General features: G+C 41.0%; 2 protein-coding genes across 4 annotated transcripts; both read right to left on the bottom strand.

Annotated features, from left to right (window-relative positions):
* Positions 1 to 17179: 17179 nt before the first annotated feature.
* Positions 17180 to 77421, bottom strand: arap1 (ArfGAP with RhoGAP domain, ankyrin repeat and PH domain 1). 3 transcript variants are annotated; one of them, XM_085379461.1, is made up of 34 exons: positions 77265 to 77421; positions 62967 to 64055; positions 57365 to 57534; positions 52633 to 52721; positions 52458 to 52540; positions 51714 to 51854; positions 51512 to 51581; positions 50203 to 50323; positions 49858 to 50042; positions 49564 to 49670; positions 48152 to 48351; positions 47074 to 47159; positions 46494 to 46676; positions 36498 to 36672; positions 35328 to 35462; positions 35085 to 35220; positions 34801 to 34903; positions 33900 to 34092; positions 33762 to 33807; positions 33422 to 33585; positions 32175 to 32387; positions 29653 to 29758; positions 29403 to 29550; positions 29095 to 29166; positions 28138 to 28215; positions 27888 to 28005; positions 27106 to 27219; positions 26869 to 27008; positions 26693 to 26775; positions 26034 to 26093; positions 21977 to 22040; positions 21506 to 21664; positions 20028 to 20065; positions 17180 to 18913 (listed from the first exon to the last, which is right to left on the bottom strand). In XM_085379461.1, the coding sequence occupies exons 2-33, from the start codon at positions 63971 to 63973 to the stop codon at positions 20045 to 20047; spliced, it is 4770 nt and encodes a 1589-aa protein (XP_085235587.1). In that variant the 5' UTR covers positions 63974 to 64055; positions 77265 to 77421; the 3' UTR covers positions 17180 to 18913; positions 20028 to 20044. The 3 variants fall into 3 exon arrangements, with proteins under 3 accessions (XP_085235587.1, XP_085235586.1, XP_085235585.1); XM_085379460.1 differs by lacking the exon at positions 20028 to 20065 and adding an exon at positions 66244 to 66363 and having other exon boundaries at positions 77265 to 77417; XM_085379459.1 differs by lacking the exon at positions 20028 to 20065.
* Positions 77422 to 80353: 2932 nt separating this feature from the next.
* On the bottom strand, positions 80354 to 98665 carry stard10 (StAR related lipid transfer domain containing 10). Its single transcript, XM_085379482.1, has 6 exons — positions 98225 to 98665; positions 89390 to 89537; positions 89188 to 89291; positions 83911 to 84028; positions 83284 to 83336; positions 80354 to 81338 (listed from the first exon to the last, which is right to left on the bottom strand). Exons 1-6 carry the CDS (start codon positions 98381 to 98383, stop codon positions 81132 to 81134), a joined length of 789 nt encoding a protein of 262 aa, XP_085235608.1. The 5' UTR covers positions 98384 to 98665; the 3' UTR covers positions 80354 to 81131.
* Between the last annotated feature and the right edge of the window lie 6246 nt (positions 98666 to 104911).

The raw sequence follows: 104911 nt of genomic DNA, 5'->3' as shown, positions 1-104911 counted from the left end.
GCAAAACGGAAACGGAAATGAAAAAGCGTGTCCAATTGACAAATTCTTAATTGAGGTCAACAAAGCAAGATCTCGTTGGATTTTATAAATATTGAGAAAAGGTGCCTCTGTTCATCTTTTATTGCTTCCTTTAGCAGAAAGCTTTCTGTATATAAAGGTAAGGAGAGCTATGGACCACCCGATTGTTCGTGAAAAAGCCTGCCAAAAGGTGCCAATCATTGAATTGTTAATTTCATTTACAATGTAGACTTACAATTCAGTCCATAATTTGTTGGGCAAAGACATTTTTTGTAGCTTTGCCTCTGTACCACACCACAATAGATTTTAAATCCAGCAATAAAGATATGACTGAAAAACAGACCTTCAGGGATTTAACAGCAATTTCACATGAACTGTTTTTATACACAGCTCCTCATTTTGATTAGACACTGACAAGCAGTTTGGCCATGGCGAGTTCTGGTCCCTCGTTATTTTGTGACAAATGGAGCAGACTGCAGAAGTGTATTTTTTCACTATAATGTGAAAGATGAGGCCCAAAGAGATGTCAGCGCAAGAGAGGGAGGCCATCATTAAGCTGAAAACACAAAACAAAGCTATCAGAGAGACAGCAAAACCTTCTGGCACATTCAATCTGTTGCACACCGAAACACCAGAAAGACCACAGAGGACAACTGAAGTGCATCGTGGCAGAATTATTTCCACGGTTAAGCAAAATAGCTTCACAAAATCAAACCAAGTCAAGAACAAACTCAAAGAAATCACTGCAGAAGTCTACAATAAAGAGACTGGAGAATGGAAATACAGTGAGTTTCCAATAACATCTAAAGCACTTGTTACACTTTAGAAAAGGAAAAACATGGAGAAAGAGAAACAGCTCATGACTCGAAGCATACCACATTTTTTGTTATGACCACATTATTCATTCACTCGTATTTTTCTTCCCTAATTCTGATGTTCTAACAAAATCAAGTGAAGTGATGATTATTAGGCAGTTACAGCTGGTCCTCCCTGTAAGACACAATCATGGATGATGTTCAACTCAGACAGTCATCCTTCAGCTTCTTTGGCTGTGAAGAAAGTAGAACATGTCGATGTAAAAATGTCCCAAACCACAGCAGTAAACAACACGGTTTGGCACTCACACGGTAACATCACTGGATGTGTCACAAAGTGCTGTTCCATTCCTGCTCCTACCAGTTTGAGCCCTCGTGTACTCACACACTCAAACACTCCAGCAGCACACACAGGTAATGTAGTTTAAGTCTGTGAGAGCTCAGTAACAAGGGTGGACTGGGACTGGGCCTATGTGTGAGTTTCGTTTTTCTCTCTCATTTCTCATTCATGCTAACAATAGATTCATACATTTAGATTTTAAGGTGAAAAGTTAGGGGTGTGGCTTTTTGATTGACTGGTGGATGCTGGGGGAGGTGAGCCCCTCACCTTCACACTAAAGGTGAACCTCTCTGTGTTTTTGTGATGGTGTGTTCGGGTGCAGACCTGTGCTTTCACATGTCTGTGAGCATGTGTTTGTGGCGCCTGTTGTAACAAACCTTTTGGGTTATAGCACCACTAGGGGGGGTTGCCCAACTATTGTAGTAGCTGTGGGGGTCTCCTAGTGGGTGTGTGAGTTGTTAGCGGCAGCCATTTCATGCTGCTCATGTTCCATGCTCCAAGAAAGCACCTTACTTACTGTTGTGACAAGCTGGCGCTGGTGGTACCAATCCCCGCGCATGTAGGTTCGGACGAGTACAGCCGAGGAGACCTGGCTTATAAAGTGTAATGTTGCTGACGGTGAATAAAGGTCTGTTATTGGATTTAACCGACTGGTTCCGTGTTATCCGGCTAACCTCCACACCACATGCCCGCTGGACCGGCTAGCCGCTCCTTCCTCGCCAGACTGCTGTTACAAAGTGGCGCCCGAACATTGTTCTCTGGATCTTCATCGTCATCCGGACCGACAGACGGTGGGCTCGGATGTTTTTCCCGTGTTTTTCAACGATCGACACTTCGGCTGAGGTGGCGTTTTTTTTTTTTTCTCTTCGTCTGGCTGTATTGGCCGGGCCGATAGGACCCCGTGAAGGAGCCGACCCCCCGGGATTTCAACGACATTTGCAGGCATGGAAGAGCGCCGACCCATCGCTTGACACGCTCGCCTGCGAGGGGGAGTACTCCGTGAGTAACTGTACGGTCCGTCGGACCGCTAACTCAGTGCTATTGGACCGTTACGACATCGGCGGTGCTAAAGCTAAGGCTAACGCTACAGTGACTTTGACTCAGTGTTCATCCAGAGGGACGTTTTGTTTTGTGTGAAGCATCAGAGTGTGCACGGACGCTCTCTGTCTGATGGATATTAACGCTTAGGTACTCTGTGGGAACGCTCTTTCACTTTGCCATAACTTTTGTGAGAGAGAGAGTGGTTTCGGCCATACTTTTGAAATGGCGTCCCACCCAGACACAGGCAGCGAGGGAGACGGCTGCGACTCAGATGCTGAAGCTCCCAGCCTGACTAAGTACATCATCCCTCGCTCTACCCCTCATGACCTCAATCTTAAGGTGGAAAGCTTGCAAGAAGAGGTGGAGAAACTGCGAGTCTGCTTGCACGATTCGCTGGAGCTACAAAAGAGCCTTCTGAAGCACTTGGATGGTGGCGCGAGAGGGGAACCGGGGGAGCAAACACCTCCTCAGAGAACCCCCAACCCAGTGGCTTTTTCCACGCCATTCACGCAGAAAGGGATTAACACAGAGCCCCCTCCGCTTCTCCAGCGTCAGTCGGCGGAACTCTGCAATACATCGAGGATGATCGCCGCAGCGCTGCACCAGGCCAAGCTGGAGCCCCCAGTGTTCGCTGGTGACGGCGGAGTGTCACCGGAGGAGTGGCTCCAATCAGTGGATAGCTACAGATCGTCGCTGCGCCTAACCGACTCGCAGGTTCTGAGTGAGCTCCCTCACTTCCTCAAGGGAGAGCCCAGTAAATGGTTTAGGGCCCTCAGCTCTCACATTACTACATGGGCACATTTTTACCAACTTTTTGAATCAGTGTTTGTGTCAGCTGATAACCAAGAGCACGTTTGGCGGGGCATCCTCGATCGCGTCCAATCACTAGAGGAGCCCCTCCCAACGTTTGTAGCTCACATGCTCGGTGAGTTTAATAAGCTAAGGTGCCCGCCGCCGGAGCATGAACAGATCGAGCTCATATGTAAACATTCATTGGAGAAATATCGGGTTGCGTTGTACGGTACGCCGGTCCCGTCGGTTATGGACCTACTGCTTCGCGCGCACGAGCTCCACACAGCCTTAGGTCCAGTTGGCCGCTCAACCCCTACTTCATCTCCTAGTGTTGCAAGCGCGAGAGAACCACATTGTTTTAAATGCTCCCGCCCAGGGTTTACCACACGCACGTGCCCAAGTTGCACCTGGGTTGCCCCAAAAGAACGAGGTGCTGCCAGACCCAGGGCAACCTCCCACCGACCTCTTCCAGGACCACCACCGGGCCTGGAACTAGCCGATGCTGAGGGGCTGGATTCACTGCCGGCAGCTCGTGCGGCCAGTCAGCAGTCGGGAAACCCCCGGGGGGGGGGGAGGACATTTTAATGAGGCAGCCCTCCCCCCATTCACAAAGTATGCCTCGCCCGCATGATGCCCACCAGATTGTGCAAGGCATTGTGGGGCACATGGAAGATGTAGAGTCTGGAGCACACTGGAACACCCCACTGAAAGCCAAAATTAACTTCAACTCGGTGGCAGTGAACGCTACGCTAGATACAGGGGCATCCCTGTCTGCTGTGCGGGCTGAACTCATTTTGGAGAACAACTTGTCTCCCAGCAGGACCCACCAGTGGATGGGTCCACCGGTGAGCCTAGTAGACGGTGCTCGCTGTCTCCCGGAGGGTGTTACATGGCTGCCCATAGGGTTCTTGAACAAAAGGTTTTATCACCGGTTTGCTGTCATCCGCAACTTGTCGTCCCCCTTTGTCTTAGGGATGGACTTTATGAGCAGGGCCTCTTTGACAATCCACATCCCCTCGAGAACCGTAGTTATGGACGACAGTCCATGCCCAGGCGCGGATGAAGAGGAGGGTTGCTCAGTTGATCTGTTGAGCGATGATAATGTCATTATGACGCTTGACATGGTAGAGCCCTCGCTGGAGACCAAAGCTCTGGAGGCAAACCTAACAGATAGTCAGAGAGAACTATTAGTTGTCCTCCTTGAACAATTTAGCTGCATGTTTGATGGTCATTTGGGCCGCACGTCTTTAACTGAACATGTGATCGACACGGGAGATGCGAGGCCTATTAACCTCCCCCCATACCGCACCTCCCCTGCAAAGAAACAACTCATTGAAGAGCAGGTCCAGAAAATGCTGGAAGATGGCATAATTGAACCGTCCATGAGCCCCTGGGCCGCACCTGTCGTGATCGTTAACAGGTTGGGCGCTGACCCACGGTTCTGTGTGGACTTTAGGGGGCTGAACCAGGTGACTTGGAAGGACTCATACCCCTTACCGCGGGTCGATGAGTCTCTCGACTTCCTAGCGAGAGGTCGATTCATTTCAACATTGGACCTGGCGAGGGGTTACTGGCAGGTGCCGGTCTCAGGGGACTCACGTCCTAAAACAGCCTTTGTTTCCCATTGTGGGCTGTTTCAGTTTCGCGTGCTCCCTTTCGGCCTCTGCAACGCACCAGCCACCTTTCAGAGGCTGATGCACAACGTCCTCAGCGGCCTTGTTTACAAGACATGTGCTGTATATCTGGACGACATTGTGGTTGTGTCCCCTACCTTTGAACAGCATTTGTTGGACCTGCGGGAGGTCCTTGAGAGACTTAGGTCTGCGGGTCTCTCGTTGAAGCTTAAGAAATGCCAGTTCTGCCTGAAGGAGCTCACCTTCCTGGGCTACCGGGTTACCCCGGATGGCATTAAACCGGACGATGACAAAATCAAGGCTGTGATGCAGTTCAGAACTCCGTCCTCAATGAAACAGGTGCGGCAGTTTCTCGGTCTGACGGGATACTACCGCAGATTCGTAAAGGAATATGCTCGCCATGCAGAACCTCTGCACGCCCTGACAAGGAAGGATGTTACCTTTCAGTGGGATGACAGGTGTCAGGAGTCCATGGACTTCCTGAAACAGAGCATTGCGACAGCGCCTGTCCTGTCACTCCCTGACTTTTCCCGGCCTTTCTTCATCCATACGGATGCATGTGACCTTGGCTTGGGGGCGGCCTTAATGCAGAAGGATGCAGAGGGTAGGGAAGTAGCGGTCGCTTACGCGAGTCGAGCTCTTCACAAGGCAGAGAAACCATACTCTACGCCAGAAAAAGAGTGTCTGGCTGTGATTTGGGCTTTAGAACAATTTCGTCCATATGTGGAAGGGCTTCATGTGACGGTCTTGACTGACCACAACAGCCTTAAGTGGCTGATGTCACGCCCAAACCCTACTGGCCGGTTGGCGCGGTGGTCCCTGCGCTTGCAGGACTTTGACTTTACCATCGTACACAAGGCGGGGGTACACAACAGGGTGCCAGACGCTCTGTCTCGCAACCCACTGCCTGCACCAGAGGGTCCTCCTATTGAAATCTTGCCGGAGCATGCTGTCATGTGGGGCATGGATCTTCGTGCCCAGCCTCCCCTTTTGTTAGAGGACCGAACACAACTAAGGCAGCTGCAGTTAGATGACCCAGGTGCAGGTCCAAAGCTCCGAGACCTGGAGTGTTCCCCCAATCTGGGTTCGGACGCCAGTCCTTCACCGTCCTTGGTGGTCAATGACGGCCTACTCTATTACCGAGGCCCGAAACATAAGCGCAGTCTTCGGCCCCAGGAGGAGCTGAAGCTGTATGCTCCTACGGCTCTCCGGGGTACCCTGTGTGGTTATTATCATGACCACCCTACAGCAGGTCACCTGGGGATTGCTAAGACACTAGCGAGAATGCAGTCTAGGTTTTACTGGCCCAAGATGGCATCGGAAGTTAAACGCTACGTCTTGTCGTGCCCAGTATGTCAACTCACAAAACCCAGTCAAAGAAAGCCAGCGGGCTTCATGGTCCCCATTTCGCCCCAGCGACCCTGGGAATACGCAGGGGTCGATTTTGTCGGACCACTACCTCGCACCGCTTCGGGGAACTCGTACATACTGGTCTTCGTAGACTATTTCTCGAAGTGGATCGAAGTGTGTGCGGTTCGGGATGCGACGGCTCGAGTGGCAGCCAGTAAGTTCATTAACGAGGTATTTGCTAGGCATGGGGCCCCTAGGTACCTTATTTCGGACAGGGGCTCACCTTTTGTCAGTGAGCTGTTTGATTCTGTTCTCTCCACTCTTGGGTCCACCCACCGCCTCACGACGGCGTATCATCCGCAAACTAATGCGACCGAAAGAGTGAACAGAACTCTCAAAACGGCCATCCGTGCATACGTGGGCGATAAGCACGCGTCGTGGGATAAGTTCATGTCCCAAATCTGTTTCGCGCTGCGCTCAGCCCCCCATGAGAGTACAGGACTCAGCCCTGCTATGATGTTGTATGGTAGGGAGCTGGAGACACCCCTTGACTTGCTTACTAATAGGGCTGCCACAAACGATTATTTTGATAGTCGACTAGTCACCGATTATTTTTGCGATTAGTCGACTAATCAGATCATCATCCATTGGACGTACAGCGTACAGCTTATTGCACCAGCAGCATCTGGTCTTATATAACTATCATTAGCTTACAGCTTGAAGTGTTTGTGCTAACTAAAAATAAAGACAAGATGGTAGTTTATTAATTTTTAATGAAATTTGCAGATTGTTTCGGTGAAGTTTAATAAACTCCTTGCTTTCTAAAATATAACAGGACACCGGAGTATATTATCCAGCGTCTCAAACTTCTGATGATCAGCTGTCTGCTTGAAGTTTATTTAGCTGTGCAAAAACTATAACTTTAATCTTAGCCAAACCGATTTACTCAGGAACAAATAAAATACTAAAGAAAGCCAAACAATAACATTTTAAGTTATCTAAGTGACTTATATATCATGTTTAACCTGAGTAGCGAAAGACAGTGGTGGGTTTGAAAACGATTTGCCGGGAGTCCGGTGTTCTCACGGCTCTAGTTAGCCTTGCCCCCGCCTAGCTAACGAGCTAGTGGGTAACAGACGTCTCCGAAAACGTCTGAGAGCTTTTGAAAATATGTGGTGTCTTGATAAACTGAGCAGATATTTGAGGTTTACACAGCTACATTCTCGCCTGAAAATATGTTAAACGTTTATTTTGTGACCCAGAAAGAATAATAAGAGTAAAGTTAAAACTAACTAGCTGCCGCCATTGTTGACAACTGCGCTGGGCTGCGCTATGAATTCTGGGACACAGCTTCTTCTTCTTCGGGGTTTAACGGCAGCTGGCATCCTTGTACATGCAGTGCTGCCATCTTCTGTTTCAGTCCGTTATTACACCCTTAAATCCTACTACTCATTCCTGCGTCCTTTGTGATCTTACAAAGCTTCAAACGATGCGTCGACTATTAAATTAGTCGTCGACGATTTTAATAGTCGACATAATCGTGACTAGTCGACTAATCGTGGCAGCCCTACTTACTAAGCTGTCTGGAGAGAGCGAGGAGTCATCCATGCCCTATCCGGAGACCCTTAAAGCGTCGCTTCAGGAGGCCCACGATCGAGCCAGGGAGACACTGGCTCGCAGCCATGCTAGGCAGAAACGCTACTACGACCTGAGACGCCGGCCGATGACCTATGCAGTCGGAGACTTGGTGAAAGTCAAAGCTCATCATCGATCGGACGCTCAATCTTGCTTCACGGCCAAGCTGGCACCCTTGTTTACAGGGCCCCTCCGGGTTACTCAGAAGCTTGGGGAGGTCAACTACAGATTAGCCAAGATTGACACTGGTGAAGACGCAGGAGTCTTCCACGTCGTGAACGTTCAGCCATTTTACTCCTGGGACTCCACATCTCCTTCAGGGCACCGGACTTCGTCCCAGGAGAGCCTGGATGAGACTGAAACGGGGGAACAGCCCTCATTCCCGAGTTCAGGGGATATCGGAGCAGGCGGGCACCCCGCTGAGGGCGCCTCTGAGTCGCCACCGGCCGAGGGGGAACAATATCATTTGAGACCCCGCCGGTGCCCCAGAATCACTGAGGGTTGGACTGCTACCAGGTGGACTAACCGTCATCATACGGACAGACTCAATGTTGACTGAGGGTTGGTTTCATACATGTACATGCTGTAATTGTTCTGTTCATAAGGGGTGATTACTTGTTCTGTTCCACTGAGCCCTGGTAATCGTGGCCCGTGAGAGCCTTTGTTTGGTTTTCTGTTATACTGATTTGAGTGACCGGTTGTGTTGTATGTCTGACTGTTTCCCTTGTCTATGACCATCTCTGGAAGATGGATTGGCAGTAATACTGCATGTTCTATATTGTTTGCTTCAAGCACTAATTTTGTTTATTGACTGTACCAATGCTATAAGGTAAGGGTGTCTAACAATTCCTCCACAACCTGCTTAGTACCTAATGTAACTATGTATAGTGAAGAAGGGTAGCGGGAGGAGGGTCACCTGGGTCCGGCTGAGGACAGCCTGCGAATTGCCGGGGGGGTGATGTAACAAATCTTTTGGGTTATAGCACCACTAGGGGGGGTTGCCCAACTATTGTAGTAGCTGTGGGGGTCTCCTAGTGGGTGTGTGAGTTGTTAGCGGCAGCCATTTCATGCTGCTCATGTTCCATGCTCCAAGAAAGCACCTTACTTACTGTTGTGACAAGCTGGCGCTGGTGGTACCAATCCCCGCGCATGTAGGTTCGGACGAGTACAGCCGAGGAGACCTGGCTTATAAAGTGTAATGTTGCTGACGGCGAATAAAGGTCTGTTATTGGATTTAACCGACTGGTTCCGTGTTATCCGGCTAACCTCCACACCACATGCCCGCTGGACCGGCTAGCCGCTCCTTCCTCGCCAGACTGCTGTTACACTGTACAGTTCAAGGATGCAGCTCACAAACCAAGCCTCAGCCTGATAACTTAGTACTTCTCACTCTTGTTGAAATACCCCTCACAAAAAAAGGAGTATAAAACAAAAACTAGTAATAAATAAAAATAAAGAGCGCTGCTAAACACTAACTTTGAAGATTCATTTTTGTCAGTGGGTGGTTGTGTTTGCCATTTCCATTTTTTTGGATGAACGGCGCCAGACCAGTTTATGAAGTTGGCCAAAATTAAGCAGGAGCTTTGGTAGTTCATTTCTGTACTGCTGTGCTTCGACATGGTCAAAAATCAGGTTGCTATGGTGAATTGCTTGTCTCCCTCATCCTTTTTTTTTAAATGTCATAGTTTAAATTTATTTATTTTACAGGCTACAGGTGCCTAAGGAACAAGCAGAAAGTCAGCAGTCACAGGAAAAGCTGGCTGACAGGTCGACACTGAAGGTGAAAATAACTCAAAGTAGCCTCTGTTCCAAATCTCTCTAAGTAATATTTGGTTGCCCGACATAACCTCTTTAGCCAGGCTGGGGCAGGACAGCTAGACAGTTGCTGTCTGATTGATTGCGAAGAAAAAGAGAGAAGAAGAAGAGAGTGGTTGCCATGGGGATAAGGAGAAGGGGTCCTTTTTTTTGTCTTCTCGGACTACCAGTAATTGGTGATAAACTTGAAGGGAGGGGCAGAAATCAGACGCAGCGAGGCACAACAGCTTTTGCCAGTATGAAGAAGTGCAGCAGGACTCAGGAAGCGTGTGTTTGTGTGATAAAAGTCAACACGAGCTCACAAAAAAAAAACAACATAGAAAAATAAAATTGAGCGAGCGTGTGTGTTTGTATTCATGGGAGTTTGTGTGTTTTTCAGTCTGGTGGAGGCGACTGGAGACAAGGTGTTAATGAAATGTATGAAAGGAAACTGTTGCATCCAGCTGAGAGATACTCCATGAGGCACTGCAGACCATCGAGCACACAAGTTCACTCCAACTCCATTTTCATTTGCAGCCGGCAGGAGGAAAACAGCACACACACACACACACACACACACACACACACACACACACACACACACACACACACACCTGGGAGCTAAAAACATCAAGTGAAGGTTTAAAGTGAGATGGGAGAACTGCACATATTACTTTGTCTTTATGTCAGAAGTAGGAAATAACAGCGCGTACCACCTCGTGCTTTATGGCTATACTTTATGTTTTCCTTTAGAGTACATACATTTTTATACCAATGTAAATGGTAATTTGAAAGCAACGTGAATGGGTCTCAAACAGAGAAGTGTAACTGGGGACTGCACTGGAGCTATTATAAGACTTTCAGGTAAAAAACTCTAGGGTTTTTATTTTTCACACATAGGCCCCTTTTGATTAAGCCAAAGTCAGTCCTATTAATGTGTTTTCACACTTGGTTGATCTCAGCCTTCTTCTCTGCTGGGTTTCCTTCTGACAGTCAAAAAGTGCTGACAAATTGTTCAAAGTTTGTTTTGAGGGCTCGCTGAAAATTCACTTTACTGTATTCGACCTGGTCAGTGCAAAAAACAAGAGGGAAAACCACAGAAAGGAACAAAAAACAATGAATGACAGCAGTGTAGATACTGACCTTACACACCATGACGCCATAGTTTGTCAGTGTTCATCAGATATAGACAATAAAAGATCAGAAAACATTTCCTGGTCTGATAAGAAGGTAAAAAACATGAAAGTGTGGGTCCATCCATTCATGTGTCAACAGATCAGGCTAGTGCGTTCAGGCCAAAGGTGTCTGGGATATTTTCTTGGCACACTTTGGGCCCCTTGTACCAACTAAGCATCATTTTACCCAACAGCCCATTAACTGTTGGTGACCACATCCATAACTTTATGACCACAGTGCACCCACGTAACAAAGCTCAAATCATCATCAAACTGGTTTCGTGAACATTGTAATGGGTTTACTGTTCTCAGATGGTCTCCATAGTCTCAATCCAATAGATTCACATCATGGATGAGCAGCTGACAAATCTGCAGCAGCAATCTGATGCTGTCATGTCAACATGGACCAGAATCTCTGAGGAATGTTTCTGGAACCTTGTTGAAGAGTTAAGGAGGTTCTGAAGGCAAAAGCACAAGCAAGGCGTACCTAATAAAGTGTCAGCTGAGTGATGGATTGTTCACATATCCGTTTTATCATGTAGTCCACGTGTAACCTTACTGATGCTTTTGTGTTTACGTCTGTTTATTCTATGACATGATGCAGGCTGTAAATCAGCCTGACCTTAGCCTGCGATGCATGTGGTTCTTATTGTTGTCGCACTGACTCAGACCCACACTGGGACTTTTTGTTGCATGTTTATCAGTGTGGTTGTTTTTTGGTTTTGGTTTTTTTCACCCTGTCGATTTCTGTTTACTTGTCATCGCAGCTATTGAAGGTTCCCTTAACTAGAAATCCTGTTGCAATATTATTAAAACTGGAGTAACTTCTAATAGAGTCTCATAGTTCAATCCAAATCAGAATTATGCATCTGGCCTCTGACCTAAAGAATATGATCAGCGATTTCCTGCGTTACTTATTTGATCCATTCGGCTCTTATCTAAATATAATTTGCCCCATTCTTTTTCATCTCCGTGGCTGCCATTATCTCTTCACCGTGGCAAGTTAAGCCACAATTTAGATCATTAAAACCACGGCAGAGGGGAGTTGTAACAGTTGTTGTTAAATGACTGTCCTTAGAGGTGATATTACACGTGACTCAGTCAAATTTTCCTCATAAATCCAAATCCAGTTCTGAGTTGATGGCAGATTTTCTTATCTCAGGAGGTTGTCGTTCTTCCCCTCTCACCTGTGCACATTTCTTCACACCTCTTCAGTCTCCCTGACAGCTGCTTATATTACTGTGTGCTACTGAACTTCAGCACTAACAAGGGGAGACACATGCTGCTTCAGAAAGACACGAGCACGGCCTGCTGATACAAGTATAGCAAAAAAAAAAAATCATTTTTATGGTTGCAGTGCAGCGGAGATCGACGGCTTTAACGCCATCAGGTCTTGCTGGACTGTTCTCTTGACAACAAAGCAGAAGAATCAGTATTTTTGAGGCTGAAATGATTTCTGTGTGGAAGCACAAAGATCAAACAATATGAGCTGATTTATGATGTCCACAAAACTCATCTTAAGCGGTAAAGTTTCACAGGGGTAAGCAGCCGGCTCTGGCACAGCGAGTGAATGAGTGAGAGCAGGGGGCCGTGTAATTACCAGAATCCGCGCTGATGCAGCGTGCAGCCAAACACTGCAGGTGACTGCACAGAAAGTGAAATGAAGGACACAAGGAATGACAAATAAATTGTAGGTTAACCACAGATAGCTTGATTATATAATTAATGGCTGACTATCGTGCTGGTTGCTTCTGAAGGGGACAGAAAAAAGAAAATCAAGTGAAACATTTACTCTTCTGTGCAAGACCTGATATCAGCCCTGCAGAGCATGCTTTTCAGTTACTAAAGACAAAACTAGAGAAAAAGACCCACAAACACCAACTGATGGAGGCTGCAGAACATCTATTCAATTCAATTCAATTCAATTTTATTTATATAGCGCCAAATCACAACATAAGTCGCCTCAAGGCGCTTCATAGATACAGAGAAAAAAACCCAACAATCATATGACCCCCTATGAGCAAGCACTTTGGCAACAGTGGGAAGGAAAAACTCCCTTTTAACGGGAAGAAACCTCCGGCAGAACCAGGCTCAGGGAGGGGCGGCCATCTGCTGCGACCGGTTGGGGTGAGAGAAGGAAGACAGGATAAAAGACATGCTGTGGAAGAGAGACAGAGGTTAATAACAGATATGATTCAATGCAGAGAGGTCTGTTAATACATAGTGAGTGAGAAAGGTGACTGGAAAGGAGAAACTCAATGCATCATGGGAATCCCCCGGCAGCCTATGTCTATTGCAGCATAACTAAGGGAGGATTCAGGGTCACCTGGTCCAGCCCTAACTATATGCTTTAGCAAAAAGGAAAGTTTTAAGCCTAATCTTGAAAGAAGAGATAGTGTCTGTCTCCCGAATCCAAACTGGAAGCTGGTTCCACAGAAGAGGGGCCTGAAAACTGAAGGCTCTGCCTCCCATTCTGCTTTTAAATACTCTAGGAGCAACAAGTAGGCCTGCAGAGCGAGAGCGAAGTGCTCTAATAGGGTGATATGGTACTACAAGGTCATTGAGATAAGATGGGGCCTGATTATTTAAGACCTTGTATGTGAGGAGCAGGATTTTGAATTAAATTCTGGATTTAACAGGAAGCCAATGAAGGGAAGCCAAAACAGGAGAAATATGCTCTCTCTTTCTAGTCCCTGTCAGTACTCTTGCTGCAGCATTTTGGATTAGCTGAAGGCTTTTCAGTGAGTTTTTTGGACATCTGATAATAATGAATTACAGTAGTCCAGCCTGGAAGTAATAAATGCATGAACTAGTTTTTCAGCGTCACTCTGAGACAGGATATTTCAAATTTTAGAGATGTTGCGCAAATGGAAGAACGCAGTCTTACATATTTGTTTAATATGTGCATTGAAGGACATGTCCTGGTCAAAAATGACTCCAAGGTTCCTCACAGCGTTACTGGAGGCCAAGGTAATGCCATCCAGAGTAAGAATCTGGTTAGATACCATATTTCTAGGCTTTTCAGGGCCGAGTACAATAACCTGTTTTATCTGAATTAAGAAGCAGAAAGTTAGCGGCCATTCAGGTCTTTATGTCTTTAAGACATTCCTGCAGTTTAACTAATTGGTGTGTGTTATCTGGCTTCATGGACAGATAGAGCTGGGTGTCATCTGCATAGCAGTGAAAATGTATGCTATGTCTTCTAATGATACTGCCTAAGGGAAGCATGTATAATGTAAACAGAATTGGTCCTAGCACTGAACCCTGTGGAACTCCATAATTAACCTCAGTGTGTGAAGAGGACTCTCCATTTACATGCACAAATTGGAGTCTATTAGATAGATATGATACAAACCACTGCAGTGCAGTACCTGTAATACCTACAGCATGTTCTAATCGCTCTAATAGGATATTATGGTCGACAGTATCGAACGCTGCACTAAGGTCTAGCAGGACAAGCACAGAGATGAGTCCACTGTCAGAGGCCATAAGAAGATCATTTGTAACCTTCACTAAAGCTGTTTCTGTGCTGTGATGAGCTCTGAAACCTTACTGAAACTCTTCAAATAAGCCATTCCTCTGCAGATGATCTGTTAGCTGTTTGACAACTACTCTTTCAAGGATTTTTGATATGAAAGGAAGGTTGGAGATTGGCCTATAATTAGCTAAGACTGCTGGGTCTAGAGATGGCTTTTTGAGTAAAGGTTTAACTACAGCTAGCTTGAAGGCCTGTGGTACATAGCCGATTATTAGAGATAGGTTGATCATATTTAAGATCGAAGAATTAATTAATGGCAGGACTTCTTTGAGCAGTTTTGTAGGAATGGGGTTTAAAAGACACGTTGATGGTTTGGAGGAAGTAATTATTGAAGTTAAGTCAGAAAGATCAATTAGAGAAAAAGAGTCTAACTTAACATCAATGGTACTAAGAGTAGCTGTAGATAATATTACATCTGTGGGATGATTACTGGTCATTTTTTCTCTAATGATAAAAATTTTATTTGTGAAGAAGTTCACGAAGTCATTACTAGTTAACGTTAAAGGGATTGTTGGCTCACAAGAGCTCTGACTTTTTGTCATCCTGGCTACAGTGCTGAAGAGAAACCTGGGGTTGTTCTTATTTACTTCAATCAGTGATGAATAGTAAGATGTTCTGGCTTTGCGGAGGGCTTTCTTATAAAGCAGCAAACTATTTCTCCAGGCTAAATGATGATCCTCTAAATTTGTGACACGCCATTTCCTCTCCAGATTACGAGTCATCCGCTTTAGGGTACGTGTTTGAGAATTATACCACGGAGTCAGGTACTTCTGATTAGAGACCTTAGTTTTCACAGGAGCTACAGTATCCAGAGTCGTACGTAGTGAGGAGGTGAAATTATTAACAAGATAATCGACTTCTGTTGGAGTAGCGTTCAGATAGCTGCTCTGCTCTATGTTGGTACAGGGCATTGAAGATGATAACAGTGGGTGGATTATATTCTTAAACTTAGTTACAGCTCTTTCAGAAAGACATCTACTTTGATAAAGTCTACTCTCCACCGCTGTGTAATCAATTATTGTAAATGTAAATGTTATCAGGAAATGATCAGACAGGAGAGGGGTTTCAGGAAACACTGTTAAATGTTCAGTTTCTATGCCATATGTTAAAACAAGATCTAGAGTGTGATTAAAGTGGTGGGCAAGAAATATATTATTACTGTAGATGTTCATGAATGTTTAAGCCTCGGAAAATGTGAGACCGTGTGTTAAAATGGCTGTAATTCCTAAATAGCTCATGTAAACCTTTTGTTAAAATCCTGAAGTTAGAGATCAAAATCTGCGCTTCAATCACGTTTTGATTGTATGAGTGAAAATCCACTGTGGTTGACTGCAGAGAACCTGACTGTATGGCAGAGAATTCACGTGAAACTGGGTTTTGCATTTTCGTTTCTAGTCAAACTCAAACCCAGATTGCAGTTTATGGCCAAACCGATTCCACGGGTCACTTTTTGAAACACTGGGAACACGTGGACAATCGCAAATAATTGTGGTTAATATGGGGGGAGCGTGAAAAATCTATCAGTAATCAATGGCAAGCCAAATGTGTCAGTCGTGATTCTGCTGATCACAATTACTGAAAATGGTGCAATCCAAACGTTACCATTCCTGATTTATGTCTGCATGGTTGTCTGAATCAGTTTTGCGCTTGGAGATATATTCTGATAAACAATCAGATAATGAGAAATCTTTAATTCTGCCATTGTGTACTCGAACCCACCACTGATTGTCTTCCGATGCAGTGGAGCACGCAGTGAAAACCAATTCAGGCTCCACTCACTCACGCTGTTCTTGTTGTTGTGTGCCCTGAGTGGAAATAAAGGAAACACAGGTGGATGTCCAGATTTCTGCGGGAGGCCGTTGTCCCTTCTATTGTTTGTCAAGTGAGAATTTCAAATTTTTTTTCAGAGGAGGCGTAAGGCTTAGAGGCGTCTTTTTCACTGCTGAATTCAAGTCGAACTTTCACCATGACGTGTGTTTTCGCCCCAGTCCGCCAATGTAGGTAGAACTGTTCTTAATGACTCATGTGGTTAAATACAGGTCACACTGACTCACTGCACCATCTTGTGATGCAAACTGGGATTATACAAAAGTACAGGCAGGCTCTAGTTCAATTTCAGCTGATATCTATTCCACATGAAATGATGTTTTTCACATAAAGGCACAACAGCCGTTTGTTCAAACTGTAAAGCACTCATTTGTACACAAAGTACCATTATCCTTACCCTCGTTTCCCATTCATGGTCTTTTTCCCCCCCTAAACATCTGTCTCCATCCTTCTGCTTTATGCAACTGCTGTCATGACCTATATAATAAAGGCCACTGTGTTTGTGTGTGTTCTTGCCCGCTAGGCCTCCTGTGCGTGTTTGAGAATGTTTTGCTGAAGATCTCCTGTGTGCACATCCCTCGCAGGGCTCTCTGGTGTGTCTCGAGGTACAGGGTGACCCTGATGTGTCAGATCTGTTTAAAAAGAGCGCACTGGAGTGCTGGTGGACCACTGTGACTCAGTCCCTCTCACACACGCAGGAAACTTCCTCAGGGGCCTCCCTATGATCACTGTACCCCACACACCCACACAGCTGACATTTTTCCTCAGAGCTCATCAATAGTCTTCCTTTTTATAAGTGTAGCATGACACCGTTATAAAACCTGCAGGGCTCACCAAAGTTTCTCTCCAAAGTGTATGTGCATCTGTATCCGAGCCCATGTTTTCACAGCTACCCCGTGAAGTGCTGTACTGTGTATAAAGGCACAGAAGAAGCAAGTAGATTACCATGAGGGCAAAGCAGAGCTGGAGGACATCAACCTTCTGGAAGAGAGATTTCTTCCAAGAGTAAAAGGAGTATGCATGTTCCACAGGAAACAAGCAACTAGCAGAATGTGTTTATTAGAGTTTTAGAGATGCAATAATTTGTAAAATGCACAGTAACAGAATACAAAAGGCAGGGACAAAGAAACACACCATCTATAAACAGTATCTAACAGCCTCTGTTGGACTTTTGTTTTACAACTTTGAATTGTAATGATGTAAAAAGGATGAGAGTGATCGAGATTAAAAAAAAAAAAAATCCACATTATGTGAAACATTTAAAATAATCACCTGCATATTTTAACCCATCGATACTTCAGCTAAGTGTTCCAGAAATCACATAAAAGGGATTCTTTTTGTGCAACACAGGTGTGAGCGACTATTTATGTTAGATCACACCGGAACCTGAAAGCTACAACTTATACACAGGCTACCTTTAAACCTGAAAACTAAAATCTGACGATCAGCGCCAAGAACCTTTGGAAAGTAAGTACACCCACTCTAAATGAATGTTGTAAAACAATAAACCACTAAGAAGTACAGAGTGAATACTTTGTATACAACGTGCTATTACACAGTTGAGTCTTCAGGACTCCTGCTGAGGTCAGAGGGCAGTTAATGGCACACTACTGTAAATACATATTCTTCACAGGAACTCAACTTCAAGGTGTTTACACATGTTGATGAAGATCATCACCAACTCAGGTTGAGAAAACACAGCATCACAGCGTCCTCTGCTGTCAAAATAAATAAATCTTTACATTACGGGAATCCCACAGGTGAGAACATTAAAAGGAAGCGACGACGAGGAATTGCTCAGCGATGCTGGTAAGGCAACTGTTGACAGATTAATTTCTTTACATTAAATATATACAAGGTTGGATTCATGTAGAAGGAATGACGGAGCATCGTAAAGCACTTCGTTTCTTGTACCTACAGATTATTCAGCACCACTTTTGTGCTCCTTACTATAAAAAACACGATCCCGCGAAGATTCTAAGCTGTGCATAAAGAAGATATTGAAAAAGCGACTAACACATAATCTAAAACGTTATAAATACTGCTGGTTAATGTGCTGTATTCTGTAGCTCAGGATTTATTTAAAAAAAAATCATCTACAAAGAGGATGCAGTGCCTGTGAGGATGGGAAGAAAAGATAAAGGAAAAAGAGAAAAAAATAATGCCTTTTTTCAGCACAAGATTCTCCTTGCTTTACTCCCTGAAGGTCTTCATATCCCCATGTAAACGCACTCTATGCACAGTGCTGCACATGTGCACAAAAGTGGCAAAAAGCACAAAAAAACCCTCGGACTAAGGTTTTCCACAGCACCGGCCAATGTCCCGTGGACTAACATCATCCATCACCTGTCATTTTTCAGTCCAGTTTGGTCCCCTTGGAACAAACTCCAGTGAGAAAATCAGGTCACAGTGTCCTCTGATATCAACGTCACAAAAGCTACAATTACTTAATTTAAACTGCACACTGATCCGATGATTTGTTGAGCAAAGAGTACAGAACGTTTAAAAATATGACTCGGCTGCAAAATCAATGTCAAGCTTTTGATGTCTAAAACAAAAACCTGCAGACCATGCTGTGCTGGTGCCCAGGATTACTGGTCTTTTGTGTGCCCCCCAAAAAAAAAAAAAATATATATATATATATATAAAGAAATAAAAGTTTGTCTCTTATGAGTCCAGTGGAAACATTAGGTGCAAGTCAGGTTGGAATCGATTCTGGCCTCTTCAGGGAAACTGTGGTCTGACAAACTGTTTCTCTTCATTCACTTCATCTGTGCACGGAAAGCGGTGTGATCCTGTTGTCTGCTGAATTCTTTTCATTCCAGCACGTGTTCAAAGGAGGTGCAAGGCCATTATCCGCATACATTATAAGTGTTTTTCTCAGTGTCTGCCCCTCGGGAATGAAGTCGTCACTGGAATGTCTAGGGGACATCCGATGAGGCCGATGATCCAACCTTGAAAGAAAACATTCAGACAGTCAGCCTTTCACCAAAATAAAAGAAAACAAATATCACAAGCAGATCTTCTCATTCATAAACATCTGGTAAGACTTGCAGCTTCACTTAGTGAAACTAGCTTTCAGTGTTCTCCCTAAACCTAAAATTAGTTTCACAACATTTTTAAAAGTCCCCCAGGAGGTCAAGCTTAAAATTCTCATTCAGACCACAGATGTCTCGGAGCCATGGCAACCAGATATGAGGCTGCTCATGAGATGCGGACTCAATAAGCTCCGGTCAAGAGTACATATAAACACGGACATGCAGCCTGACCAATGAACCGAGGGATCGGCTTAAACTGAGAGACTTTAACTTTCACTCACACTTTATGATGTCTCGATTTTCAGTCAGAAAAGTCCAAATATAAGAAACAGAAGCATGCTGTATCTCAGAAACTTGGCACAGAAAATACTCATAAGTAACTTAAACAATGATGTGTTATCAAAATTACAAATTCCACAGCTCAAAGCCGAGCCTGATTTAAATTTGGCCGCTCTTCCCTTCAAGATAGTCTCCTTATACGATCATCAGGAGTTCAACCACCAGACTGACCAGACTTTACACAAGCTATAATATATATATATATATATATGCTATAACATTATGCTGATTATGCTATAATATCTGACATTCTAGCATAATCAAACCACCTAGCAATGGACTACATCTTTAGGCCCATCTTTAGGAGTTTGCACCTATCACACCATATTAAAGCACTTTAGCTTTAATATGGTGTGATAGGTGTCATCTACTTTATCTCCACAAAAACTGAATTATGCATGACAAACTATGACAAACACCATCACATTGCCTAGCAACCTAAATTGCTAATTGACGGTAATGTAGCATCCCATGCACTAATAAAAATATTCAGAATACTTTGAGTACTGAGAGACTCGAGCACAACAACAAGTGAGGTTGATCAAATGCACAGAGACTATTGAATGCACAGGAGACACACAGTTCAGGGTGACCAAAATTAATATGCTACTAAAACAGAATTTGTGTGTGATAAAAAAAAAAAACAACAACCAAAAAACCCAAAAAACTCATGTGTATAAAATGGTCCTACCTTCCTTACTGAGACCATTATCGAAAATCTTTAAGGAACTGAAAGATAAGCATATTTTTGATGAACAACAAAACAGACAAAAATGTATTAACCTGAATTCAAATAGTGCCAAATCACAACAACAGTTGCCCCAAGGCGCTTTACATTGTCAGGCATAGACCCTACAATAATACAAATGGAAAAACTGTGTAGAAAGGGTTAAATGACTGCCAGAAAAGTCCATTTTATAGACAAACAGACACACACACAAACAAACACACACAATCTGTGTACCAGATTTACTCTTTCACTTCACATCGAAAATTGGACATATCGACATGCAGTGAATCTCTTCTCAACTACTAACACACTCGCACTCTCTCTCTCATCCTCTGTGGTCCTATCACCACAGCAATCACGCCTCTTCTCACACTCCAACATCATGTCGATACACTGAACAGGCAGGAATCAATAGAAAATATGCGGCAGGCAACAACACAGCAACCCTGAAATCAGGCTATTGCCGGTGGAAGTTACAGCAGGCTGAGATGAATTTTTATGTGCTGCTGCAATCTGCAGCAAAATATTGAGCGGTTTGTGATAACAAGAAAAGAGCAGGAGGAGACAACTGCATCATCAGATTGTCGACGTTCTGTTCTGCACCGACGACTGAGCACAGGGCTGAGGGGTTTAGGATGGCTGCATGAACACAATATTGATGCTGCTAAGCAGGTCTGGTTCAGTGTCAGAGAACTTAAAAATATAGTCCGGCGAACTAAGGTGATGTTTGTTCATGCCAAGAATACAATTCTGTGAGCTGATGAGACACCAGTGCTGTGAAAGTATAGTTTGCCTGCAAGCATGAGCTCTCTCTGAATGTGTTATTGTTTGTGTCTTTAGTGCTCTGAAGCAGGCTTTGGCAGAGCTTCACCAGGATAAGTCTGGCTCAATCAAAAAATAAAATAAAATAAAAAAATCGTCTAAGGCTCTGCACACAGTCTGGATTCTTAAAACATTTTTTTGTTTTGGTTGAACACAAATCATTTATCATCTTCGCAGCTCGTGAAACCACATGAGATTGCATTTCATAATATATTTAATTGATTAGTTTAATATTTTAAGAACCCAGATCCTGCAATGATCGTTAAATCACAGACAAATCATGAAACAGAGATTATTGATCCTGCACAGGTGAATCCCTCAAACTTTACTGAAAAGTTAACAAAGAGAAAAATTGAGCATGAAAAGTTCTGCCTCAGGAGACTGAACGCTTGATTTCATGCACAATCCGATGTATTCTATTCTGAATAGAAATCAGACTCGCAAAGTGCAAAATTGGTATAGGATGTGCGCAAATTTGCACTGCTCTTTGATTCGGCTCATGGTTGAGGGGTCTGGACCACCTGCGCAGCATGAAAGTCTCTGATTAACTGGGCAGCTTTGCAGTGAGCTGCCTGGTTTGTCGTAGATTACTCCCAGTGATTGGTAGATTGACTCACAGCAAGCTGGTCTTGGCTGAAAGCTGCAACGCTGTTCCGCATCTCATTCTCACTGCCACGCAGTGGTATCAGTGACACGTTACCATGACGTGTGTCTGGCAACTCACGACTCACGCGCTTGTGCTGGAGTCCATCCTGAGGCCACACGTTACCATCGTACTTTACCAAGGAGGAGAAACCGAGAGGAGAGAAGACAGACATGTTACGATACTACAATATAATACTACTACACTGTGAGGAAACTATTTAAATCATTTAACATGGTCCTGGTGAGGATTACTGATTTCAGTAGTGCTGTTTTATTTACTTTCTTTATTAGAGTTTCTAAAACTTCTGCATCGCTGCTTGGTTTTTACAAGAAATTCACAGTTTTCACAAATAACAACAAAAGAAATAAAACAAATCATAACACATTTAAATGATTTATTACAAATTTTCCACCTCTCAGCAGGTGTTCAGGGAGGGACATACCTGAATACTGAGAAATGTAGCATACCACTCTCTCATTTCTGACTGGGTCTCACAGCAGAGATACCTGCAAATAAATAGAGGCAGATAAGTGAAGCAGACAGTGCGATAAAAATCAAACTGTGGGCTGAGTGTGTGTGTGTGTGTGTGTGGGGGGGGGGGGGGGGGGGGGGGGTCTTGGGAGACAAGCAAACAGTGAGGCAGAGATGAATTCGAGGACCAGGGGAAATTTGGAAGAAAAAAAAAAAGAACAAGAACAAAGGGAGGTAGTGAAAACTGTTAACTGAAATTGACATGTTCTCTCCTATGACACCTGACAGTGACGCCACAAGCGTAAACAGTGAGCACGACTACTAATTTAAACTTCCGCCCAAAACAAACAGGGAAAATATATATACATATCATCATAAAATGAAAATGACTGTGTCTGCACCTTCAGCATCCAGCGTGTGTGCCTGTGTGTGCGTGCCTGTGTCCCTGAAAAGTGCGAATTCGTGCCTCTGTAGTGTCTGCATGCATGTACGTGCAAATTTCATGCCACTCAGGTTGCCGTCATAGCCCTCTGAGTCATCAGTCATGCTGCTGTGCTGAATAAACAGGCTGTATTTATACGATTATTACTGTTATGAGCACAAATTTAGACTCCAACAATTATTCGAGTGAAGTCCTCTGAGACAGCAAAACACTGATACAAAGAGACTTTAAAAACAAAACAGCAATGCAGCATGCAACTGACACAAAATTAGGTGCAGTCATAGAATTTGACAGAATACCCACCACACACACACACACACACACACACACACACACACACACACACACACACACACACACACCCCTAGCTCCTCCCTCTCCCTAGTTCACTTCATAATGCCTAACAGAGCTCATTAGTGTTTGCTGGCATTCAAAATGAGACAGCCTCTCTATTCCAGTGCACATACATGCAGCACAGTATCTCCTACATGTGACTTTTTCGTTTTTGCTTGCAATTAACTGCCCGCCATTATCAGCGTCAAAAGACTGAGAGCTGCTCATCTATGATTATGGATTACCAAAAAGCCACAGAATAAAATTTACATAATATTCCTAAAATTTATTAGCACCCTTATAAGCTTAAGCACGAGGTGTGCTGAGAAAATAGTGCTGCAAGGAGGAAAAAAAAAAGAAAAAAAAAAGGGGGGAAAATTAATGTGCTAAGAGTTTTGAGAACATTAAGGGACATTTAGTGCAGATATATTAAAAAAAAAAAAGATTGGGATGATACAGTCACACGGGCGCCTCCTCATCTAGCTCTTTTGATTATTATTTTTTCCACTTTCTTATCCCTCTCCACTCAAAGTTGTATTTTAACTGCATTAAAGTCAACATTTCTTACTCAGTATACAGTATCTCCCCTTCAGCATGACTCTTTGCCCCTCTACCTTCCACCTCTTTCTGCATCTTCCTTGCTCCCTCTCATGTCTGCTTGTTGCTGCAAGGGACACGGCAATGGAGGCTGACCAAGAAATTATACTACCTACAGCATGACGGGAGCAGCTGTCCCATTACAACTACAAAGATGACTACAGATGCTAACAATGCATACCCAGTGTAACATGTACACACAGTCGCGCGCACACACACACACGCACACACACACGGAGGGTGAATACCTGAACAGGCCTAGCTTAGAACAGAGCCCTGTTTATAGGTGTATTCATGTGTGTTCACCCCCTAGGTGGAGTCAACCTTTTATATGCCTCCTTCTCGAGACTCTCATGCAGGGATCTGACCCGTTTTCTCAGCCTACAGAAAATCTAGCAGCTTTCTCCAAAGTTGGTTGTGTTTATATCCGTATCACCATGCTGCCATAAAGTTAAAAATAAATTAATAAATAAAATGACACACAGGAAGAGCAAAGGCTGAGCTCCTGCAAACACTATATTAGTGCTGCAATCTAATATAATGACAGACTTTAGTTATATTTCATGTATTGAAACAAATGTTTACAAATACAACTGTTTAAACTATAAATAAAAGCACAAGTAGAGCAGGGTGATATGACCAAAAATATTTATCACGATATACATTTGAAAATTTGCGTTAACGATATAACTGACAAAAAAACTAGACAAAAAACTTTACAACTCCACAACTTTATTAGTGCAAAAAAACCCAAAACAAAACATCAATGTATTTTCACTTGAACAAGCAGCTGTTTTAAGTGCATTAAAGTTATATAAAAAATTAACAGTGCAAATGCAAATTCTTTGCTGACAGTTTAACCAAAAGGCATTTCCAGTGGAAATTGGCCGACATATCCTCAGCATAACCATGTATAATATCCACAACACTTAAAAAGAGGTTATGCACACACAATACGGTAATATTATGTTGAAGCACAGTACGTATCACTCCGCGAGGCTCCTGCCTACGATAGTCGTAATGCTCCGACAATCCATCAAATCAATCAATCAGCTTAGCAAAGTCGTACTAAAACATTTGACAGATTTTCGAGCGCCGTGTACGACATAAAATCGTTTCGAGGTCAGTAAACACAACCAGAATTCATACATAAGGCACACGGGATTATAAGGGGCACTGTCGATTTTCAGAAAAATCAAAGGATTGATTTTAAGTGTGCCGTATTTTCCAAACAACACGGTAATAACGACGGCCCGCTAGCACGTTCTACCAAAAATAGTGCTTTGTTGTGTATCTGACGGATGAAAGCCAAACCAGTTCCACACCACTGAAGTTGCAGCATTTTTACAAACCAATTCTGGTTCATCTATTTCATTTAACGATCTGCTTTCGCTCTTCTCATTCTGCATCGCCGCCATGTGTGTATGTAAACAAAGGCATTGCGCATGCGCGTTTTACCCATATTCTATTGCAATATTTCATTTTCCTATCGTTGCCCAACATTACACCGGTATTACCGTAAACGGTATGATATAGCCCAGCCCTAAGCACAATGCAAATCTCATGAACTTGGATTTATTCACAATAGAACAATGAAACCTGAAATTGAAATTGACGCCAGCAACACGTCTCTAAAAATTTGAGCTGCCAACTTCTGTGAGAGAAATCTATTCCCATTCTCGTCTGATATCAGATATATATAGCTGCTGAACCTCACGGCTTACTTACTCCACCTTACTAATGTTTTCTACAGGCAGACCAGTTCAGCACCTGGACTCTTCGACAGCAAAGCCATGCTGTTGTAATAGATGCAGCATGCAGTTTAGTATCATCTTGCTGAAATATGCACGGCATCCCCTGAAAGGCTTTCTGGATGGGAGCATGTGATAAACTAAAACCTCTGGACATCTTTCATCATTAATTGTGTCTTTCCAGATGTGCCAGCTGCCAGTTCTATGTATGTATGTAAGTATGTATTGTATGTATTTATGTATTAATGCATGCAGGTACCATCAGACATGAGCACGGAGGTCCCTCTCTGCTTTAATCTAGAGACTGCAGTGTCCATGTTTTGCACAATGCTAATCATTCTGACAACAGAACAGTTTTCCACTTTGTCTCAGTCCATTCACATCTTCATGTGTTTCTGGTTCTTTGCACGATAGCGCTTTAACCTGCATTCATGAACCGCACGATGAGCTGTGCTCACAGATAATGATTTCTGGAAGTCTTCCTGAGCCCAAGCAAGCAGCTTACAGGCATTTACAGGCATGATTTTTGACCTTGTCCCTTACATACGGAGATTTCTGCAGATTTCCTAAATCTTCTGAAGTTATTATGGGCCATAGATTATGTAGATGATGGGATATTCACAGGCTTTTCATTTTTAGATTGAGGAACATTTTTCTGAAATTATTGCACAATTTGTAGAGTGTTTTTTGCATAATGGAGAATCTCTGCCTAAGATGCTCTTTTTATAGCCGATCAAGTTACTGACCTGTTGCAAATCAAGCCAATTAGCGGAAAAAAATGCTCCTGCGGCTGTTTGTTTTCGGTATTACTCATTTTTCCAGCCAATAAACCAACATTGCTGGTGACGTAATCAGAGCCTGAAAGTTGTGTATTATAAAAAAGAGAGCACTGAATAAGTACTCACCACTGCTGTCTCTCGGGCTTCTCTTGTTTCATGCTCTCATACAGAACTGTCAGTCCCCAACTAAAAATAAACATACAAATCACTTTAACAGCAATTCAGCTTCTTAGGATTCACAGTGTCAGCCTGCCCCCTAGTGGTCACTCTGCTTACAAGGCCCAAACAGCTACTTCAGATAAAGAAACTGTAGAGTTCGTAAATTAATAATTCAAGTTTAGTCGTTAATTATCCCTTTAAGCATGAGCCGAGCTGCAGAAGTTGCTCTGTGTAAACTTTTAAAGTTATGAAACAAGGAAGCTCAAGGGCATCAACCAATTTGGTTCAAGCTAACAAAACTGAGGTAATTTGAGATCAAAAAGATGCATTTTGATCAGTAGGGGTAGCACTAGCTGCTCCTGCCAACAGCAATGTAGTGCAGAGGTGTTACACTTGTATAAAGCTGGAGAATGAGTGGCCAGATATCCAATTATTCATGATCAGATAATCCCAGAAAATTGTTATTCCCAGTAAATACATTTTTTGTGCCCACTGAAGCGATAATTTGCATGGCCAGTCTTCCTCCTGGTGTGACAGCAGTTTCCATTTACAGCAGCCACCTGCTGCTTTGCCACTAAGCACTCATGAGAATAGTGTGACACTGGTAATTCAGCACAGGTGCTCACCATGTGGGAGGACGGAGTTTCTTCTTTATACCAAGGTAAACCTTCAAGTTTTTCACTGGCCATTCACGTTCTGGACGGTTACTCTGACAGACAGTGGGGAAAAAAGGAAAAATTAGTTAACGAGTCTACGAAGGAGATAACAAATAAAATGATAAAAGTATGTCTGTAGATCTTACTCTGACGTCCTTGTACATTCTGAGCGAGTTGTAATTGAGGATGAAATAACGCTCATGAAAACTGGTGAGGCCCAAACCCAAGATGCTTCGCTCCTCTCTGAATTTTATCATCCCGTGCTTGGATGCGTCCGGTTTACTGGCTGCAGGACAGAAGGCCAGATAACTGAAATTGATGCAAGCATGCCACAATGTGGCAGACCAAACAGTGCAGCAATGATTCTGTTGTTTTGTATTTACACAGGTAAAGAGTGATGGCCTCCATTGCAGCATGTTTCTTGATAAGCAGATGAGACTCTGTGCCGATGGAGTGAACAATGGGCAAGACTCGCTCCTGATAGTGCAGCGGTCGTTCTGAAAAACAGAGCAGGCAGAAAGAGAGCATGTGTGAAAACATGATGCAAACTTGGGGCATTTCTGGATGACAAAGAACTTTGCACATCTGCATTCCTCAATAGGGTCAAAGTGTCAGACAAACATGCTGAGCGCTTGATGACATAACTGGTACAGCTTCATATTTTTGGATGCTATAAATACATATTTCCGTAAATCTCACCTTACATCCTGGAAGAATTTTGTTTTGTAAATCTACATACCAATCTGTAGTAAATGACACCGTCTGTAGCGGTAAATTCCTTCCTTCTCTTCCCATCAACAACAACAATTTCCTTCAATTTCTCATCATTACTGCTCCATTTCCTCTTTAATCTGCAGATTACTGCTACTGTCATTTTCATACTGTCGCTTCCTTGTAGGGAACCAGACAGGTCACATACCAGATGCAAAACAAACTGCAGTTTGCAGCCACACTGTTGCAGGCAATTTTTTTTTTTTTTTGCATTAGTCCTAGTAAACTGTCATTTTCCAAAGCAAAATAGCCCTGTACCATATTAATGAAAAAAACAGAATAATTAAGACAGAGTTTACAAAATACCCTATAAATTCTAAATCTGCATCAGCATAAAAAACAAATGCTGTTTGGCATTTGTCCTGCCTCCCTTCATCTTTTTAATCAGTCTTACCCATTTCTTCCTTGCAGCAGATCTCCCAGCAGCTCCAGTAATCTTTGTCTTTAATTGGGATGTTACGCTGGTCCAGAATCTCCAGTGTGAGCTCTAATGCTGTCATAGAACCAGGAATCTGTGGGAAGAGTGGAAATATTTGTTTTCTATAAACACCAGCCTGTTCGTTACTGTGGAACTTGATGTGTGCCAGATGAAAGAACTGGGTTGTTAAATAAATAAATGTGTTATTTGGTGAATTCCAACCCACCTTCACATGTCTCTCTCCACTGGCCTTTTCCTCCAGGTACACAGTACAAATGAAGTCACCTCCTCGTTCAGAAGGAGGCTGAAGTTTAGGGCACACAAACAAACAAATGATCAGACAGAAAAACTGCGATGATAAAAAAAAGCGTATACACAGATAACCAAATGCAGTGTTCAAACAAGTCAAAACACTTCACACAACACATTTCACTGAGATCAACTGAACAATAATAAAGGTTAATTACACAGGCAGGTGATAAACTAGAAATTAACATAATAAATTAAGTGTAAAGTTTGGTGGAGGGGGGATTATGGTGAGTGGTTGCTTTTCTAAGACTTGGGTTTGGCGCCTTAGTTTCAGTAATGAACCCTTAACACATTCAGGATGAATTACAAACTGCAAGCCGCTTCACATCCAACATTAGCATCTGACCTCACAAATGTGATTCTGGTCAAAAATTCCCATAAACACTCTCCTGAATGTTGTGGAAAGCCTTCCTAGAAGTGTTGAAGCATCATATTAAACCCTTTAGATTAAGATTGGGATGTCAATCAAGTTCGTGTGTGTGTGATGGCTTTTGGAAATATGATGTATCCCAGCGGGATAGAAAACCGATCCAGAAGAATTTCCTTCATTTGCTGATATGTTCTGATGATGGCTGTGGAAATGACTGTTTAATCTCACCGAAGAAATCCACCAAGTTTATTATAATTAACTAAAACTAAGCTAAAAACTGAAACTGCATGGGAAAAAATTCACACTTTTACCAAAGCTGGACTTCTGAAAGAAATTCTAAGTGACACAATTTGAAAAACTAAACTAAAAATATAGAAGAAATATTCTTAGTTTTAGTTCTGCGTTTATATTGTAATATTTTCAATGATTTTCCTAAATCTTGCCTCTGAAATATGTCAGGTCACTGAACCATTCTTTGTTTAAAGTTTATTGTATGTTGCTCACATTTTTCAAATTCCGCATTTTGTGGATAACTTCAATCACTTCTATCTGCTTGTTCAGCTGCTGCTCATCCACCTGCAAGAGAGCATAAGCAGAGTAATTCAACCACAAATAAAAATGTATCAACATTTAAAATCTGCACTGATTCTTCAAAGTGCAGAATCACTGCACTGTGTTGTAATCACAGTGAAGCTTGATCTTTAAGATAAAAAGATAAGACGAACACTTAGACCTCTACACCACTGAAAAGTGTTTTTAAATCCCTGATGTGTTAGCATAGAAGCATTACCACCTTTGTTATCAGCACTGACCTCAAAGATGAGTTTGTAGTGCTCAATGAGGTCTTCAATGGCGCGGCCAGCGGCATAGTCCTTCCCGTCAGTCTGGAACAGTGTGGGACCGAACACGATGGCCAGATTATGGTTGTTCATCTGGTTGTCATCCGAAAAGTGCTGCACGCTGAAACACAAGCGGTAAAAAAAAAACACACAAGTCTGTGCACAAATACATACTCAGGGAGAGGTGATAAGATGGTATCAGTCACTGTGTATCAGTTCTCACCAGTAGAGATGCTCGATAAGGGCTTGTAGTGTTGCCTTGTTGACATGAGGCAGTTTGTTCAAGAACTGCTTGTACTGGGAGATTTTAGTACTTTCATCCTGAATGGCTGGGGAAGAGAGAAGAAGATGAGGAGAAAAGTAAAATTATTAAATAAAATTATGAACACAGAGGATATTTATAGTAAAACGGCCAGGATCAAAGAAAGAGCTGGGAGGGTAAGATGGAACGAAAAAAAAAAGAAAAAAAAAAAGCACAGGACGAGAGCACAAAAGATCAAAACAGGGAGAAAGGCTGAAGAGAGGCCTGATGAAAAAGGACTCTAGACTTCTAAAACAAAGAGCATTTTTGTTTAAACTGGCATGTATATATTAAAAATGGCCAGCAGTGTGTAGGTCTTTGGTTGAAAACAATAACAAGATGATGGTACCAGACACACAGCTGCAGCATATCTTTAAACTCATTCTCTTTGCACTGTATGTTCAATTTAGCTTCAGTGTTAAAAAAAACAAAACACTAGAATTACAATGACAAACATATCATTAAATCCCTGCAATACTAGCATTATATGCTCATTTTCAATTTGAAACCAGTACATTGTCAAATGCTTATGTTACTGGGGCAAAAAAGACTGGAAAAGTTGTGCTAAAAGCTGTTTTCGGTGTAAGACTACAAATAGTAAGAGGCAGTTATGTACTGCAATAATTTCGATTGTTGAAAAATCCCTAAACAATGACGCCCAACATCAACACTAAACACCCAAACCCAAGATAAAATACAAAAGGGTTGTGGTCCTTCCTTGTAAACTAGATTAAAGTGCAGAGGGACTAAAAGCTACAGATGAGGACAGATGAGGACAGATGAGGACCCTCCTCATGAAAGTTTAAAACTTACACAAAAAAAATTAAAAAAGGTTTCTGTTAAACATAGCAAGCGATTTTTAAAACACAGCTTTCCCCAAACATCCTAGTTTTGTTTTGGATGTTTAGTTTTTTGTTTTTATTTTTTACATTGCACACAGAAACTAAATTGTTTCACAAAAAACAAAAACTACCAGGGTCAAGGTTATTAATAGTTATTTGCAAATCCTTTTTACTGGAAAACAGCCTGCTGTCATTTGCTGTAGTTGTCAACAAGACCCACACTCGTCTCCCGAGCGAGACTCTCTAAAGCTTTACACAGGCTGGTAGTTGTTCATCAGGTGCGATGTATGTTTTGAGTCACTGTTGTGTTGGAAGACAAAGTGATGACTGAGATCCAGGTTTGCTGCCAACTGTTTGAGGTTTTCTTTCAAAATCTTCACATATCCTTCACTCTTCCTTCCATTTTGACAAGATGCCCACTTCCAGACGTTATGAAGCATCTCCACAGCATAATAGTCCCACCACCATGCTTCACTGCGGGGACGGTGTTCTATGGGTTGACGCCTCTCCATTTTTTCTCCAAACATAAGTCACTGTGGCTACAGAGCCTTTGTTTCGTCTCATCTCATCTGACAAAAGGACACACTCCCATATGCATAATGTTTCTTCAGGTTGTCCTTAGCATGCTTTAGTCTGTCTTGAAGGTACGTCTTCTGCAGAAGTGGACTTTTCCTTCGTCTGCAACCTCATGGTTCCTGCGCAGGTTTCTAGTGACAGTCTTCTTTGAGAGTAGGAAATCCAAGTCGACTAAGTTATTCATGAGTGTCTTGACAGTTGTTCTGTGGTCTTTGGACACATCTCTCACAGGTTTTCTTTAATGAATCTTTCACTTCCTGCCTCTGTCAGGCTTGTTGTGTGCTGTGTGTCACTTTCCTAATGATAGTTCTCACTCCAGTTCTTGACACTTGGAAACACTGTGATAACGATGTATATCCATCTCTGCTTTATGAGCAGCCATAACTCTTTATCACAAGTCTAAACTGCTTTCTTGTGTTTTTGACATGATGCTTTCTCAAGTGACTGCTCAAACAGTCTATAAGGGTACAAAGTTTAAGTTAAAGCACATTAATTCACAGCAATGGTTTGTACTAAGGCTCATAAAGCTCAGGGTCATAACATGAGCCTGTTAGTTATTGTTTTTCTCCAAAATAATTCTGTTATTGTGTGCAAACAGAAATTTGAAAATAGAATTGCTATGTTGAAATTTGCTGCCCTGTTAAAAAAAAAAAAAAAGCACAGTGACATTGATTTTCGGCTAATAATTTTGTAATGTGCTAAATGCCACAAAATGCATGTCTGTAAAGGGACCATGACAGGTCATCCGCCATACAGATGACTTCTTAATCCAGGAAGGCCTTGCTTGTTTTGGCATGGCAATACTAAACCAGCTCAGGTTTTAGAACAGTATGGCTCCAAACTGGCCTGTCAGTGTGTCTCTCAGCAGATGCAGTATCATGATATCAAAACATCAGAAAAACTAATTTGCCCCTTTTAAGGAGAGCCACAGGTGTCTGATCTATACATGTTTTACAGGATACTCAAAGCTCGTAAAATAATAAGAAACATAGGAATCATGAAGAAACAAAATCGTATGACTCTTACTTGCAGTGCTGAGCCAGGAGGGGGAGTCCTGTGTTGTGAACACTCCCTCTTTCAACTCCCTGAAAAACCGTTTGAGTGTGTTAGAGACGTCGTCCACCTGATGCTCTCCTTCCCTTAGGCAAAGGCTGCGAGCATCGTGACGAAACCTCTCGCACAGAGCTGCCACACGAGAGTTCACGCCGCTCTTGCGATAAATTCCCTCTGACACCATACCTAGAGATGGGACATTAACAAGCACACACAAAAACACACAGAGTAGAATGTTACACAAACACAGACTTAAACCGGAAGAAACAGCTCTTTCACCACTGACAAAAGAAAACAAAAGTTCCTCAAACTTAATCGTTATATTGCATCTTCCAACATTCAGAACATTTAATGCATCAAGTGTTTCGCCTCAACACTGCAACGATTGGCCTCTGAGGGCTTGGAAACATTGAGCTGACTGACATCTGAAGGCAAAGCAAAAACAACAACGAGGGGAAAAAAGAAAGAAGAAAAAAAAAAAATCACATGAGCAGAGCTGCTAGCGGTGAGGCCAGAAGGCCAATATGTCAAACGGTGTCAACCCACAAAGAGAGAAGTGTGATGCAGCTGCACTTCTCTACAATGAGTGCAGATAATTAAAACAATGGACCTCACACACCACACTGAGAGCAAGTTAGGCCCATGTCCACTCGAGGAAATAAGAGTCATGTTATTTCCTCTATTTTATCTTTGTCTACTTTGAACTGTTGTACATGTCAAGCTTTTCAAGCTGTGAACTCATGCAAGAGATATAGCACAAGCAACTCTGCCACTCTGGTGAAACCAATGTTCAAGCTGTACAGCTATATAAAAGATGAGGAGGAAGATGGTTCTTCCGTGGATAGATCCAGTGGAATTTAACACAGTAAACTTAAGGTCCAACTATTATAGCCACATGAGTTCAGAGAAAGATAGAAAAGGTTACAGTTCATGCTGAACCAAGAGCCTGGATTTTTGTTTGTGTGCTGAACTATGATGGTTAACTAAATTTTATGTTATGCAAATGTTATATTATCAATGCTTACCATGATATGAGGTATGACTTGTGTTGTAAGGAGTCGTCTTTGTTTGGTTTGTTATGTAAGTAATGTTGCATATATGTGTGAATGTTTTATAGTGCACTGTCAAAATGTAACACAATAAACAAAACTAAAGATGCATGAAGTACATATTTACTTCACAAAAATGGTTTCTTATGTGTGTGAGTGTGTGTTTCTTACCACACTGTGTGATGTAGTTAATGCAGCTATCTACGATCACCGGTATGTCCGTCTCCGTGAGCTGCTGCTCGTGCAGCCTGTCTCCTCCACTCCCTGCAGCTGCCTGGATAGCTGCACACCAGCAAGAAAAATCCAGCTTTCTCTTTCCTTCTATGTACAGAGTTCTAAAAAAAGAGAAGAAGAAACAAATAAAGAAGAAAGAAGAATTAATAGATGAGTATGTGAGGGAAAACCGTTTCATCATTAGGAATATCTATAAAAATTAAACAGGTTAATCTTTAAAGGGGTTTCAAACTGTAAGAATAATTTGTCAATCAGCACGCAAATGATCCGTTCTCACCTGCCTTTCCCCACCAGAACCATGACTTCATTGTCTTGCTGAATTGCTGTAAAACACAAATACAGGGTAAGAACTGTTGTGCTCTAATCGCTGAGCACTCGCACAGTGATTAAATCCATGTTTGCGTGTCTTACTCACATAGTTCGTTCAGTTTGCGGAGGTGGATCTCCTCCACCTGACTGCCTTCCAGGTAAACGTGAAGTACAGACCCCTCCAGAGCAAACCACCCAACTTTGGACCTTTGTAGGTTCAAGCCATCTTTGCACATCAGCTTCCCAATCCTCTCAGAATTCAATCTCAGCAAAGGTTCTGCAGAGACTGGAATAAAGGCCTACAAGCAAAGGACATACAGCGTTTGTACTGAAGCTTCTTTAGGCTGCTCCCTTTTCAAAAACGGGAAAGAGCTCCACATATTTTGATCTGGCAGATTTTTACGCCTAAGGATCTTCCTGACGCAATCCCCAAGGGATCTGTGCCTCCTCCTGGTCTCAAACCAGGGTTTGTACAAAATCATCCTTGCCCTTCTTTTTTATTATGAGCTACATTTTATTTTATTTCATTTAAATTCAAGCTTTTAAAAACGAATACTATTTGTCACTGCTTGAAGAACACAGTGTGGGTGGCAACAAATTCAGCCTCGATTCTGGTTACATTCTGTCCAGTTACTATCTCGGCCTTCTCCCCAAGAGCTGTGGAAAGAGACAATCCTCCAGGAAACTGGTTGTGTCACAGGTTGTTCATGACCTTGTGCATAACTCTGACACATCTGACTGGTCTCACAATAACTAATGAAATTTGAGTGCACACACTTTGCCCTTTCAGCCGTTGAGATAAAATGACTGTTGTTTCATTTCACACGATCACGTCAGTCGTAAAGAAAGTTGTGCTTTGATAAAATAAACAACAGCGAGCACTGTCCTGATCACTGACACCAAGCTTAATCTGCTAACACCACTTATAAGAGCTTTCTTATTTGACTAGAAATAAAGAAAAATCACAAATCTCTCCGTTAAGCTGAATATATGTATTTGATTGTTACCTTGGCGATAGACTTGACCCACTGGGATTTGACTTCTGAGTCATCGGTGCCAAACAGGTAGAGACGCTCAGACTCTGTATAAATTTCAAATGTATTGTTGTACCTGGGGGTTGGGAAAAAAAAAAAAAAAAAAAAAAAAAAGGAGGTTAGAGGAGCAGACACTGGGAAATTTAAGAAAGAGAAGGAGGAGACATACGATTCATCTCGCTTAACATTACAAGGTGTCGTTGCATTTTTGCTGTAAATGTGCATTTACGACGGACAGTGTGTGGGTGTTTGCGTACCCATGTCTGTCGTCGTTGTCGGAAGCCAAACACACGATCTCTGAAGCCTTGAGAGCTCCATTTGGGTTTGAGTTCTTGTCACTTTCGTAGTAGCTGAAAACGCCATCATTTAGCGTGCACCAGCGACGACTGAACTCTATATTGATAGACAAATAAATATTTGCCAAGCATAATAGTGATAATCACTTTAACTATTCTTTCTTCTTGTGGTAAGTGTTGCTGTTGTAGAGTGTTTGTGCTTACCCTCTTTGGCCTTGCGCTCTGTGACTGGCCGAGCCATGGATGCAGTTTTGAATAGGAAGCCATTGTGAGACACGGAAGGAGGTAGTGGGTAAGGTTCTGGGTCCATAGCATCCACCTCCTCTAACCGTGGTAGCTCTACAGAAAAGCATTGTAAAGAATTTGATTGTATGAAAGTAAAGAAGTGTTTACGACACACTCTTACGGTCTCTTAAACTTTTAAACCCTGTTGAAATGGCCCCTCCCTCGTTTCTCAACACTCTGCTTTGAGTTCTTACCTCATAGTTGAACTATGTTTTGCTATGACTGTAGTCACCCACTCTTAAAATGTCAGTGCCTTGATCCATCTGACGTCACCAAATATCAACCAATTTCTAAATTACCTCATTGCTAATACCAAGATTATTATAGTTAACTAAAAACTAACCTAAACCAAATGTCAACTAACAAATGATATAAAGTATTACAACTTGCCTGATGAGGCTTTGATGGGAGTGTTTATTGAGACTTTTGATGTCTACAAGACTGTAAGTCAATGACTTTTTAAAAGTGCTGTTAACTAGAATCAGGGGGCTCTTAAACGAAAGCTAAACATGCTTTACACCAACAACATGCCTCTAAACTAGCCTGCCTGCAATCCAGACCTGTGACCCACTAAAAACATGTCACACATTTAGAAAATGAAAGACACAACACAAGCAACAAGGAGCACCTCCTATGTGAAGCAAGACTGGGGAAACACTGTTCAGCTGATTACAGGTTCAGTAAATCGCTGCATTCTGCTCTCACTTAGAGCTTAATAAGCATTCAAACTTCTTGGATTGCAGAATTGATATTAAGGGTCCACTCATTATTTCAAGATCCTGTTGATTACTGAAGCAAAAACAATTTTAATGTCAGGGAAACACAATTTTTGAATGACCTAACTGAGAGGATCCAAATTACAAAGCCAACTGCTTTGTATAAGATCCTTTTTTAACGTATCCCTCCAGTCCGTTCTCGTTTCCAGAATCTGCCTGCCTATAAAGCACGCTGTGTTTCGACAAGTGCTTTGTGAAAAAACATGTTATTTTTTTTAAATCAATACTTTAACAAACTCTTTCATGAAAGCTCTACTCAGTCCATTAAAAACAAATGTGTGCTTGGGACCCTGAGCTTGCACGCATACTGTACCTGTGTTCAGATTATGGTTCAATAACTCGGCCTGTAGGGGTTGCGAGTGTGCGGTGGCCAAGGAGAGGGGGGAGGGTTGACTTTCCAGCCCAGTTGAACAATTCACATCTGCACCGCAGAAAATCAGGCTCAGCGTCTCCAGTACATCGCTGCACTGCACATTTATACAAAGAGCCTGGAGAAAAGGGGAGAGCAACAGACAAGGAGACACACGAGTAAACGCTCGTGTACAAAAATAACAGGCGGAAACAACTGTGTACCGTTTCTTGGCAACAACTTCTGGCTTTATAGTGCAAGTATTGAACTGAAATTCATTTTACCTCCAAATGCAGACATATCATTTATTTGTTATAGACATATAAAAAGAACTGCATTGCTCAGAAAGTAGGAGACCAAAGAGGTTGGATCAACATTAACTATGACTTAACACAGTTAAACATGGACAACAATTAAAGCAAAGCAGGGAAGGAAATGAGGGTGTGAGATGAAATTAAGACAAGGAAGGAAGGAAATATGGAGGACAGGATGAGAGCGTCGACTTGAGAAGCATTTAGGTAATAAAGAAAAAGGAGTTGCTTTTGTTCTTTTTAAGAAAGAAATCTACAATACAAGACTAATGAAAAAAGTAACAAAAGGGTTTTAATACTGTGATCCTGCTGCAGCTGAAAAGGTTTGAATCATGTTGTTTGAAGTTCTTTCAGTTTTCAGAATGAAGTGAACTTCTGCACACCAAACAAACTGCGTGTTTGTCTGTCAGGGTATGTGGCAGAGGTGGGACCAAGTCATTGTTTTGCAAGTCTCAAGTAAGTCTCAAGTCTTTATCCTCAAGTCTAAAGTCAAGTCTCAAGTAATGTCAGGCAAGTCAGAGTCGAGTCTCAAGTCACTGGTGTAAAAGTCCGAGTCAAGTCACAAGTCTGAAACTTTGAATTTCAAGTCCTTTCGAGTCTTTAAAAAAAAACAAACGAAAAAATAATGTTGCAGTTATGCTAAATGTAAATATTAGACCATGTAATTTTAAAATCTGTGTTTTTCTCAACACATGACAAAATAGTGAACTTAGAAAATATACACAAATTGTGAAATTGCACCTCTTTAAAATGCAGCTCAATTAAACCTAGCTCCAAGAATAATTTTCACCGACAGTTCTGAGATAAGCTGCATGTTATTCTTGGATGCGGTTATAGGACCGGCTTTAAAATCGCATGACAAAAATATCATACACATTAAAAAAAAAAAACTGCATCACCAACGTAGCCTGGACAACATTTGCTAGTTAGATGAAGTCAACTATCTCATCTTAGCATATTTATATGCATATTTATAATTATACACTTCTTGGAGTGAGTGCATACACTCATGAAGTTTAGTAACTTCAGGTCACTGCAACAAGCCCAGGTACAGTTTACCGACGGATGGGTGCAGGACCTTGAAATGCACCGTGTAGAACGAAAGACCATCGTACGTATCATAAGTTTACCAGTCTCACAAATTGTCGTCATAAATACACATTCCTTAACCGTTTATTAATAGGACCTTTGAGCTCAATGGTAATTAATTAGCAGTGGAAATAATTTCTGGTACCCATCACAGAAAAGTAGCAGTGACAATAATATTGTATGCTGTAATCGTACTGGGCAATTAGTGATACAAAAAACCTGTTTTATCCTGTGAATAAAAGTATGTGTTTTTGTCAATGTACCATAATAACAGAAGCGAAACGCAATATTGTGTCAGGACAATTCACTATTTATGCACAATAAACAAAGGAGCATAGCGCGACCATTTCTGTTCAGCGCCAGACTTACTTGTAACCTATATCACCAATTATGTTAAGAAAAATGACGTATTAACTACTACAAAACTCTGACCTTCGTGTAAATGCTTGGAGCAGACTAACCTGTGAGCTGGAGTGTTCTGGGACGTTATATTTGATCTTTGAATGGCTGCAATCCAGGCCATCCGTCGCGTCTTTGTTACTTCGGAAACATGGCTGAACAATTTCTCTTCAACGACGTAATCCGATAACAACCGATCTCTTTACCCGTCGGCTTCCCGTGGCTGTCATGCGACCGGCTATTGCAGTTAATAATACAACAGCTTCTTGACATTTTTGTGTTTCTTTTTATCGCTGTATAACTGATTTTAATTGAAAGCCTGCATGCGCTAGTACCGCTTGCCACGAGTTCCCAGAATCCTTTGCGGTTCTACCCGTGGATGACGTCACATTTTCAATCTCTATATAATATGCATGTTAAATTTTATATTTGGGGTAAAATATCAAGTCTTTTCAAGTAAACCGGTTCAAGTCCAATTCAAGTCCCAAGTCATTGGTGTAAAAGTCCAAGTCAAGTCACAAGTCTGAGAACATTTTTTCAAGTCAAGTCTAAAGTCATAAAATTAATGACTCGAGTCTGACTCGAGTCCAAGTCATGTGACTCGAGTCCACACCTCTGGTATGTGGGCTTTAAAACCTGCACGGCCTTTTGCCCAAGAACCCTCATGCTTTACTGTCAACACTGCTCCACTCCTCCTTCCAAATAGATTTAAAAACCATTAAAGTATACTCTGTGTTTTTATTGAATAACAAACATTGCAGTGTCAACAGCAATCTCCACTCATTTTATTTTGGGATTTACCGCAACTGTAGATTACTCTGGTTAAACTATATACAAAGTATTCTCAGGTGTCCTCGAGCCATTTTGGAATGATTAGATTATAAGTCCTAGCTTATGTATTTATCACTTTGTACTCTTTGTGCATGACTGCACAATTGTTTGCAGTCGTTTCCTCGTCACTGATATAACTTGAAGGAATCTTCAGTAATTTTATTACATCCTTGGATGTAATGGAAGCTGTGCAGCAAAAGGTTAAGCTGGAGACACAAAGGACTAGTGTCAAAAACCTGATCTGAATGGAAATCTAAAAACAAAACAGAATTTTTTTTACAATATATTTTTGTAAGCTGAGCATTCTTGAATCTCATAGGAAGGCTCAGACTTTCGGGAGCCTGTTTAGCTCAGTGGGTAACTATATGACACATGGCTAAAGTGCAGCGGTCTGGGTTTGAGTCTGACCTGCGGCCCTGTGCTGCGTGTCCTCGCTTTCTCTCTCTCTCATCTGGTTTTTCTGTCTGTCTTCGCTGCTCTACTGTCAAATAAAGACTAAATATGCCCAAAAACTAATCTTTAGAAGAAAAAAAATGTCTGCTTTGCAATGTAGGCATACGTACTGCTGCGGCAACCCTAAAATCTACACGCACCCTGATATTACACGTCTCATTTAACCCCCGACAACACCACCAAGGACAGAACTATCGTGACAGGTCCAGATGTCTTTACCTGCAGTAGGGAACTTTCCTGGCAGTGATCACACAAACATTTTTAACGTGCTAACAAAGAAGCTTTTGTGTCATATTTCTGTTGCCATTATCTCTCCTTATTAATAGCTCATGAGCGATGACTGATGTGCCATTACTGGCAAACCAGCGAAGGAATTTAAAACTCAGGCAGGTGGAATGCAGCACAAGTTGAGAAAGACGTAATCAGCATTGTGCTAACTCGCTGGAACGATGATGAATATAACTGGTGTTCACTCATATAAATAAGTTCCACAGCACTTCTTTAGACTATAAACAACAAACAAACTAACCCTGAGCACAAGGAAAGAAGAAGAGAGAATACACACCCAGGCATGTCTGTCTTCAGTTAAACGCAATAAGCTCTTTTGGGTCTGACTGAGAAATTCCCCAGTGCACACACACACAGACAGAGCCCCTCCTCTATTTAAGCACTATTGAGCTTACGCACACAAACAAACAAGGCAATTAGCAAAGATTAGAATTGCAAAAGATACACCCACACAAACCCAAAAAACACAAAGACAAACTGCCAAAGCACCGATGAGTTGAGAGAATTTAAAACATCAAGAATTATAAATGGGGTTGTTTGCCAGAGTGACAGCACTTCCCATTCCCAAAGCCACAGATCCTGAGACATTACGCAGTCTGGCTTTGTTTCAGTCCAATGAGTCGGAGTGCAGCTGCAGACCGGGTCAAGCACTGAAAGATTTGGCAAACAAAATTCAGGGCGCTCTAATGAGCTGCTTAAAATATCACTAGTAATTTTTTTGTCCAGGGTGAGGCCCAAAATCAGTAAAACAGGCTGTATTTTTCCTTAAAAATCCATCCATGATCTGGTTTTCATGCCCAAGTAGATGAAGTTTTTGGTCTTTAAATCTTTAAAAAGATTTAAGGCAACTTGAAAATGTTATAAAACTATACACAACAAATAAAAAGATGGGTGTAACCTGCTCTTTATCACTGATGGCAACCAAATTTTTCCACTTTTGGTCAACAACATCAAAATGACCACGCTGTTTAGCTGTACCGGCCTGCAATGAAGATGCCACTGCAGCCCAACAAACACAGTCATCCGAACTCTTGTTTGACCACAAGCACAAAGCAGTTCACAGACAATACTCTGCCATCAACAAATAAGTGTGTTATGCTCTGTGCCGATATATTTGCATGTGTATGTGTGCGGTCCGTACACAACAATGCAGAGAACAGAGGAAAAAATCAGTGCTCTGCTTCATCCCATGTGGACATACATGTGGACACCTACGCTGTGCAAAGAGCCAGTGTACAGTAATATGACAACAGCCTTTTCTTCTGTCCAGGAAAATTGAACCTATCAGAATGAAGTACAATGAGGAAATGGGCTGTTTGAGTGTTAAGAAACCTCACCCTTCAACATCTGCTGCCGATGAAACAGGCAGTAATGTAATAACGCACACAGAGAGAAGGGAATTCAAGAATCTTGCAGAATTTCCCAAGAGAGACAGAGGCAGAGAGATTTTTATCTGGGCGTGTCAAAAAAAAAAAAAAAAAAAAAAAAGCCAACAAAAAAAAAAAACATAGGCCTCCATCTGGCCTCTGCATTTGTATGGGGCTGAACTGGAGGAAAAGAAAGATGAGGGAGGGAAAGGAAGAAAGAGAAATATTGTGAAAAGAAGATGAAAGCATTTCAGTCAGCCACATTAATCAGAGACAGATTGTTTTTGGCTAGAAACTCAACCTATGTACAGACAGTGATACTAACACTGCAGGCTTTGCTGTGTAGACTTTAGCACAAAATACCCCAAACTACACCCACACTTACAGATGTGAATGTACGTGCATATATTAAATCCAGATGAGAAAGAGCTATTCCCATATGTTCCATCATTACCTCACCGTGTGTAGCTTAAAGAGAGAGGGAGATGGTCAGGGAGGTGAAAATCCAGACAGAAAAAGGAGGGCAGAGAAAAAAAAATGATTTGAAGGAAAAATCATTTTCCTTCAGAGTTCCAGACAAAAAAAAAAAAAAAAAAAAAAGGAGGGAGGGGAAAAAAAAGCACTGCAAAATAAACAAGAAAGGAGATCACATGTTGAGCCAATCTCCCTGTAGAAATCGAAAGGATTTATAACCTGAAATCCTAAAGTGTGAATGAGGACATGATGGGAATGGTCGGAAAACAGAAGAATTAAATAGGAAGAATGAGCAAAAGCAGAAAATAAAAGGAGAAGGTATGCGATGAAGAGCTCTTCTTATAAGGAATCCAATTACAAAACTTTAAAAGCATAAAAAACAAGGCCGTAAAGAGATTTTTAATCCTGTACCTTAGTTGTTAGTTTGCTATGATAAAATACCAACAACATGCTGATAGCCAACAGCACACAGTCAAGGAGACCTGGGAAAGGAGAGTGGCCGTCAACTTTTCAATAACCGATTGCTTTATTTTCTCAAATGTCACTAAAATAGCCACAAAGTTATGAAAAAAAGTTAAACTATGACAACTATCCCCAACTCAAACACAGAGGGACTATCAAACTGTCTGCATTAAACAACTCTATGTCACACTGTGCACTTCATTATGAAACGTCATCTATGCTGTGTCACTTCTTCCCTTTCAAGGAAACCACGAGCCAACAAAGCCTTTAATGTCAACCTAAAGGCCATAAAAAGCTTCAAACTGTTTAACAGGAAGATGGCAACGCCACAGAGGAAGAACAACTCATGGATGACTGTTACTTTATTCTTAACATGCAGGTGACTAACATTCAATAGAGGTCTTCTAAAAACAGATGCAGTTGTGCCTACAACTGCATCTGTTTTGTTTCTGTAAGAAGGAAATGCAGAGTATGGTTTTTCCAGGGAATAAGAAACCCAGTGTAAAACTGTGGTCACAGCTAGAGTTCACTACTTGATGCAACTGAGAAAAATTAGGAAGCCACAGTAACAACAGAGGAAGAACCAAAAGAGACAAAACAGGAGACGACGATCATGATTTACAGATGGAAACATACAAGCACACAAAAAGAAAGCAGTACAGACCAAATACAGAAAAGGCACACAACCATGCCCACGCAGGCAAATTCATGTGCATTTCAATGTGTTGCAGCTCACTCCAGAGGAAAAAAAAACAAAACATACACACACAGACACACAATAGCTCTAATGTCTCACTAACACAGAGCTGCAGTGCTGCAGTCCCCATAGTGTCAACACAAAAATGTTTCCCACAGACACATTCAAGCACATGACTGCACACACATACTGTCAGAGATCTAAAATCCACTTCCACACATCGCTTTAAACGAACCACCACTGAAATGCAAGGTTGTGCTCTTTTTCTTAACAGAGCTAGCCTAAAAGGACTCAGAGAGCTGCAAAAACAAGGCATATTTTCACTACCCTGTCCTACAGCTCCCCTCTTATACATAGCCCAACCTGGAAGTTTTCAGTTCCCGTCAGTCAGTCCGCTATTTGAATGTCAGTTGACAAAGACAGCCCGGAAAAGTTGCAAATGTAAAAGTCTGAAGCTCATATCAAAAAGAAAATTATAAAAGATATAAACGACTTGCAAATAAGAAAAAAAGAGCAAGGAGTGAAGTGATCAAATTTCTTCAGCGGTCAGAGCCAAACAATGTGTAGGACAGGAGGAGAAGGAGGAGGAGGAAAACAGAGGGAGGGGTGGAATTACAGCACATTCCAGTTAAATCAGTAAGTAATGATGTCACATTAAGGAAAAAAGTAAAAACAAAGAAGAAAGCGAGCAAGAGAAGTGGGGTTAAAAAGCCAGGAGTAGATAAATGACCCTGAATTAGCTAAGGGTGCTGCTGCACTCACAGAGTGTGCAAGCATGTTTTTGTCTTCATTTCGCACTCTTGCACACTTACATCACCTTTTTTGTCACCCACTTTTTTGTCACCAGCTGACACATGTGCAGAGTGTACAATTTCTGAAAGGCACACCCAAGCAGAAGCAATGCTCATCTGTATTTTTCTCATGAACAGGAAAAAACAAACAAACAAGTAGAGCAGCCATTTAAGTAATCACCTCTGAAATGGGGGTGGAGTGGTGTGTGTGGGTTTGTGGGAGAGGGGGGATGAAAGCTGTAGGAAAGTCCAACAGATCACGTCCTCTATAGGTCCCAAAGACCCAAGAGAGAGATAAGAAAAGAGCAGAAAATGGAGCCATCGGGGAGGAGGACAAGCAGCTGCTTTTAAAACAAAAACTAAACAACTTCCTTTATCTCATTCTGCACATCCCAAACACAGTGACTCACACTCACTCACACACACAAATGTAAAAGCTTAACAGCTTGAGGGGGAAAAACACATAGCTCACAGTCAGGTGCTAAATGTGACTCATTTACACACCAAGTTTATCTGTGCCCTGTACACATTGTTAGCAGTAACTGGGTTAAGCTCCTAAGAAGTGACCGAGCTGGGTCTGAAACACTCAGTCATTAATCACACATGATGGAGCCCAGTATAAAAGCTATGGCCATTCCATGGCCACTCACATTTCCTGATTCTAAACAATACTAACCATATTAATGTGTCATCTTCAAGCAAAGCGTCGCCCACCACAAGTACACAAAGACACCGCGGTTGTCACATTTAAAAGAGTCGTTGCTAAGAGTCGGTTCTGGGACCTTGCAGAGTTGCAAGTTTGAAAAAAATGACTCAGAAGCAGGGATTTCACAGGGTTTAGTCCTGAACCTGCATTAATCAGTCTTTAATTCTTCAACTCTAAAATTGAGGTTTGCAAAATTACTTCAAGTGATAGAGCGTGTTTCACAAGTTTAATCAGTTTTTTTAGTCTATAAACCCAACTTGCACTCCATTGCAGCTGCAGTGCGATCAAACAAAGTCCCACAAATGCCTTAAAAACAAGAAAAGTGTCAAATGTTGTAAGACTGGATCAACCAGCTGCAGAAGCATACTGGCTGCTTTACTGTAAGTATCTAAGTGTTAAATAACACTTTCGCCACAGTCACAGGATCTTACCATGTATTTACACAAAGGAACGTGCTTATTTTTATGCTCTTTCTATTGGCTTCAAAGGAAATTCTGCATCTTATTTTAAGTTACTGCTCAAAACAAGAACTCTGAACAGAATCATCAACTTCAAGGTGCAAACCAAGGATGTCAAACTCATTATACACAAAGGCAGCCCACTTTAATCTTAAGGGGTAAAGATCAAAGTAAAACTATATGATAAATCTGTATTGCCCAGACTATCCAGTACTTATAAAATATGAAGTTTGCATTAATGAAAATGTCCTTATAGTGAAAATACAGAAACTTCCCTGTCGTTTAATTATGTTAGTTAATTACTTTGATTCCGTATGAAGGAATCAATCAGCAGGATAAGTTGAAAAACTTGTTTTACAACTACAGTTAAAAAAAATCAAAATCGATGCATACCTTCATACTTTTAGTGGGCGGATTTGAGTATTTACTTGGCCAACTCTGTCCCCCAGGCCTTATATTTGACAAACCTAGGAGGCATTTTTGCATGCTTTTGCATATGCCAAAACTGTTAATATATTTTTTCCACTCACCAATTAACCCCAGTATAATATAACAAGAAATGCAATTTTTCTTCACAGTACCAGTCCAAATAAACTGCATGTAGAGAATGCTGAGGCACCAATCTGACGAAGACAACAAAAACATTCCTGCTGCACTGAAGATTCCCACTAGCCCCCATATTTCTTAAACAGACATTAGGAACAAATGGGATCATTTTGTAATGCTGGCTGCCTGCCAAGCTAAGCAATTAGAGAACCAAGGGCTTGGAAGGAGGGGTGACCAAAAAGAAGATCCTGTGTGGAGATAGGAGAAACTTCCAGAAAGGCAGCTGTCAGTGCAGTAGTTTTTCCTCAATGAAAGGCATACAAAAACCTGCATGGGATTCAGGAAAAAAAAAAAAAAAAAAAAAAAAAAAAAAAAAAAAAACCAACCTCAAGGATCCTGATACTGTGAGAAACGAGATTCTCTAGCATGATAACAGCAGTCAGGTCTGAAGGAAACAAGACACTATTCAATACTATCCCAGCCAGGAAGTGTGGTGGTGGCAGCATCATGCTGTGGGGGGATTTTTTTTAAGCAGGGACAGGATGACTCATCTGGGCTTATGAACACCGAATGATGCTAAGTACACAGATGACCTAATGAAGGCAATAATGCACCAGGGGAGCATCTCAGACTAGTATGAAGGTTCATCTACCAACAGGATAATGGGAAAACTGATCCTGAAGTCGTGAGCCGGCTGTTTGTGACATTCAAGGCTCCGGTTGCCTAGGTAACCCTCTAGTGACTTTATTATCAGGTCATATGTTAATCAACAGTATTCTTCAGTCTGGTACTTTCAATCACACAGAAACAGGAAAAGTTTATTTAGGGCCCCGCCCACTACTCATAGCAAGCGGTTATTTCCCTCATGGAAAGATTACGGAAAGTCATTCACTCTCTCTGGTTTCCGGTTGGCACCTCGCTTCCAATGTGGACACATTTTAAGGCCCCATCCGCACACTCAGCTATTCGCTTGTCACTCATCACTTTACACTTTGCAGCTGCTCACTAGCAGAAATTTCTGGCAATGCAGTGCGCAGATTCAGAATTAAACACAACGGTATCACAAGCAAACTGTGACTTTGACTTACGTGATTGAGCTCCCTCTGGTTTCCATACAGAGCGTGGTACCTCCTGTATTTGCCCTGGCGATATTTGTTGCTGATGAAGCGTCTTCTCTCTTCGCTGCAGCTCGAAGGCGACAGAGCTTCACTTGGTGGGACATTAGCTGCCCAAAAACTGTTAGCCCGCTCGTTGCCTATCACCAGGAATAACTGCGACAAGGGCAGGGTGAACAGGAAAATAAATAAATAAATAAAAAATGAAGAGAAGTACTTCCACACTTATTCTATTTTTCTTCTGTAGCACTTACTAGATCAGATTACTGACACTTCTGACCTGCAGGTTTATAAAACAATATAATGAAACCCACACAAAACCACCGGTAACTACTGCCTCGGAAACTTCCACAGAGATGAAACTAAAACTAAGCTGTCTCAGCTCCAAAATGATTAATTGCAGAAACATTATATTTGAACATACTAGTTAATTAATCTTAAGACTTTAAATATTTAAAGAAACTGGACATAAATCCTTGTCTTTGGAGTCTGTTCTAATTTTTATATCAAAAACGTCTCAACAATTAATTAGAGAGAGAATTTCTATTTGTACCTGAATAAGCTCTTCTGTCCAAACTTTCTTATCCATCTTCAGACTTCGAACTTTTGAAATGCTAGGGCCTAGTCCTCTGTGCTCCCCTGGAATAACACACATACACATATTAAAGCCAAGTTCAATCTTGACCATATTATAAGCTCTGTACGGACAACCAAATAACTCTTTACAAACAGACAAAAAACAAACAACAAGTGCAGTGAAATGATTGATTTTTTTATATTTCAAGGCAAAAATCACTGCTGACCAAAGAGAACACGCAGGCTACAACTAGTCATTAGGTTTAGGAGGTAATTACTTTCACACAGGGCCAGGTAGCGTCACCTAAAAACAGCATTGTGTTTTAGCAAAGGGTCAAATACATTTTCACAGCACTGTACAATTACTGCCCTGTGGTTTTATGCCTCTGCCAAACAGCACAACCAACCAACCACACACTGATATCAATGTGTGTCCAGGCTTATTTCACCTTAGTAGAAAAAGACTTTATTTACTAGAAAAATCTATCAAGTGTCTGCATACTAAAAAAATAGAGGTGCAACAAAATCGGAGGTGACCGCAGAGAAGCTACAAGTCCTAAAGTACGGCTGCCTCACACTGATTATCAGAAGCACACATAATTCGGCCAAGAGTTTAAAGGTGGGTAGTAGAAGTGGGTGACATAGCCTGACATTTATATCATGATTCTTTAAATTATAATATTAATATTTCCTGTGATAAAAAAAAAAAAAAAAAAAAAAAAAACATGCCCTTTAATAATGGCCCAAAAAAGTATTTTTTTAGGAAATGATATGAGTGAAAAACAGAAGTGAGCTCTGACCACTAACATCTAAATAGTCCCTGAGAACAACTGAACATTTGTCCTAAACTGGAGTGTTTTCCTAAAGAACTTCCTGAAATATCACATCTATGACAACTGATGGCCACGACAAAACAAAGTCACAATGCCTCTTGTGCTGGAAGCCACATGTTAATTCTGATACTCAGCAACTAAAAGTCAAAATGCTGCTAAACACAAAGTATTCACACTGACAGCCCAAAGCACCGCACAAAAACAAAATCAGAACACACAAACCTGCGCATTGTTTGCACACCACCACACACAAATTGATGGCGGCCCACTCCGGCTTCGGTGCTTCACAGTCGGCGCACAGACTGTTGCTAGACTCCGCCCAGATCCGCTCAGCCACCTCGCTGTTAGACAATGCCTCACCTATCGCGTCTCGCATAGCATTCACCCACTGCTCTCTCATCTGCTCTGACTCTGCGATGAAGCTGCGGAGAGAGGCAAGCATATGGACGAGTGTTAACGCTGACATGAAGGTGAGAAATGACGCTTAGATCGCTGTTGTTACGCTAAATATACTCAAGACCTGGAAACCACATAAACTCACAGAGGCAGACAAGCTTCCTCTTTTCACCCTGTCTGCTGCATGCTCAGTTTATCTTCCCTTAAATTAGTAATACATATAAATATACTTTACAGAAATAAATTGAGTAATTATTTCCTGCCCTGAAATATTTCTGGATGTTACATGGGAACAAAAGCACAAAACCACAGATACAGTACTTTAAATACAGTAAAAACACTAAATACGGTACTTTAAAATACAAATCATAACATTAGCTTAACAATTTAAATAAAAAGTTGAATCATGAATTTCAGAATAATTCAGTATCAGCTGTATTAGTATACAACTAAATAAATTGAGTTAAATCAACAAAAATACAGATAACTGCCATTTATTTGGGTTTTGGAAATGTAATGGAAAATCTGAGCACTGGCAAAGAATTACATTTTTGTCCAGATCTGAATCATTGTCTTTTCTTATTACTAATTTCTTTCATTTACATTGCTGATGTAGACATAATGAGAGAGAAAAAAACTCCTCCTTTTATTTTTAAACATTTCTAAATCTTCAACCTTTCTTATTATTACCAGGTCTGAATGAAAATGACTCTTTCACATATGTTTACAGTCAAGAGACTCAGAGCCAGTACACTAGTCCACAGAAACACACATTTCCCCATCCTGTCATGCTGAGACCCTGCACTACAGGCGCAGGCTGTGAACTGTCAGCCAAAAGACCACACACCACATGCACTCATGCACAAACATATCCCCTGCACTTCTTCGCACAAAAACACGCACACACACAGTCACACAAAAGACTTTTCACATTCTTGAAAGACGACCAGCTGAGGATTGAGGGACTGTGGGAGAGTTCTCACTAAAACAATATGACCTTGTAACCCAGCAACTCAACTGAAGAGCAACTCAGATGCTGATAATGAGGAATGATCATCGTCTCTAAACTGTCTAATTAGCATATCCCACAGTTGATCTCACATAAACAGTTTTATATAAATATTATATTATATATTTATATAAACCCAACTACTTAATTACTGCAATAAGAGGTGTGATAGTCACACAAACATGGGAAAGGTGTGAGAGCAGATTTCATTTCTGTGTGCATGCAATACCTAAATATGCGATAAGGTGTGGTGAGATCAAAGCTTCGACGATCTGAGACCTTAATGTTTCCTACATTCATCTCAATAGACGTGATACCCAATCCAATACGATAGTCCTGTAAGAAATGGAAGATAAAATGTAAATTACACTGTTCCAACAAATCAAAAAAAAACAAAAACAAACAAAAAAAAACAAACAAAAAAAACATTTCTTATAATTCTAACAATCATTAAAGTAAAGAAAACAAAATGCAATTATCTTAAGTACAAATCTGTACACACAGCTGCACCCAGAGTTCTTACATCAATATTTTTGTAGAGGAAAACTTTATCTGAGGCAACAACTGTGTAAAGTTTGGAGCGTAACCCTTTTAGCTCCAAGTAGCCCTGATAGTCTGGGGCTAAAGGTGAGCCGGGGTTCATGACAGTGTGCCTTTGGCGCCCACTGGTGCAATCCTGCAGTACAGTCACCCATTCATTTCGTTCAGCTGCAATGAGAGCGCATAGGCATGTCAGATCAGACATGAACGTAGTAAAATCGGCACCCACAAATATATATATGAACTGAGTTAACTGCATATTTTGAGACATGGGAAATAACTGTCTGTACAAGTGTAAGCACATATATAGCTGGGTGAACAGACATACCTTCACTTTCAGCCCTAAAGATGAAGGTTCGATTGTTTGTAACAACTTCAAACTTCAGCTCCCCCACAGTGGTCACATTAGTGATGAAAGCTGTTGAGATGATCCCCTTAGAATACACGTCCTACAACACAAGATAGCACAACACACACTCAGCATCTCAGATTAGTGCTGCAGCTATCGATTACTTTAATGATCAGTTATTTCATCAATTAATCAAGCGATCAGTGAATTAAAAGCAATTTAAAATTAACCACTCATTGGTTTCAATATTAATTGCATTGTTTTAGGTCATTTAAATGCATATAACTTCATTGTATTTACGTACCATTAAAAGTCATATTTATTAAACAAAACATTTTCATAAATGAAAAAAACCCCCCACAAACAACTAAAAACAAGTACATTGGTGTCAAATAACATAAGATATACATGCACACTAAACTAAGGTATAAAAAAAGATGCCTTTGCTAAGCATTTGTGGAGGTTTCTCTGACATTAAGAGGAGTGTATATATTTAATGTGTGCGCATGTGTGACCCTTTAAAAGAGTTTGTGGTGGCTGTCACACAAAAGCGAGGACATCAACATTCTCAGAACTGAGGCTTGCCCTTTGCTTTGATGTAACGTTTCCTGCTGCAGAAGACAGATGCTCTGATGGTGCACAATAAATAATTAACGTTAATAATAATGTCAAACTTAACAGCATTGACACAATTTTAATTACAGAATAAAATTAAAATCAAATTAAGATTTTATATTAATCCAAATCTGCAAAATAATGTAACTCACTTACACCCCATGCTCCTCTCGCCCCTGCCCATCAGCCTTAATAATGGCTCATCTGCATTTTTTACTTTAACTCCAGTAACTTTATTATCGCTTTTCACTGTAAAACAAACAGCAGTGCATGGGAGCATTTCCAAAGTTTGTTTTTCTTCAGGTTTGATGAAGGACTCTCATTACTGCTGTTCTGTTACGAGTCTTTTTCTTTTTTTAAACTGGAAGCTGCTTGGCCTTAATATTGTCATACTTTTTATTTTCACGAGTGCTCCAAGACACGTTTCTACTGCAGGCCTATTTTTAGTGGTAAATGTGGGTGAAAAGGTCACATTTACATAGTAACAGCTGAAGAGTTTTATAATAAAGCTATTCGCATTACTCGAAGAATCATTGCAGCCCTAAAAATGATCAATACCTATTTAGTATGTCAACAGTATCTCCTGGACAGAGTCATACACAAAAACAGCGCTTCCGTTCTGTGCTTGTGTCTGAACACATCACTGAGTTTCTGGATGCATTTGTTTTGTTACCTTGTCAGTGTCAAAGTATCTCAGGTAGTCAGCATCTAGCTTTACCCATCGTCTCTGGTAGTAAATAGCCCTGTGGATGAGGACAGACAGAACACCGAATAAAAAAGCAAATATCGCTGCCCTGTGTTTGTTTTTTAATTCAATCAAATATTTGTGTAATATATATTCTCTGATTTTTTTTTAAGCATCATCATTATTATACCCCTGAGGTGGATTCTTGTCCAGCCAACCCATCTTGATGACAGCAGAAAGCTGAGAGGTGTCTTCTTTCATGGTGGAAGCCAAAACACCAGTGTTTGGTAAGTAGAAACTGCCTTGCTGGCTGTGGAGACTCCCTTCATACCTATACGTGTGTGCGCACACACAGACACACGCAAACAGAAAAGGAAAAAGAAAGAAACATCACACAAACTTCATAAGCAATTACATTTTTCATCAAAGTTTAAATCAGACAAGTTGTGCAAAAGTTTTGACAAAGCTAACTGTGTAACAATATAATTTTATAATATAATTACACAAAAGAGGTGAAGATCAAAGATTAGATTTCTGCAGCACTGACAGTTTGACAATATGTTGTGCAATAAAATGAAAGTAAATTGAAACAAAGTAAATACAGCAGCATGTCTCAAATTAACTTACACAAACACTGCAATAAATGGACTGGTACTTATATAGTGCATTTCTATTCTAACTCAACACCCAAAGCGCCTTGTGTAACATTCACACAAACACTCTCAGGGTTCAGTAATAAGGATATTTCAACATGCAGACTGGAGTAGCTGTGGAATCGATCACTGACCAATTAGTAAAATTGGTGGATCAATACTCTACCTCCCAAGTTACAGCCATTCAGAATAATCAGCAACCAAAGGGAAACAAAACCCTGCAAACAGTGTGCTTGTATTTCAGTTTCTGAGGTTTGCATTTGTGTTGTTTTATGACTCACTCATAATCGTCGAGCACTCCATCGTCACTGCAAAGGGAACTCGGCCGCTTCTTTGTGTAATTTGGCACTTGCAGGGACATATCCTATTGGAGGAAATGGGAATGATTCACAGGATATGGCAAGAAGAAAGAAAGAGCCGAAAAGCCTGGGAGTGGTCCGATTAACAATTTCTTACCCTCTCTGGTGGGTTCATTCGATGACCAGCGGGACCAAACAAGTCTGGCTCCTCGTAGTCATTTGAATTTTCGTTGACCGTAGCCAACACTGAACAAGAAGAGAAAAGGAAAACAAATCAAGATTAAGCTAAAGTCTGGAGCAGGTTTTGCAGAACCTGAGAAACTCTGGAAACATGATATAAGGCAAGGCAAAAAGTGAGTCACACTAGTAAAACTGGATTATGTGGATATGAATTTGTAGTAATTTTGGCTGTGTCAATGTTTGTAAGCGCAAACAGACTGAATTAATAGTGAGTGAGTTTTAATGGATATGCACCAGTTTGTGTCGTCTTTCTCTCCCCTTAAAACTGGATTTTCAGGTTGAGCATCTACTATTAAGCAGAGCCGTATTACCACTGAAACATTATACAATATTGAGGTGAAACTGTTGCAGAAGATGAAATTCTGTGGTACATTAAAACTGAAGGCAGTGGTTTGCAACACACCACATGTAAAATAAAAATCAATCAACTGTTAAAACTAAGATTTTTTTAATGATATGCTTGCTTTGAATTTGAGACCAGTGACATGTTTAGAAAAAGTGAGGACAGGCCCATGCTAAACACTGTGTTGCAGTACATGTTTTTTTTTTTTTTTAAACCACAAACAGTAAAGTGTGAAGTGAACAACTGCTGTAGTTTTAAAAAAATATCGCTGAGCATAAATGGTTCACATGCATGCCACCCATGCTGTGTACTCCTACTTTACTGATAAAAATCTCTCTTCTCATTTTGATTGGTCATACCAGACTCAATGGGCATTTTTTGCAACTGAAAAACAAATCCAATGGCAATCATAAACAGGACACAGTTTAGCCTTAAAGTAAGTTTGGAGAACAGACAGCTATAGCTGAACACTCTTTGCGGTTCACCTCTGCAAATTCAAATCAGTGAACTGGAACTCTCAACCACGCTCATGCTGCTGTCACCTTCAGTACTTCGAGGCCTCTTTTCTTGTATTGTTTGTTTATACTTGATCAAATATTTTCAGAGGGCTGCAACCAGTCCAGTTTAACACATAAGCTCCTCCCCTACATAACCATGTAATTATAATACTTGGAAAATGTGGCACTCTCTTGCCAAAACCAACAAGACCTTTTGTGAAAATGGCATTACCTGTTTGACAGGCGATGTTGCTGCAAAGGGTTTAGATATTATGCAACACAAATGGTTCACAGACATGTAAGCTACCCATACTGTGTGCTCTTGTGCTATAACAATACAGTTGATGGGCCATCTTCTGCCTTAAGCACTCTTTTTCTCTGTGTGGTAGAATTTTAAATTGCTTATGTGAATGCAGTGACAAACTGCATTCACTTTGTTAATGAACTGACACCTGGTCCCTAAGATGAGGCTGTTATTCTGAAATATTTCTCCAGATACTCTCTGTGATGAAAACCACTCTACCTTTGCTCATACAAGACTCACCCTCTATAATGTAATCTCTCTAGATCAATAGAAATACCAATTATATGTGAGATTTTACACAAAGTATTTTTTTTAATTAATCAATTAATTTGTTGCATTTTGTCAAACTTTTTTTATAATCAGTTGCTGACATTAAGTTCAAAATTAAATACAATGACATGTTGTCTTTGTATGATTTTCAATCAAATCTAATCCTATTGTGATTTCCATAGAACTGCATATTTCTTGTTTTGTGGACACTGGGTTTAAATGATTAAATATACAGCCAACATGACTGGATACAGCCTTTTTATACATGGTAATCATCTTTTCATAAAAAAAAGAAAAGATGAATACCAGAGTGTTAGTGAGAAGAGGTTTTTTCTTAAAATGGAAAACCAGGTTGGTTAAATTGGCTGGTGCCACCAAGGCAAAGACAAGTGAGCTCCCTGAAAGCCTGCCTCAGGCATGCTTTTATCAACACCTGACTAGGTGTGGCCAATTAGCACCAGCTGAACACACTGAGGAGATTAGAGGCTGCAGAGGGACGTAACAACCAACTTGTTGCCAATCAACAAATCTAATTTTAAAGCACTCTAGGCAAACAGGAGGAGCAGGTAGGATATCTTCAACTTTTACCTACAAATGTATATTATGATAGTGTCATATTGAAATAGCTGTAGGATGATTTATAGAAAATATTTTAATAAACTCACCTGCTTTGGAGGTCCCTCACACAGTTAAAATAAGCTATTTGAAGTTATCTGACACGTTTGCTATCACAAAAAATGCTTTGATGAGGAAGCCCTATAATTTTAATCTACCGGCTAACATGTGACAATATACATGCTTGTGAATGATATTCAATAACTCTGTATGCATGAAATTAAAGCCCAAAACACTGAAGCCTGACGGTCACACTAGGATGAAGCTGCTGCTTTGTCTAACTCACTACACAGTTCACCGCACAGAAGCAGGAGAAAGAGCTGTGGCGAGCAGACTGTATAATTAGTTGACCTCACAGCAGAGCTAAGGTTTAAAAAAGAGGAAGCAGTCTCGCATGGAAGAACACAGAATGACTTCAAATTCATCTTCATAAAACGAAAGTAAAAAAATCTTTATTAGTGGTTTTCTGACTTTCTCTCTTTTAAAAAATGTACTGTCTGGATAAAATCTTGAGCCACCTCTTATTTATTTACACTTTGCTTCTAAGCAGGGCTGGACTGGGACAAAAAAAAAAAATCAGCCCAGGCATTTTGACTAGAGACCGGCCCACCAGGTATTATAGGAAAAGCCATAAAGCCCTTTAATGAAAACAAATGCTGCTGTGACAGTGATGTACACCATCTCGCTGGTATTAATATATCAATCGAATAAACTTAAACCTACGCCATCCTATTCCTCCCTATTCTAGTATTCTAAACAGCATTTAGCAGAAATATTGAACAACCTAACTAATAGGTTGTAGAGAAAAAAAAAAAAGGAAACCACCCCCCACCCTCTGCCTCATGATGCTTAATTGACATAATCAACTTTAATTTAATGTATGTGTAAAACAAATGCACAGAAACCAATTATTTTTCTACAATAATTAAATAGATTCAACATCTTTCTTCAACAGAATTGCAGACTGCACAGATGGTACCTTCCCAAAGAAAAAAGTACTATAACTTACTAGGTTGTATATTAGACTTAATATTTACTACGTACAATAATGGGTTTCTATACATTTTAGTTAAACTTTAGTTGTAAGATTCAGGTAATTTTTTTTATTAAAAACTAGATATTTGAAATGAGAATAAGAAAGAAAAGCATTTCTTTGTGCCCCCCTCTCCCTGTTAATGCCCTACCTGGCCCCCTGGCAACACTTTGCTAGATCGACCCCTGCACAGTTACCAGCTATCAGCTACAAAGGATCCTGGTGTTATTTATCTCAGTTCATAACTTCCCTTCAACTCATTCATGTCACCTAAAAGGTAAACCTGTTTCTCCATCACCTGTTCAGCTCTGATGATTCAGTAAGGACATCACCTGGTTTCATCTTCATGTTTCCCTCTCACCAGATATACAAACCGACATCATGACCAGCAGCTTTTACAGCTGTGGGTGAACAACAGAGATGGGACTTGTGACAGAAAAGCTGATCATTGATCAGTTTCATGATTGAAGTAGCAACAGGAGAGGGAGGGGGAGAGAATGAGAGAAGAAGAGGCAGTTGACAGCATAAAGACACAGAATTATTCCAACTTTGTGTCTTTTTTCATTCTAGCTGAAGTGCGGGACAAACTGTGTTCCTTGTCAGCTCAATACGGAACTTAAAGTTCGACCTCGTCGGCTGTAATCTATCCAGCCCAGAGTCGATCATAACCAATTAGCCAATCCAACACCTTTCATTGTTTATATCGTTACAAAAAAAAACCCAAACAAAACAAACAACAAAACATCGGCCCATACAAACGGAAAATCACCATCAGCCCAGTATGTCCGATGGCCAGTCCAGCTATGCCTCTAAGAAATAGAGCGATGAATCTAATTTTGAAATTTTTGCTGGAATGATCATAAATGGGTATATAGAGGAGGTTGGGTTGTAGAGAGGTACAACAGTGAATGTCTACAGCCATTGGTAAAAGACAGAGGAGGATCTGTCATGTGCTGTTGAGCATCATAAACACAAGATATTAATGGAATCTGGAAAATGTCTAATTAGCAGCAACTTAATTTTTCAGCATCACAATGATCCCAAACACACTGCTGATGCAGTAAAAGCACACATGCACAAGAAAAAACACACAGTGGAACACTATTAGTCACGGATTGGTCTCCTCAGAGCCTGGCCCTGAACATTATTGAAGCACTGTCATCTTGACAGAGAATGGAACAAAAGGCAGCCAACAAAGAAGAAGAGCTTTCAATGTCTTTCAACAAGCCTAAAGAACTATTCCTGAAGACTACTTAAAGAAATGACAAGAAATTTCACCCAAGAGAGTTCAGGCTGTGCTGAAGAATAAAGGTGATCATACCAAACACTGACTTTCAAGCTAGTTAGAACTCTATAAACTCTGTTTTGGCTTATTTTCAAGGTATGTTGGCACACTTTTTATTAAATCACTGCACCTATTTCCCATTTTTGTGAAAAAAATATAAGGAAGTGAGGACAATGCAAGACTAGAGACAGTACTGTAGGTTCTGTATTTTTAAATCTACCACAGCGATTGTTGTAATTAAGGGATGAAACACACAAAAAAATAAAATAAAAAATGGAACATAAGCTGATTATATTACTTACTATACTCGCTGGGAGGCTGGGGAATTCTCCTAGCAGGCAGAGCTGGCTGTATATCAAGTTGAGTCAACTGTTGTGGGCTTTCTTGAGTTTTAGGTGGCCTGATGCGAGGTGGTATCTCTGGAGTTTGTTCTCTGAGCGTGTCATCCGTGCCTGTCTTGGTGGGAGATGGGCTGGAGGACAGAGAAAAATAGGGCAGGTCAAAAGAGGTTTGGAGGGGTGGGGATGAGTCCTTGGAAGCCATGGTGTTCTCAGATCGGGTAAAAATTCCAAGCAGGCAGCTGATTTTATTCATCTTCTTTCTTTCTATATAAACTATATATATAGTTTATAGAAACATATATAAAAACTATTATAGTTTATATAGTTAGACACCCCTTCCTCTCTAACTCTTTTCTCACTCAATAGTAAAAACTGAAGTGTCCTTGTGAGATCTGACTCCAGGCACAAAAATTTGCTGGTGACAAAGCTGTGCAGAGCTTTTTTCCCTAAAGTTATAATTCTCGAAGAACTCCATAAAGTAACTTTTAAAAAATAAAAAATGAAAAATAAGGATCCATCTGGTAACCTCATTTAGTACAAATTAGGGACTGCTGCTCTGAAACCCAAGTATTCCACAGTTGTAGTAAAACTAATCCCAGACACTGAAACATGTGTTCCTTTGCTCTCCTCTTGACAAGTCTAGTTTTTTACTCGCACTTCTGGTTTAAAGAGTAAGCCTAAGCCTGCCTCACATAAGTGATGCCACCTTATTGTAAACCCACGCTGCCTGTGTATACTCAAGAAACTCAAACACACAGAAATATATCTTACGTGTGCCACACATATGCTGAGGTCATACATTCTGGTGTTTAACACTGCTCATCATATCAGTTTTTGTCATTTTCAGAATGCACTGTGCACCTGGCACAGCACATCTGCCCTTATTAACAGTTTTGTTTTGATAAAACACAAGGTAGGGCCTTTTTGCCAGTAAGTGGCACACCAGGAAGAGAAAAAACAGGCTCATCTTCTTTCCCTCCCCATCAACTTTAACCATCAATTGTTTGGTAATCCCATTGAAGTGTGGTTAAATTATGTGAGCTGAGTCAAAACATTCAATGGGGGCAAGCATGATTTTTTAAGCGAATGACAAAAAGGAAATTCCCTATGTCAAGACCACAGATGTCTTCTTAATGGGTGGGCTGTTTCACCCACAAATATGGAATTTGTTAGTGAAAATGCAGGTACACGTGCATGTTCTGAATGTTCAAATGCAAAGTCAACATTTTCCTAAGGACTGCAACCCACTGCTTGTTATAGATATTATAATTTGATCAACTAATAGAATTAATAAAATTGATAAATAGAAACTAAACTAGATATTTTCAAATACAAAACTATAATAACTCTGATGATCACATACATACATAGAATGCATTGCCATATGTGCATATAGTGATGCTCATAATACAGTTATGGGGTGGGGTGTATCAAAGTTATGAGGTCAGGCTGAGTGTCCGACATACATTTTGGATTTCTCACGCTTAATCCCAACAGGATGTATAATCCATCTATAAAAGAGGTCAACCTCCAGAGCTGACAAATGAAGCCGACATGGAAGTGTTAAATCTCCCTCTAGGTGCTACTTGAGGCTAGCTCCAAACCATATAAAACTTGGAAATACGTTTCAGGTTGGAAGAATGAAGCCAATGCATAAGTGCCTAAAAACCTGGAGTCTATCTAAAGGACACGTTTGCTTTTCCCCTGACAGACAGTGATAGAAGTCTATGGGAAAACAGCTTTCTGGCTTTATCTCTTTCAACACTGTCCTACTGCGTTTATCTGCTCAGGCCGTCATTTTGGGTCATACTGACTAAAATATCAAGTCAGTTTTAAAACACTTGGTGGCACCGTGCTTCAAAATGGGGGAATATCAGTAGCACGAAAATGCATGCTGACACCAAACTGTCACTGTCAGAGCCGCCCTTCCTCTCTCTCATCCACTTAAACCAGGGGTGGATGGAACTTGACTGCATGCTGAGGTGGCAAACCCCAACCCTACTCAAGTAAATTTACAGTGTAAGTGTTTGGGGAAAAATGTACTTCTAAAAGTACTTTTATTGCACCATGGTCATTCTCTCTGCTGTAACATGAATCAAAGGGTTGAACTGCCACCACAGCATGCAGTCAACTGTTGCTAATGACCTAATAATTTTATTTAGGTGTGTTACAACAGGGACACATGTAAAAGTTTCAAGACACTGCCCCTCGAGGACTGGAGTTTGACACCCACGACTTAAGCCAGAGTCTGATTTTAAAAAGCTTCAAAATGTAGAGTCCAAAACCAGTGGCTAATGTCATGGTGGCTAGGTCCATCTTTTACACCATATATGGTTCTACCACAGACTCACTAATTGCACAAAGGCAAAATATTTCCACAAAGAAACCTGAGAAATATCTCTCAAAGACAGCGAAAGATTGCAAACGCCATCGATAAGCGTGAACACCGACACCATTATAGTTTTGCCCTCTTGTATAGACAACCTCACTTGAACGACAGCCCTATTAACACTATCACGTACGATATCTAGATCTAACACAAACTCACCCTCATTGTGAACACTACCAAGCAGTACTTTACTTCCCTCACTGAGCCCTTTCAACTGCATGATAACTGATATTAGCTGAAATATCATCTTGTTCTGCACCAAAGATGCACAAGATACACGCATGCTCAGACCTGATATTAAGGGAAATTACACACACTGATTCATTAAACACTGTCGCAGATCATGTTCGATTTACTCATGCAATTGTTTTTTTAAATGCCAAACATACACATTCCTAAATAGTATGTCAGTTATGCGGCCTTAAGAGTTAGTCATGAATGCACACCAAGCCAAAGATTGCAAAATGAACGCATTAACCGAACAGCGCATGTACGTCACTTTGTGCTGATGGTAAGTCAGGAGTGAACATGCACATCTGGTTTCTGTCTATCCAGTATTGTGAAAGTTCCTCTTTATTCCTCATATTTTTTTTATGTGTTTGGATTTCGTTCTCATAAAAACGATCAGTGAGATGAAACATGAAGACTGCAAAACAAATCTTCAGATTATTAGCTCACAAATATTAGCTCTGTATGAGAGGGGAAATCACCTTTACTTCATAAAAAATAAATAAATACACTCTGAAAGTGTCACAAACACCCCCTAATATTACTGTTTACTGGCTCCCATTAAAAGTCAGACAGTTGAGCATTCAACACTGACATGTTGTGAAAAACCACCAAGTCAAATTGCCCTTGGGCTGAATGAACACAGGAATTGAGTGCTTATTAGGTATGATCACTCTTCTAACATCTGCATTAGCTGAGCTGTTGACTTAAAAAAAATACCATTCATGTATCATTTATGTAGGAAGCAGTGCCTGTGGACAAATTAGTACACACTTCATGCACTTGGCAGCAGGTTCAAAGTAGAATTTTATCAAGTAACTAGACTCATACTAAACATTCAACTTTAAAGACTGTATACAAGAACTATCTTTGAAATTATTAAAATACCTCAGTTCAAAAAAACCCCAGAAAAAAACATGCAAAAGCCTCACAATGACGGGAAACTGCCTTATTGACACAGTTCCTCCTTTTTCTCAGAGGAAGAGTGCTGAGAGGGGTTTTGCTAGCTTGGATTCTATATTTAACGACTCGGCTAGCTCACATATGACAGTTGGCTGAAGAAACAACGACTGCTCCTTTGTCCTCCCACACTGCATAGCTCTTAACTTATTTAGGCATTGCAGAATTATTCTTGTGACAAAAATGACTACAGTGCAGTTTAAGTCGTGGTGCTGACACTAAGCTAACATATGTGTTAACAGCACAGTTACTGTGGTCTTTAATGCAAGCTAGACTTAGCATTTCAGATACTTCATAGCTTATGTCTGAAGAAAACAGTTACTATGTCACTTTTGAAAGTGAAAAACAGCAAAGCTAAGAACATAGTTTTTGTCTTAGAAATACACCTGACCAGCTAAACATGCCATGAATGCCTCTCCAGAATACCATCTTAAACTTGCCTTACTTGATTTCTTGAAAGACATACAGATAACATAACAGTAGTTTGAGTTTCCAAAGCACATCTATCGCCCCAGGACAAGAGAAGGGTCTCATCCAGTATCACTGCAATTGTAACCAGCCTTATTCTTGTGAAGGTAAAACAAATTCATGGAGTAGGTGCAACAGAAGTGTCACTAACATCACCAACACAGCAGAAAAGATGAAGCAAACTATAGAAAAGAAAAAGGAAGGCTTGCTTGTTTTGAAACCCACAGCAAGAAGAGTGTCGACGGGGGAAAGAGAGAGTGAATGCTAAAAATAAGCATAGACAGGATACAGATATGATTTATATAAATGTTACCTGTCCTGACATGCTCAAAAGGATTCCTCTTCCATGATGATACAAACACAAACTCTTCACAAACTCTTCACAAAGCAGGAGGAAACTAGTTAACCAAAAGGGGGAGGAGGCAATGCAGCAACAACAGTGTGTGAATATTCAAGGCTACAAAAACTCAGACAGTAGTTCCTGGTAATGCATCACAGTGTAGCTGTGCTCTCTGCCTTTAATCCTCACCGTCTTTCCCCTCCATGTCTGTCACAGTTTTTTTTACTGCTTATGTGCCCTCAACCGTGGCTTCCTCCCTGTAAAAGCCAGTTTCCTTTTTAAACATACTTGTATTGCTCATAATAAATGTGCTATTAAATGTACTGGAGTCAAAGCTTTGGTTTCCTTTCATTAAAGCAATACAGAAAAAAGGGAGAAAAAAAAGCTGTTCAGCCGGTGTGATTTCAGAAGGATTTACACAAACTGAGATATAACATATTACTGCCAAAGTATCATCAGTGAAAGCAGCTGAAAATTCTGCTGCTTAAGAGGAAATGTGTGGCCTTCAGTGTGCTAATTGGAAATTCACACTTTTGCAAACACATCAATGTAAAAATGACTATGAAGAAACTGCCAAACAACACTCCCTGCGCAAAACTTTAACTCATAAGGGCAGAAACGCTTACCACAGAACCTTTGAAAAAAAACAAACACTAACCAGAAAGGGCTCAGTAGTAAGTTAAGAGCAACTTTAAAATAGACTACAGTTTCACACAGGGGTTGCAGTTTGTTCAGATGAAGCCTTGTCGACGTATTTCCGTATTCAGAAGGCCACAGAACTTTGTCCAGTCAAGTGTGCTGCGACCCTTCAGTTTCAGGAAGTGTCTAATTTTACTTTCAGGAAGTGTTCAAAAGTCCCCAGTAACATTTTGTGTGTCATCATGGTAAAGTACACAAGAGATGCACTTTTCAAGCTTGGCCTGTAGATGGCGCCACAATCCACTGGTAACATTTGAGAGGGTTTTTGATCACTTATCAAAACACATAGTTAACAGTGGTAATACAGATAATGGTGGTGAGAGCATGTGTGTTTATGTTTGTGAGGGAGACAGCTAGCAAGCGCTAGCCTGTGGGATTTATCATATTTTTAGGCTCATCTTTTTTTACCTGTAATAAACTCAGTGGTTAATGTGCATCTTTTTGCAAAATGAGGCATCTGCATTCAAATGGAGCCTTACCTGTGAGTTCTGGGAGACTGAACAGGAAACCGTTGAGGGATTGGTGGAGGGCCTTTAGATGCTATTCCTGCCTTTGGAGGAAGAGGTGGAATACTTCTACTGCAAGGGGAGTGGATGGGAGAAACAGGTGAAGATTTTCTTCCTCCATCGACAGTTAGGTATTGGGCATTCGGCTGAATGGCTAATGTCTGAGGCCTATTTGCAGTAGAAGGGAGGTCTGGAGGGTGGGATGGTGGTTGGGGGGGTGTAAATGTGGAACTGGGGGACACAGATCGGCATTGTAAAGCTGGAGCCCTGACCTCTCGTCTTTCCAGTTTAGGGGAGCCAGAGGTTTGAACAGGGGGTAAGGTGAAGGGCTGTGGAGGGCAGTTTGGTGTGCTTCGGGGGGGAACAGGGGGCAAAGAAGTGTCCAAAGCTGGAGGGGGGCTAGGGTCCAAGTTGTCTGGAGTAGTAGAGCGAAACTTAGTCCTTTCTTTTGGCACAGGTTTCTTCCTCTCTCTATCTATCCCTCCATCCCTCTCTTTCTCCCCGTCATTTCTAGGTACCATCTGTCTTTTCCCAGGAACTGGCTTCTCTCCTTCACCGCTGCTCTCCTGCATTCTGGATACTTGTCTTTCTCTGGGGACTGGCGTTTCTCGTTTCCTAGGTGTAGGTCTCAAAGTCTCTCCATCTTGCTTCACATTGTCCTGAAGGAGAGATTTTTCACATGGTGGGACAGGCAATGGTCTATCTCCCCCCAGAAATTCAGCTTGTCCCATTTCCTCTGATCTCTCAAACGGTCCGATGGTGTGAGCGTCATGATTCCCATGTGTTTTGTTCAGACTTGCCAAGATGCGCCTCTGGTGACCTGGCAGGGTGATACCAATGCATTCCAGTTGCTCTGGTGTGAGGCTGCGACATTGTTGTAATGTTGCATATCCGGCACTCTGAAATGCATCGGAATACTGCTCCAGGCGAAGTACGCCCAGCCACTCCCCCACATTGGCACAGGATTCAGACAGAGACATTGCTGATGTGTTTGTATGTGCTGCTCGTGAGAGTCCACGGAGAAAATGCAGACCTTAATGCATCAGATCATGGTTACACAACCTGCAGAAGAGACAGAACAAGGAGACGTGTCAATGCATCCCATCAAGGAACAAGCAAAAATTAAAACAAAAACTCTCCAAAGCAATGACATTTTTTTAAATGATTTCCTGAAAACCTTGTTTTAGTTTGTGGTTTGTGTTATTTTAGTTTGTCTGTGTGTGTCATGCAAGTATGAATGCGGCAAATCCTGTCTCGGGAAATATGTCAGCCTGAATTAATATGTGTGGTTCTAAAGATAAATCGTGATCAGTAATGAATAGTGCAATCATAGCCATAATTCAAGAAGTTGCTATTTTTATTAAGTGTCTAAACAACTGCAGAAAAGTTATATGCAACATGTGGTGGATGTTTCTTTCCCAGGTAGAAGAGGAAGTTGAGTCGCCACAACAGTAAAATTCAACAGTAGTTCAGTCATTCTTATAAGTGGTGTCACATTAGTCCAATGACATGTGTGTGTATAAAAAGGTTGAACACAAAGTAGAAGAAACTGCCCCTTAAGTCTGCATTTCTCTGCCTAAACATGTTTTCTTTAAGTTTCTAAACTAGTCAGTTTTGTTGCACTATCGCAACAGACTACTAAGGGAGGAAGTGTAAGTGGCACAATGAGTATTAGCACAGAAAGCATGTCTCTAAATTCTCCGTAAGCCTTTCAGTCATGTTCAGCTTCCTGCAAACCACTAAAATTCCTCATAGCACTGTCATCAAGGTATTACCGTAAGTTTTATTTTTTCATCACCGGTGATGACCCAAGGCCTAAACACTAACCCTAATGTTTTGGAGTAAAGTAAAACTGACTTATTTGGAATAAATTAACTAGTTTTGAGGATGATTTTTATGATAATATAGATATGGCACTTTGTGTCTGTATTCAAAATGTTCAAGAACAGCTTCTACGCAAATCTGGGAAAATGTTGGGCTTTGATTAACAGTAGATGTCATCTACCAGCACTCACACGGCACAAAAACGTAACAACCACAATCAATGGCTCAATAAAGACTATACCGATGCACAACTTCAGTGAGCGTAAAAATATTTCCAATAGTTCTTCTTGACTGTTCTATAACGTGGGAAGGTACAAGCTTTTCTAAATCGATAGTCAAAAACCTTCTGCAGTCACTCTGCCTTTTATCTTCCTGCCTCTTACTTGTGACCACAGGGGAAGCTGTCGGTTTCCCATTAAGAGCCGCAAACACAGTCTTTCCTCCGCACACCCTCGCACACAAAACTATATTTCACTTGATACAATCACAAGAAAAAATAAAATATGCGTGGATGAGTTTAACCTCTTTTCTGTTCAGCTCACTAAAAAACAAAAACATGCCTGACTGAAAATATACTATTCAAAAAGAAAAAAGTTTATACTTTATTCTCCAAATCTCACATAACAAGAAAATATGTTTAATAAGACTAAAAACATTTGACTTGCACAAATTATATGATATTTACGGTAAGAACTTTTCCTCGTCACAAGTTTGCATGCAAGTATCACACGGCGGATATCAGAAAATAAATAGAGTAGGACTACACCAAACTAGAATTTCTATTACTTCCATGACCACAAGGGCTGTTGTGGGTATATTGGTGGGCAGTCAAACTATGGACAGGTTGTGAAACGTCCGGTCGCAAAACTTAACAGGTGTGTCTTTGAGTTTAAACTAAAGGGAGGGTTCGCTCATTAACTTGGTCTGATCCATCAATAATTAGTGAAGGCCATCAGAAGATGTAACATCATGTCAAGATGGTTATGAGTTTTCCTTTGATAGAAACTGTTTAGTTTTTTGTTTTTTTACTGACAAGTTTAAAATTTAAAGATACACACCTAAGCATGATTAACAAACACTTCAGCTCACTGACTAGCAACAGAACATGCAAAAGAGAAAATATTTAAAGCATTATATAAACCTGATTCGGTTTGGTGATTAGACATGAGAGTTGTTAAGGTTGAGTGAAGTCATAGTCACCAGCCCAGTATGATAAAAGACAGTGTACCGGCTGCCAATGTGATGCATTTCATTTCCTGTCCAAAGTTTCCTCTAACAACTCAGAGCACAGCGTACAGACGGTGTGAATCTTGCTCTCTTCTCTCCAATCAAAATGCTTCCCATTTTTGAATTGAGGAACTCAAAAAACAGCCCAATGAAAAACAGTCTGATTGGTCTTCAGCCCCTTCACAGAGGCGTTACTCACCAAACTGAGCGAAGTGTCTAACAAGTGAGCAGCAAGTGTTAGCATCTTTCACCATCTTAAATCAGCACTTTGTTGCAGAGAAGCCCATGATTGGCTGCATCTGGGCATCTGTGTGAGTGTCTGCAGGGAAAACCACAATAAGTGGTAAACATGAACACTGCAGTTAAGCTTAACGCTATCATTCACAGTTGTGCCTGTTTAACTCAATAAACATCTGTAGCCCCTCAATAGTGGCTCCGTTGCACTAATCAAGACATGAAAAAGGTAAAAGCAGATGTAAAGTAGAGAAGTGAAACAATACTGCTGAAATATGTAATCTTGAGTATTGTGCCCATGCATCACATCATGAAACGCTTAGCTTCTGTCAGCTGATATCAGTTTGTGCATCTCAACCTAAAAAGCATTACTTTGTCAGCTGTTCTAAGTCTGTCTGCATCTTGAAGGCAATTTTAATTAGGTTGCTATTCAACCGACACTCACCTGCCACTTTATTGGGTACAACTGTTCAAACGCTCATTAATGCAACTAAGCCAATCACATGGCAGCAACTCAGTGCATTTAGGCATGGAGGTAGCTTGCTCCTTAGTACTGACTGAGCATTATTTTAACACCACAGCCTATCTGAGTATTGTTGCTGGCCATGTCCATCCCTTTATGACTGCAGTGTACCCATCTTCCGGTGGCTGCTTACAGCAAGATAACACAACATTTGCATCATCTCAAACTGGTTTCTTAAACATGACGATGAGCTCACTGTACTCAAAAATGGCATCCACAGTCACTGGCTCTCACTCCAATAGAGCACGTTTGGGATGTGGTGGAACAGAAGAATCTCAAAATGAATTTGCAGCCAGCAAATCAGCAACAACTGTTTGATCCTATCATGTAAATATGGACCAAAACCTCAAAATTTAAGCCATTAAGACTTAAAGCTGTTCTAAGCAAAATACTTATGAACTTTGATAAATGCTTCCTGTGTTTGCAGTTCACTAGTCTAAACATACCTGAACCTATTGCTGTACTATAATCAGAAAGATGAACCTGACTGTGATCTTTAATTTGACACCAAAACAGAATATTCACAAAACTGCTAATGTGTTATTTTAACTGCTGAAAAGACTGACAAAGAGTGTGCGTGAACACAGAAAATATCAGGTTCCTCCTTAATTCTGCAAATTCAGGTTGATTATCACCCCCGACTTCCTTTTTCCTATTCTCTATGCCTCTCCTTTTTATTTATCTCTTTTTTTTTTCCTTCAGTTTCCAGTCAGCAATTTGAATTCAATTCATCTGCCTCTCCGTTCATCTCCCCCTCCCTCCCACTCAGAGAGCTGCCAATAACAGGGTCTCTGTGCTCTCCACAATGGGGCATTTTGTTGCCTAGGCGAGTACACGCACATACTGACAAGCAGGAAGGAAAAACATGGTCAAGGCCCACTGTTGGAGCCTGTTCACACACTCTAAAACAAGTGCTCACCTAATGATATTGTGCGTAGGTGCGTCTCTGTGTGAGGGGCGCCTCAATTTCACCATTAATCCAACACACAGAGACACCCAGGGTGCTCCACTGTCCGCACTCATCACAGTGCTGGTTGGCATCAAATTTAACCTCATCTACTGTCTGAATCTGCAGTTTTTAAGTATATAATACTGATTTATGAGACAAAGCGATGTCTACTGAACTTTATCGCTTATTAAAAGACTTTAAAGGCCTCTTAGCAACAATGTTGGTGACACATAAAACACATTACCACCCCTCTGTTGTACTTGTAAACACACCACATAAATAGTGTGGCAGGGCTGCGTACAGTATGCCACACAGTTTAAAAAAGAAAATGCAAAGACTACCATTGTATGGCCAGTTGTCACACTATGAGTCATGTGGTTTTTAAAAACTAAGAAACAAGCTTTTTATATTGCACGTCTTGTGCTAGTTTTTAAAAAGTGAGGAGAGTCTTTGTTCTAATTCGAAGACTAAATATTTCACTTACATGCTCATACTGCTGAATGTGTAACAACACAGTCTAGAAAAGCATAAACCTTGCTGTATCCACCACTACATTCCCCAGCATGGACTAGAATCACATTCACTGAGCCTAGCGTATAATCTGCAAGTCATTTAAATAAGAGAAAATAAAGTTAGACTAGACTCCTAGTCTAAAAGACAGAAATCCCCAAAATACTACATGTGATCCTAGGAGCTTAATTAATCCTCATTACTCAGATCGTGTTTTAAATGTTGCTGACGTCTGTTGGACTGCAGCCGCAGACAGTGACTGGGGGTGTCGTAATATCTCTGAACCATTAACCGTTTAGTGCATTACTAAAATAAGAATAAGATGTTTAACCCACCAGTATTTTGTGAGCTGACTAGCATGGGGCAGCAACTGTTTGACGTTTAGTTGACTAGTCGTCCACATTTCTAGCCTCGGCCGTTCCGGTTTTATGTGAGCGTTTTTGAAGGTGCATACTAAAACACCCGAAGCACATTCATGTATCCCTCTGTATTTTTCATTTCATTGCAAATGTATTCAAAATAAATATAGTGTAAACTTGTCTTCTCAATGCTTGCTTCATCACAGCTCAGCTTTTGGAACAATGACTTTACAGATTGCTTCAACATTTTACATGCGTGATCTTTGCTGGCGTGATCATGAAACCAAGAGCAACTAATAAATCACAAAGCAAGCTAATCAAGCTTCGATTAGCCATTAGTACCGGCCAGGCTTGCTGAATGTATTTAACTTTATTCATAAACAATAGGGCAGATTACTTACAATCGTCTTCTCCTTCATTTTGATGTAGAACAACAGAAGGAGCTCTCTTGGAGTATTTTCATAATCAATTTTGATCAGCGAGTGGCAGTACTAAAGCATTTCAAAGAGCAACATTTGACTGGCTGATAACTGCACTTGCAAAGTTGTACAGTTCCACAGTGCAACACGTGACCTCACCCCGTTAGAAAAGAACGAGAAGTGAGTTTTACACTGAAATGTGTACGTGTTAAATCTGCATTTAAGTGATGGTGAATTCAATCACCTGTTTACAATTGCAATTCAAATGAACTGCCACACATATTTTTGTCATTTGCTGCTGCGAGTGTAATCTATAGGCTTGGGTAAACCACAGAAACACATAGCTTTTTCACAGCTTTACTCCAGCCCTACTGCCTACACAGAAGACATCATTTGAGAAGTATAATCCAGCATGCCTTTGCAGGGCTAGCAAAATCGCTAGCCCGACGTCCCGGGGCTAGCGATTTTGCCGGTCGGGCTACAAAAATTCATCTCAGCCCTGCCCGTCGGGCTATCATAGAAAGAAAAAGTATGTCAATGCTTTTGCATTCTTTGGCAAACATAGCTAGGCAATTATGTCATTGGCATCGATGAGCCACTGTCAACATGTGACATATTGAAATCGCGTTTGAATTTGTGCTTGTTTTTTGCTTCACTTTCACTTTGCGATCACGCAAACTGTGAATAGAGAGCGGCAGCTACTGATTGGTGAGCGACAGATTAATTGCGCACCAATTCCTCTGACATCGTCTTATCACTCAGTAGCTTATCTTACTATTCAAACGTGTCAAGTGAAGCAAGCTTAAACATGTGATAGAGGTTGATTGCACAGAGAATCACTGATCACCAAGCAGGACAGACGAGATCTGCAAAGGGTGGTGCGCTCGGCAGAACGCATCATTCAATCAGAGCTCCCTGACCTGCTGTCCATCTACACCAAGCGGTGCAAGTCCAAAGCTAGGAAGATTATGATGGACCTCTCCCATCCCAACAATGGACTCTTCTCACTGTTGAGGTCTGGGAAGCGCTTCCGCTCCCCCTTAAGGCCAAAACAGAGAGAATGAGGAGGAGCTTCTTCCCCCAGGCTATTCGGGCCCTGAACCAGGTGTAGGACTGGACTCTCCCAAACACGTCACTATAAGACTGGACTCTCACACACGTCACCACACGCACCACCACACATTTCCTATAATCCTATAATTCCTATAATTTATAATCCTTATCTTTATAATCTCTTCTGCTATTTGCACATTCTTTACTGTAAATTCCTAAGTTAATTTGTAAATTTTTGTAGTAAATTGTAAATATTGTAAAACTTTTCTTCTGTCATTTAATGGTCGGGCATTGTACAGCTACAAGCATTTCACCCCCATGTCATACTGTGTATGGTTGTGTGTGTGTGACAAATAAAATTTGAATTTGAATTTGAATTTGATCATTATGCAAGTGTGTGTGTAAAAGCAGATGGATTTACGCAGGTATTTTAGTTCTGCTCAGCTAAATAAGACAGGTCAGGGTGAAGAAGGGACAGCCAAAGAAAAGCTGATCACAAAACGTTAAAGTTATGACAAATCAGACTATGAGGCAAAAACAAAAGCGCAGCTTTTTTGGTTTCATGGAATATGAATATGACGAGCTAAATAACATGATGTTCTGCCGGGTGTGTCTTGAGTTTCCCTCGATTTCTGAGTCGACAAGCACCTTTGTTACTGGGACCAGTAATTTTAAGAAAGACCCCATTAGAACCCATGAGAAATGCATTATTGCTCAGTCTGCAGTATCTTTCCCAGAACAAACGCCAATTGCAAAAAACATACCAAAAATAAACCAAGCACAACAAGAAGTCCAGAAGAAACGCAGAAGAAAAGCTGTTTAGAACAGCGTGCTATGTTGCAAAGAGTGAACTACCTTTGGCAAAATATAGCAGTCTTTGCAAACAAAGCAAATGGCCTAGATCTTGGTTCCACTTTCCTCTTACCCTTGACTTCAGTGGAAATTTCAGATTCAGGATCTGACACAGACTGATTCATGTTCTACACAGTTCTTACAAATTCATAGAAACTTCTGTTCAATTAGAACAAAGTATTTGAGTTAATGATTGTAATTTTTATACAGTTGTTGTAATTTGTGTTTTAACTCTTTTTTTTAAGTCAATCAAAAAAATTGTCCTTTTTTTCAGGCTACTTAAATTTATTTTGGGCTACCAAAAACTGAAGAGTGTCTGGGCTACCAGGGACTTTTGCGAGCCCTGCTTTGAGTCCTACTTGCAAGTTTCGGAGCAGCAGCTTGAGATTTGACCGGAAAGAAACGTTGTGATGACGTTACACCTCTACTGGCCTTCTTGCAATGGCTTTCAGTCAATTTCAGGGTCCAGTTTAAAATTGTATTGCTTGTTTTTTAGCATCTCAGTGGTTTGGCACCCACTTACTTTACAGAACTTTTGAAACCCTACAATTCTACCAGCCACTGGCGTCTATGAACCAGCTCTTCTTGGACAAGATCCAGGCTTAAAAGCAGAGGAGATGGGAACAATCCCTGAAAAGGATCTAATTTTTGGAACAACTTACCTCTTTACATAAGAGCTGCCCACTCTCTTGCTTTCAGGTCTAGTTGAGCAGAGTATCCTAGCTTTTATTATGCAAACGCAGTCTTACTTGCTTCTTTTGAGTTTTAGTGTACATTTATTGCTGATTCAGTGTTGTTACATTTATGTGTATATTTTGTATAACTTGTATGGCACTTTGAGGCTGTTTAAAATGTACTATAGAAATAAACTTGGACTTGACACAAACTTTTTGAACAAACTAAATATTTTAAATAGTGATACTGATAAATATCAGTATATTTCACAGATATTCAAAATGACTGTTGGTCAAAATCTGGACCATGAACTAAGCAAACAATGATGTAATCAGCAATACCATCACATCAACACACGGACCCCTGCAATATGGTCATGTTGTAAATTTTAAACTATTTAAGTGGACATATGCAATCACAACAGATTAAATCCCCATAACGTGGAAGCAAACATATACGTAAATGTATATCTGACATACAGGCAATGGTTGTGTTATGAATAATGTTAAGCAGTTTTTTAAGGTGCAAAGGATACCAGATTATGATGACCTGATATGTGGCATACTATGAAGTAATGTTATTTCAACCCACTGGTGGTGTTTACAAATTAGGGATGTATTACAATCTAGATGATCACTCTTAAACCACTACACTTTGGTGTTACACAAGTCACAATTTCTTTTATGCCATTTTTCTCAGGGGTCAAAAGGAAATGTTTTCTAATAATGCTGAAGACTATTAACAGAGTTGGTATTTGTATAATTCCTGAACTTACCAAAATTTTAATTTAAAAAAAATCCAGAATTTACCAAAAGTCAGTCTCCTGTGTAACTGTTCGTGTTATCCTGAAGGGGTGGGCAGAGTAGCATAGGAGGAACAGAGAGAAGAGTCGACGGGGTCAAGCTGACACTTCCTAAGCCTGCCAACAACAAAAGCCTTCCAACAAGTGGGAATTCTTCTAAACCCAAAGATACAGGCCAACCCCAAACATCTGGTAGCAGGACAGCTGGTCCTGGCATGAGCATTAACAACTCTGCTGAATTACAGCCAAACAGCCCAACCAAAGCATACCTTAACAGCATTTAACTGTCACTTTATTTCAAAGGCACTTATGGGGATTACATGGTGGTGAGGAGCTATCCCTCCAAATGGATAACATCAGTTGATACAATTAGTAGCAATGCATCAATCCATTTTTTCCTACTTTTGTTAAGTTAGCAGTGCCCTGTCTTAGGGTACCTGCAGATGTTGAGCACAGATCTGATGCCAGCATTTAATGAATGAGCTACATTCGTCACCGAAGCATACAGGTCAACATCAAATATTTTCTGTTTATCATATTTTTTTGCTCTAGTCTCATTTCAGCTTAAAATCACTACTAAAGTTGTCCCAGTTTCTCCTTTTTCTGCTTTCAGTCTTACTGATAATACAACTACACACACACATACACATTTGCATCGCATGTGGACTGAAACTGACAAGAAAGAGGTGAAGTGAAATTCTATCAATCGAGTTGATCAACAGACACTATGCTACAGTGAGTGCAATGAAAACTCCCAATAAGTGATACACCTTTAGAACCTACGAGACAGAGCCACAGAGCGAAAGGAGCTGTCAAAAAAGAAAACAAAGTCATCTGAACGCTTCAGTTGAGCCAGTTGACCACAGTAAAGCCACAAACTACAGTAGGGCAAAGATTAAAATAAAGCTGCTGGTACTGTTACTCTGAAATACCACCTGTTAGTTTTCTCAATGCAAGATCAGATTACCTATTAATAACTACTGATGACTTTTGGCTTAGCCAGCAGAGGACTGAATTAAATAGATGGTTCAATAGATAAGCTGTTGTCACCATCACACTAGTCAAGATCAGATCGATATACAATCCAAATATCATATTCCTTTGTCTACAAAACCAGTACAATCAGTACAACTTCAAAACTTCTATTCCTTTCTACTCATACTGTGTATGGAAAAAGGCCATAACGCAAAGTATCATTACTGTTAGCCACAGTATCCATGTACATCAGTACAGAAATGTCCATGATGTGTTTGAGAAATATAGAACGTGTCCAATTTGGTGTACTAAAAACAAAAACTAATGAGAAACATATTATACAAGAGTAACTACAACATCATCCATTAGATGCTGGTCAATGTCCTTTGGGACTCATAGTTTCCTTCTCTCTTCCTCTTCCCTTGTTTCCTAGATTAAGACTGAAAAGCAAGTCTGTGGAGAACAGGCCAAGATTACTTTTTTTTTTTTAAAGTCCCTACAATCTACAGTGAGATCTAACTCAAAAACATAATACAATACAATACATGCAGTTAACATGGAGCAAATCTGCATTCGCCTTAATGGACTTAATGACTAAGTCCATAATGAATTTCTCACTGTAACACTGTCTGATCTTTCAGATCAGGTGGTAAAGAATGAAGCTGCTTGCTCTACGGCTGCTGCTCAATATACCAGCTTTTAACGATTTGCACTGCCTTAACTCTTCATTTAATCTCCAGAGTTTTAGACGGATGTCGTCCTTATAGGAGCTGCTGAAAAACACAGCATATACAAGAGACATGAGTCAGATACCCATCACCAGACACACTGCTGCTTTCAGCCCACTTTCAATTAGGACTGAATAGTGACTCAGTGCAGCCAGCACAGCAATGCATCTTAACAATGTCCTCTAGTGAATAACCTTATGTGTGCACGCACACATGCACACACACACACTTACCCCTTACTCCCAGGGCTGCAACATTTCAGAAGGTTTCCCACAGCAACCCAACCTAACCAAACTATTATATTTAGCCTAAGAATTGCACCAAAGTTATCTGAAGTAAAGCACAATCCAAATTAAATCATCAGTGTGTGTAAGACACAGGCCGCCACTATGTAAAAATCACACGCACTGTTTGACAACAGGAAAAGATAAAAACTGCGCAATGTGTAGACTCGACCCAGGCACGTTTAGCCAAATGATTAAGGCCTGTCGAAAATGGTAAATAGTAAATGGACTGGTTCTTATATAGCAATTTTCTGCTCAAGCACTTTATACAACATGGCTCATTCACCCAATTACACCTATTCACACAAGCATGTTTTTCTATATCTAAGTGCTTCCTATCTAACATTCACACACATTCATACTCTGATGAATCCAGAATCAATCATCAGAATCAGAACATATTATTAATGTATTTATGGTAAATGGCCTGTATTCATATAGCGCTTTACTAGTCCCTAAGGACCCCAAAGCGCTTTACATATCCAGTCATCCACCCATTCACACACAATGTATTTAGTCCCAGAGGAAATTTTTCAGATAATTTCCTCTGGGACTAAATAAATCGGAGAGCTACCTGATAATAGAGGACCTGCTCTACCTCACGAGGTGCAACTAAACAACTAAACTAAACCCTCAGGGGTCATCACAGCAGAGGGATCCACATATTTGTATTGGCGAAGTTGAAGCTCCCCTCTCAGGGATTTGTGCCTCCTCCCAGTCAAGGACTGGGGATCTTTTGCTCGTCAGGTAGTCACTACACTACACTCAGGCAGTTCACTGTTAAGTTTATAAAGATCTCAGATAAAAAGTAAGAAGTGAAACAAAAGTTAAGCTGATGGGATTTTTTTTTTTTTTAGTTAACATGAACAAGAGTCTCCTGATGCTATTAGGCTAACCTTCATTTAAATCAAATCAAACCTGAAGCTGTAATTTTTAAGCAGCCTTCTGATAAAAACAAAACAAAACACAACAACAAGTCAGTAAATGTGAATTCTCCTGCCTACTGCATTTATTCAAGCAGCTCCTTTGACTAAAGCAGACTCCCAGCACTGTTTGGACTGCCAGCCAAAATTTGGCTGAAATTAGAGGGATTCATTTAAGGCTGCAGATTTCTAATTTCAGTCCGGTGTAGACAGCTGTTTGTTGTACACTTTCAAAACCTTAAAATATGAAACGCTCAGTTGTCTGCTAAGGTCAGTGTCCTCTCACCTCGTTTCAGGGTTATTCAGAAGCAAACAATCATGTGTGCGAGTGAGACAGAGAGGAGAAAAAAAAAGGCACAAAAGCTGATGACACAAGTGGATAAAGAAAGACGATGATAGATATTAACCGACACTGCATCTCAAACATGACATAAGTGCCAATAACGGTTTCCTCTAAAGAAATCTTGCCAAGTTAAAACTTCTGACTATGATTTGCAAGCCGTGGCTTATTCCAGACTTCCCGTTGTGTGATAGAAGGCACATTTTATAGAGACAGACAGATGTGTATTTGCGTCTTGATATGCATCTTTTAATATTACAGTATGTGATGCTCAGCATGCACAGGAAAGCCCAAGCAGACAGCCACATACTTAGTCATTTCCCATTTCACTGCAGGACCAATAAGTAGGGCCATGATACTGTCTGATAGCGATTTTTGCCAGTCTGCAAAAAATGACATTTAATGGGTGGATTTTTTTTTGGCTTGCCCTTCAGAGCGATAAATCGGTATCCGCTTTCCATGGTAAGACGAAGTGCCTTGCTCAATCTTTGATATGGCAGTGATAAAAATGACTGACTTTTATTTACTTTACAGTTTTGCAACTAGGAGGCTTCTGCAGCACAATCATATCTAGTGAACCACAACGAAGAGGAACATCGTTTTTCATGGTTGAAGAACTTCTTCCTCAGCAAGAAAAAAGCAAAACAAAAAGAAGAAAGAAAAAAAAACTACTTAAAAATTTGTATTCACCAACTTTAAGGGTCTACTGATCAAATCAGTCATGCAAAAATGCAATCTATTTTAAAGCCCTGAACCCACAGCCAAATGTTATTAACCTTTCAATGTAAATCACACGGAGCACATTTGTATCAAAAGGGAAATTATTTCAAAGGAACAGGAAAAGCATACGTCTGTAGTTCTTAATAACTTATCTGCCAACACGTTTACAGTTTCACTATTGATCAAACCTTATGAACTTCTGTTCATAAGGTGACTCTTGTCCGTTTGTGAGAGAGAGAAAAAAAGCAGAAATAAGCTGTTTAAGAAATCTTCCGCAACTACTGTGCAACTACGGGATCTGCTGTACTAAAGCCTGCATGATCACCTGTCACAAAAATCCACCTGCTCCATTACGTACACAGCTCTGAGAATTTCTATAGATGCTTCCTTCGTCTCAAGCTGGGAACCAGTTACTCCATCTATAAACAACTGATTTCATCTTAAAACCATCCGTGTAATGGAGCCCAGATTAGAAATAATGAATTCCACTGGGGATAAACAGTCCCGTCGTAGGCAAGTTCGCTTTTACCAGAGAAAAAAATAGAGCAGTCTGGGAAAACCGCTAAAGAGTTCACATTAAGCCAATCAAACTCTTCTTCATCAATTAGTCTACTTCTAAAGACAGAAGTGGACACAGTCGCTGAAGCACATTAGAAAAAAGAATAGGTTCATGCGTCGCTGAGTAATAAATTCAGAGCTAACAGTCTGCGCCTAAAAATAACCTCAGCAACCTTTTTTTTTTTAGTGTGGACCCCCTCACAGTGAGTGCGTTTAAAAGCGCTGAGTTCACGTTTCTCCTCTAAGCAGTGGCTCGAGGAAAGTTTCTCTTGTGCTGGAGGAAAAAATAGTTTTTAAACACCTGTTATCCACTTACCCTTTCAAGTCGTCAGTGTCCGTGTCACTGAGACACGCCAGGAGTGGGTTTGCCTTCGAGGTGGGATTAGAAGACACAACTGCGACGCCGAACAGCGAATAACACTTTATTTTTTTCTCACTGTTGAAGAGCAACAGCGGCTACGCGCATGCATCCGCACTTACGTGCAAGTGAAGGAAGTGCTTTCCTTTCAAAATAAACAGACCCGCGGCGAGTTTAGCCGACTGTTTGTTTTACTTTGAAGGCTACACCTTTGTCCTTTCTGCCTTAACGCGGATAATTTTACTGTCGAAGAATTTCCGTAAGACCGTCATGTGACCATCGAGAAAGACTGGACAACCCAGTTAGTTTTCATCCACGTTCCCCATACACCGCTTACTTTTTACACACAATACCAAAAAAGACTGAGCAGTGGTATTTTTTTAACTTCTGCTATTGCAAATACTCTACTTAAAGTCGGCGTGTTTTGGAGAACTAAAACCATCCCCATAACCCTCAATGGGACTGCTAATAAAATTTTACACTGTATTTTTATTATACTTTTTTTCTGGGTTGGGGGACATCAATAAACAAACAAAACAAATACCAAATAAACAAATGACAAGTATTATAACCAGTAATATTTAAGTAATATTTATTTGTACAGGTTTCTGTCCAGTGTACGGCTCCACTAGGTTGTGTTTCTGGGTTTAATATTATAAAAATAAATTCAAATTTCAAATTCAAATTTTATTTGTCACGTACACAGTCATACACAGTACGATATGTAGTGAAATGCTTGGACAACTGCTCGTGACCTAAAGAAAACAAAAAAGGAAAAGGCTATGAATAAGATAGGAAATAAATATGAAAAATTAAAAAGGGTAAATTTAACTAAGAAGGAATAAAATATAAATAGGTTACTGCGTTTATAAACAGAAATATATTTGAACAGATTTGATTTAAAAAAAATTTAACTACAATTGTAGAACTCAGACAAACCAGCAGGGGGCAACCAATCAACATAAGATATTGAACTTAAACATTTATTTTCTTATAAATAGAAAAGAGGAAACCATGTTTAAAGCAGGAAGAGAATCTAACTCAGGCTTAAATTATTAAAGATGATCCCAGTGGTTCCATTTTTAGCAAGATTCACAAGATAAGGGTGGGGGGCATTACATTCTCATCATAAATCATGATGCCCCAGTTGGCTCCATGAGCAAAACACATCACGCTGGGAGGTTACGTGAACAAAAAAAGGTCACATGTTAAGCTCTGTCAAACCTTTAATACTACTGTTATCTAGGTGTGTGTGCATCTCTCTGTGCCTGTGTGTCACTTGTTGTTTAAGTGTGCTGGGAGAGTCATAGGAGAGGCCCCATCACTCAGGGGGTGGATGAGCAAAAAGGGTAATACATCTTAGTCTTCAGGAGCCAGACTGAGCCAACAAGTCACTGACGTGGGAGCCTGTTACTCATTCCAATTAGGATCTACGGTAAGGATACAGCGGGGGGGACTTAACTGGAAAGGTTAGCCAGAGGATAGGACATGGAAAGAAACAGGGACAAACAGGGGAGAAAAAGATAGTAAGTGTTGTTAAGAGAAGAAAACAGCAAAAACAAGTGATAAATGAGTGAGCTGGGAGCAGACCAGGATAGGATGGGAACAAATGAAGGAGAACAAATGGGTGAGATTAAGGAGAAGGAGAAAATAAGAAGAGTGGAGGTAAGAGCAGCAAAGGAAGAAGAGCAGAGATGGAAAGGAAGAAGAGAAGAGGGGAAGGAGGATGGGGAAAAGAATGACGCACAGAGGAGGCTCAAAGAAAACAAAGAAGTCTGGATGAGGAGAAGATCAAAGGATAGATGACAGGGAGGAAAGAGGGGGGTAAGGGAAGAGGAGAAACAGGGCAGAGAAGAGCAGAAATTGAGGAGGAGAGAAGGGGAGAATAGAAGAGACAGCGAGCGATGGCGAGGAGTTGAAGAGGGGGTGGGGAGGTGATGAGTCATCACCAGGCTATCAGCCCCGGTGGGCCGGGTTGCTGTGGGGGTGGCAGTGTGACACATATGCAGAAAACGCACACACAGGGAGACGTTGCCCGCCGTCATGCTGCTTAAACGTCTCCTCCTGCTGCAGAGGCGGGTGGAAGACAATACAGGGATGCCACTGAGACATGCAGTTGTGCACATGCAGCCCTTTCCTCTGACACACACATGCATATAATGTCGATGGCTGTGCCAGAGGCCTCATTAAGACTGCGAGGATGGATGGATGGTCATAAGGGCAAACAGTCAATACAGCTGTATGAAAAACAACACAAAACAAAAGGAGGAGCACAAGCGCTGTTTACACATTGTGTCTCTGACTATTTCTCATATACACTTTCCTCCATCATTCATACTTTATTAGGCAATGCATATGCAGAGGCGGATGTTGTATTTAAAAAAAAAAGGAACAGATAAAGAGGAAGATGCACAAGTAACACGGCCACGGTGTTACATAAAAAGTTCACCGCTTCGCTCCTCTCACTGCGGCACTATGGTTTGCTCAGCTGCTGTGCTAAGAGTAATATCAAGCTCCTTCTTCTGTCATTTAATTAGCTCATCACAAGGACCCACGGTGCATTTTCAGTGTTCTTGCACATGCTTTTACTCCAATCATACGACTGAAAATTGGGGGCGGACACCTTTCAATAAATCAAATCACTTCCTCTGTAACACGCGAGCTCCTGTCACTCTGCGTCTCTTTTTTAGTGCTGAGTCGATTTCAGAGTTGCCATGCCAACAGATTGAGGGGATTCCTAATCCTGATCTGGGCCAGTGAGCGCGCACATACGCTTCAAATATGCAAACGTTGGACGCGGCGCGTGCAGGCTGCGTGACGTGGTGTTTCTCCCCTTCTAATCGCGGCACATCGGTTTTGTGTGCACGTCTCCCGGCAGATTGTGTGAATGGGAGCAGAGCCACCAGTTGATTGGGTGGTGATTCTTTAAATTCTTTCAGCATCACTCCAACTATGCAAACCTGCAGGCGACATCAGCCACCAACCCGAGGCGAGTTCGGCACCAAACAGACACACAAACACAGAGAAAAAAATACTCGGATCACCAGTGAAATTTGAAAACCTCTGTAGGAATCTGTATTTAATCTTGAATTTCTACATACATTCATCCATCTCTGGAACAGAGGATCAGACAGTACGTGTGAGTGTGTGCGTGTATGTAAGATAGACGTGGATGCAGGTTGGGGTGGGTTTTCCAGCTGCCTTCTGCACACCTGCATATTTATCATGTGCTTACAAAATGTGATGGAGGCACATAACATTGGGCCGAAAGACGATGATAGGGGGGAGAGGGTGTACACATGTGAAGGCATTAGTGTAGCATAAATGTGTAATCTTGCGCTGAAGTGTGTGACTGGTGGCTAAAAGAGGGCAGTTTAATTCTAGTAATTCAGTCATATTTTGAATGACAGCAGAAGGCGCACTGTCAGGTTAGTCTGTAAACATTCTGACATGAAATCTTACTGAAAACATATTCAGCTGCAATGACCTGCATAGGCCCCAATTAGAAAACCGACTAGGCTAAAAGTTCTCGAAATTTAGTTTGAGTGAAGCTGTTGTATGTTGTGAGTTTGTGTTCTCACATTGCGCAAGTTAACGTGTGACTGTCCGTCTGCATGAATGCTTACCTATATGTGCATACTGATATGCCTGCATATGCACTATGCATGTACAATATTGATACAAGTACGTGTATGTATGTGTGTATGTTTACACATACTTACAAATAGAACCACATACACATACATGTCATGATGCATGTTACAGGCATTTCTCCATCCCTGCTTGAACGTATGAGTGTGTGTGCTGCTTGTGAATGTGTGTGTGTCAGTCGCTGTCTTCTCTTTCATGGGCCTCAGCCAGGGAGCTCTCATCAATATTCTCCAGGCTCTCTGCCCGCTGGATGCTGAGCTCAGAGAGCGGGATGCTGGGCAATGTAGTCTGTTCTGGGTAAAGCCACGGCTTGAAGGCAGGGTTATGTCTCTGCTTCCACTCTGGATACTTCACACAGGCTTTGCAGATCTTCTTCATGGCCTGGAAAGAACAAACAACAACAAACAACAAAATAAACAACAACAACATGTGATTTATGAGAAATAATGGCAGTGATAGAAAGAAAGTATTTCCAGCAGAAAGCTTGGCCGACACGTATGCTTGATCAATATTCTATAAGGAAGAACAGGCTGAACTCAACAGAGATGAAAAATCCAGAGGACAGAAATAGCACCCATACAAAAATAGAGATGAAGATGGATGAGTGACAGGATAAAGGGAGACAGAAGGGAAGCTGTGAGAGATGGAGGAATCTATAGAGATAAAACATGGGCAAGGGTAAAAAGAGGGAGGAGATCTTGTTCAGAGCCACAAGAACAGAGAGTTTCTTTTTTCCAAATATCAGAACCAAACAAGGGAGCTTCACACATGTCTGATAGTACTTAATGTCAGAAACAACATGCCTGTATGTTTTTTAAGGGTAAAAAACACAGAGCAACGTGTCTCATAAAAAAACAATGGTCCAGGAAGTTACAGCAGCACCCAGTGCATGGCAAGACAATCATCCAGAATATATCTGGATATCTTTGTAGCTGCAGAGACCAAAAAAATTAAAAGCTAAAAAGGCAAAAAGAAGCAATTGTGTATTTATTCAATGTACATCACTCAGCAATTTTTCTTTTAACTATTAGATAATCCTATGATTTGCATATATCTTCTTTGCTGCAACCACTCTCGCTTAAGAGCAGCTGCATGTTTTAATAAAAATATATCTACCAAAAAGGAAAGCAATACTATATAATGTAAGGCCTGCAGTATTTTGACAATGAATTGATTTTGCCTCTGTGCACCATCTCGGTGGATTTCAAATCAAAAATGATGAATCGGATCTGCACTTCAGCAGTATCTGAGAAAAGTGCCGACTTTCAGACTTTCAGCTTTAATTCAAGGTTAGCAAAAGTATTGCATTAACTGTTTCCTTTACTGCCACCACATTCAGCTGCTGCTTGTTGCCACTGAAGAATATCCCACGTCTGTTCTGTAAGGCTTCACAATCCATGCTACTGCTTCTGTCAGCAGTCAAGCACGCCCATGCCATAGCATATCAGTGGTTTGCACCTTGTTGTAAACTCTCTGTATTTACATTGTCCTTGACTTAGTTAGACGTTATGAAGCGGTTTTTCTTAACCATGTTGTTGAGCTGCTCAGTGCATTCCTTCTTTTTAAGAATTCAACAGATTGTTGATTCAGCCACTGGCACGGTTATCTCTTTGGACTTTATTTTGAGAGCCTCAGTGTATAGCAACCAGCCAACACTTGGAAATAAATAGAGGTATTTTATTTGCTTAATTTGTCATGGAATAATGAGAAACAGCCCTCATCTGATCATAAATCTGCTCTTCGGTCAATTGTCTGATTATTTTTGAGGCTTTGAAAATGGAATCATACGTATGAAAGAATAAAAAAAAAAACTGCACTTCAATCATGTCTTGATTGTTGGATTTAAAAGCCCCCGTGCTGGTGTATCAAAGGAAAACTGCAAAAAAAAAAAAAAGTGTTACTGTCCAAATCCCATATTGATATTCTGACCCTCTCTTAATATGAATAATTAGATCCATATTTTTTAAAAGCTTTGATAAAATGCAGACTATTGATTAAAGTCACAATGTGAAATGCTTTTTTTGACATATGAATGGAAAGCAAATCTCTAAAAACTCTAAAATGCCTAATGTTTTTATTAACTGTCTTCACTAGATGCCTTCTTTCCCTGATATCATCTCTGAGGAATCCTCCATCACAGCATGCTCTCTAGAGAATCATTGCCCTATTTTAATAAACATATACAGCAGATGCCCTCAGACAAGCAGTAAACTATAAGGTCTGCGTATTTTCTCATGGTGACCGGCACTGTGCTGAGTGGAAGTGCAGATTATCACACAGTCAAACACACTCACAGGATCTTTGTTAATCTGCACATATTACTTACGCATGGAGCAAGGAAGTGGGAAGACTTGTTGACAACCCACTTGGGTAGCGAACCTGTAAAGAGAGTCGGGGTGAGCAAAGCATCATGGGTAAAAGTTGGAGTGTGACAGAGAGTCTGTTTTATTTCATATTACCAGGATCAAAGCAAGGCTTAGTAACTACTCACTGCGCCCGTATGGCTCTCTCTCATACATGCACACAAACACACACATTAGCAACGGATAAATAAAAAGAGTTACACAATCGGCACTTGCTTGTATGTGATCAGCAGTTAGAAAGTGAAGTAAATAGAGAATAAGAGGAGGAGATTAAATGCTAGACAAAAAAGCAGAGTGAAGAGTAGTGAGTGAGAGAGCACGCGAGAGAGGTGAGATAGACTATCCTTCATATGGTTGCTATGGTGACACATTTTGACATAAAGGCAGGGCAATGAATAATTCATAGAACGCAGAGTTAAATACCTGGGTGAGTGTTTTGCGCTTCCTGTGTGTGCTCTGTTTGATTTTGTCCTTGTGTGCTGAATACTTTTCTGTGTGTGTGTGTGTGTGTGTGTGTGTGTGTGTGTGTGTGTGTGTGTGTGTGTGTGTGTGTGTGTGTGTGTGTGTGTGAGACTGTGAGTGATAGTTACCTCGTGGATCCACCTGGGCCATGTAAGTGAGGGTACAGTTATTAGGTCCCTGGCTCTGGATCATGTAGCCAGTCTGAATGGAAACTGCACGTACCATGTCCTTTTTAGGTGGGTATTTCTGTGGAAACAGCACAGAGAGGCCAAAGTGTAAACAAACAGGACGAGGACCCCACTAGATTCTTTTTTTTTGTGAGATCTGTAGAAGGCAGAGTAGACATTCAAGAGCTTTGTGCTTTTAAGCTGCCAGTCAAACTGATTTTCAGCTTCATAGTCAGACTTCTGATGCAAATCCAGTCCACACCACTCTGTAAATAAAAAAAGCAAAGCTGCATGCAGCCCACTATTTCCCTTTTAGCTCCTTAGACTCTAACAGTATATCCAAGGTTATTATTAATGATTAGGGAGTCCACTACTGGTTAGTCTGCACTAATTAGGAGAGGGACACTGCAGAGCACTCAAGAAGAACAGACAGCAGCAGTCAGCTAAGACATCTGCTTTATTTTTTCTCTGCTATTTGACTCATATTTTTTGGCTTCTACACTTAACACACTACCTTGTATTGGCAGAAGAAATCTCTGCAATGTGAACTTTTGTAAATCATCTGCAGGTTTCCGGGATACAGAATTCTCATGCTCTGAGCTAATGTAATCTTCTTGATTTTTTTTAGACTTCACTAAATCTGAAACATTAATCACGACTAAGCCATGTGTTCAAAAACACCCAGCACACCAGGAAACTGATCATCTCAGGACTCGAGCACTTGATGAGCAATCAGCTGAACAACAACACGATAATTAAACTTTGGACAAAATTAATCATTTTTAATATATCACTATACGCTCGCCAACCACTTTATGTGGTACACTTCTTCAACTCTTCGTTAATACAAATATCAAATCAGCCAATCACATGGCAGCAAATCAGTGCAATTAGTCATATAGACATAATCAAGACGACCAGCTGAAGTCCAAACTGAGCATCAGAAAGAGAGGTCTGAGTATTTCAGATACTGCTGCTCTGCTGAGATTTTTACCATACAAAACCATCTCTCAGGTTTACAGAGAACGCTGAGCAAAAATGCCATGTTGACGTCAGAGGTCACAGTGAAGTGGTCAGACTGCTTTGAACTGATCAATCAAATAAGCACTGGGTACAACCAAGGTATGCAGAAGAGCGTCTCTGAACGCACAACACATCAAACCTTAACGTAGATGGGATACTACTGCAGAAGACCTCACCAGGGACTATTCCTTTGTGACAGGGTTCTAGAGTGCGACCGATGTGGTTGCACATGAGACATAATTTTTCAGTGGTGCGACTACAAAAAAATCCTACTTCCAAGGTGCGACCAGCCTTTCGAGTAGAACTTCTTTCCCACTTCTTAACTTAACGAACTTTTTCGTTAAGGCCTGATCCATCCAAAATTCATAGCCAGTGCTCTGACGGAGCCATCAGCCTCTCAGGTTATGTCTAACACTGGTCCGGAGACGGCATCAGGTAATGAGCCACATACGATCGACTTTGAGCCAGAGCCCACTGAAAGTAAAAGGGGGAAAGCGTATACATTTCGAAGAGAGCGGCTTGACCAGTTTCCCTGGCTAAGATACAGTAAAGCTGACAACATGTTGCACTGCATTTACTGTCGTGAGTGTGGGAAGACTATGGCCGGCAGTACCGCATTTGTGACAGGTGCTAATACGTTTCGAATTGAAACGCTGAAAAAGCACAGTGTATATAGAAAACACATTATATGCAGCAATAAATGCACTGCCAAAGTGTCCCCTCTCCCCACTGCCTTTCAGTGGGAGTGAAGAGAGGGGACTGCCGCTCTGATGACTTGTGTGCAGGCAGCAGCAAACAGGTCATCAGAAGAGGCCAAGATGATGATTAAGTTTAACATCGCCAACAATATTGCCAAAGAAGAAGTTCCGTTCACTAAGTTCAAGTCCGAAATAATTCTTCACAAGAAAAATGGCTTGAACGTAAACTCCACATACAGTAATGATGTCACATGTGCCCAGTTTATAGGTGTCATCCCAGACACATTGAAAAAAAAAAAGTGAAAAAATGAAAAAGGCCAAGTTACATGAGTTGGTCATCTGAGAGGCATGTGACTGCAATGGAGGATAGTCCATAAGATATCAAGCTGTTCGGATGTTCAGATTTTGAGATGTTCAGTTTGAAGCCTTTGAGGCACTTTTAATTTAGAGGGGTTTTTTTATTCAGTTATCTTGAGATGTTTTAAATTTAAATTTCAGCTTAGCTCAGCACTTTAAGCACAAGCACTTTTTCAGTAACTTATCTTTCTTATAGAAATGCGCTCCAAATAAAGAACTTTGTGTTGACAAGATTGTTAGTTAATCATTTACAAATCAATATTGTCTGCATGGACAGCACTTTTTTTTTTTTAGTGAACATGTAAAACTGCGGTGTTAAGCGATGTGGTTGAATAATTTGGATGCACCTAACGTTTGTGCTGGTACACCTAAGAAAAAAAGTTAGGCGCACCACTGCAACCGTGGCAACCGTGGCTGCTTGCAGCAGGATAAAATACAAATACATGTCAAACAGGTTTCTTGAACATGACAATGAGTTCACTGTGCTCAAATGAAGAATTATGGCAGTTCTGCAAGCAAAAGTGGTTCCCCCAGAGTAGCAAAGTGTAACTAATGTAGTGGCCAGTGAGCGTATAATTAATCTCTATGCCAATATTCACACGGTAAATCAAATCTGGTTCAATTCAAGCTAAATATTATGAAGTGAACTATAATGCAAAAGACTATGTCCTCGTGATGGAGACAGATGACAGGGATCACATGAGTCCTTAATTAGCTGCTGGGCACAAAGGATATAGTTACAATGAGAATGAGTCAGTGGATCAGTACTGTTGTGTCTGGATCTGTAACTCCACTGTGGAAAAAAAAATGGCTCAGCAAACAAAGCAGTCATTAGAAGCCATTAGAAGTTATTAAGCCTTTGCCATTATAAATATTTGCATAGGGTTTTCATGCAAATACATATCGGACTCTATAGCACTCAACACAATGGTACGCTTAACAGCAGCGCTAACCATAGTTACATGACAGATGGATTGCAAAAGCAGACTGTTAAAAAGCCTCGGAAATGTATGATTAAAGAACTGAAAATAATTCATGGCTCCTGTTATGATTGGTGAAAAAGCTGAACAGCGATTGTAGGATAAGAAACAGCATAAGTGAACCATGTCCCGCTGATGGATGCGCCAACACGCCACTCATAAGTTTCCCCTGAAGCCAAACTCCAGGAAGTCGAGCTCTCGAGTTTTTCCCATTATCAAGATCAGCCTTGGCTAACCACACACGTAAACCGACACACAATTTGTTGTGTTCAGAAGTACAAATTGATGCAGGAATGCGGAAGGCGGGGTGGAAGTCAACAGCTCACGGTCATATGAGAGGCCTTATCCTTCTGCAAACACTGTACTGGTGAGCAAAAGTTAGAATGAAAAGCAGAGAGGAGACAAAAGAGTGAACAAGGACACCAGAGGACAGACAAAAGGAATAAAGACAAAAGACATGGAAACCCATGATACACACAAAAGGCTGACGGACACGAAGACAGTGAGAGCGACATCGCTGAAAGTGTTGAATTGTTGTTTTACTTTGTTTCACCTTCTCAAGGATTTGCTTCTTTTTCTTAGTCTTTTTAAGTTTTCTACACATTTTACAAGCCAGTCAATCAGATAAACCAGAAAACAAGTGGCAGGTTAATGAATGCAGGACACAACTAGCAACAGGTGATCAGTACAAACAGATATAAAGCCAACGAAAAGCTGAGGTTTCAGGCCAAACTGAAAGTTACTCACATCCTCTTAGTGTGCTCGAATCAACTGATGGTTTTTACAGCTTTATAGTATCTAGATTATTCAAGTGCATTCAAAGGCATGCGCGGAAAAGCTGAGCTTAAAACACAATATGTTCTTCTATCATCTATCATTGTTTCAGGTGAAAGCATCAGGGGCAGACAATATGATAGAGCATGGTCTTTGGAAAGGTGCTAAGCTAAACTGTTGCTGTGTAAGTAAAGAGAGCAATAGAGCGTGTGGTAGGGGAAGTACTTCTGGAGACTGGATCGCGTTCCTGTTTTCTGAGCTGAGCAACTTCCAGCAACATGGCACTGGGATGCATTTTATGAAGTCTGCAAGCAGACAGAAAGGCTTTTAGGAAAGTAGGTGTCATGTTTTTGTTTTTTTGAACACAAAAATGAAATACAACAGTTGTTGCAGGTACTTGTTCATGTGAAAATCAGCAGGAAGCGCGTGTTATCAACCTCTCTGGGACCGACTGCAGTCAGATTATTTTGTGCTCTAAATTAAGCCTCCATTTTCCCGGATAGATTTCATACTCAGTGGCAGACAAAGCTACGCTGTGAAAGTGCAGCTCATAAGGAACCAATTTAAATGCAGAAAACTTGTCTATTGCTACTTTAAATCACCGACACAGAGCGGTGAAATGTTCCCTTAGAAAAAAAAACGGGACCTGTTCAACTTGCTAAAGAGGACCACTTCATTTCAGCTCGCCAATATAAAGCACTGTGCAAAAGCCTCAAGTCACTCCTCATTTCAGAGGTTTTTATTTGGCTGCTTTTTCACTCATCAGTTCAATCCTTGTACCTGACCATTTTTGGAGGAATGGTTCTTTTTGTTGTTGTTTATTGAGCCACTTAACACTTATTGAGCCTATAAATCACTCACATAACTCAAGGGATGACCCTGTATTGTGTCTACTCATAACAAGAAGAAAAAAAGAAAAAGAAGAGCTTTGAACTTCCTTAAAGAAAGCCTGAGGAACTATTCCTCAGAGCTGCTTAAAGAAATTGAAAGAAAGCTCGCGTACAAGAGTTCAGGCTGTGTGGAAGAATTAAAGCGGTTCTAAATATTGATGTTCACGCTCATTAGAACACTACAAACTCTGCTTTCGCCTTATACACTTTATTTCTGTCAATAGAAAATTGTACTTAGGAGTCAGTATAATCTTTTAATAATATAAGTTTGCATATGATAGAATACCTCTTTATGACTCAGACTGTTGTTTATAGTTCACTGTGACCCGTTATGCAGGGAAGGAGCAGTACCTGCTAGATAAGAGCTTAACAAGCCGTTTCACTTCGTGCCAGGTAGAGAAGCCTCTCCTGGCACACGCACACAATGCGAGATGACTCAAGACTTTTGCACAGCAGTATTCACCCAGTTCATACTGAGATATGTTCCCATTAGCATTCCTTTTTATCTTTACTTACGGCATGTTTGATAGAGTAGTTCATGATGATGTAATCTTTTCCTATTGGCAGCCAGGAGCGGAGCGTGATGACGTCACGGTTCCGAAGGGGCTTTGGGCACTTCCCTGTAAACAAACAAGAGAAGTCAGGTGAACAAAACATCACAGAACAATCTGTACCTGAAGGCAATTTACATGCGTTTACATGCGATGGTGCAACATACATGAGTAGTAACCAACGTCCGCATTGACCGTAAGCTTCCCAATATCGAAGGTCTCAATGACATTTGTGTCCCACTTCTTTCTGTATTCAATGTCATGGAGAACGTCATACATGGTCTCAGCTGACACATCCTTGCACAACATCCGACACTGAGAGAGGAAGAAGGACAGAAAGAGAAACAGAGGCTTCAATTTTAGGCAACAAAGGTAAATCCACAATGATATTACAGATTTGAGTCACACACAAAGTTCCACACAGCTTATTCAAACTGCATTTAAAATACATAACTCTATGGCACCAGTATTGTACTTCTCTGAATTCATCGCTCTGGGTCTAATGCAAACTATGAGTTAGGAAAATCCATTAGAGTTTAATGAAGCTGCTCAGCATAAATTCAAAGTGAAGTAGTATGCCACTGTTGAGGAGAGCTCAGGCCTAGTGATGCCAAGAAAGGTAAGTGAGACACAAAAACAAAAAGCCAGTGAACACATCACAGACTCAAATACCTGGAAATTAAACATATGCACATATGCACACACTCACTGCACCCATGTGGACCCCACACATGAAAGAAACACGAATGGCAACTGATGTGTAAATGATTAGACATCAGATGGTTGGAGAGCGTCAGTATTGGAGAGCAGAAATGGGAACTGTGTGTGTGTGTGTGTGTGTGTGTGTGTGTGTGTGTGTGTGTGTGTGTGTGTGTGTGTGTGTGTGTGTGTGTGTGTGTGTGTGTGTGTGTGTGTGTGTGTGGCAGAGAGACAATCAGTACAGACAGGCCACTGACCATAGATGAGTCATTACCGAGACCCAAGCTCTTAAATGGAAAACACATTCACCACAAGACAGAGATGGAGAGACTTATGTCAAAGGGTTGTTGCTTTTTTTCAAGAGTGCAGCAGTAGCAAGAGCTCTGAATGCCACCTTTTTTAAAATCTTTTTGTGGTTCTGTCTGAAACAAATGACGTGTGAAGTCACGTGTGCACTAGAGCACCAGCTTTTAGACTAAAACAACCTTCCTCATATCAGTTATGCTATGCACACTGAATAGAAGTGTAAAACTTACTGCGTGGCCACTGCGTTATGCTACAGAAAGACCATCTGCAGGTAGAGCTGCTTTTTCCTGATGGTTTCTCTCGTTTTCTGTTGTGCATATTCCTTTCAGACGTTTCATGTTGATAGCTAAGACTGACTTACAAAAACTAGGAAGTTTTTATTGCACTTAAAGCAACGTAACACATTGCTGTCACCTCGAGGAGGCTGCTGGTGGTTAGTGGAGTCTGTTTGCTTCTTTGCTTCACTTCATGTGTACCCCAGAGGGGAGACACACAGTGAGTTAATGAGCAGGAAAACAGCAGTAGAGAGTCTAGCTAAAATGAAACAACTGCACATAAATGCACGGCTTCGGCGGAGGAGGTAAAGTTGGTCATCTACTAATCAGAACATCAGTAGTTTAATCTCCAGCTTCTCTAGTTTGCATGCCCGAGTATCCTCGGGCAAGATACTGAACAACGGGTTGTCTCCAATGCGTCCATTGTGTGTGAATGACTAAAAGCACTTAGGTATTGAAAACAGTGCTTGTATGACTGGGTTTGTAGTACGAATGTGTTTTGAGAGTTATATATATAAGTACCAGTCCACAAACCTATTAAATAATATATTGTGGTGACACATTGGTTCAATGGTTCGATGTGTTTTGTCTGAAACAAAGAACGTTGTTCCTCTGTGAGAAAGAAGGTCATAGGTTAAAATCCACATGCAAACTCCACACAAGAGTTTGTGTTCTCCTCGTGTCTGTGTGGGTTCTCTCCTGGTTCCCCAGGTTCCTCCAACAGTCCAAAGACATCAATATTAGGTTCTTAAGTGATTCTAAACTGGCTGTAGAAGTGAACGATTTTCAGTTTCTATGTGTTAGCCCTGCAACAGACTGGCAACCTGTTCAAGTTATAGGCTATAATGGATGGATGAATGGATGGAGCCCCGTACAAGTTATAGGCAAAAAAACTAGGAGTGGTGCTTCCATTAATACCACAGCTGGTTGATTGTTTGCATAGCATGTCACAGCTTATTAATGAAACCATAGAGACTCCTGGCTATGTTTGGCATAGACGGCAATACACTCAAGGTAAGCCCTTGAGTAACAGTGTTGCCAAAGTTACAATTGCCAGGAGAAACTAGTCTCAATAATAACAAGGTGAAAGGCAAGTGGTAGAGGCATGTCGAGTTATAAAGCATAAGAGACACAAAGGCAATGAGGGAAAAAGAACCCAGCACTTGATTGAGAGCAAATTAGAAAGAAATGGACCAAGGGAAGTTGTCTGCCCCAGATAAATTTTAACTCCTGTTATAAATCAGTCCAGACAGTTAAAAGCTCCGCCTAGCCTATCTTCCATCACTGCTTCCCTTCAGGCTTCATTTAGGAAAATCATCATAGACTGTATCCCACATTTGTCTGTAAACCTGTTTTAAACTCGAGGTCTCCTCTTATAACTATTTGAAATTCAAAATGGTCCGCACTGGTCTGATACATGGACAAGTCACCAGGCCCAACAAAGAAAAACAGACATTCATACATAAAGCCAGGTTAGAATCACTAATTACATGCATTTGGACTGAGGGAGGAGGCCATAGTGCTCAGAGAGAAACCACACTGGCACAGGAATAACATTCAAATGCCACACAGAAGCCCAGAGCGTCTTGACTGAGAGGCAATGATGCTTATTGCTCTGTTGGAAGCGTCATGAGGATATCTTTTAATTACATGTGCACACAACCTGGCAGGTGTATATCATTAGAGTTTTTCCATCAACTAAAATATTGGTGAGTTGCAATTTTTACTCCTAGAGGACAAGTCAGGGAATTAAGACATACTTTTGGAAAGTTACCATCAAATTTTGCCAATTATTTTGGCACACAACCCACTTGCTCGAAAATGTTTGTTTACCAGCTCCAGATTGGAGCCTTTATAGCTTTATATTTCATATTTCTGTATAGTTTTCATATTTAGATCCTGTTCATAGCCCGTACATAGTTTGTACACTCACTACAGCCTGTACATACTTATAGTTATAGCATATTCATAACATACCTTCATACCGTGTACATTGCAACATACCAATAATAGACCCATATTTAGTACCCTCATACATATAACGGACCCATTTCTGTAATATATCTATATATCTATATTATTGCTAATATATATTTTGTAATATATCTATATTGTGGCTAAAGCACTTTCTGGATGGATGCAAACTGCTTTTCGTTGCCTTGTACTTGTGACATGTGCAATGACAATAAAGTTGAATTCTATTATAATCCTATTCTATCAGCTTTAGCTGTAGCTCTCACACAGGAACACAGTCTCACACGACTCCACAACAGTCACACTGTGCAACAAAGGAAACTGTAAATGCTAAATTGTAATGACATTCCTAGAAACAGAACCCTCGGTGAGATCGAGGAAATGCAGACTGAGTGCAGAGAGCAGGTCAATCCAGACTGAAAGCTGATGAAATAGAAAAAAACAAACAAAAAAACCCCAGGAAGGTTGTGCAAGCACATTAGTGTTACTATTGTAACCTTATTGTTAGCCTAATCAAGAAATAAGTCATTTCATACTTCACATGAGTGGCAGATTGCTAGTTCACTTAAGCAACAAACGGCAAGCAAAGTTCAGAAGAACTGAGGAAAAATAGCACCTAGCTGTGTTTCGCAAAGAGCACAAAAAACGCTCTTCAGCTAAAGTAGTGGGTGTGTCACTGGACAAGTAGATCCCAACCAATTGGATATTCACTATCAGTATCCGTATTTATCCACTGGTTTGTCCACCAGAGGACACTCTGCAACTTCTTTGTTGGATCAACTAGACCAGTTTCTCAAACTCCAGTCTTCGAGGGCCGCTGTCCTGAGTCAACTTCTATAGAGTGTTGCTAATGACCTACTAATTGTATTCAGATGTGTTACAACAGGGACACATGGCAAAGTTTCAGGACAGCCGCCCTCGAGGACTGGAGTTTGAGACCTCTGAACTAGAGGGTAAAAAAAGTAAAAAATAAATAACTAAAAAACATTTTGTGTGTCAAAAAACAAGCTCTGACATTAAAATCCTGCTTGTAACCATAGCAATAATCCTCTATATATCACAGCATGACACTCTGAAAGATAATGTCCTATTTATGGTGTATTGCTGTTCGAACCATTTTTATTTTAAATGCATTAAATCAACTCGTGAGTGAGATGTTTTACACTGCATCACTACTCACAAGGATATGAACTAATTTTCCAAGAGGGAAGTCTGTCACATTACAAGGCACATCTTAATGCCTGTAAACGTAATTAGGGACTGTAAAGTCATCTGTTATCGCTGTCTGAAAGACAATAGTTAAAACCCCTTATGAGTATTCTGTTGTTGTATTCAAGATTAGTGAGATAGATTATGTAGGCACAATGCAATTCTGATTTATTTTAACAGTGTAGTCAAGGAGGCATTACACATTTATTACCAAAATAAAAACTAGACAAAAGACAAACGCCTCCTTTCCACCGGTTTGGTGCTGGAACCGAGTCGGTGCAGGTCACAAAAGACCAGAGAGAATAACAGATGTCTTGTGTCCACAGGCAAACTGAAACAGGAGAAGCAGGAAGAAGGAAAAACAAAATGAAAAGTCAAAGGGGGAAAGCTGCAGGGAGCAAGACATTCAGCACAGAATGAAGACATACAGCCAGCTACGTACACATGTGTGTAATTCTATTACAAACTAATTCAGTAAACTCGATAGATGAAGCAAAGAGGGCAGGATAGAGGGGGTGAAACAGAGTTCAGAAAGATAAAATAGACATGGCGGAGACAAGTAGGCATAGGTGGACAAACAATAGGTGTGTGCAGATGGCAGTCTTTTCAGTATGTTTGTCCACAGGGTCCCCTCTCTGCTGTGGGGATGAACAGAAAAGTATTTGACCAGCATAATATAATCTGCAGTATGATCATTGTTTTAACAATGTAACAGATAGCTTTAAGATGGCCTTAAGATGTTTATGATGATGTTAACTTTGTATTTCAGGTGCAGTTATAACTATTTTATACATATTGCATATCTGTGCTTATTTGAGTTGATGTTCAGGTTCATTAATGGTTTTGAGCTTCATCTAGTGAGAGTGTCTAGGTGATACATGCTGAGGGAAAACTAGAACATAGAAGGAATTGCAATACATGCTTACGAAACACTTATATCAGGTCATTTTATATTAAGGTTTTAGTAGAGGTTCTTGGTTAAAACATTTATTTAGTAGAAGACATACACATAGTCTCAGTGAGCCTCTGTCCTGGTGAAAGGTCAGAAGTGCAACAGGTGAATTGAGAAAGAGCATTTGAGGACGAGACACAGACAGTAGGAGGTGAAGAGGTGACACAAAGAGCATGTGAGGTCAACACGTACACACACATTAGTTAAGATTTATTTAGAGGGGAGATCAGTTATGTCTAGACAAGAAAGAGGAACAATTCATTTTAAGATAAGAACGGAAAGTACAAGCCATGAAAATAGAAGATGATTTTCTGGGTGAAAAGTCATGATGATGTTGATCTGATCTATGTATAAAATGTATCGGTGACGCATGAAGGGGCGTCAGTAAACAAACCCTGATGTTATAAAATAATTGTTTGTGCCTTAGTAAGTCGAAGATCAATTGCTGTTTTCAGTGATCTTCCCACGTGTGAATTAAAATCTTCGTTTGACTTCACCCGGCCGGACCAGTGTGGTTATTTTTCGATCACCTCTTGTACCCTTCCTCAATTCATGAATCTTAACACTGCCTACTCATAACACCCAGTGACCTGCGATCCCTGCACATCCAGCCCACTCCCTCTACTTTTCCTTCTCTCTCTTATTCCCTGTCCCACCCACTCTTCTTCTCTTCTTGCCACCCTCTCCCTCTCCTCTTCTAATCTGTCATCTCCCATCATTTGTTCCTCTGGGTGCTGATACATGAAAGTAAATTTGAAAAAAAAAAAAGAAGAAGAAGAAGAAGAAAAACAGAAGGGGAGTGACTCAGAGCTGGGCTTCCCTCTTCCTCAGCATGAGAGAAGGCAAACCCTGGGAGTATGTTTGTGTGTCTCTGTGAGTGTGTGTCGATGTAGGCAGGAGGATGACCCATTCACAGTAAATAAAAACTACCCACATTTTAATGCCCACACACTGAGTGTTGTATGTGAAGTCGCGTGCTGATCGATGATATTAAATTGCTGGTTAGAATGAGCACAGGCATGACTGAACTGTGAGGTGATCACTGATTAATATGGTAGGGGCAATGATGACGATGATGATGAGGCTAATGATAATCGGGGCACTAATGATGATGATCGCCAGCCTGTTCCCCTTCTCTCACTCAAATGGGCATATATCTATCTTTGTTGCTTTTTAAAGCTACACACAAGACAGGCAGAGAGGTTATATTAGAGATGCACTATAAACAGAACAGCTGTAAGTACCACACTGACTCACAACTGCATTTGTAATGACATAATTGTATATACAGTACATTTGCAGGGTGGAAGATTGGGTATGTGAGAGTGAAACAAAAGGGGAGATGAGACAGTGGTGCACAATGCAAAACCCCCAGCTTTTGTCATATTTACATAAAGATAAAGTGCCAACTACAGATAGAAGCCCCACCCAAACTTCAAACATGTGTGCGTGCACTTTCCACTTCTCGCTGTTTGCAGTCTGCAACTGTCAAGATAAAACACACCTGCCTGATGTCAGGGAGAAACGCCTGAATAAGCAGATCCCTACCCTCTGCACACAGGATATACCCTGAGGAATTACGCAGGAGAATGAGGCGGCTTTATAGGCTCTTGATTGGCCTGTACACTACACACACACAAACACACAAACACAAAGAAGCTTGCTAATAGGTAAGAAGATGGATAGAGGGGGCTGGGAAAAGCCCTGTGCTTTTGCAGCTCCTGCACATGTTGATAACACCTCTATGTACACACGCACATATGCACACAAGCTAACAAGACTTTATTTAACAAAGTAAACACCGAGTGGCTCGCTGACTCTCTTCAGACCTGGATACAATAGCAGGACACACACATATAAAGCGGAGGATGGGTTTTATTTGTATTGTTCTATATGTAGTCAGTTCTGGTCAGATTAGCAAGCTGGAAGGGTTAAAAAGTGGAAAGGACCTTCCTGAGATTTCGGGCCGTGAGGCCAAACATTTCTGTGTGTGTGTGTGTGTGTGTGTGTGTGTGTGTGTGTGTGTGTGTGTGTGTGTGTGTGTGTGTGTCAGACAGTGAAAATGCTAAAAGAGGTTTTTAAGCCTGATAAGCACTAAATTAACAGTCAGTCAGGTCTCCTGGCAGCATCTGCAGCTCTAAGATGAAGTAACAGTACGCACTGGCAAAGCTGTGGGCTCCAAGTGAAAGTGTGAATTTTCAATTTCTTTATTTACAGTTTACACTTGGGTGCAGGTCTCAATCAAACTGCTCCCTGCTAGCTTCTACTAAACTTCTACTTTCGAGCTTGAATGTGTGGAAATACAATCATTTGCTGAAGAGAGAACTGGGTGTTTTGCCACAAGTGTGCTGTGAGAACACTGTTTAAATTAATTCCCCCCCTTCTCTGATTCCCACAACATAAACAAAGCATTATTAACGACTGCGGTCAGTCATTGTTAGACTCGGGTACACGGCAGATTCTCAGAGGCCGTCCTAATAATGCCTCCACGTCAACTCCCAGGACAAACGCTCACACTTGACGAAAACTGCCACGTCTGCTGTTTGAGCTGATAACAGAGTTTGCTCACAGTTTCACATGGAGCTCACGTTACCTTACCTAAACAACTAACCAGGAACCACTAGATTTTTCCACCTGGGGCACAGTGTCCTATTAATGTAAACCGATCCTCTTCAGAGGACTGGAGGGCGATTTAGTTAAATGAGAATTACACACACAAAACACACAAAAGGTGATCAGAAAGACTGACAATGGATTTAGAAGCAGCAAGCAGCTCACACTGAAGGTAATTATTGAACCGATGGCCAAACAAACTGATCAATCCTGTCTGTTTGCCCATGACCTAACCGACTGCTCTCCTACTATTGTCAGCAGCTCTATTTGAGCGTGCGCTTTTGCAGACTTCCATTTGTTTTGAATGGATGACAAACTGTGTAGACTCAGCACTCTACATAATACGCTTTTGCACAGTGGCTTGAAAATAGTTTCGCTGGCAAAAGGCGACATGTCTCCAGAGAACTAAGCCTGCCTCCTGAGATTTCATCCAGCTCTCACTTCTCTTTAGTGCAGGACTTTTGTTTGTTTGTTTGTTTGTTTGTTTACTGTGGGCATCAGGCATCAATTCAATCCATTACCTAAAACAGGATGTGGTTACTACAATGCATTTTTTTTTAAAAAGTTCTTGTCTTTACCTCCAAGCCCTCTACCCAGACTGCTACAGTCATATTGGGCCATTTATTAAAACTGATTTGCTTACTGGCTTTACAAGGAGCAACACAGAGAGTGCTTTCTCATTTCAAATGTGTTTCTGGGATGTTTGGAGAGCGAAGCTGCAATAAGAGAACGCAGCAGAGAGCAATGCTTAAAGGACGTCAGCAACTTAAATCATATGGGAATTTAGATGGGAGCACTTCCCTGCCAACTGGATTATGCAGCAGGGTTTTCTATCGCTCCCCGTCCCCTCTGTCTTTGTACTGTTGCCACATGACCACATCCACACCACTTTCCATTATTCCCCACCAGTACCTGATGCCCAATAGAAGCGCACAAAAAGTTCTATTCATACCTGTGTGGTTAAATTGTCTCACCTTAATTTTGTGGATGGACTTCCCCTCCTCCAGAGACTGGGCCCACACAGTGACGACCCCTTTGTTGTAGGTCATATTCCAGCCCTCTTCGCACAGACATTCGGCCTTGAAGCTGGCAAACGCCTGGTCGTCCGGGATTGTCACAGTCTGTCCAGACATGGCTTCTTGTTACCGCGAGGAGTTGATAGGAGAGCGAGGGATGTGGTGGGATGCGTGGGGATGAGGACTACAGAGGAGACACGGTGAGCTGGGGAAGCCGGGAGTCGAGTTTCCCTCCTCTTCTTCTTCTGTGGGAATAACTTGTCTAATTCAATTTCCTCCTTGCAACAAGCTTTTGTAGCCGGCTGCAGCGCGTCTTGTGATGGTCTGCGCGCGTGCTTGTGTGTGTGAGTCTGTGTGCGCGCGCTTTCACGGTCCAATAACCGCAATCCACCCTGCACAAACTAATGTAGCAGAGGTGCAGGCAGAGAGAACAGGTGAGCTGGAAACAGCTGGGGAGGGGGAAAGGCAAAGAAGTGCGTAAAATGAGATGGGCGGATCAGATCAGAGCTCTGAGCCGCGGTTTAATAAGTTTCTGTCCGCTCCAGCAGCCCTCTCAAACAGCCGCTCTTCAAGCAAACCATATGTTTCTGTGTTTCCGCCTGTCACTCCCCGTTTCTGTCTCTTACCTTCTGCTTCCACCTCCCCTCTCTTGCCCTCTGCGCGTCTCTACGCCTCTCTCTCTCTCTCTCAGTTGTTGTTTTTTAAGGGTTTATAACAAGCTGATTTCCAGAACATCTCCATCGCTGCGTCGCCGCTGTGGCAGGTGGTAAAGGGGATGCGGTGAGAAATATGAGGAAGAGGAGGAGGAGGAGAGGTTGGGCGGTGGGAGGAGGAGGAGAGTCGGACTGCACAGGCAGGAGACCAGCCACAGCCACCGTGAAAGCTCCTTCCTTTGTTGCCTTCAGCTGCTGCTCGTAAAGCTCACAGCTCTGCATTATTTTAACGGGAAGACTACAAAGGCAAGAAAGATATTTACGCCTCTGAGTATAAATTACAAACAAATACTTTGAAAATGTTTTTGCATAACGGTTAAACTGGTCCAGGAAACAAACAAAGCATAAGACAAAGAAAAACGGCGATCAAAGCCTAAAGCTTTGATTTGTGGCATTTTTCATTAAACAAACTCTGCTTAAATGGAAATTTAGTAACTATAAATGCATTTTATTACTGATTTTCTGGTATGTCTTATAGGCAGAGCTGCAGACTTAATCAGACCATCGAAGTCATTTTAATCTATAAGTTATCATCTGTAATAAATATGTCATATTCCGTAACACACCAGCTGATTTGGTAAAATGGGGAAATGAAGGAAAACAGAACTCCGTGAACAGCACTTTGTGGAAACTGTATTTGCTTTTTAGCCACATCTGTGTTTGATATCAAATACTAAGCAGACTGTACAGGCTGACCAGGGCGACCAGACCCCAACAAACTAGCACTGTGGTGCAAAGTGTTCCTTTACAGTCCGGGGTTATCTTGTCCGTCATATATTTAAATGAAACGTTTCCAAATCAAGTAAATATGAGAATAATAACAGGAAGCTGAATTTTGTTCCCTATATGATTTCATGCATTAGTCTTTATATACACACACACACACACACACACACACACACACACACACACACACACACACACACACACACACACACACACACACAGTCACTTCACACCGCATTGAAATGGAAAAAACTATCGACTTCCCACCATGTACACCACCATGTTGACTTGTGATTTTCTGGTAACTTGTAACTTTCACTGAACAGCCGAGCCGTCGCTTGACTGCAATATTGCATTAGTTAAAAGCCAGCCATGTCCTGCAGAGCCAGTCAAAATGTGGAACATTGTCTCAAGATGTTGGAAAGGACGACGAGGAATAAAAAAGGCCAAGTTATTACCTTGTGTTATTACCTCATGAAGGTTGTTTCTCCCTCTTTTTAAAATTACTACAGTATTTGAATGCAATCAGCGTTATCGCGTCACACTTTTTTTGAAAACTACGGTTCACGAAACAGCGGGAGCGCGCATGGCAGTTTTGGCTGACGTGTGACGTAGCGGGGAATTTTCACCTGACAGCTGTGCACGTTAAAAGGGTCTTTACGAACACGGACTGAAATAACAGGGTTAAACGTCCAATCGTGTGTAGTTTTCAGAGTGTTTTCAGAGATATACTTGCTTTTTTCAGCCTTTATCTCTCTGATTTTCTCTTTCATTCTTCTTTCTTTTGTTACAGGGTGTAAGTCCATTACTGTCCTCTTCCAGTTTGATCTGTGGGTGTTTTGAGATATTTTGAGACAATAAATAACGTTAACCTCGTTTTTTTTTCTATGTTCTGCTTTCCGTCTTTCACTCTGCCTTGCTCTAGATGGCTGAAATCCTTATTTGTAGTCATAGTAAAAAAAATTACCATAAAAACAATCTGTTTCTTAGCAGGTCTTAAAATGAGATAAATACAACGTCAGATGAACTACATATTACATACATATATCACATGTTATCATGTGCAACACTGATATGATACATCATGTCATTATTTATTTTACAAAGCTACGCCAAAATGCAGTTTACAGTGTGTTGAAAACTAAAAAAAAAAGTACACCCTTATTGCTTTAATGGGAATTTAGAAGATATGTTGCAGCCAGGTGCTACTAATCAAATGCGCTTGATCAAGAGGTGTTCACAACAGCAAGTGTGCGCACCTCTGTAAAAGTAGCTTTGTCAGCTTGCAGGTCTGAAAGCTGTTTGTTAACACAATACCAACTAGAAAAGACATCAACAATCATCTTTGAGAAGAAATGGTTGCTTCCCATCAATCTAGGAAAGGTTATGAGGCCATAATGAGGCCGAACAATTAGAAGCCCATCATTTTACAGAGAGACAGATGATTGTCAAGTGGAAAACATTCAGTGCAGTTGCTAAACTTCTCAGTAGAGAACATCCCAGCAAATATGCCCAAAGATCAAACTGTGCAATGCTCAGGAAAACTGCACAAAACCCAAGAGCTACGTCTCAGACTCTTCAGGCCTCCGCTAGCATGTTACATGCTAATGTTCAGTACAATTAGAAAGGACCATCCACAGGAAATCCACAGGATCTGGGCACATTGCAATCACTGAAACAACCATGAACTGTGTACCAAAGTATTTTTGAATCAAATGTGAAGCCATCTGCCTGACAGATAAAGCTTGGCTCAAATTGGGTACACACAACCTCAGACGAACAACAACATAACAGATTAAATAATGATCTCAAACACATTCTGCTGCAAATCTGCAACCAAATGGCTAGGTGAAAAGATAAATGTAAAAAAATAACCAAGGTGTTGCAACGGCCCAGTCGACGTCTAGACCTCAACCAGATTGAAATGCTGCAGTTGGACCTTAAGAGAGATGCGCATGAACCAATGTCTGCAAACCCTCAGTGAAGTGAAGCAACGTTGTAAAGTGGAGGGGGCCAACATCCTTATCAACAGTGATGTAAGAACCTGATAAAGTTATTGCTGCTTCTACAAGCTACTGAATCATGGGGTGTTCTTAGTTTCCACACACTTTGTGGTTCATCTGAGGCCATAAAGACCCACTAAGAACCAGATCATTTCTATTATGTTCTTATATGTCAAACCCTAGAAATGAGAGAATATGTACTTTTTTCCTTTAATGTTTTCCATTTCAATTGTGAGCTGTGACCTCCAGAAACAGTTGAGCAAAATGAGACTTTCCTTTTTAAGATGATTTAAGAATCTTCTGTCATAATTGCTATAGAAGTTTATTAAAAACATTACAGTGCAATCATTGCTAGGGCTCTGCAGGGAAAAAAGATAAATAGTTTCAGCTGCGATTCTCCTTCTGTCTGACGTTCCGAGCTAGGACATTAACTCAGAGGTTAAAACGGGCAGCTTCTAATAGAGAAGAACAGGAAAAACTGAGGGTGAAGGGTCAAATACAAAAGAGGGGAAATTTCATGAAGCTCTAATTTTCTCTGTTAGTGCAGTAAGGCAGTTTCTTTTCTTTTCTTTGTTGTTATTTCAGTGCAATTTAATGACTAGTTTCCCCACTTCATGTACAAGTTGGTAAAAATGATATTAAAATTATTGTCATGCCTTGCAACCTAACCAAAATTATGCAACAGAGCAGTAGAGATATTAACATGTGCTTGTGTAATTATGACGTTTTGCTGCACTTTGTTCAGGTCAGCCAGCTTCAGGATTGTTCTTTGGCACATTTTGGCTCCCAGGGAAAATGTTTCAGGCAACTAATTTACTAGAAATGAGTAACTGGTTTCACCTGTGTTTAAAAAAAAAATCGATTTTGGCAAATGGATAATGGAGCTGATTGTCTCAACATTTGAAGCAGCTAAAAAATATCCAACCAGTATCCATCACCATGCAGTGATAGACGGTTATAGAACAATACAGAGCTAACATATTAACTGTAGCTGTGCTTCTATGCAGAGATTGTATGTTCAGCTTTCTACAATGGCAAACCCACAGTGACTGGCTGGTAGGTGCCAGTGGATTTACGATGGGGGAGCATGAAGTCCTCTATGATTCATGGCTGCTTAGGCACAGTGAGTCCACTGCCAACACACACTGCACCCACCTGATAAATCGCAGCTATGGATGCCCACTTGTGTATGTAGGGATGGGACTGGTTCCTTTTTGTGTTTCAGTCACAGCAAAATGCCATTTTCAACATCATTACATTACTTCCCCTGAGAACACACTGTACCTTTAGTGGTGACGTCATCATTTTCAAGCAGTAGATGTAGATGAAAATGCTACCCAGTGCAATAAACCACAGATACTGGAGTTTATCACTCCCATGGAGGAAATGGTCTTTCTTTCTCACATACTAATGCTTTTAAAAACATTTTCTGCTGCAACATCTCAACATGAGATAATAAGATAAAGACAAGGAAGACTGGTGATCTATCCATATCAGTAACATCGGCAGGTTTCTAGTGCAGGAAGTAATAAATTCAGCCCTCGTGTTTGCACTACAGGTTGCTTTCATGAGTATTTCTGTGTTTTTGTGGTGGGGGAATTTTTCCTCGTTCCAACAATATAAACAAAAACATTCATTGTACTTTCCGTAATGACTAGTAATCATTTTGTCCTACTGTTCATTTACAGTACAGGAAAGGTTTTGTTTGGTTATGATTGTTTTGCAAGAAATACTTCAATCACAGTGGGGTAGTCTTGATTAAAATGTTATATGAGAACTGTGGCGCCATGTGTGACCAGATATTGGCATGTAGTCGTCGCCAGACTGTCATCAAACATGTGAAGTTTGGGACAGACTGGACAAAATACATTTTTAGAGATGAAAATCTTATGTCCAGTGGTCAAAATTCCTTCAGTGGTCCCTTCCCGAAGTAACCCCAAAAAGTTCCTGAAGTAACCAAATGGTCACCTGCAAAGTGACCTCTCACTTTGCAGGTGAATGTGTAAACCAGCGATGCCTGGAAAACACTAAAACTGTACCAAAATGTTATTTTCACCAGATCTGAAGAATGCAAAAAAATTTCATTAGTTGGTAAGCATGTGTGGTGTATGATATATTTGATTGACTAAAAATATTATTATTAGTAGTAGTAGTAGTGTTGTTGTTGTACAATGGGGCCTTTCCACTGATGCTACACTCCACCTGTGAATGTCCAGCTCCCAGCTAAAATGTGTATTTTGCGCCATCTGGCGGTCAGGATTATAAGGTCAGTGCTTTATCATACCTTAAACTGTGCAGTGTAAAAACCAAAACACGTGTTGCTGGGGAAAGCACAGGTGTATTAATGACAAATACATTCCTGTCAGGTGAGTTCCTGTGTTCAGGCTCTCACTGGACCAGAGCCATCATCTGTTAGACCCGTGAGTCGCCTTACTTATTAATGAATAGAATAGAATAGAATAGCCTTTTATTGTCATTGTACAGAGTACAACGAAATTGGAGTGCCACTCCCTTGGTGCAAGTTTCAATAATAAATATAAATGTAAAATATAAAAAGTACAAAAAAAAAACAATCGTAAGTACTCAAACAATAGTATGTACAATATATACAGGATAGCAGCATTAATATAATGACAGTATGAATAGCAGCATAATATAATGACAGTGACGGTATGGAATAGGTTCAATTGTTTTTGTGCTTATTTACTACGGTGATAGCTCTGGGAAAGAAGCTATCCCTGAATCTGTTTGTCCTGGTTTTATGTGACCTGTACCGTCGGCCTGACGGTAATAGTTCAAACAGTTGGTTGCTGGGGTGAGAGTGGTCCTTGATGATATTGCCAGCTCTGCTGAGGTACCGAGAGTTTGCAGTGACCTCCAGGCTGGGCAGAGAGCAGCCAGTGATCTTCTGGGCTGTGTTGATGACCCTCTGCAGTACTTTCCTGTCTGCAGCTGAGCACCCTGCATACCATGTTGTTATGCCGTACGTTAGGATGCTCTCTATGGTGGCTCTGTAAAATGTCACCAGCAGCCTCTCCTCCAGGTTGTTCCTCCTGAGCACTCTCAGAAAGTGGAGACGCTGCGGGGCCTTTTTAACCACCGCTGTAGTATTTGCAGTCCAGGAGAGGTCATCAGATATCTGCACGCCCAGAAACCTCATGGAGTGTACCCTCTCCACACAGCTCCCGTGAATGTAAAGTGGG

This window comes from Rhamphochromis longiceps, linkage group LG14 (genome assembly GCF_057381845.1).
Source record: "Rhamphochromis longiceps isolate RC_006_pf linkage group LG14, R_longiceps_female_GT1.1, whole genome shotgun sequence".
NCBI classification, from domain to species: Eukaryota; Metazoa; Chordata; class Actinopteri; order Cichliformes; family Cichlidae; genus Rhamphochromis; species Rhamphochromis longiceps.
This window is presented reverse-complemented; position numbering and strand designations above follow the sequence as displayed.

Excerpts from the sequence above, each read along its gene's own strand:
- arap1 (XM_085379459.1), bottom strand. The coding sequence starts at position 63,973 with ATGTCTCTGTCTGAATCCTGTGCCAATGTGGGGGAGTGGCTGGGCGTA. Across the intron at positions 33,586-33,761 it reads GTTCTGGTGGGGAAAGGCAG|AACTCTGTACATAGAAGGAA; the intron begins GTGAGAACGGAT and ends CTCTTTTTTTAG. Across the intron at positions 29,167-29,402 it reads ACTACAAACTCATCTTTGAG|GTGGATGAGCAGCAGCTGAA; the intron begins GTCAGTGCTGAT and ends GCTCTCTTGCAG.
- stard10 (XM_085379482.1), bottom strand. The coding sequence starts at position 98,383 with ATGTCTGGACAGACTGTGACAATCCCGGACGACCAGGCGTTTGCCAGC. Across the intron at positions 89,538-98,224 it reads AGTCCATCCACAAAATTAAG|TGTCGGATGTTGTGCAAGGA; the intron begins GTGAGACAATTT and ends TTCCTCTCTCAG. Across the intron at positions 89,292-89,389 it reads GGACGTTGGTTACTACTCAT|GGAAGTGCCCAAAGCCCCTT; the intron begins GTATGTTGCACC and ends GTTTGTTTACAG.